Raw genomic sequence first — 102,482 nt, 5'->3', positions numbered from 1 at the left:
ATGAGGAAGAACTTCTTCACTGTGTGGGTGACCAAGCACTGGAACAGATTGCCTGAAGAGGTTGTGGAAGTCTCCCTCACTGGAGATACTCGAGAACCATCTGGATGCAATCCTGTGCCATGTGCTCCAGGGTGACCATGCCTGAGCAGGGAGGTTGGACCAGATGACCCAGCATGGTCCCTTCCAACCTAACCCACTCTGGATTCTGTGAACTGCTGTGAGCACTGTGGCATCCATCAAGGCTGAGCTCTGTGCCTATGATAGCAGGACTGCACCGGCTGTGTGACTGCCCCTACATGTCTCCAACCACAGAATGCTTTCCAGAGTGTCCCTGTATCACTGTGATATATGTTTCTGCAATTGCAGTACACGTTATTGCTCAGTAATTACTCAAAAATATAAAGCAGATCCTTACTTGTGCAACAGCTAAAACCTGGCAGCAACTCCCAAGCTTTGGGGTCTCTTGTGGTTTGGTGACATTTGCTGAGCCGAGCTTCCTCTGCCAGTGCAAATAGAAAGGGTGGTTAAGTATTAGAATGGACTGCCCAGGGAGGTGGTGGAGTCAGCATCCCGGGTGGTGTTCAAGAAACTACTGGTTGTGACACTTGGTGCCATGCTCTAGTTGACAAGGTGGTGATTAATCAAAGGTTGAACTAGATGATCTCAAAGGTCTTTTCAGCCCTGAATGATTCTGTCATTCTGTACAACCTCACGCATTATTCTGGGACTTGTGGTTGGAGCATGACCAGTGTACAGGAGAAGGGAAGCTGTTCCCTTCCTTGCAACACAGGAAGAGACCATAGCCATGATGCAATGAAAACTGTTGGTCTCACAGTGGTCCTGTGCAAACAAAGGAGTCAGTGGAACACACATGAATTAAACTGCTGCACACCCAGCACGGCTTTGGGCCTGTGTTGTGCTGCACAAACCCCTTCCCCCCACAGAAGAACCTCAGCCTCATTGTAAAGGAGGAAGCTGCTGGCAGCTCCCCCTCCATAGCAGCAATTACACCACCTGTGAGGCCTTTCCCTTATCTACAAATGCAGCAGGGAGTTCTCATGTGAACATCCTTTCTGTTTGACAGAAGAAATGATGAATGGATTTTCTTTCGTGCAAGAAAATCCTACAACAAACTTGAACAACCAAAATGAAGTAGCCCTTTCTGCAGACAGGGTCTGCATGGTGCAGTACACTTGCACTGGAAGCCCATTCAAGACTCACAACTCAAGGCTCCCAGAATCAACAGGATGTAAGATTATCTGTACTGCTGTCTCTTTCTTTATTTTTCCATCTCAAATAAGAGATGGTACTGGGATGGTAGCAGTCCAGCATGTCCTGGAGCAAAACAGCTCTTCCCCAAGAACAGCATTCCCCTAAGAACAGTAACCACTGCTGCTTTCAGGCAAGCTGTAAATGGGGCTTCAGAGAAGCAAAAGCTTCTCCAGGATGGCAGTGTCACTGCAGTGCCTTGCCAGGGTGATGTAACAAGTGTATTGCTGTGTAAAACACCAGAGTATATTCATGTTTTTTATGTCTTGCTTGTAGCTGCAGCATCAAGAAATGGACATCATTCCACTTGAATATGCTCTACAACTGGCATCTCTTAATCTAGTGTAACGTAACTTCAGCTTCTTCTCATCCTCTTCATAAACACCTGTCTTCATCTTTGAAATTGTACGTTAATTGTAAAATGCTGGCAGCAATAAACAAAGCAGTTTTCACTTTGCAGAAGGGAAAAGAAAAAAAAACCTAACCTGAGAAATACCCCTTCACAGGTGTCACTTTAAACAGGATGATCCAGGCCAAGAGCATGAAGAAGATACAGTCCCTCTGAAGAACATGTAGAGCAAGAAGCAAAACCCCTTCTGTGAATGTTAAGGACTAAATATGTGAAACCTGAACAGGTGGGACCTTGCTGTAAGGTGCTTTGCCTTCCAAGGACATTTTGTCCTCAGCTCTGTCTGGGATGGTTGCTACAAAGTTTCAGTCTGTCAAATTCTGTCCATATGTATAAGTGCCTGCAGTGCCCCCAAGCATGACAGATCTCCACAAAAGCCCCTTTTGAGGCTGACTTCAGGCTCCCCCGTTTTTGACCTTGGCAGAAATACCTGGGTGGAAGACACCAGTCTGCCCCACCACCTCTCTGCCTGTGGCTTCCTGAACCTCCAGGTTGCAGTGACAACTATCTTGGCCATGGTGCACTTTTGTTTCGACTTGCAGGAAAAGATTCAGGAGCTGTTAGGATGAGTGGGGCAGGAGGGAAAAGGTTATTAGGGACAAAGAGAGGGTGACCTACTGTACACTCATCTTGACTGTGTGCTGATGTGGGAAGGAATGTGGGAGTCACTGAATTTCAGATCCAATGAATCTGATTCTGCTCCAGGATCTGAACTTAGAGGAGGCATCTATTTTCAGTGGCTTTGCACAGCCACAAGCATCACCCAGAGCAGCTGGAAATGGGAGTAGGAATCTGCTGAATCTCAGCATTTGATCTGGGACAGAAGACATTTTCTCCAACTCTCCCTTGTTCATGTTCTTGCTGACAGCTATTTCCACTGTCAGCATCTGCCCTGGACCAGTCTGTAGGAAAATCTTGACATTTGTTCCTTATACCTGTGCCAAAGTTTGTATCATAGAGATGTAGCTCATTTCACTGGATGTCACTTGTGTAAAGCTTTAAAATTTTTATAATGTCTGTGCCAAAACCCTGATTTCTGTGTGGAAGCAGGTGTGAAAAAGTCTGTTCCTCTAGCTGCAAGCAGTAATCAAACGATTTCTTCATATTTACATTGCAACTGCTCCAACTGGAGGTCAGCCCTGCTTGCTCAAATCTTGCAAGCTTTACTCTCACGCATTCCAGTTTGGATTGTTTTCTGTGATAGTGTGTTAAAAAATGAATTTTTTTACTAAAGCAAATAAAACCAAAAGTATCAAGATTCTATTTTAAATAATCTAGGAAGATATAACCAGTGTATTTTGGTGCCAGAGCACAGAAGTGATGTTACAGCAAAAGAAGTGGTGAAGAATGAATGGAAAGAGCCTGGGAATCTTAATGTTTTTTAAGATCCCATAGAGGAAAGTTGATATATTTAGCAATCAATGGCATGAAATTTCAGAATGCAAGAATTAGTTTCTTAGAAAGACATGAAACTGAAACAGTCCCACAGTCATCACAGAAATGTAGTGAATTTTTTCCCTTGAGACATAGAGGATCATGTAATTAAAAAAAAAAAAAAATAGAAGAGCTGCAATCTTACAAAAATCTTACTTGTGCTGGGAAAAGGTGGCCTAAGAGTCAGTAAACAATAAAGATTTTAAATGCTTTGTTTTTTACTAGCAAATTTATTTTCTTAAATGCAAAGATCTTTCTAGTTTGAGGTCTGATAATATTAATCTAATACATTATTTTAGACATAAGAAAGAAGTTTTTTTATAATGAGGGTGGTAAAAGAATGGAACAGGTTGTGCAGGGAGGTAGTGGCAGCCCAATCCCTGTAAACATTCAAGATCAGGTTGGATGAGGCTCTGAGGAGCCTGGTCTATTTGAAGATGTCTCTGCTTATTGCAGGGGGGGTTGGGCTAAATTATTTTTAAAGGTCCTTTCCAATCCAAACTGTTCTGATTCTATGATTCTTTATACCATTTTGAAATCGTAGCCACTCACTGCCTACAGTATGTCCTTACTATTCCAACTCAAATATATTAGGAACCTCAGAAAACATATTTGAAACTTATTTGTAAGTAATTATTGACCCCTTCAAAGTCAACATTGCTTTATTTGCCTTGAGCGATTAAAAGAAAGTATTAAGAAACAGTAAATAAGGTTTAAGAAAGAGTTGGAGCATGGGATTGTAGCACAGGGGAAGCAAATAAAGCCTGTGGCTGGATAGGCATCAGGCACAACACTGTCTTCTGTGTGAAACTAGAACCCAAGACTACATTCTGAAACATGAGACGTGGCTGAAAAAAAGGCAGAAATCTGCTACACTGAAGAAAGGACTGAAGCCTGATGAAATAAATTTGAAAACTTAGGATAATTTGGGTTTTATACTGCAGCTTAAGCAGAATAGGAGGTTAAAAGATGAGGATTGCTTAAACAAAAAAAACCACTTGATTTTCTGTTTGTTTTTAAAGAGAAACAAGTTGAGCAGCATTCCAATACACTACCACTTTAACAGAATTCCTTGTAAAAAACAGCTGCATTTTTTTTTAGGTGACATGCCTGTATCTAGAAATGTCTTCTCATTTGCCCTTGAATAAGTTCCCATGATGTGTACGTTAGTGGAAAAAGGCATCTTTTACCATTCTTACAGTTTTTAATGCCAAACTGCAGCATCGTTTATGACAGTTTCTCAAAAATGTCTCCAGTTGCCAAGGAAGAGATAACTGAAAGAATGCAAATAACCTTGATTCACAGACCTCTGCTTCTTTTCAGCTTGTCTTGACAGGCACCTAGAGTATCCAGGCAGTTCTTTTAACCCTTATTATTGCAGAATACAGACCCACTCTTCTTGCAGTGAATTTCTTGTATCTTTAGTATGTAGAATAAAACATTAACACGAAATTTGTGTAACAAGGGTTGGCTGTATATCAATAAGAGAAGTCATAGTACTGGCAGTACTGATGTGTTGCTAAACTTATTTACAGAGAAGGAGCTGCTTTGAGTTGATGCAGACCTAACCTCCCCCACACAACCCTCACCCCCGCAATCTCATGACAGAAAAAAAGGTCTCAGACTCATGTTCCACTGAAATCAGATTATCCCATATATAATTCAGGACAGTACCTGACACAGGATCACTTGTTTAGCCACAGTAGTTTTATTCTGAGTTGGTCACTCATGGTCCAGGGTTTGGTGAAAATGTGCTTCTAGGAGTAGAACAGCTGCTCCAGACTACGTGTCAAATGCCATTATACAAAGCCTCAGGAATTTGCATGAGGCAAGAGGAAATTCTGCTGGACAATATCGCCCCAATAATTTTTTTTTTTCACCCAAGTTTATAGTGCATTTTTATGAGTTCTGAAGGAAAGCACGTTGTGGAAGCCCATGATGTGAAAATAACTTTGAAGTATTTAAATCTCCTCAACACATCCAGTGTATGCAGTCCTGTCAGGTAAGGAGCTATTATTAAGTCCACTTGAGATGGCCCTGGAGCACTCAGATGAACAGCATGATTTGTGCAAGATCCTATAGGATATGCCTGATAGAATTTGGAATAATTCTTATTTGTCAGTATGTTAACCGTAATATCACTTTTCTACCTAGAATATGGACATATATTTCTATGGACCTTAAAACAATCATAGTTGCATTTCCTATGATAATTTGGGTTTTAGCTTTCTATTTTTTTCTTTTTTTGATTTTGTGGGTCTGGATTTCATATAAGGGGATAGTAAGGTATAGGTTTTCATATAGAGGGATAGTAAGGTCTCTTCATAGAGTAGGTAGACATAACAATTCCTTCTCTAGCTGGGAACCCAAGGACAACTGATCTGGATCTCAGGCCCAAATATGTAAACAACGTGGACTGAAGAGAGAAAAACAAGAAAGATGGGACTTCATGGGCTGGGGCTGTAACTGGACAATTAGCTAATGGACCAAAACTTGTAAAAATGTGAGATCTTGTGACCAAGCCCTCTTTTACTTATTGGAGCCATCTGGGCAGAGCCAAAATCGTGGTGGCTCTGGTCCTGCCAGGTGTAGCCTTTGAAGGCCTTTCAATAAATACCCTTTTATTCCTCCTAACTCTGTCTAGCCTCTGTTCCAGCTGCTTAAGGCAGCCGTTCTTGCACACCAGATGGGACCCTGAGGCATCTGGAAAAACCCTGGTCCAGCTGAGATCCAGAGGGATCAGAGCCAAGAACCCTTGAACAGAGGGACTTGAGTGACCAAATAGCATGTTTAGCATCTGGGTTAGGTGCTAAGAGGTATTGGTAAATTGTAATCTTGTTTGGGGAACCCTAGGGTTCTGGGTGGATATATTTTGCTCATTACCCTTGGGCAAGAAGGAATGCCCTCTCAAAAGTGGAAGTTTAAATTGTAGGAGGGTTGGCCTGAAGCCAAAGGGTGAGTAGCTTTTGCTTTGTGGTTCGAAAGGTTTTGAGTTCTAATGTCGATTTGGATTTGCATGTTTTGTGCCTCTTTGCTCTTTATTTTTGGTCATCAGAATGGCCTGTGTATCCTCTTGTGCATATAATAACAATAGTATTCCAAGAGATGGCCCTGGGGTTAATACTGAAGAACTGGGCAAATTTAACCAGAGAAGAGTCTATGCTTTTAAAATCTAAACTAGTTAGACTCTCAGAGAAAACGTGGCCAACGTATGAACTAGATAATGGAGAAATATGGCCTAAATTCGGAAGTTTAGACAGAAAATTAATATCAAGCTTAATACCCTCCTTAACACAGGGACTGATATTTTGAAGAGTTGCAGTATACCTGGCTTTTTATGGTGGTAGCATGTGAGCAAAGCCTAGATGACAAGAACATATATTGCTCTTAAAAGGTAAAAAGAGCTGACCTTCATTAGGGAATATGCAAACTCAGAAGAGGCAGACCTAGCCGTGACTGCTCCAAGCACGAGGGCGGAGGCGGCCCCTCCCCGCCACCACCTGCACCACCGCCGCGAAGCGGGGCCGGGGCGCTGCGGCTCGGGCGGGGCGGACAGTAAAGCAGGAGAAGGCAGGGCTTGGCAGCGATGGACATCGCCCCTGCCTCCGCCTTCTTCAGGGCCTTTCACGTAGAGGGAGGAGAGGGAACATCCTGGAGGAGCGTGGTGTCTCCTCCGTTCTCAAGCCCGTGAGTTACCATAGCGACCCCGAAGGCCAGGGAGCTGCCTCCGGAGATGGCATCATCAAAGGTGGCAAACACACAGCCCAGGAGCTGCGTCGGAGTAGGTCCTGTGTGAAGGAAATCCTATTTTTTGTTCTTTTACCTTCAGTTTTGTTCTAGGAGAAGAGATAACACAGTCTTGTCACAATCACTTAAAGGGAGCCTAAACCCAACCTGACCACTGAGCGGTTGCCATCACTGCTAAAATCAACCAGAATCAGCTTGCGCTTACATAACAAGTGCTGAGACCCTGCCCTGTCAAGATGATGCAAATCCTTCAGGCTTTCATTTGTAGTAGTAGAAATGGTCTTTACTTGACTGCAGATGAAGCCCTGATTCTTAAAGAGGACATTGCTGTAGGCAGGGCAGCTTGTATTTATCTTTGCAAGTGTACCAGAACATTACTTGTTATCTCTTTGTGTGCCATTAAAAACTGTCACAAGCAGAATGCTTATGCAAATTAATCATGTCACTATGAAGGCAGCCTTTTCCATGGTCATAAAATGGTATAAAGATGGAACTTTTGACACCAAATGTATGCCAGCTTTCCCACCCATTACAATAACAGCATCATTCCACAGCATTTAGATTTTTCCAAGCTACTGCTCATGATGATGGTAGTTTTTTTGTTTTCCTACTTATATTTTCCTTTGCAACAAACCATCTTCTGGACCAATCAGGAATTATGAAACAAAAGGACTGTTTTATTCCTTTGTTTTTGTAACTTACTTTCTGTGTGACTGTGTATTCTTCAGCATGTAAGAGTTACTTTTATGAAGTGTTTTGTGAGGCCCTAATGGTGTAATACTTCTGCATAACATTGTATGTATTCTGTTACTGTTTTTTTCCTCAGGGATTTTGTATATTCTGAAAGATATGGGGTTTTGGCATGTTGTCAGAAGAAGCTTATTATGGACTTAAAAGTACTATACTAACTATATAGAATTATATATTACTGGACAAAAATTAGAGAAAAATTAAATTATATACAGGTGTCTTCATCATGAGACATAAGAAATAAATTTGTTACAGTCAGAACAATCCATCAGTGGAAAAACCTCCTCAAGCTTGCAGAGGACCCACCCATCACTGGTCCAAGGTGCAGCTGGGCACAGTGCTAGATAATGTCATCAAGGCTCCCTTTCCCACCAAAAACTGGACTGGGTGAACTCAGAGGCCCCTTCCAACCTGAGCTCTTCTATGGTTTTGTGTTTATTGCATGACTGGACTGCAAGGAAAAAAAAATTGCTTTCTAATATTTTCATTACCAGTAAATACTGGCAGTGTTTTAACCTAAATTTTATTGTGATTTAAGTCTCATTTTGATTTTGCTCTTTAACTCCAATACATTACAAAAATGGACAAAATACATGTGCTGAAGTTTCAATACCTTGGCCCATAATAGATGAACTAGCTCTTGAGAGATGTCTGAGTCTTGCGCTAATCCCAGAAAGAAGTGCAGTGGGGGATAAGCCATACTTTTTTACAATCAGTCAGTGATCTGCATGCTCTAAAATGTAGAAGTCACATTTTAGGACATAGGTGATTCAGATACTGGGCCATGTCTGGAAAAATTTTACCACCACTCTTCTCAAGGTATTTAATGACTTTTCAATTGACATCAAAAAAAGCAAAAGCACCATGAACTTCAGTCAGCTCTGCAAAATTTTCACTTTTGTGTTTCTCTTGTGTGGAGACACCATGTTCCAATAACAAGAAAGCCTAAAGCAAATAGCTACAAACCCAAACAGAGAGAAATCCCTTACTGCAATATGGGCTATATGCCATAACTGTAAGAACACCATGACCTCCAGATTCACATAACAATTGTGTCATATTCTCCAGAAATTTCTGGGGCTTTTAGATAATATTATCTGCAGCATGCAACTCAGAATTGGTTGCCTGTCTGTGCTCTAATGAAAAATATAATGAAACTATTTTGTAAGCTTGTAGGAGTTAAAAGAGCTGTGGAAATTTTTTTGAGACCTTTGAATAAGTAGTATGCAGATGCTAAGTTAAAGAGATTCCTGCTATTTTCAAAGGTAATAAGAGTATATCACAGCTATTCTGTCTTCCTCTAGTGCTGAGGGATTTCTGCAGGAAAATGGACATATGCACAATCCAGTCTTTATTGAGACTGAGTAGATGGTCGCAATGTCCTTGAAGGACATGAAAGAGGAAGAACACACTCAGCAGCAGATGGTTCAGGATGTAAAGGCAGACAAGAAAACCGCAGCGAGACACACGAAGAAGAAAAACTAACTAAATTAACTGAAAGCTTAAAACATGCACAAAAGGATTTAGCCAATCATGTGTGAAAAACACCTATCACTTGTTTTTAGAATTTTTAAAGTTTAATAATAATAAAATGGTTAAAAAATAGTAATACAATTAGAGTTATAAGAATTTAGAGTTAAGACAATTACAAGAAAATAAAAAGCAAAGAATTATGGACATCCATATGTTTTTGGACACTAAGCTGCCAAAAACATGCCTTGCAAACAAAGGGATAACCCTTAAAAGCAATAGCCTGTTGCATATTCATATATCTTATACATGATGCATAAATGCCTTACAAATTAAGATTTTTTCTGGTTTTTGTCAACTTCTTCCCCTTAATCCTGGTGCTTCCATAAAGGCAGAAAGAAGGCAGAAGGATGTTTGTCTTTTCTGATAAGGAGGCTGTAACTCTTTGTGTCCTGTCACTGTTATCTCTGTGCGAAGAGTTCCTTGATTATCTTATCCCTTGCTTGAGCTAGTAAAAAAACCTTACATCACAGAGTTTCTATTTTAACATTATGTTATAACCTAAAACTGTATTTAACGCACCACTCAAGTGGTGCGTTAAATATTATTATTTAGTATTTCGTATTAATTTTAAGAATTAACTAAATAATAATTTATTATTATTTAGTATTCAGTATTATTATTATTTAGTATTTAGTATTATTATTTAGTATTTAGTATTACTTTTAACAATTAACTAAATAATAAATTATTATTAAGTATTTAGTATTAATTCAGCATAACTTTCTAACATTACACATATAATATTCATTTTAATATTTGCCAAAAGCCAATCATAAAATATGTATTTTTTACACATGTATTAGCTTGAGGCACATGAACAATAGAACACAGTATAAATATAGCTTACTTTTTGCAATAAATCGGCTTCACTTGATCACACTGATCGTGGCACGATGTCCCATTTCTGATCCTCTGCACTCTAATGGTATGACAGTAACTGTGTAAAACAGAATTTCCTTTTTTTAGACAAGGATCTTTTTTTGACAAACTGGAATGGTCACATAAGCAATTATTTCAGCACTTCCTATATGAGTGAGAGGGTTGGGTGTATTGCTTGGTAAAAAGTATGTAATTCAGGAAGAGTAAATCCTATCAGCATCTCCAGAACAAGACAGAAGTCTAGATACAGACCAAACAAACAGTCCTACAGCTGGAGGAGACATCCTGCACAGATGCTCAGTTGTAAAGGAATGGTCATGTCAGCCATGCTGTACCCCTGAGGTGGAGGAGATCACATTGGCTCCATTGGAAAGTCCTGGAGGATGGGTAGCAGAACGTGTCCTTTTTGTAGTATCTGTCATGGGTTGGTTTTGAGAGCCTGAATCACAAAAGGGGGCAAGAGAAATTTGTAAAACCTGTTTGCACTTCTGAACCCATGGCGGTGCCCACTGTAGTCATTAAAAACAAATACCTCCTGCTTAAAACTTGGCATGAACTCATTAACAAAACAAACAGAAGATCCTGCCAATCTTTCCTGGTGTGCTGCCAGACGTATGCTAGTGCTGAGATCTGGATTGGAACATATTTGAATAAGCTGACCTAGTAAACTTGCACAGATTCTTTATTTGTTTCTTGATATAGAAATATCTCCTGACCTTTGGGCATCTCTTCCTAGGAGCAGTCATCTTCCTTTGTGATTGTCACTTCTGTTTCTCATGAAGTAAAGCTCAGTGCCACTCTCCCTTGCTAAAATCCTGTCCAGTCCTTGGTGTTGTAGGTGGCATGTTCTTTACTGGTTAGAACTTGGTTTTCATGCTCCAAAACACCTAATAACCTTCTGCTACTGTTATTTTCACAATTGGCTTCATACAGTCTTAATGATCTCAGGGAAGTGGCATTCACATATTACAGCATTGTGAGAGACTGAACTGTTAAGGGATAATGACTCAAAACATTCCATCATTTGTGGAGAAGCCAGGGTGCTTTGCTGAAATGGAGGAGGTGAGCTTTTGGGTGTGTAATGGATGAGCTCTGATCTCACAAGACAGAGGGTGAATGATAGGCTACGAGTGAGTTAGGAGACAATCTCTGGAGACTGGATGATGCCTCTTGTCATGCTATATTGTCCTCCCTTGTACAAGCCACTGGGTTGTAGGGCTCTTTCTCCTCCTCGGATTTTCCTGGGGATTTTTCCCCATCATTACTTTGGGACTTCTGCCCCCACCCAATGGATCTGGTCTGCAACCACCAATTCAAACAAGATTGTGCAGCAGCCAAGTTTTGTCCCTGGGCCTAGAGGTGCTGAGATCTTCACCCTCTCATCCTTTCTCTCTCATAAATTCTTTGTTTTCCCTTGTGCATGTCCATAGGTGATGTTGTTGCACATTCATATTGCAATGTTTCCATGTTGTTATATAACTATAAATAATAACAACAACCAAAATTGCTACATACCTGTTTTTCTTTGCAACCAAATTGTACTATAATAAACCCTACATATGAATATTTACAAACACCAATCATTTTGTGTTTTCACTCCAATCCGCTCCAAGGGATCTATTAAAAAGAACTTGAGTTACCCTTGCCTTCTGCAGCAACCACACGGAAGTGTCTGCACCCCATTAGAACATACAGGGATGGAAGCAACAAGGACATGAGTCTGAAGTTATTGACCCAAAATTACCTAACAAGAACTGGGGAAAATTATGTATCTAATTCAAAACAAAACTGTACAAACCCACCTTCGTTTTATTATTATTTCAAGTTTGTTCCAGGATGACTCATCTCTGACCACAAGCCTCATGTTTTTGTTTCTTCTGCTGCTGCCAGCTGTCGGTTGCCCATTCTCCAGATTCCTTCAGGTGTCACTACTGGGGAGACTTGCCAGTCCTAGCCCTACCAATGAGCCTCAAGAGGTGGCTTTCCTTAAACTTTCATCATCCCTTCTCATCTCCACTTTTCTCTTTCTTCTTTTGCCCCCACTCCTCCTTGCTCAGCTCTTTTGCCTTCAAAACAAATAGATTGAGGTGACAGGTACAGAAGGAGCACGTTTCTTTGCCCTGGTCACACTTACTGCTCTCCTTGCCCATTCTTTGTCCCTTGCTTGGCTTTGTAAGATTATTCAAACTGCTCCCACAGGAGTGACTACACTTCTTATAAGCAGTCTTGAACTGGCTGGGTGATTCCAAATTGTTTAGAAGCCAGAAATAAAAACAGGAAAGGAAACATACTGTACTACAACTGTTTTAAGTGTGTAAAGAATCACACTGGAGAATGGCTGTGTTGGTAGCAGACACAAGAGGAACAAAAAGCTGTGTATTGGAAAGAGGACCAGAGATTGCCTGTGCACGACAGAAAACTGTACAATCATACAGACTTCTTCATGGGGGACAAGTAGTCCTTCAGGTGGTTTAGGAGTGCAATGGTCTACATGATGCCAGGACAGGTGTGGTTAAGCAGTCAGGCTTTAAGAAAAAGGAGTAACAGAAAAGGATAATATGCAAAAAGCATTAGACTGGAGAGATGTAAAAGGATTTTTCAGCATTAGGGTAACTAGCAGCAAAATAACAAATTAGGCATGTATTTGCCATTGCTTGCACTGTCCTTTAATTATTATGTGCTTAATTAAAACTTCTTTTAAAGGTATTATTCTGAAGCACCAGATTTCTCTGAAACCTGTTTTTTGACTCAGAAATAAAGCAGGGCAAACAGAAGTCAATCACCAGTATTACTATATAAGTTGGAGATAGGCTTTTAAAGTCAATTAAACATCCTGAAATAGTCACGCTGATGGAAGCTGCGGCTTTCTACAAAACCACACCTACACCACAAACTTTTACCCTCATAGCTGTAATAGCTATAGTTATTGTTTATGGCCAGCATTTTTTTGTTGCTTAGCTGTCTTGTGTGGGGCCGTTATACAAGGAAATACATGTTTTTCTGTGTGTGGTATCAGGGAGCAGCAGGGGCCAGCTCCTTCCCAAGGGTTGGGGACATGAAGAGATCCCCAGGAGATAGGCCAAGCAGAGGCTTCCCCAGCCAGGGTTCATTCTTCTGCCTTCAGTGAGGGAGCTGGCAGGATGGGAGGAAGCCAGGCACAGTCCCTAGCTCGGGGCATTGGGTAGGTAGCCCTGTAGGGATGGGGATGGGCTGAGGCCAGTCTGGGATGTGTGCTGGCTGGTATGGGTCAGAAACAGGCTTGGTGAGGGGAATGAGGGTCAGATTCAGCCCTGTGATTGCCAGGCCCATGTGTTACCTAACCTCTGAAAATGAGAATAGTACCAATTTTAGCACTAATTTTTCTGTGTTATAGAGAGCATCATTTATTTAAGGGCCTGGAAGGCATGGGTGATCACTCCTCCTAACATCCCCCTGATTGTTACAAGCAAGTAACAATATACAGTCACTACATGCATATTATGATTTGCCTAATACCATAAAAACTCTCCCCATGTCCTCCAGGTTCCCAGAGTTACTCCTTGTTTTGGCTGTAGCTGTATTCGTCAGCCAGATGTCCCCTCTTTATGTTCTAATATCCTTGCATGGGGAATAATATCTGCATGCCTTGCTTCTCTGCTAAAGGCCTGCTGACACGGTGCTTTGTTCACAGTCAGTGTCTTTCTACTAAAAGCTCACAGTTACAATAGGAATTGAATTAACCTTTTTGGAATCACAGGGGCTGAAGGGTGCCCCAGGTGAGGTTGGTCAGGGCTCTTGAAGATGGTGGATGTCTCAAGGCCCTCATGTATGGTGTAGTTTGTCCTCAGAGGAGAGGGAATGATGTTTGTTCCCCATTTCCATTTGTGCTGATGTCAGGCACATGTTGCCACTGCAACAGATGCACTGCCTTCAGAGCTGAGTCTGCCTCACAGCAGGTGCAGGTCTGTGATAAGATGCAGCAATATTTGACACAGGCTTGGCATTGTACTCTCAGGAGCCAGGAGATGCTGACTGCACAGGAGAGCGAGAGCTGTTGGTGGAGAAGCTCTTTCAAGCTCAACATAACCCAAGGCCTGTGACATGCACCGCAGTTCTCTTTCCTGGATGTGTTATGAAGGCTGTTCTTCCCCTTAAAGTGAGATTTGCCTATCATTGAAAAAGAAGTAGAGATAAAAAGAAGGATTGCTAGCACCAAGACCCATCCCTTCCATGCAATGGCTATACATGTATCATGAGTTCTGATGTACAGGTACGTGTGTTGAGTGATAAGGAATTTGAGGGATCTATTACTGAATCTACCATGCAGAAGAAATGTTTTCCCTTTGAAATGTATCCACACAGACACCTCTACTCTGTAGCCACAACAGAAGCGATTTAGGAGCTATGTATAAATGGCTTTGTACATCATTTTCTGCTGCCTTACTGGTCTTTATGAGCACCTCCTCCCAGTGCTCTTTGTCCTTTATGAGCAACCCATATCAACCAGTACAGATAACTCCTTACTGCTTACAAACAGTACTGCCTCTCCAAGTGGGTCCACCCTTTCCAGTTTCTGCTTCTTCTGCACTTATCAGATCAGGAAATGCAATAATTTGCAGACTCAGTAATTCACTGGAAGTACATGTGATACACTACATGAGAAGGAAACGCCCTGCTGAACACCAGAAAGAGGCTTGCAAGCTGCCAAGTTTCATTTTCACAGCAGACTTATTAAAAAAAAAAAACTAGTTTTGTTTTCTGTCTCATGACTGTTTTGACAAACACACCCACACTGCCAACAGATGTAGCAAAGAAGATTGTTGTGCCAGTGACACCGGTCAGAGTCCCTGCTGAGTCAAAAAGCAGGGAGTTTCACTTTCTGCATCGGTGTTAAAGTGGGTTGGTCCTTGATTTCTCTGTGCTGCACTGAAACATCCCTAATGATCCCCTAAGACGGGGAGTTTGGACGTGTCAGAGACTGCAGAGATTGATGTCTTGAGACATTTTGCGGTGCATGTGTATGGGGGAAGGGGCGGGTGCCACTGCCTGAATGCTGGAAAAGAATGGAGACTCGGACAACTATTCATTACGAATAGGAACCAGAGCTCAATTTATTCATTTTCAGCTTCAACTTTTATACAGTTTCTACCCTCAGCCCCAAGCGATAAGCATTGTTCTTATTGGTTTCTTGCCTTGTGGTTACATCATAAGCATGCAGTGAATGGTTACATACCTTAAAACTAAATATATCATATAGTTTCCTGATAACCTCATTGCCAGATTTCCACAGCCTTAGTTCTTAACCAGGAAGCATATCCTTTATGACTCTGTTTACCAGGAAGCATATCCTTTAAGACTCTGTTTACTATCTAGCTCTCATGCCAAGGACAGACTAATCTTGACTCTTTGTTTCAGGGAAATCGTCTATAGGTGGGCTGAAGAGTAATAGCCCCCACCAATCCCCCAACATCTCCCCCTCTTTTTTCAAAGACAGCATCTGTCATTTTATGTATCTGTCCTGACAAACATTGTAGGATACATGGTCCCATAACCAATACAACTATGATTATTAAAACAACTACCAAGCAGATTTTTATAATTTCTTTTACCCATGCAGAAATGCCCCAAGACATAAGCCAATCATCAAAAGGATTGTGTCTGACGGTAAACTTTTTTGTATGATCTTGTAACCATTGCAATTGTTTATGAATAGAATCACAGTGATCTGACAAATTAAAACAACACATTCCATTGAAATCCTCACAGCCCTTTCCTTGGGCTAGCAAAAGGAAATCAATGGCGGCTCTGTTTTGAAAGACGGCCTGTCTAAGACTGTTCATATCTTGGGCCATTTGACTAATTATCATGGTAGTCACATTAGCTTGTTTGGCAGTCCAACATGCTAATCGTTGTATTTCTTTTAGAGATTCTGCAGTTCCAATGGCGGGTATCAGGGATCCAAAAAATCGGGCAGTGACACTCCAAAATTCTACCTCGTCCTGACAGTCAGGGTTTAGGTTATCAATGCTTCTCTTTTCGCAATGGGAATGATTCAGAGATTGAAGGAAAGTTATGTTTGGAGTAAGTAAGGTAAGGGAGCCTAAATAGCAGGGTCCACCATAAGCACTGCAAGGGATCCCTTGCCAAGCACAATCACCACAAATTAAGTAAATACTCTGAGGTAAAGCCAATGGTTTCTTTATCTTAATAGGGGTCTGACCTCACTGCCACCCATATGGCTGCTCCCCACACAGAAAGGTTGCGTTCTAAAAGGGACTTCTTTTAGGGGTTAGCCACACTTGTTTCTCATTAGATATATTCCAATGCCCAAAATTTATGCATCCTGTTTTGTTGGCTTGTCTACTGCCAAGGAGGTTAAGCTCCTGAGGGTCCCACTGCAAGGTCTTGTTTATGGAATTTATTAATAGAGCCATACAGTGACTGCCGTTGGTTGCTTTGGTACAATTCTGCACGGTGAAATCATGAAATTGGTTCTCCTAAAACCCAGGGACTCCTATAAGGCATGTACGAAAAGGGTCAGTGATAGTGGAGAGATGAAGACAAAAGGCTTGGTTGCCTGTTTTGTTTGCCCAATTAATCCAAAAATTCTCATCCTCTCCCCGTGCCCCCAAATACAACAAAAGGGATAAGCTAAAAATCAGAGCCTTGTCCATGCTGATTACAAGGATTCAAATAAATCGTTCTTGTTGCTGTACTATTTTTAACTAAATATGCCAAATGCTCTAATCTGGTTAAATCAACTACTTGCTGGGCTAATTGTCGTTCGTCTATGGATTCAAATAACTGTAACGCTTGATTTCGAGTTAAGTCTGGGTTAAGTCTGGTTTACGTCTAAATAGCTTGATCTATAAAAAGCACTGCAATCAGAGCAACCTGAGAAACAATTACCTATAAATGTACTTTGAAAAATACCCCCGCAACCCCCATATTGAATTTCACCCAGAACCCAGTTGCGACACCCGCACCCAGGATTCAAAGTCTGTTTAATCTTTGTGTCTAAAAGTCTATTGATTATTCTCTGGATCGCGTGAGGCCTGGGGATGTCTGGTAGATCCTGCTGTAGCGAGTGTTTCAGTAGTGCTTTAATCCATTGAAGATGTGTCAGCCACCTCGTCTTTTGTCCACTCTGTGGTGACATTGCCTGCGCCTGGGTGTTTGAGCCAAGGCCGCACCCACTTCGCTGGGACCCACACCGTTCTTGAGCCTGTAATGATACAAGCATATCCCCGACCCCATGTTAACAATCTTTTTGGACCCTCCCATGTGGACCGCTGAGGGTTCCATGCTGATACCAGGACCTCCGCTTCTAATAGAGGTTTTGATGAGCTGAAGTGTAAGTCTTTTGGTCCCACATATTGTCCAGTATCTGCTGCTTGTACATACAGTTTCCAATTTAAAACATATAGTGCCTTATGTAAAACTTCAGTAGGTGTGAGGGATATCTCCCACTCTTTTTTCAAAAGTTGAATAAAACATTTAAGAACTTGGTGTTTTCGTTCAACAATAGCCTGTCCAGTGCTATTGTAAACCACCCCAGTCACATGCTCTATGCCCCAACAACGGAGGAACTTCCGGCTATAGTTACTAGCGTAGTTTGACCCATTGTCAGTTTTTATTCTTTTAGGCAACCCTAAAACAGCGAAAGCTTAAACCCAGTGACGGCACGTAGCTTTCGATGAGGAATTGCTCAGAGCAGTGGCCCATACGGCCTTGCTTGAGGTATCCGTCGTAACGTGGACATGTTTCAAACGTCCAAATTCTGGAACGATGGTAACATCTGACTGGTACAAAGTCCGGGGGGCTAAACCCCTAGGGTTAGCCCCAACAGTTTGTAAGGGATTCAGTCGCACACAGTCTGGGCAAGCAGCAATGATCTGTCAAGCTTCTGTTCTTGAGATATCAAATTCCTTTTGTAGACTGAGGGAGGACTGATGGAAAAACGAATGAGAATGAACAGCTTGATCCCAGGTGTTCAGTGTAAGGCCAGAGGCAGAAACAGCAGAATCGATAATGCTCTTCCCGGTAGCTAGGAATCCTGGGGAATCAGAATGACTACGTATATGGTTTGAAAAATAAGGAAACTGTCAGAGGTTTATGCAGTTCAGCAACCTCATGAGCAAACAATTTATAATCATATTTGTTGTTTTTCCCAGAAAGGCATCTTCAATCCTCTGCAAGATGGATGCAACATACATTGAATCAGTGACAATATTCAGAGGTATTGAAGAGAAGCATTCAAAAACTACTACTAATGCTTTCAGCTCTAACACCTGGACAGAGCCTCTTTCTTCTGTAAAAATCTGAGTATCCCAATCAGTTCCTGTCCAGACAGCATACCCATATTTATGTGTCTTCCCGCTGGCATCCGAAAAGACAGTAGGAACATTCTCCAAGGGGTGTGCTTGTCTTAATGGAGCCTCCTTAAAGTACAGATTAGTAGCAAATATAGGACATCGAGGGTAATGATTATCAATAACCAAACCTAGGATGGCAGTAGCAAATACATATGAGGCAGATTGCCATTCTTCTATTATGGAGCATAACTTAAAAGGCATAATCACAGAACCAGGTTCTACAGTGAAAACTAGACGGATTGTCTTGTGTGCTTTAAGAATCAATGATCCAAGAGCATCAATGCGACTCAAAATTGTGCTAGATGGTTGGCAAGAAGAAAAGATCCATTCCAACAGGTAAAATTTGTTACAAGAAGGTTTTTAGCCTATAACAGCAGTTATTTCTTCAGTAGCATGTAAAACATAAATGTTAATTGGAAAGACAGGATCAAAGCGGTATACTTGCATAAGTCACAATTTTACATTGATGTTTTGTATTGCTGCTTTACAATCTGGCGTACAGGATCGTTTGTCCGTGATAGAGGTCGAACCCGTAACTGGCAAATAGGTTCCAATTCTTTGTTAGTGATGACGGCCCAGACTCTTATGCATTGTAAATCTCCCAATAACTTTTGAACATCATTCACAGTACTTATAAAAGTGTGTAACTGAACCTTTTGTGGACGGAAGCATGTAAGAGACACTTCGAAGCCAAGGTAAGAACATGGATCTGTCCTTTGTATTTTTTCTTTAGCCACTCTTAGGACCCAATCACTGAGTGCATTCATAAGTTCCTTCTCCTTGCTTGGAGTCAATTTGGTAGGAGAAGCAACTAGAATATCGTCCATGTAGTGCAATGTAAGGTACTCAGGATTGTTTAAGCGCCATTTTTCGAGAGCTTGATTGACGAACCATTAACAGATCATCAGGCTATTAAGCATGCCCTGTGGCAGGACGACCCATTCATATCTTTTCATTGGAGCCATGTAATTTGGTGTAGGAAGGCTAAAAGCAAATCTTTTGGTATCATCCGAGTGTAATGGGATGCTGAAAAAGAAGTCTTTTATGTCTATGATAAATAAATGCCAATCTCGCGGCAATCCTCCTGGGGATGGCAGTCCTGGTTGCAATGCTCCTAATGGAATCATTTGTTCATTTACTGCTCATAAATAATGCAAAAAATGCCACTTCCCTGACTTCTTTTATATAACAAAAAACAGAGTGTTCCATGGGCTATGTGACTCCTGCAAGTGTCCTAGCTTTACTTGTTCCTCCACAAGATGACAAAGATGCTCTAATTTCTCATTTGACAGTGGCCACTGAGCCACCCACACCAGTTCATCAGTCTTCCATCCCAGGTGAATAGTGGGGCGAGCATCGTTCTGCCCAGCAGCTGCAATTAAAAATGTTGTGATGTGAGTGACATACACCACTGACTGAGAACATCTCGGCCTAGAATCCATAATGGTGTTTTCATGACGTATGGTCTTACCATTGCCGTATTACCTTCCTGGTCTTCAATTTGAAGAAAATATACACGTTGAGAGGTGGAAGTACACCCTGCAATTCCCAATACCTTTTCTGAAAGAGTTTCTGTAGGCCAATCTGCTGACCAGGCAGTATGTGGGACAGTAGTAATGTCTGAGCCAGTGTCCATCATCATGTGTGCATGTAGGGTCTCCATACTGCTTATTACTTGTTCATTGGACATTTTAATCATCACCTGTCGAAGTGGTTTCTCAGAAGTCAGCATTTCTGTGAATGCTACTAAAGGGCCTGTGCTCCCAAAACCTTGGGCGCCTCGTTCTCTCAAGTTATTATGATGAGGTATCTGGCCGTGAAATGGAATCAATTAGGCAATCTTGCTCCCCTTGGGAATAATCACAGGAGGACTCAATACTCGAACCATAATCTTAATGAAGCCAGTATAATCGCTATCAATGAGGCCTGGTTGCACATATATTCCTTGTCGTGTTGCCGAGGATCATCCTAAGAGTAATGCCGACAGTCCATGACCTAAAGGGCCTTTTGTTGTTGAGGGCACCAAAGTGACACCTGTGCCATCTATTTTTATTGTTTCCGTGGTTACCAAATCAAGTCCTGCGCTTCCTCGAGTGGCTGGTTGAAGGTCATCAAGACAGCCACGGTCATTGGGGAGTTGTCTATTGTCGCCACGCTCCCTATGCGGCTCCTGCCATTTCCCTGCATAGTAAAACTTTCAAGAGGGGTACCATCCTTTTTGAATCTGGATCGACATTCATTGGCTCTATGTCCAAACTTGTCATATTTTCAGCAAGTTCCTGCAAAGGGACTGACTGTACCTAAAGGTGAGGCTTGAGTCTTTTGTCCCTTTACTGGGCGGTTTTTTTGGATGTGTCCCGGTTGCCCACAATTAAAGCACTGACCTCCTTTATCCCCTTTTCCTTGTTTTTGCACCTGAGTGAGAGCTACTGCTAACGCAGAAGCATGTATCTTTGCCTTTTCTCTTTCCTCCTCAAGAGGGGGCTGGGAGCAGCGATCGATAATCTGAACTAAACTAGGACCTGTAGGTAATGTTGCGATGAGTTGTCTAGAGTTAGCATTGGCATTTTGGACCGCTATCTCCTTAACTAAAGTATCTTTCATATTGAATGGTATATCTGGAGCTACTTCAACCCCCTCTTTTATGCGATCAACAAAAGCAAGAAAAGGTTCATCATCCTTCTGACGAATTTGCAAGTATGGTTGTTTAGGTCGTCCAACCTGAGGTAACAAAGTGAAAGCTTCTAAAGCTGCAGCTTTACTCTGAGCAAGCAATCGTGACCCAAGAGCGGCTTGTCACTGAGGGTCTACATACTGGCCTCGTCCCGTGAGCTGATCTATAGTGGCAAACCGTAATGGATCACCTTGTGGCAAATGCATGTTGTCCATCTGCTTTGCTTCCAAGTGTTCTTGCCACTTATTCAGGAACATGTAACTGGTTGGTCCAGCAAAAGTTCGAACAAGATCTTAATGTCAGCTGGTACCAGCTCCTGATGTTTTATCACAGCTTCCACCTGTCTTCTTACTAAACGATTATCGATTCCGTAGTCTATAACAGCCTTCTAAATTCTAGCCACAAAATCCCAGTCCAATGGTTGCCAAGAGTCCCCATTTATATCTCTAACAACCGGTGCCGCAGTAAAGTCCCCTGTCATTTCAGCATTTGTTATAACTCCTTTCCATCTTTTATTCATGTTAAAGCTTGGATCCCAAGGTATATCATCTCTCTTTTCTTCATGCTTTTTACTTTCCTGCTGTCCTTGCTCTCCCTTCAACCACTTACTGAATCTCTCTGCCAGTCCTTCAACCTGAGCTTCTTGGTATCCTTTAGCACTATGATTTTTGCAGCGAAATTCAACAATGTCCATTAATTGCTGAGGCAACAAGCACCCTTCAGGACCGAATTCAGACTGAAGAAATTGGTTAGCTGTTTCGATCAACCATTCTCCTTCCTTTACCATATTTATCACCCAGTCTGTCTTTCCTTTCCTTGCTTGTGACTGAGGAGTTAGTGTGGGTGTTTCAACAGAAGCTAGTTGTTGCTCAATATTCTGCAACCCATAAACTATAGCTGAATGTGCTTTTTTGTATGTGTCCTTAACATCAGCCGCTTTGGAACCTTTATCTAATTGTTTCATTTCTTGCAATAGATCAGTCATTATCTCAGCCTGTTGCTTAAGTAAAGTCTGTAGCTGCTCTCCTGGCTGATCTTCGGGTAGGGGTACAGAAGCCAGGTCAACCTCCATAGGAGGAGCTGATGGTACAGCATCAGCTGACTTCACTTCTTTCCCATCCCATGGGGGACTCAGATCATCATAAGGGCCTCTCTCTACGGGCTCCAAAACTACCCCTGCTGCCACGATACGCTTATCGGCGGCTGCAACTATGGACCGTGCCGCTGCTTCTATCTCAGGTTCAGCTCCCATCTTTTCTATTAACATTTCTACTTGTCGATAGATAGGAGCCAATGATTTTGCTTCCTTACTCTTGGATTGAACCGCTTCCCACAACTCTTCCCCACCTTCTTCCAGGTGTCTTCACAGAAGACATGAGCGGGCTCAGTCAATAAACCACGGTGCTTTGCCCGAATAATAAATCTGTTAACAAGGAGCAGTTAAGCGACTCCCCCGGCCTTTGCGCCAAGCGAAGGAGCGTATTGATTATAGCCTTCTCCACTGCTGATGCAGTGTTCCCCATCCTGCGTCTAAGCACAAAGTCCAGCTTTAAGTGCAAAGTCCAGCTTTTCAAGCTGCTGACTCACTGGTCAATCTATGGCACCACACACGCGTTACTCTCGAATGCCCGGTCGCAACCGCTGCGGGAATATCTTCGTCCTCTTCTCCGTAACGCACTCAAACAAAGATCACGTCGGGGTCACCAAAATGCTGCTGCCTGAATGCTGGAAAAGCATGGAGACCTGGACAACTATTCATTATGAATAGGAACCAGAGCTCAATTTATTCAGTTTTCAGCTTCAACTTTTATACAGTTTCTACCCTCAGCCCCAAGCGATAAGCATTATTGGTTTCTTGCCTTGCAGTTACATCATAAGCATGCAATGATTGGTTACATACCTTAAAACTAAATATATCATATAGTTTCCTGATAAACTCATTGCCAGATATCCACAGCCTTAGTTCTTAACCAGGAAGCATATCCTTTAAGACTCTGTTTACTATCTAATTCTCACGCCAAGGACAGACTAATCTTGACTCTTTGTTTCAGGGAAATTGTCTATAGGTGGGCTGAAGAGTAATAGCCCCCACCAATCCCCCAACAGGCAGGTCAGGCCTTGTCCTGGCGAGGTGGTACACTGCCCTGTACACTCCCCCTGCCCTAGAGCCTGTATCCCAGCCTAGCAGTGGCTGCCAATCCCTGGCACATCAGAGGTAACATTCCATACCAATCTCTGGAGCCCCATACCAAGCTCCTGAGTGGCCAAATGACCAGAAGTCCCACTTGGGGGAATGGACCAGGAAGGCCAAGGTGTATTTAAGGCTGAACATGAGACAAGCATATGTCTTGACCCTATCTCCTCTTGGAACTTTTACCTGAACACTGCTGGAACCCAGTTGGGGGTAGCTGTATGTATCCTTTTCTGTATCTTTTCTGTCTTTCACTCCTATTCCTTATTCTAATTTCCTCTTCTTATAATTTTTGAGGAACTTAAAACTGAATAGATGTACCATTTGCCAAGTTGAATGGACCAAGTTAATGCTTTGGGAAGTGTTTCATGTTGATTGAATGTTGCTCTAAACATTTTGCTAAAGTTCTTTGATTTTCTAAAGATGATGATAAAGTATTTTTTTGTTGTTTTGACCTTTTGAGCATATCTTGTCAGTATTTCTCTCATTCCCCTAACTCAAGAATACATGAACAACCATAAGCCCTTCTAAAAGTCTCTCAAGCGAGTTTTCTGGGGGCCTTGCAGGAGGTCACATAAAATTCCAGATATATTAGTATCCATCAGACACTCATTCCTCTCAACCTTTATATAATGTTGACTCACTCAGGCACTTTTGCCTGAATAAGAACTCTAAAATCCCACCCATGTACTTTGATATCTTCAAATCACTCAGGAAACAAGATTACACTGTATTTCCCCACCTCGTGTGGATGCAGCTACAAAACAATTGTGGTTGTATTTTGACAGTTTTCTTTCAAAGCAGATTTGCCTATTGTTTTGATGCACTCCCCTAGGAGTCAAGTGATATAAAACCATATGTGCCAAGGTTAGTATTACTTTATTTCTCTAGTCCCTAAATGGGTAGTGGGATAATTTATGTGAAAACTCAGCACAGAAGATGGATGCTCAGCAGAAATCCATTTTTTTATGAGAATGGGATGGGTTGACACCAGGTGACCATCAAAGCCACTCTATCAGTCCTCAGCAGAAATAGAGGGGGGGAATAAAGTGGGAAAAACCCTCATTGGTCAAGACAAAGGCAGTTTAATAAAGCAAAAAAAAAAAAAAAAAGGCTGAGTGCAGAGGCAAAGGAAAATAAAAGATTTGTTTTATATTTTCAAGCAGGCAATAGCCAGACACTTCCTGGGAAGTAGGGTTTTAACATGCATAGTGGTTGCTCTGCCTCCAATACAGACAATTGTTGGCACTCCTCTGTCACTGAAAAGATACAGATGTGTTTCGTGCCCCTGCATCCTGATGGCACCAAGGTCTGCCATGGCTTTTTTACTTCTGTGGGTCTGATGCACCAGGCAATTGAATCTTCGTGGTCCAGTATGCCTGGCTATCCCTTTTCTCCTCCTGGTCACACAGAAAAAAACAAAGTGTGCCACGCAGCACATGCCTGGGGCTCCCTTTCCCTCCAACCAGGGCAGGAGAAGACTAATTTCTTGGGGAATGTCCAACTGCCAAGGCATTGACCCATAAGGATGAAGATGTACAGAGATGGTCTTCAAAGTTTTGGGAAAGACTTGACTCCAAAAATGGAGGTGTTGATATCTGGCAATACATTGCTGCCAGATTGTTAGAATATTAAGCTGGAACACTTCCTCCACATGGCCTGTGTGCACAGGATATCCTTTGGATCTTTGGAGACCTCGTAATTGTTTAGATCACTGTAGATGACTTTCAGCACCACTAATTCTCTCAGAATGGATCCTTTGTCTGTGGTAGGTACACATTCCTGTCAGGTTCTCAAGATCTTCCTTGAATGGGCACCTTGCTCTCACACTTGAGATGAACCATTTCCAGAGACTGTAAATTGCTGACTCTATTCCACTCTCTCAACTCTCCCGTTTCTAGTGAAGGATCCCAGCTGTTGGATTTCCTTACTCTCCAGCTGCTGACTGCTGCTCAGTTCTGGAACAGTGTAATAGACAGTCCAAAGATCCCTCATCTGCCTCGTGACCACAATCAAGAACGGAGATTGTAGCCCCCCCCCACAAGACTGAGCCTGAGACCCTTATAATTCTAATACAGGGGCACTGGCTTGACTGAAGTGAGATGTCTGCCAAGTGTGTCCTGCAGCTGTGTTCGCTGGACCAAGACTGGTTCACCCATGCGAACCAGTCCTGAAACAATGGGTCCTGCTCACTGCTGGGACTGGTTTGTCCTGTTCAGAGCTGGACTGTCTGTACTTGTTCTCAATGGACTTATTCTCCACCGTCCTGTACCTGTTCCCTTGACATACTGTCCTGTTCCCCACCACAGCAGAAGACTATAAAAGACCCCTGAGTTAACCAAAGACTTGGAGATTCTCCCTGAAGTGACAAGACAGATCTATTGGCCAGACCATGAGGATTTTGTCTCTCCATTGGTAGCTATTCTTTTTCTCTCTCTGTCTACCCTTTATCTCCTTGCTAATCCTTCTATTGCATTTGCTGTGGGCACTCAATAAAAGGTACATTTATTTTGATTTATACTGAAATCCCTTGCTGTGTGTCTTTTGCACTCTGATACTGGTAAAATGAACCATCACAACTCCTCTTGTACTAGCAGATCATGACAAGCAGCCAGGCAGAAGTCTGCTCACTTGTCTGGTATCTGTGATCTTCCCACATATCTCAAAATTCTGATGAAGTCAGGGACTGGGTAGTTTCTGTTTCCTGTATGAATTCTCCAATTTGTGTGCAGAAAAGGCACACTGTGAAAAGCCAGTGTCCACAAAGGAAACAGAAGAGTCTTGCAATTTTCTGTAAATAAAGGGAGAGTGTCCACCAGGCCATACTCCCTGGGTGCTCTCTTGAGGTATAGAAGGTGCAGCATCTTCTAATCCTAAACTCCCCACCACATGTTGCACTCTTCTTTTACCTGTTGGCTGAAGTACAGCCTTCCTGAACCACCTACTACACATTCTCCCCTTGGACTTGTATCATAATTTTCCCCTAAATTTTGGACATTCAGGTTGTTCAGGTTCTGCAGACCCATCAGAGGCTCAAACTGCAAGACTTGTTGCAGACCCATTTCTCCTATTACCCTAAAGTTCAGAAGTTCAAACTGGATCAAACTGCCTGTGTTCTGTTATAAATTTGCAGGTCTTGATGTTCGTAGAGGTGTTAGACCCATTTTGAAGACATTAACACCCACTTCTCCTAAAGAGCCCCACAGCTGTTCTTTCAATATCTGATTGGTTTTTTCAGACCTAGGCCTCAGTGAAGACGTTAAAACCCATGTCTGCTACCATAGTGAAGAGTCCAAACCCCATCTTTCAGACAGAGTAATTTGTGAAGACATTAGCATTTTTTTATCATTTCTCAAAGAACCACCTTCTTGCTCAGACCCTTCCTCTTCTTCTTCCTCCTCCTTTACTAATTGACAATATGGATCCATTGTTTTCTTCATCCACTGTTTCTTTCTCATTACTGGGAGAATTATTGTAGCTGTCAACCACATTCCTCTGAGAGTACTGAGAGTACTGAACTGTGGCTCCATAGGTATAGGCCAGGACCCAGTACAGCTGCTGGCTTTCCCTGGGATAGGCAGGGCACCTTTATATCAGTTTGTTACATGCCAGTTTGCCAGGGTAACCTGCCTCTTCAGGTGTGAATTTTCAGGATTTGGTAGGTGATAACTGCCCCAGGAACCTGCCCAAATCCTTCCACACATCCTGCCACCCCAGGACCAGCTGTCCCAGGGCACATTTCAGTATCACCTCATCCAAAAATTGTCTTCTAGATCAGGATGACACTAGGTTCCACAAACCCCATAAAATGTTACCAGTGTTAATAAGTAGTATTAAACAATTCATGTAAGGATGAACAAGAATATCTGAAGCCTGCATAATAAAACCATCTGCATTATTCCCAGGTATGAAGAGGATATGTGTTTCCTCATGTTCACCATAAAATGCTTCCTCCAGAAGAGCAAGGCCAGAAATCCCAGGGCAAAAGACAGAGCCATTGTTTTTATTAACAAGTTCTCCAGCTCAACTAAATAATAAGATAAGCGGTGCAGCCAGCAATCTCTGTGACCTGCGTAGGAGCTTGATGCTGAGTAGCCACTATAGCTATAGCATGCTTCATACAAAACTCTTGTTATCTCATGCCCCATACTGGGCATCAAAAGGACAGTAGTGGGTTCACTTTGTGTGGAAATCAAGAGGCCATCAAGCAGCTGTCACTCCCCTCCTCAGCAGGATGGAGGGAGAAGGAACTAAGATGGAAAAAATCTTCATGGGTCAACATACAGGCAGTTTAATAAAACAGAAGCTCAAGCAATAGTAAGAAACTCTAAAAGATTGCTCTCTACCCCCCATCAGCAAGCAACATCTGGCCATGACCTGGGAAGCAGGGCTTCAGCATGTGTAGTGGTTGCTCTGGAAGGCAAATGTAAATAATGAATGCCGCACCTTCCTACTCCTTTCTATTAGCTTTTGTATTTGAATAGGCGTCACATGTTCTGGAATATCCTTTTGGCCAGTTTAGGCCAGCTGTCCTGGCTGTGTCCTCTCCCAAGATCTTGCCCACCCCCAGCCTACTGCTGAAAGAGGAATGTTGGTTTTAGCTCCCAAAGCAAAGCACAGCACACTGGGGGCTGCTGGCAGTGAAATTAACTCCATCCCAGCCAGCCGGATACAAAGGAAGACGTCCAGGCAATAATACTCAATGCCAGAGAAAAACTTGATTAGAAACGTGGTTCACAGAGGGGTAAAGCATGGAACTGTGAAGTATTTTTTTACTTATTGATCCACTTTTTACGGCTTGAAAAGAGCATGGGAAACGATAAATTAGCAAACAATTGCATCGCAGGAGGAGAAGCCTTCACTCCCCAGGTGATGCTTGCCCAGACCAAAGGAGCCACAGCTTGCTCTGAGCGGGGGCTGCCGTGGGAAGCCAGAGGGACAGCACGGCGCCTCCGGACGCGGGGGTGCTGGTTTTCCAAGTATCCTGAAGGCATTGCTACGTCATTAAAACAAAAAATACTCTACACGCTTCCCGCTGCGGAGGAAGCCCAGAACCATCCCAGAGCCACTTCCCGAACGTTCCGGCGGGGAGATGGCCGCCTGGTACCTCCCACCGCCAGCACACTCCCTGCTGCGGGTGGGGACGGGGAGGGGGACACATCCCCCACGGGCGGGGCGGTCTCGTTTCGATTGCCGGATTTGCGCCATGGATTTGTTTCGATTCCCCCATTCCCACTCCCACGGTGACGCGGGCGGCGGGGCGGGACGCGGGGCGGGGAGTTTAAGGGCGACAAGCGGAGCCCGCCTCGGCGGCGGCGGCGGACGGGCCGGCAGGGAGGCAGGTAGTTAGATGGATGGCTGGATGGCTGGATGGATGCGCTTCCTCGGCCACCCCTTGTGCTCCCCTCGCCCTCCCGGTACGGGCAGCCGGCCGGGATGCGGGTGCGGCGGGCCGAGCCGCCCGCGCCCCCGCGGCGCTCCATCGATGCTCGGTGCAGCGCGGCGGCAGCCGCGGCCTCCCGGGGCTGGCTTCCCATCTCGGGGCGGCTGTTGGGAGCTTCCTGCGTGCTGGAGCAGTTCCGGAGGGGGACGTGCTGCCCCGACGAGGAGCGTGGGTGCGGGATTTGGAGTGTGGGCAGCGGGGCTGGCTGTGCTGGTTGGGAAGCATGCCAGGGAATGTGTGGGGTGGTTGAAGGAAAAGGAGAAGAGTGCATTCTTGCTCCGGCCAGGCATCTGGGAGTATGTGTTGGCTTGGTATGGTTTGCGAGGAGGAGCTGGGGGAGATGGGATGCCGTGTCCGTGCTTGAAAAGAAGAGGGAGAACTCCTTTAGCATAGCCCGGAGCGAAGCATTGTTTTCAGTGGTTTTGGATCCTTTCCCTGAAAAACAAAACTCTTGTACAAGGTCGTGCAGTGGTCACTTAACAAAACAGACTTTTTCAACTGGAAAGGAGTTTGAGCACAGTGTGCACTGCCGAAGAATAAATGCAGAAGGATCTCTCACCAGCTTTTGATGGTTTTTTTTTTAGCGATTTACAGAGAAATAACTTCAGATTTATTGAGAATGGGAAGAGGCTTTGCTTTCCCATGAAAACACGCCAGAGGGAATATTTCCTATCAGTGTTTTTTTATCAACATGCAATTAAGTTTTTCAAGCATTGGATGTGAACTGTGCAAGCTTGAAAACCTTGATGTTAGGGCAATTTTGGTGTTTTTGTCTTGGGGTAGTTTTCGTTTGTTTTTTTTCCTCATTCCAGAGTGAATACCCTCTTTAGTGAATCTATACAAAGGAAATATGCAGGCTGTTTGTTGCCGTTTCTCTTAGCCAGTCACAGAATCATAGGAAATGCTGAGTTGGAAGAAAGTTATCAGGATCATTGAGTCCAAGTCCCAGCCCTATACAGGACACCCATCCTGATAATCACACCATGTACCTGAGAGCATTGTCCAAATGCTTCTTAACTCAGACAGACTTGGTATTGTGACCACTTCCCTGGGGAGCCTCTTTCCAGTGTAAACCTTTCCTGATTCAGCTTCAGTCAATTTTGTCAAGTCCTGTGGCTGGTGACCCCTCCTCTTTCCCTCATGGGGAAGTCACAGACAGCAAAGAGTTATCCCCTCATTCTCCTTCAGGCTGAATAAACCAAGTGACCTTAGCTGCTCCCCATACAGGTTCCTCTTCAGACCCTTCACCATCCTTGTGGTCTCCTTTGGATGGTCTCTAACAGCTTAATGTGTTTTTTATTTCGTGGTGCCCAAAACTGCACGAAGTATTCAAGGTGAGGCCACACCAGTGCAAAGAAGAGCGAGACAATGACAGGAACATTGCCAGGCTGAGCAAACAACTGCAGCAGTGTAAACAGCTCCCTCTTGGACTGAGTTAGGTCTTGTATGGCTGAGCTAGACTAGGTATTTCGAGACTCTTGTTATTTCAGAGAGAAACAGAAAGATGAGCATTTCCGCTGTTGTAAGGTTTGGTGGTTTTTGTGTTGACACATTAATGACACTGTGCAAACAGAATATTGAACATTCTTTTGCATAATTTTTTTGTATATAAAATGGAAAATGCAAGTCTTTTTTTAATTTACTGGAAATCATAGGTATTTGTGTGTATAAACAGATGTGTTTCTTGAAAAAGCAACTCCAAACATGGCTCAACCATTCGTTTTCTTAGGTATGATTTGTTACTGGTAGGTTGCAATGAGGGAAGACTCATTTGAAGCTGAAGGCAAAGAAGCCTGTTTTGTTTCCCTTAACAAAACAGGATAACAGGATATGCTGTGGAGCAAGGCCAGACCTGTTGCTGCTGCAAGCTGTGAAACAGTCTTCAAGGAAGGCTAGTCAAATGTGCTTGGCCTGAGCCAAGCTTGCAAGGAAAGGTGGAAGGATGTTCTGAGGTGTCATCTGGTTTTGGCTGGGATAGAGTTAATATTCTTCCTAGTAGCTGGTACAGTGCTGTGCTTTGGATTTAGGATGAGAATAATGTTGACAAAACAGTGATGTTTTTGTTGTTGCTAAGCAGTGCTTATCCTGAGTTGAGCGTTTTTCAGCTTGTCCCACCAGTGCGGAGTCTGGGTGGACGGCACAGAAAGCTGGGAGGGGCAGCTGGGGCAGGTAACCTGAACTGTCCAAAGGGATATTCCATACCATGGAATGTCACATCCGTTTCTATCTTGTCCATGGGTGTGAAACTGTCATTTCCCAGGGTCTAAAGCAGGCACAGAGCTGGTGTCCTGGGGTGTGTGCACCCACCTCTTTTTGTGAAAGGTGTTGTCTTGTTCCTGGTAAGGTGCTTCTGGTATTAATTTCCTTGCTATGTCACTTCCTTGCCTAGTGCCTTTCCTGTGTGCAAGTGAACCACAAATCTCTGCTCCAAAGGTCAGTAACATTTCAATGTCCTCTTCTTGAGGTTTTGCATGGATTTCTGCTTGTCAGCAGGGCTGGCTCAACTTCTGGCTGGGTTTGGGTCCCGTTTCTTTAGTCCTGTTTGGTGGTCATGCATCTGAAGAAGAATTGAGCTGCCAAGCTGTGTCAGGTGTGAGTTTGGTTGGAGACATCAGTTAGCTGGGCTTTATTATTAATAATTCCTTTCTGACAGTTTGCACAAACAGAAAGCAACATAGAATGGTAATCTGAAAAAGGAGGACCTTTAGGAGGTCGTTCAGGCCAGCTCTGCCCAGAACAGGGCCCTAGCCCAAAGCCTTGTGTGTATATTCTGTTTGTAACCCTTGTTTCATTCAGACCTTGCACAAATCCTCCCTATCTGGTTTGTATTTGGTGAGACATCTGTGCTAATTGCATCCTGGGCTGCATTTGCCAAATGTTGATAAGGATGTTTGTCTTGTTTCTGACAATGTCTGTGCCCTACAATAATCAGATTACAAGAGCACATTTCCAAGGAAAGCTTGGTATAAAATGAAGAGCAGCCTGGGAAGTTCTGTCTCACTCTGTGTTCTCTCACCCCAGCCATTTAACATCTTTTGAAAGCACAGCCAGAACTTAGAAGTCTCACAGTTGACTCCCAAAATACAGAAATAGTGCTTGCCTGCTAGACCCAGGTCAGGTGAGAATTCCTCCTCAATAGTGAGAGATCCTTTCTGCTGTCAAGGTGTGCTGAATCAGTGTGGTACTGCATAGGTGAAGCTACAGAACAGTAGCCTGAATTCCCCTAGTAATACTTCTGCCTTTAACATTTAGGAAGGAAGAGTATCTAGAGAAACAAAATTCTGCAAGTGGTGTTGAGGGTTGCTTGTGTCCAGTGATGGAGGTTGTGCACAGGTCTCTCGTTCAGATTGAAACAACCTGATAAAATGTTCTCTCTCTTCACTTACCTGGGAAATGGTTCTCTTTTTCTTTTCAGAGGCACACAGCTCCAGAGATGCATGCTGTCTTTATCTTTGGTGTTCTGTCATGTATAGGATGCTGACTGGCCATAGAGCCCAGAAGCAGTAAAGAAACTTCATTTGGTCCAACTTGTGCTGAGTTCAGGACAACATTCTCATAAGAAGCTATCACTATGCTTCTCTGCTTGCCCTAATCTAATCCAAATCTGCTCTAGAATCTCATTCATTATTTTCCAAGCGGTGCTGGCTTTTACTGGAAGCTAATGGTCTTTGGAACATCCAAGGTCTGGTACAAATCTGGCAAGGTGACTTCTTACAGAATTTTTTTTTTTTTCTTGTTTTGTAGGACTGGGTGAGAATCTATCTATAGATAAGGCTATCTCTATCTATCTATCTGAATATATCCCTAATGATAGGGATGTGTGATGACAAGCTGTCTAAATTAGAGGCTCTTCATTTGAGTTGACCAGTTCCTCCAACATGAGCTGACATTTTACAAGGGCTGAATATGAGATCTTCATTTTCATTGTCATCTTCTTCAATATCTCTTTTTATGAGATACTGGCTGAACATTCAATTATAATATTGTTCTGATAGTCACAAATGCCACTATAACCATTTTCAGACTAAGCAGATCCATGAGGATGTCTCTGTCTAAATCTCAGCTTCTTTCCTGTCTTCTTCATGAGATTTCCAAATGTGTCTGCTTGTAACCTGGTCAGTTATAAGCTGCTATTTTTTGTCTCTGCTGTTTCCTCAGGGCCTCCTCTGAAAATACAGGTGATGTCCAGATTTTTCATTTCACTTTTCAGCATGCAGTGGAAAACTGAGAGAAGTAAACTTTTCCCTGCTTTTCACTGTCAAGGTTAGGCTTATACACATTGAAAGGTGACTGTGTTCTCTAAATATGTCTTTGGTAGCTGTTGTTGTCAGGAAAACAGGTAAAACTGGCTAGCAGGCAGAGCATTGCCATAGTTACGGCCACTTTCAGCCTTCTTGACCTGTATTTTTCCTTCTTTTACTGGGTCTGCTGTGACATTCAAATATGTCTGTATCAGGTCATGAGGAAAGTGTCATTTGGAAGATCTGAATGTAGTGTCCTTTTGCTGGGTGACTGCAGGGCTGCCTGCATGGTGCCAGATGGTCCTAGTGGTGGGCATGCAGCTGCAGATGATAGTGAAAGGGTTTTAAAATCATGGGGATTTGGGGGTTAGAAGGAAAATTAAGCTTAGTAGGCCCTGGGAAAGTATAGGCCTTGTACTTACTAGAACTGCACCTATGTAGCTAGTATATGATAAATGATATAATTGTTAGATGTGATGATTGTTTAGTAATTAAATATAACTATTGTTTAATCATAAGAATAATCATGAGAAACTGTGGCCAGGGGCTTGAGAAAGATCACGAGAAACTCATGCTTGGATAAAGTCAATGTATACAATAGAACAATATAAGTTTAATAATTAATATGTAAGTTATATAATGATAGAATATAAAATACATTCAGCTTGAAAGCCATGTGAGTCAGATTTGGGTCTGTACCTCTGATTCCCAAAGCTCTTCACTAAAAGCACCTGCATATAATCATATCCTGTGATTATGTGTGTTCCTCTGGTGTAGCAGAAGGGGTGATGGTCTTTCTTGGCATCATGCTCTTGGAGCCAGGATGCTTTTGTTAAAGGAGAGCTAATAGAACCCTGAGGTTTCCTGTTGTGAAAGCATGAATTATTTGAATGCTATTAAATGTGTTTAGTTGTAACTCAGCCACAGTGTAGATGTATTGTTGCATCTTTTCCAACCTGTTGTCAGTTTGTAATATCTACATCTTGGGTTAATGAGGAAGAAGGAGTGATTTGCCTGCTTAATAGGACCGAGGAAAGCACAGTCTTTAGAAGTCAGATTTCCTGAAAATAGGAGGATTCTTATTTGTCACCATTCTTTAAATTCAGATGCAGAGCTCCTAAGATTGCTGTACTTTGTTTGTTCCTTGAATTATGGAAATCTACTGCGCTTGGAGAATAAAAACATTTTTCTACCACTGAGTAATGCCATAGGGATGGATCCTTAAGGCTTAACTTTCAGGATTGAAAATAATTAAAAGCATGGCTATGAAGACCTTCTAATTTTTTTCTGTGAATTAAACAATGTCATGCAATTTCTCTTTTTAAAATGTGTAAAGCAGATGCAGACAGAAAAATCAAAGGCTGGGGTTCAGTCTCAGATTTCTGAAATTTTTAGCACTGCCAGCTTCAGATGTTCAGAAAGCATAAGCTGGCCTCTTGAGACCCATAGCTGGCATAAGGACCACAACATTTTTCAATAGTGACAAATGGCTTTTCTGGGCAGTCTCCATTTGTGTTTTCAAAATTATCTTCTGAAGCAAGAGGAATCAAAACTTAGCATTGTAACCACTCTAAAGCTCCCTGCTTCTGACAGCAGTCTGACTGAAGCAGTTCAGTGGGACACTGACAAGCACAGTAACACAAGGGTTGATGACATGTAAACTAAATGGGAATTTTGACCACTGGCAGCAGTAGGGTTTAGAGTAGATTGTTTCTGACTTAACTGTATAATCTTTTGGTTTAATTCTGTGAGTAAAAATTAATGTGCTTCATTTTGCTGTCACATTTGGGCTGCTGGTCTCAGGAGTCATGAAAAAAGTAAACCAAGTAGATCATGTTGCCTGTTTTATTTTTTTTGTTTGTTTTGTTTCTGTTTTATTCCTGTGAATTATAAGGTCTCAACAATGCCCTGGGAAGGGTCTCTCATACCTTAGGGTGGCCCCACACCTTTTTGTGTGAGAAATCCCTGCTTCATGAGGGTGACGTGTCTGGCTGGGATGTAGTTAATTTTCTTCATGGTAGCTAGCATGGTGCTTTAAATTGGTAAGCAAAACAATGCTGATAGCACAGTGATGTTTTAGCTATTGCTGAGCAGTGTTTGCACGGTGTTGATGCCTTCTGTTCCTCACTCGGTCTCCCGGTGAAAAGGTTTGGGGTGCACAAGAGACTGGGAGAGGGCACAGCTGGGCAGATGACCCAAACTGACAGAAGGGATTGTCCGTGCCCTATGGCATCATGCTCAGCCATGGTGATGAGAGGAGGGGACTTAGAGGGACTAGCCTTCCCTCTCTTGGGAACCTGGGCATTATTCCATGGCACGGGGGTGGTTAATGACTGCCTTTGCATCACTTTGTTATCTTTCTCTCTTCTTCTAGGTCTCTTTTGGTTACTGTGCAATTTTTATCTTGACCTACAAATATTTTTGGTTTTACTTCTTGTTTTCTCTTTCCCTATCCCATGAGGGGTGGTGGGATGCAAGCACTTAGCTGCCCAGTGGGGTTAACCCACAGCGCTCACCCCCAAAAAATCTTTCTAGAGTTGTATCCAGATACAGCTGTGGCTTTTACCTGTGCCAGTTAAGGCAGAGTAATAGACAACAGTTTCATTTAATGCTCCTCACGCTTGATAGACTTTACATAATAGGCCCTTTGTTAGTCTGTTGGTTTTAAGTTAAAATTGTTTGTGCTGCAGGAAGATGTTGGGCAATAGCAAGACATGCTGTGCTAGTCTTCACAGCAGTTCTTTTGGAGAATTAACTTCGATGTCAGATCTGCATACCCAGTGTATCTCATGGGTCTGCAAACTTGGGTGTAGTTGCTAAAGCCTGCAGCAGACATCCCAGTTATTTATATGATCTACAGTTTAAAGTTTTGGCTGGGAAACTCCAGTTCTGGAAAAGGATGGGAACTTTTATTCTGGTGAAAATTCTTGCTGCCTGGAAAGGGGAGGAGGGCATGCTGCCTTCTAATCTTAAATGGGGAGTTCAGTTGCAAAATTTATCAGCACAGGACACGTTGGAAAGTTGTTTTAAAATGTTTGTTGTTGCTTCTGCTGTACTGTGGGAAAAACAATCTTTTAAATATCTTGTAAATGCCTTTTATTTGTACTTGTACTTTTAGTATATTCCAAAGAAAAGACAAAAATACAATTCTGGGGGAAAATATTACACTGAGTAGAAGCATAGCTTTCTTTAAAAAAAGAAGAAAACTGAAATTAAGCTATAATTTGGAAAACCACCAGTTCATATGTATTCCTACTTGAAAAAACTCCTGTGTAGCTAACCTGTTTTGGTATTTTTCTTGAGAAAATAATTTGTCAAACTTTCTGATGATAAAGAATTGAAATCTGAAAGAATTAGACAAAAGATGAGGTAGAACCATCTTTTAGCACTTGTTTTTTTTTTCTATTGTTCTGTTGCTCTATTTTTTAACCTTTTTTTCACCTTAATAATGCTCATACCATACATTTCATGCAGTGTAAAAGAAGCCCTGAATATGTTATGAGTACAGTTGATTTGCTATCTGGAGAAGTAGTATTTTTAAAGTATGTACTGTATGCACATTGCTCAATAAAGTAATGATTTCATTTGCCTGGGAGAAATGGAAAAATTACACCTCTAGCATGACTGATTGTCATACATCCTCCAGGTAGCTGGGACCTCTTTTTCTTGAGTTTAGTTTTTATCCAGGATTTAATCTATTCTTGGTCCTTCCCTGGAATTAGCAAGCTGATGGTTCAATTACAGATATCATCATGGAGTGTTCATTTGTTTAATTAAGATGTGACTTCTGACAGGTCATTTCCCAGTCAGTCTGAAGCAGTGCAGATCTGAGCTTTATGGTTTCACCTGATTTTTCTGCTGTTGCCTTTTGAGAGCTGTGGGCTGCTGCTCTCCCATATGCTTAGTGCACTTTGTGAGCCTGACAAGACCTTTTTGTGCTTGGATAAATGCAAAGGCACAGTGCTATCTGTAGTGTGCTTCATCATACCTCTGTGCTCACAAGACAGCACTGATTCTTGGTGTTTCAGCCTCATGAGGAGTACTACAGAGAAAATACATCAATAATGTTCCTTGCTTTGTCTGTAAATTCATATACTTAAAAATATCTAGTTTGCTGTGTAGTCAGGAGATCTTGCAGATATTTTAGTCCTGTTTTCAGCTAGGATAATTTTCTACTCAGTAGCTGGTACAGTGCTGTGTGTTAGATTTAGTATGAGGAGAATGTTGATAACACCCTGATGTTTCAGTAGTTGCTGAGCTGTGTTTGCCCTAAGTCAAGGACTTCTCAGTTTCTGATGCTGTCCTGTCAGCTGCAGAGGGGCACAGGAAGCTGGGAGGGGACACAGCCAGGACAGCTGACCTGAACTCACCCAATGCATATTCTCTATTATAGAATGTCTGTGGAAAACTGGCCAGGGACACTCCTCAGGAGCTGGCTGAATGTTGTTTAGTGGGTAGTGAGCAATTGTACTGTGCATTAGTTGTTTTGTTCTACGTTTATTATTAGTACTATCAATGTTAGTATTTTCCCTTCTTTTTCTATGATGTTAAACTATTTTTATGCCAACACACAAATTTTACTTTTTTTTCCCCCTAATTCTCCCCCCCATCCACTCAGGGAGTAGGGGGGTGAGCTGAGGTTTATGTGGTGTTTAGCTGCCTGACAGACTAAAACCTTTACATTATGTTAGCATGTAGCAAAGGTTGCAGATCTTATGGGTTTTGTTACAGGCCTGTTAATACCTGGATAATAAGTAAATCTCTGCATTCTTATTTGGTGAATTAATCTTACTTAATTGCACTGAGGTTTGTGAGATTCATACAGGTTTTTACAGGTAATGGAAACAGCTTTTAATCATAAAATTAATCTATAAAGAATGATTCTACACAGCACTTTAGCACTGGATATTTCTCTTGTCTGTTTCTTGTGTTCTGTTTCTCATACATGTAGCATGTAACTGGTTTTCCTCTTGGGTTTGTTTCTTTCATCTAGCTGCTTGACCATGTGATTAGTTTTTCTTTAATGACACTGATTTTAGAATTTTAATGATGAAATAGGTTTTCAGTAAGTTACAGCTGATGCTAGTTTCAACCTTTGTTTTCTTTGGCCACTTCCTGTATTCACTTTAATAACTATCTTAAGTCTGATTCAAGGTCCTTCAGCACTATTACTGTACTATGTTACAATATTTTCTTGCAGTAGTTAAGTTTCTAAGCAGTTCTGTATGCATTGGATTGTTGAGTATCTAGATGGAGGGCCTGGATAAAAAATTCATAAATAAAAAGCAAGTAAATGAGTTTTGTGTTTAATTAATTGAAATGTGTAACTTCATGTGTTTCTTAAGCATATAAATGCTGTGTTTTCTTGGATATTTTCTCCTGCGTTGAGCATATGCTCCCACATTGAAATAATTTAGACTCATAATTTAAAAGATACAGTTTAAGACCCGAGGATAAAAATTGAAACAACAACCAGTGGTAGATCTGGTTAGCTGAAGTTTATTAAAAACTAGATTAAAAGTTGAGGAGGCATTAACAGCAAAGAGAGCTCTATTTTACTAGTCTATTTTGCAGGAAACAAAAAAGATGTGCTCTTTTGTCCTCCTTACCAAATATGCAAAAACTAAGATGAAAAATTAAGTAAATTATTCAGGAAAAGAAATGTCTCATAAGTCAGTGCTTCTGTTTGATTATGTTTTTTTTCTTTCTTTTTTTGCTTTCTTTAGCATGGATCCCATGACATATGCACAGTTGAAGAGGCAAGCTGGGAACCAGGATTTTAAAAATGGAAATTACTCTTTGGCCATCAAAAACTATGATGAAGCTCTACAAACACTTGGTTATTTAATGCAATGGGTTCCGTAAGTATTCTTGAATGATGAGATGTAAACCACATGACAAGCCTGAAATATGTAAATATGTACAGCTGCACTGTTAATTCAAAACTCTGTTTTTTGACCTAACAATTTTCTTGTATCTTTTTTTCACACTCTTTAGTGTACCAGTTTTATAGTTATTCTGTTCCATACATTTATGTGAGAGATTAATTAGTGACTTAAATCTGGATATTCTTGCATAAACATCTATTATAAATTAGTACAATTAAAGCTCAGATGCTGAGATTTTGCCATGTCCTGGCAATCATCTGGTTATCTGTATCTGTAAAATGATTCATGCAGGTTACTTTGTTCTTGTTATTCTCAGTATTCTGTGACTTGTTAAAAATAGTTTTTCAGCAGGAGATTTCTTTGGGTATTTCTTTCCAGATGCACTTTTAAGTGCTTTTTATCAGTTGGTAATATTATTAATGATTAAATAGTTAGTATTATGTTAACTATTAAATATTCATTACTACTGTATATTAACGCTGCTGTTAACCTAATTGAACACAGGCCACTCATTTATTTTAAATGTGGATTTTTCTGTTGACTTCACCAAGTGGTGATACACCAAAATGCATTGAGGTTCTTTTTTGATGACCCAAAAGTGTTTAGTCCTCCTTCCATCTCACAGCTTCCATTCATGTGTCTGTTTTCCCCCATTCCTGGCTGCTGGTGTTCACTGGCCCATATGGAGGTGTATTGAGGTGGTCTGAACTCTTGCTAAATCCTCATATTACTTCAGAAAACACCAGGTTATCTCTATGGGTGTCACTAAAGTATCATTAGGATATCTCCAAGACATTTTATAGCCAATATTCAAATGATCTTTATTATCTCCAACTACATTTTTTACCTCTGATTTTGTCAGGTGGGTGATATGTATAGTTTTTTCATTTATTTGTCTCACTGACTATAAAGTATGATCCTTTATCAAATGAATAAACAGTAATGCTAAAACCATATCTTTAGGTGTTCCCGGGACATAGCTGTGTTGTTGTGCAACAAATCAACTGCTCTGTACTGCCTGGGCAAATGGAAGGATTCAATGGTTTTGGCCCACCAAAGCTTACAGTGGGATCCGGAGTATGTTAAGGTATTCAGATGCTTGAGCTGGCAGTTTTTGCATGCCTTGCTTGCTTTTTTAGAATTTATTTTTTATTTAATAGTGGTGTAATGATCTTCTTTTTATTGTGTTTTTGCTTTGGGGCATGATGAGTAAATATAGCATAAAATTCCAGAATCAGTGTTGATTCTACACATAAGCATGAGATTCATGGCTGTAATATTATTTTTAATGGAATGAAGCAGCTCTCTTTTGCACCGGGAGATGCTGGTTCTCTCTAGGTCTCAGTGAGAGAGGTACCAATGCTTTCAAGAAATGTAACTATAAATATCCCAAACAAGAGTTACATTTTAATATATCTCCAGTTCCTGGGAGTGGTACTTGGTGACCGAGGTCATATTGTATTTCCAGTGGACAGAACAATACGTTACACTTAGCTTGTGATTAAATGCACATTGATTAAGTACACCTTGACTCAAGTAGACATCTCCTAAGAATAAGTAGGAGTTGTACAGTATTTATGATACAGAGTTTACTCTTGGATTGGCTTTTATGTGCAATAAACAGTCTTCTAGTCTAACACAAAAGACTCCTGGAGCCTTTAGTAGAACGTTTTTTGTTTAGATATGGTGAAATTGCATCCAAATGCCCATTTAACTTGTGCTGTGTTGCAACATTGCTAGTTATCTGATTTGAACAAATTAACTCCACTGTGACTCTGAGCTGGTACAACCTAATTCAGGGTGAATATAAATATGTTTAGGTGCTGTTGGCTGAAGAATACATGCATTGTGGGAAATACTGCAAAATGCAGTGATGTGGAAACATAAATATATATTCTGGACCTTGTGACACAAAAAACCTCAGTCTTGTCCAGAGGATTTTAACATACAGCTGCTGAAAGTATGTCTTTCATCCTGTAGTTATTTTCCAAGCTTTAAATTTCAGGATTCCACTTTTAGTGTCTGTGATAATATGAGTAACATACTGTGAATTTCAAGGGATTAGAATAAAATAATTTATTTCAATTTTTTTTTACTCTGTGTAAAAGAAGCAGTGGAAATAGTCCTACATGTAATTTTTATAACATAATGTGAGAATTAAAAAAAAAGAAAAAAACAAACTTTTTTGTTTGGTAGTAAGTATCTCTGAATATTTTCCCAGCATCTTTTTTTCTCCTTTTTTTTCAGGCTTATTATAGAGCTGGCCACTCATTCATCATGTTATCAAAGTCTAATGAGGCAGTTTCTATGTTCCACAGAGGTCTGGTTCTCCTGAATTCTGCAGATCAAACTCAAATTGCTGAGTTTATAGCAGGAATCTTCATAAGTGTCAATGGTAAACTCAAATTAAAACCTTAATTTTTCTAAGAGCCTTTCAGTAGTGATGATGACACTTAGTAGCATGTCCTTTGTGAGATCATGCCTTTGATTCTTCAGTGTGTCAGGCCTGTTTGAGGATTATGAATATACTGAGGATGTGATGAATTTGGTCCAGTTTGCATACAGCAGACACCAACAATCTCAAAGCAGTGCAGGGAAGTGAGTTGTCTCACAGGAACACATCAATTATGGAATAGTTAGGAAAGGTCAAAATTTATAGTCAGGAAGACAAGATTGGAGATTTGGAGCTCCAGATCCCAGAGGCTTTAAGTGGGTTTTGTCCAGATCACCCTTCTTTTCTTTTAGCCAGGTAGATTTGAAAATAATTAGAAGATAGGCAGTTTAAACTTTGTTACAATGGAGTGTATTTCAGTGTGGATGATTTTCTCGCAGATAGTAATGGACAACAATGTGGTCTTCCCGTGGGATTGTATGGTTGTTTTTCAGCAATGTCCATTGTCTGTCTCCCTGCCCTCTCTCCCCAGAGTCTCCTCCTCTACTTGCTTTTAGTCTGTTTAGTATGCTTTGTCTGATGGGCCTACAGCCATGGCAGGAGATTTCAGGCTGTGCCTCTGCTGCCTTTTCTTGAGCCTGTAGCCCAAGGTCCTTGATTGATGGTTGCTGAGTCAGAAGCTGATTGACATATAAGTGAAAGAATTGCCATGAGGTTCACAATGCCTTGGCGCTTTGAGGTGTTTCTTGAGAGCAGGGATTAATTTCCCCCCCCTTTAATGAAGTCTAGACACTGATAAAGAGGGTGCTGAATCAGTTGGGTGACCAGCGTTTCTTAAGCCCTCACTGGGCAATCCCCTGGGTATTGACCAGTGCTAAAATGATCACTGTGTAATGAATTAATTGAGCTGGACACTCTGACCTTTGAAGTGCTGTGTGTACCAAATAGTCTTCTCTATTGCTTATTCTTGCAGACGAACGACTCTTGCCACCAGCTTTCTACCCTGCATATGATTATATCTTCAGTGCACGTTTCAATGCTCTGATTTGGCAAGCAGTGATAGAAAGGCTGGCCCAGAAAGGGAAGTGGCGGGTAAGTGTGTCACCACGTCACCGTGTCACCGCGTCACCCTGCATTGCATGTTGGGCACTCATGTCTTACCACTTCAGCATAGATTTGTGTTGCCTTTAAAAGCCAAAACTGTGAATATATATTGCTGCCTGGTTCAAATGTCTTGATTTTTAAGACTTGGAAAAATGCTTTCAGTGATAAATAATTTCTGAAATTCATTTCTGAAAGGGATATGATAGACTTGAAATCCTGCTTGTCTCTTGCTGCTGTCTGTTGTCTCTCTTACAGTACCACCTAGACTCACTATTCAATTCAATAATATTCAAATTAGAGGGGAAATATACAAATTTATTTGTGGTCCCTTTTACTTTTCCTTCTGTATGACAAGCTGGATTTTTGAAACTGTCGGTGAAAAACCCACAATAAAGGAGCATCTCAATGGAAGTACATGGTTGTTGAGAAAAAACAGATAATAGAAGGTAGATAATCTGAAATTATTTTAGTCCTCTCAACTGTGGAAAAAACTGATCATTGTCAACAACATTGGGATGTTGTTGGTGAGGTGCAGTAGGGGCAGCAGGGCACCTGTGAGGAGTGGCTGGAGTGCGTCACTTCCAGCTGGCTCTGCTGGCCCTATTTTAGAGCATGGCTCAGCCAAGGTGGTGGTGCCTCAGAGAAAGTGTGTTTTAGCAAGGGCCAAGCTACCTGGGAGAGTGAGGGGGAAAGAGTGGGAGAAACCATCCTGCGAGCCCCAGGGGTAAAGAAGGAGGAGGTGCTCCAGGCCCAGAGCAAGGGGCTCCTCTGCATCCTGTCACAGGCAAAATGGAAGCTTCAGCTGAGGTTTATCAGGGAACCCTCTTGTTAAATCATAAGGTTCAGATAGGACCCACTTGCTTTTTGAACTCTTCAGAGGGTCGCCTAGATACTGTTGGATCCAATCCTACTCCCAGACTTGGTGAATGGTTTATGTTTAAAGGATAATATACATGTAATTGAACTTTTATATGACTTTGTCCCACTGGGTTAAGGATGGCAAACCAAATACATATATATATATATATATATATATATATGAATAAAATTAATAACTTGTATAAATTTATGATAATGATCAGACTAAAATACATTAGTCAGAATTATTTATTACACGGAACAGATAGTTTTAACAGTTAATAAATATTGTATAATAATATATACACTATGTAATAGTGTGCTATTTATTGAAGTAATAATAAAGCATTGGTATTAAAAATGGAAAAATTGTTATTATGTAGAGATTGGTGTTACTCAGCCATGCCAGTGGCCATGAGCAAACCTCTTTTGCTCAGCCTCCAGGAGTAACCTTGAGGGCAATCTCCACTCAAGGGAGGAATCTCTGCACACATATATGAAGGGTTATGTTAGAAGACCTTGCTTTTAAAAAGTGTGACTGTGCTTTTGTCATATAAAGTGACTGTCAGTCATATATTTCTAGACTGGCTGTGTCAGCTTAGCAGCTTTAGATAAGTTATCAGTAGTATCACCTGTTGGTTCCTGTATCAGGAACTTTGCTGTGTCATCACTGGTAGCAGTGTCTGTCAGAAAACGCTGTTTTTCACATCCTTAGAATGTGTAACTGGGATTGATGAGTCAGGCTGGTCTCAGCATTCTTCAAGACCATAAGCAGTGTGACCTTCCCTTCTCTATCCATCACTGATAACTTTTACAAATAAGGTAAAGTTCAAGCTGTTTTACCACCACTTTACCATCACTCTGCTTAGGCAGAGTAGCTTGTGGAGAGGCCATGAAGGAACAGGGTTCTGACAGTAACCACAGCCTGTGGAGGACTCACACTGGAGCTATGGACTCACTGGGGCCCCACATTCCCCATGCAAGCTCCTACTCTGGGCAGGGACATCTTTCACTAGATCAGATTGCTGAAAGGCCAGCCAAACCTGACCTTCAACACTCTTAAGGATGGGGCATTCAGAGCTTTACTGGTCAGCCTGTTCCAGTGCTTCACCACCTGTATCATAAAACTTTTTTTCCTTATGTCCAATGGAACAAACTTTCTTTCAGGTTAAAACTGCTGCCTCTTGTCCTGTCACAAAGGCCTTGTTAAAAAGTCTTTTTTTAAAGCCCCTTTTTTTATATTGACTTTATTGCAGTAAATTTTCCCTGCAACCTTCTCCAGGCTGAATAACTCCAGAGAGTTGCTCCATCCCCATCTAATAGGGGGATGGAGAGTTGCACCATTTTGTGGCCCTCCTCTGGACTCATTCCAACAGGCCCATGTCTTTACTGCGGATCCTAGAGCTGGATGTAACATTCCAGGCTGGTCTGCTGGTCGAGCAGAGTCACCTCCCTTGACCTACTTTTCATGCAGCTCAGGATCCCCTTTGTTTTCTGGGCTGTGAGTGCACATTGCTGGCTTTTATCCTATTTTTCATCCACCATTATCTCACAGGTCCTTCTTCTTTAGTCTGTATTGATACTGGGGATTGCCCTGGCCCAGGTGAAGGACCTTGCACTTGGCCTTGTTGAACTTCCTGGGGTTCCCATTGGCCTGCTCCTCAAGCCTGTCGGAGTCCCTCTGGATGCCATCCCTTCCCTTGAGCATTATCAACTGCATCACTCAGCTTGGTGCCATCTGCAAACTCGCTAAGCAATTGAAGGCACCTGACTGGCAGTGTCATTAAAGAAGACAGTGAATGTACTGGTCCCACTAGAGGCACTGGAGGGACACCACTCACTGCTGGTTTCCACTTGGACACTAATCCATTGACTACAGCTCTTTGGATGCAGCCATTCTGCCAATTCCTTATCCATCCAGCAATCCATTTGTTAAACTGACACCACTTGAATTTAGAGCTAAGACTGTTGTGGGGCACTATATTGAAGACCTTATAGATGGCATACATAGTCCTTCCCTTGTCGTCTGGTGAAGCTAGGTGGGTTTTCAAGAAGCAAGGCAAAGTTTTTTAGAGAAACTGAGAAAACCGAAGAAAGCAGAAGATACAGTATGCATTTCTTGCTTTCTGCTTGGGATGTTGGTGTTAGCTGGACAGTGTTGTCCCCAGGATAAATGTCCCTTCCTAAAGCAAAGCACTGGAAGTATTCCAAGTATTGGAGAATGTTTTAGAGCCTAACTTTTTTAACAGGGTTTTTATTTCTGAAGAAACTTTCATCACTTCATACCTTCCTACACTCCAGTGTATATTACATTAATTCAGTTGAAAATTAGAAACTGAGATTCAGTTGTGATGTGACAAAAGACCTGACTGAAATATTGTTAGCCTGTGTTGGCTTTCTGACAAGATCTGATGAGGCAGTGGAAAACAAAGTTTTAAGTGTACTTATAAGAGCATTAATGTTTGGGTTTTTTTCAGTCTTGTCTGTTGTTGTTGTCTGAGAAGCAAGAGTTGCCCCGTGATCTCAGAGTTAACCAGGTATCTCTGAAGAATCTCTTTGAGGTAAGTTCGTGTTTTCTATTTCTTTTCTTCCGAATAACTTTAGTGAGAGATTTTCCATCTTGAACCAAGAAAAATAAATTGAAAAATAATACATGTATGTTATATGAATGTACTTTATCATCTATTTGTTTGAAAATTTAACTTCATGTAATGTAGTATTTCTGAATGAAATTTAATATTTCCAAGGTGCATTAATATTACAAAGGTGTAGTTGGAAGCTGTCTGTGAGCCAGGAGCTGCTGGGAGTTCACCAGCTCTGCAGCTCCGGAGCAGCCAGTTTCCATAGCAGTGACATACCAGCTTTCTAAAGGCATCTCACAGTGTTTGTGAGAAATTGAGAAATTCCATTGGGCTTACCATTGGACTCTTAGAATTATTTGGGTTGGAAGGGACGTTAAAGGTCATCTAGTTCCCCTCCACCCTGTCATGGGCGGGACACCTTCCACTAGGCCAGGTTGCTCAATGGCCCATCCAACCTGGCTTTGAGCACTGCCAGGATTGGGCACCCACCACTTCTCTGGGCAACCTGTTCCGATGCCTTGCCACCATCACAGTAAAGAATTTCTATATTTCTTACAGTTTCTTTCCTGGCAGGAACTTTAGAAGACATTAGCTGTAGTATCTCTTCTTGCCATTAAGTTAAGGTTTGGTGATGTATGAATGCAAGACTCACAAGCTGAGAGCAAAATGAATCTGTTTATTGCAGAGTTAAGACAGTATTTATACACTTAGTGTGAGAGTCTTTGTCCAGTCCTTCGCACACAACCTGGCTGCAGGCCTGTAAGAAATCTGTAGGCCTGAACAGTTTGTTAGTTTCCTCAAGGTTTGGAGGCTTCGAAGAAACAAGATGTCTTTCCTGTTCTCAGATAGTGCGTGGTTTCTCTCATGCTTCCCAGGAATTTTGTCAATATCAGGTTTTGCTGATTCTCACAAAGGTTTATGTTGCCCCAGGCCCCCAGCCGGGTAATAATTAGCATTGACTCTATGATTCTCAGAAGGCTGATCGATCCCTTTATTATTCTATACTTATTAAGAAACCCACCCTTATAGACAGTCATGATACAAGTGGACCCAATTGGTCCACCAATCACCATCACCATTAGCCAATTAAGAGTATTTTTACCTTTTGGGTAAACAAATCTCCATAACACATTCCACACGTTCACAACAACAGGTGCAGCAAGTGAAGATAAGAATTGTTTATTGTTCTTTTCTCTGTTCTTCTCACTGCCATTCCCAGGACAATGCCTGGGAAAGTTGTACCTGTTGCTCTCTGTGGCCAAAGACATGCTGCCACAGGTTTAAGTTGTATTGATGGAATATACTAGAATTTGTCATTTGGCTGTTAACAGTCCTTGTGCTCCTTTGGTTATAATAACTTAAAATTGGTGCTTTTACCTTAATTGTATTTCAGTTAGGTGCCTGACAGAGTGAGCAGGAGTAATTCTAAGGGTAATGCAAGGGAAATAAATTCTCATCTCCTTGTCTTTAGAGGTAGTGGAAGAATTAGTGAATGGATACATGCAAGCATGTCTTGTCTGGGTATCATTGGTGTGCTGTGCCAATGCTAGCACAGTAGCTCCACACTGGCAATGAAGCCTGGAAACACAGCAGAAGACCCATGCAGAGCGTCTTAGCAAAGTATCTTCCAGCAAAGCAAAATGCCCCATTGAGACAGGAAAAATGGGCAGGTTTTACAAAATAGTACTGCCCTTTTTTTGTTGAATTGGACCAACCAGTCTTACCTGTTCTAGTGGGTTTCTTGTACACATGGAAGGCTGAAAGAATCAAGACAAAAAAACCTTAAGTACTGATCCTCCTTTGCAAAAATTAGAAAATGTGGCTTTCTGACAACTCAAACTTCCCCTGCTGCTGCTATATTCTCTCTATAACCTGTTGTATTTTGGTTTGATAACTGTGCTCAAAGAGTAATTCTTGCCAGTCAAAATTTGGCATGAAGTATTAGAAAAAAAGACTTATTTGTAAATGTTGCAAGCATGTGTGAAGGCTGCTATTTAAAAAGATGACTGTCACAAATGGAGAAGTTTTGTCTGAACACTGTTTCCGACCACCTCCTCATGTCCTGATCCTTCTGGCATATTGTCTCAATTTCCATCTTAGCTTCTGCTGCACACCTCCAGAGTATCCTATATTGCTATACCCCTTGTAGACTGTGCTTCATGTTCATTAAGTCCTTGCTAGAATTTTTAAGTTCAGCTTGCTTCTGCTCAGGCTGTGTAGTTTCTCAGAATCCCAGAGTCATTGAGGTTGGAAGAGACCTTCACAATCAACACAGCAGCACTATAATCATCCCTAAACTCCAACTGACACATCCAGATGCCTTTTGAACACTCACTGGTTGGCAGCTTATTCCAGTGCCTAACCACTATTTCAGTCAAATTTTTTTCCTAATACCCGATCTGAACCTCTGCTGACCCAACTTAAAGCCATTTCTCCTCCTTCTTTCACCTGGAAGGTGGTGAAAAAGATCAACCCCCATCTGGCTACAGCCTCTTTTCAGGAGTAGTAGAGAACAAGGAGAGACGTCCTTGTTCTCTACTACTCCTGAAAAGAGTCTGTAGCCTCCTTTTCTCCAGGCTAAACAATCCCAGTTCCTTCAGCCTCTCCTGATCAGACTTGTGCTCCAGGACCTTTCACCAGCTCCATTGCCTTTTTCTGGACATGCTTCAGCACCTCAGTGTTTTTTTCTGTAGCGAGTGGCTCAGAACAGAACACAGGACTTGCAGTGTGGCCTTGCCAGTGCCAAGTGCAGATGGACCATTCCCACCCTGGTCCTTCAGGCCACACTATTCCTGACATCAGTTTGTTGGGACTGAGGCCACCAGAGGAGGCCACCAAGATGATTACGGGAATGGAGTGCCTCTCCTGTGAGAAAAGGCTGAGAGAAATGCAATTGTTCAGCTTGGTAAAAGAAGGCTTTGTGGTGACCTAGTTGTGGCTGTCAGTACCTGAAGGGAACCTACAGGAAAGATGGTGAGAGACTTTTTACCAAAAGCATATCGTGACAGGAGGAGGGGGAATGGATTCAGAGTGAAAGACAGTCGGTTTAGATTAGTTATCAGGAAGAAATTCTTTACTCAGAAGGTGCTGAAGCACTGGAACGGGCTGGCCAGAGAAGTTGTGAATGCCCCATCCCTGGAAGTGTTGGACATTGAATGGAGTTTGGAGCAGCCTAGTGTAGTGAAAGATGACCTTGCCTGTGGCAGGGGTTTGAAACTAGATGGTATTTAAGGTCCCTTCCCACCCAAGCCATTCTGTGTAAGTCTATGAAATAAATAGTTCCATTTTACAGTGGCTATGGCTTTGTTGTTGTTGTTCTACTGATTCTTGTCAAGAAAATATAGAAGTTAGTGAAAAAGAAATGGTTTTTGTGTATGCAAAAATAATGTGTTGTAATTGCTCTCTTTGCTACCAGACTTCTGAGTTGTATGGTCACGGAGAGAAGCTGCAGGAAGTAGCAGAGTTAGTCAAGTGGCTGATTTCCATTGGGGCGAAGGCCGAGTCCATCGGACTGTATCCACTGCATGCAGTTATCAGACTGTGTATCAAAGCAAGTGAGTGACATCTGCAGCTAAAATAAAACAATGCTGGCTTTTATCAGAGGACTGACTGGACCGTTTTTAAATTTAAAAAAATGTCCCAACATTTCAGGTCAGGTGATCTAGGTATAATCTTGCACATGCCAATAAAGCACTCTTTTAGAAATGTTGTAAACACTCTCCTTGATCAACCATGCCTGATAGTGCTGGAAACTTAATATAATTGTTCTTTTCTGTGTTTTGAAGCAGAAGTGTGAGTGATATGGGTGTTTTGTAACCCAAATACGTCAGTTTTAAAAAAAGGTACAGTTTTTCTTTCCACCATCTCGGTGTGGAGGAACAGTTTCTTTGTGTGTGGTAGAGTCATGAGCCAACCTTAGATTTGCATCTTGCCACTCCAAAGGGGAAAAAGCCCCCAAGATCTGTTTCTTTAAATGTTTTTTTTATCATTTCAGCAAAGAACCATCTCTTCAGATGGTTACTGACTTGGAGGCCGGAGCTGAAGGATAGGATCAACCAGAAAGACAGAGATGGACAGACCCTGCTGCATATTGTGGCCTCTTCCAGTGAATATTCACAGAAACGCAGTAAATACTTTTTTTTTTTGTGTGTGTGTATTGTTTTGTTTTTGTATGGAAAAATCTATAATGAAAGAAGGTTTCAGACCCTGGTGTTAACTCTTTCATACTAAGGAAGAAAATGAGAAAGTACCTGAATGCAGACTTACAGTAACAACTGATATTTAAACACTCCAAGTTTTCCTTTTTAAATTTCTGTGCCTGATGTGTGACCATTTTCTTTACTCTTTGATTTGTCTGGTTAGGGTTTTCTCATAAGTATGCTGCAGTTTTTAGAATCCTAGAAGTTACCTTTTAAATTTTGATGTGCCCTTAAAATCACATTAGACGACCTGGAGGCCTGAAACAAAGAGTTTTAAATCTAACAGCAGAAAGCTGTGAGACAAACATTCCTAGTAACAATTTTGAGTCAAAATTGGAAACATATTGGGAATTCACTTGCCATAGACATATTCAAAGAAACAAGAACTTTCAGATTGTATATAAACAGTCATTTATATACACTATATCATCCAACATTTTTATAGACACTCCCAAAAGCCTGCCCAATTTTGTGCATTATGGTATAGGTGTTTTGTTCTTAATTACCAGCAGAACATCTCATCTATCTTTTTAAATTAATAACTCAAGTTTTATTCAGCTAAACAGTACTTTATTACAGTTCCTGTCCTGGTTAGACAGTTACTACTGATTAGGTTTTCTGGGCTGTATAAACCTATGAAGTGGCTCCTTTACTGCACCTGCAGTGTATTAATCAAGTCCTCCTTAACTTTCAGGATCTTTCTTGTTCTATGGTATTTAATTAATCTCTAGTTATATGATAGCATTAAACAATCCTTTATTGAATTTTGTCCTTCAGCTATTGATTATGTTCTCTTCAACTATTAAGTTGTTCTTCAACTATTGATTAGAGGGTATGGGTCCATTGAGTTCCTTTCTGCAGGTCAGTGAGGTAATTTCTCAAGGTCTTCTACTGACATTCAGCCAACACAGGTCTAAATTAAAACCAGCTAATTAAACACAGTCGAACATTTCTTACCTAAGTAAACATAGTTCATTATAAAATTTTTAAAGGACCACAAAATTCGTGGGTCAGATATAACTTGCTGTCAGGCTTCTCCTATTCTTTTACATAGTTGAAAATTTAAAGCCTAGATAGCAGTATGCCTTGTCAGAGGAGGTAAACTAAATGCTTTCCTTCATAGTTTCTGTGGGATTTCATTTTGTTACCCTGGCTTTTTTCCTTGTATCTCTTACTCTGCCCACAAGGTGGCAACAGGAAGCAAACATGACAGCCACGGCAGCACCAGACTTTTGGTTTCTTAAAGTTTATTTGGTAATATTAATATGGAATTTATTATGTAGAGAGCACATATTTTTGATATGTATTTATTTACTAACATTTATAACTTTATGTATTATATATAATATTGGAAAATATGTATTTTTATATGTATCTGCTAAAGTTTATTTCTTTATAGCTATATATAATAAATATTATAAATCATAAAATCACAGAATTATTACATTTGGAAAAGGCCTCTGAGATCTTCAAGTCGAGCCTTTGACTGACTTCCACCTTGTCAACTTATGACACTGGAAGAATTTAGATTGTTTTAAAGTTAAAATTATGCTAGAAATTGTGCCAAGTAATTAAAAATAAAAAACAGAACAAAATAATATGAATTTGTGAATGTTAATTATTCTTCCCCTAATTTTTTTCCATGTATTGCTTTAGGACAAACAGAAGATGTGATCATGCTCCTGAATTTTGGGGTTGATCCCACTGTTCCAGATGCTCAGTCAAGATATGTCATAGACATGTTGAAAAAGAATAAAAACTTTGATGCTGTAAAAGAAGTCAGCAAGCAGATTGAGCAAAACACTTCCTCTGGGAAACAGACAGGTACTACATGCAGTTGTGCTTTCCTGTTTTAAAATTATAACCTTTAGGTACAAAATAATTTTATTTCAAATAACTAATTGCATGTGTGTTTTATTGTAACTTTTCTTGTGAGTTGTCACTGTGATCTCCTGCTAGTCAATAGTGAATGAACATTTTGTCCTTTCTTGAAAGCAACTGCTGTCTAAGTGATGTTCAAATCAAGCTTGGCATAAGGAAAGTTTTTAGGCTACATCTCAATTTTCATGTGTGTATTGCTTGTAAGTTTATTGGAAGACACTGGGTTTCATTGTGCTTGCATCTTACGGCTCCTGGAAAAGGAGATTTTATTTTTTTACTGTGGAGATCTCTGCTCTGGAGAAGGTTTTAATACAGTGATTCTCCATTAGGAGGTTAACACCAATACCTCAGTGGTAATAATGGCTTTGGTTGGCATTTTGGGTTGCACTGTCTTTTGTGGCCAGGATTTTTTTTGGTTTTTGGGTTTTCTTGGTGATGCACAGCCTGCAAGTTTTCTAAGCTTTCTGCAAATGAGAGGCTGGAGAATGAGCCTCAGCTTTACAGGTAATAATCTGAGGTTAGTCTTTCTTTCTAAAAAGATGACCAACCTTGTCTCTCTCTTTGTCCTAAGAGGTAAAGCTACTGTTTTGTGTGGTCTTTCATGTATCTGAATTCCTTGAAGCATTTAGGAAGTCCAAGCCAAGTTTTTTGATGTTTGTTTAAGGGCATGTATTGGGACATTGTTTAAAATCTGCTATTTCTCATTACATAAATATCTCTTAAACTTCTAGATAACATTTTGGTGTGGTGTATATTTTTGGCTTTGTTTCTTAATTTTAAGAGGACAAATTCTTTTATGGATGTATTTTGTAAATGGCACTGGGGAATCAGACAAGCGCATTAAAAGTGCATGCTGCAAACATTACTGGGTTTAGTCATCTACTCAAAAATTTTGAACAATTATATAATTGCAGCATTTTCCTGCCTGCATACAGAAGATAGTACAGTTTTCAGCCCAGTGAATTATGGTAAATAGAGCCATGGTTTGACCTCAGCTGCCAACTAAGTATCAAACAGCAGCTCACTCCCCCCTCCCTCCCATGGTGGGTTGAGATAAGAACAGTCTAAAAAATGAAATAAATTACTACCACTCCTATTATTATTATTACTATTATTATTATTATTATTATTATTATTATTATTATTATTATTATTATTATAGTTATGAAAAGGAGTGAGAAGAATGAACTCCAAGAAACACAAGTGATGACCAGTACAGTTGCTCACACCCCGATAACTGATGCCCAAATCATCCCCAAGCAGCAATGGTCCCTTCATGGCCAATTCCCTGTAGTTTATATAATAAACATGACATTTTTTGGTATGGAATATCCTTTCGCCAGTTCAAGCCAGCTGTCCCAGCCATGCTCCCTCCCAGTTTATTGTGCACAGGCTCGCTGGCAGAGTATGGGACTTGGAGAAGTGCTTGTCTCAGGGTGAGCACTGCTCAGCAACATCCAAAACATCACTGTGCTATCAACAGCATCCTCGTCCTACATTCAAAGCATGGAACTGTACCATTTACCAAGTAGAAACATAACTCCGTCCCAGAAAAAAACAGGACAAGAGTGTATTTGATGAAAGTATCAAACTTCCTTTGGGGTCAGAAATTCATCACAGACTGGCACTGGCAGTAAGAGTTTCAGCCATCTGTTTTTAATCTGCCACTACACATTTCTTAGAGCTCTGGCATGTAATGCATTACAGTCTTGCCCTGAAAACTTGCTGACAGGGAATTGGATTTTCAATTTCTGTTTTGTTTTGCAGGAGAGAATGATAGTGCCACAGCTGATACAGATTCTCTCCAGGATGTTCTGGAGCAGTTTGTCCAGTTCTACAGGTGTGAAAACGGAGCACATAATAAAAATGTGTTGAAGGAAGATGCGGTTAAGCGATTTCTGAAATGGCTGTCTTCTGTAAAAGGTGCAGTGAATTCACAGTTCTTCCTTTCACAAAACTTAATTGCCATGAAAAATGTGTTTGGTGCTAACATAAGCTTACTGCCCTTTTACCCTTCCTTCTCTTATCTGTTTCTCTAACTTTTATGACTGGAACAATGTGCTTTTAATTATATTTTAAGTTGTGTTTTGCACTTAGAACCAATGGAATATGCACAGAAATTCATGACGCATCAAAATGTTTAAACTTACTTGGATGACAATATAAGAATGAAAAAATATTTTGCTGTTCCTTACTTTCAATTTACGAGTTAATTATTCTGAAATTAGTTTGCAATGAGGTGGGTTTCATTATGTGTCTTTGAGCGAGTTATGTTGTCTTGGCTGTCTTACAGAAATCCCTGAAGAAATCTCATGCAACATCTCCAATGCCTGTGCTAGCAGCTTCATAAAACAGTTGCTGGGAAAGCAAATGTGGCATAAAGTTCTGCTGCTCCTAACAGGGAAAGCCAATGGGGAAAATCCATCAGGTGGAGGACTCTTCAAAGCCTGCAGTCTTTCAGATGTTGACATTGGCAACATTATCCAACAGTGTGAAAAATTGGACGCGCAAGTGCACCTCATAAGATGCTTGCTTGAACGAGGAGGTGAAAAATTGTGATATTACTGTGCTATAAGAGATGCAGGATATTATTTGACATGTTGGGAACAAGATAGTCTCAGAAATACCAACACATGGGGTTTTTATGGCTCTGTATAAGTGCAGCAGCTTGTTGGAGAACAGTGCATTGGCTGTATCTGCTGTGTGGGACATGGTGTAGCTAGTAAGGCTGCATGGGTGGAAGATGTTTATCAAATGAAATTTTCTGCTAGGGTTAGTAAAAGACTAAGGACTACCATTGCTCCCACCTGTAGTTTCTTTTGGGCCTTAATTTCTCTGTCTTTAGCCACAATGTTGTCCTGGTAGAAAGTGTAAGCTACAGCCTTTGAGTTCAGTCTGCTGTTATGGTACAAGTAACAGACTACTTCATTGATTTCAAAGGCTTGACCAGATGTCTTTCTTTTTTTAACTAGTGTAGACATCATCATACTTCATGTTTTGCATGAGCTTATTCCTAGGATCCCTCTGGCATATTTCATTTAATCTTACAGCTTGATGTTAGCTGTAAGTTATGGACACATGGTCCTGTTGAAGCCTTTTGAATGCCAGAGGAGCAAGGAGGTCTCTTGTTTCGGTCAGTGACTGACTGACTTGGAAAAAATATGTTCTGCCTTTATGTCTTCCTTTATGCCTACACAACAGAAGGACTGGTTGTTCAGTTTAACGGGAGACAAGGGGAAATGATGAAGATCTTCTTAGTCAAAAAGTGTTTTAACAGATACATGTAAAAAACTGGCAAAAAATACCCCTATTACCTGCCTGGCAATCAGCATCTGACTGCATATGTTGAGAGCTTTCTGCAGTTAGCAGATAGGTGTATGAATTTTAAACCCTGATATTTTCCTGTCCTTTAAACCAGCTCTGCCTGATGGTTTTGGAACCAAGTCTGAAATACCACTGAAAATATGCCTCAGAAAGAATTATTTTGAACTGGTATATTTGCTGCTGACCAAAGGTGCAGACCCTCGAAACCTCTCTGTTACACAAGGAGATACTCCTTTGCATGCTGCAGTTTTCATCTGTTTAAATAATAAAGGTAAGGCTTTTGCTGTTGAAAATGTTCCCCATTCCTGCCCATTCTGCTGCTGCAGGGGGAGTGGATCAGGATGTCTGAGTGTGTCTCAGCTCCCAAACTCTGCAGGCCAGAGGATACACAGCTGTTAATCTGATGTGTTCTGCTTTGTGGCTGCACTGGCTGGATCTGTGAAGAGATGTTCAGGTGACATGGGGGAATCAAGGAAGGCTTGTCTCTGAAGCCCTGTAAAATGAGTGCTAGGTGGGTTGGAAGAAGCAAAGGTATAGTTAGAGCAATGACAGCAGACTTTGAAGGAAATCTTGCAGTGGCATCTGAAATCTGTTTATCAGTTTTTGTTGAGTTATAAATCAAGTGAAGTTTTGCTCAGGGGAGAAGTGAGTGAAAGAACTGCAGGGCCTATGTAAAAATGTAGAATCTTAGGATAATCTGTGAAATTGAGCCCCTAAATCAGGTTTGATTTTAATTTAAAATAATGCATTTTTGAGTTGAAGGATTAAAATTATTTAGAATGTTGAATTTATTAATCTTTAAAGCACAAACATTTCATTGAATGGCTTTAGAGAGATTAAAAGCATAGGTAATGCCAATTGTAATTTTTAAATAAAAAGTCTTAGAAGTCCTGTGACAATGTTCTCTGAAGTATTTTTCACTGTGTAAAGTTTTTGGTGTGCAATTTCTTTACAGTGATATTAGCATGTCACTATTTTGTAGTTAGAATAGAAATGTTTCATATATATTGTCTCATTTAAATCACATCTCTTATCTGGATGAAATCCAGAAAGCTGTAGAATATATATGTATTTTTTTCCCCCCAGGGAAGTAACTAATTTTATTTTGTAGGAAGTTGCTCCAGGGACTTCAAATATCAGGAAATAATTGGGATTTCCTGCAGGTTATTTTAGTAAAGCAAAGTTATCTGCAGCAGATTACTTCTAGGCGCCTTCTTAAAGTGAACCAAAGGACCCCAGAGCACTATCTGGAGCTGCTGCTTGTCTGGATGACAGGGCACCAGTGTCCCTTAGGTAGCAGTCAGGACTGATGTTGGAAATGAACAAATCTGTCTGTACCCAGAGGTTAAAAAGGGAATGAAATTGACTGATGCTATGGGAATAATTGCAGCACTAGGAATTTCTAAAGCTTTGCTGCCTTTGTATTGTTTTCCTGAAACTTGGGAAAGCTCAGTTTTGAGATGTTTCATGTGAGCATGTTTTATAAACATGAAATGTAGATCTTGTTTTTCTTTTTAAAAGCAACTGATTTTAATTTACTAGCAGCAGAAAAGTATTGAAATTGTTGGCATATGATGCAGACCTGTAAAGCAAGTTAGTTTATTTTCTGTTTGTTCTGCTTTCAGATTGTACTGGTTTAAACATTCTGAATTATTTACTTGACCTCTTTGCTTCAAGACCATCTGACTTTCCATATCTTAATCCAAACATACAAGATGACAATGGAAATACAGTGATGCATATTGTTTTCCAGAGAGGATTTTCAAAGCAGACTAAGAGAATAGCGGAGTTATTGGCAAAATTTGACATTAACTTCAACATAAAAAACAAATCAGGAAAAGATGTGATGCATAGAATTAAAAAGAGAAATCCACTGCTAGAAGCTTGGAATAATGCTGCACAGGAGAAGAAGAGGCACCGCCAAGATAGAGCAGGGCAGTTGGTTAAAACATCTAAACCCATTCCAGCCTCTGAGATTTCACAGTCAAAGAGCACGGGGCGTTCTTCATCTGGGTTCTCATTAAAGGCACCATCTGGAAACGCAATGCATAATGATTTAAAAACCCCATGTTCCATAAAAACAAAAAAGGGTCAGTTGGCAAAGCAGCAAACAGAAGGATTAAACAGCCCCTTAACACTGCAGGAAAGTCTAGTGCAGGCAATCACAGTTTTAATTCAGCAGTTGAAAGTGAGCGACACCCTGAAAAAGGATCATCCTCTGGTGCAAAAGCCACCTTCAGCCCAGACTAATTCAGAAGAGGGAAGGAGTTCCTTGCAACCTTGTGGAAGCATAGCTCATCCTGAAAGAAAAGGAGGTGATTGGGAGAAAAAGAAGGGAGCAGAGGAGTTTAGTATGGCCCTGCCTAATGGAGAGAAGGAAGAACTAGAGGAAGAAAAGGGAAAGAGTCTAGATATTGAAGCATATGTGCAGGAGTTTGATAACATGACTTGGGAGATAGAGTGCACTCCTGAAATGCTAAAGACTTTGAGCAGTAAAGCTGTGCCTCATTTTCTGAAAGCTAAAACCATAATGACAATTAAGCGTCTTGGCAACGGGGAATGGTCTAGGGGCCTCCAGAAGCCACTGAAACACTTGAAAGCTGATATCCAGCTGTATGAAGCCAAATTGGGCAAAGGTGCAAGAATGCTATGGGAACTTGCCATTGACTTTTCTCCTCGTTGCAGTGAGAGTCCAGAAAAGATAATGGAGACAGAACAGACAAAAAGTCATCTAGAAAAATCGGGTAGAGTTTACACAGAAATAATTAGAATTTGGGCCATTGTTCTTGACCACTGCAAGTTGAACCGTGCCTTAGAAAATATATGCATTTCCTACAACCGTGGCTTATCCTGCATTTTGAGGAAAAAGCTCAAGGGTATAAATGAAGGACATCAGAATCACAGCGTGACAACACAGAAGCGTGTTCCACGTTGTTATGTTGAAGACATGGAGGCAGAAAAATCAAAAGAACATACCATGCCTGAGTATTTCCCTCCAGCTAGTGCAGCAGAACTGGAATACAATATAATGAAATTTCACAGCTTCAGTACTAACATGGCACTTAACATTATAAATGATGTGCAGTCTTCTGTTGATTACCCTTTCCGTGTTGGGGAGTTGGAGTACGCAGTGATTGATCTCAATCCAAAGCCTATGGAACCAATAATTTTAATTGGCCGAAGTGGGACTGGGAAGACAACTTGCTGCTTGTATAGACTTTGGAAGAAATTCTATTCATACTGGGAAAAATCCACCTTGGCAGATGGGCCTCTGTTGGAGAGGCAGACATGGCAGCAGAGACAGTGTAGTGAGGTTGAAAAAGCTAGTTCAGGGAAGGAAGACGGTGAACTAAACCACGAGAGTGATAATTCAAGTGAGGAGCAGGTGAGTGATGAGCAAAACCAGGACAGCGAGGATGAAAATGTTCCCGTGGGCACAGCTGGTGCAGAAATGAATTTTTGTGGTGACCATGAAGGAGACCAAACATGTAGCACAGAAGCATGCAACAGGCTGGAGCACCTGCACCAGATCTTCGTAACAAAAAATCCTGTCCTGTGCCGAGAAGTTCAGAAGAATTTCATTGAACTTAGCAAGTCTTCCAAGGTGACCAGTCACTTCAAACCTCTGGACCCAAATATTCACAGGCTACAGGACATTAAAGATGAAAATTTTCCACTGTTTGTCACCTCCAAGCAGTTGCTGCTGTTACTAGATGCATCCATGCCAGACCCATTTTTTCCAAGAAATGAAGATGGAAGTCTTAAAAGAGTAATTGTTGGTTGGAGTCCTCAGGAAGACTTTGTTGTACCAAATTGGCAGGATGAAGATGAAGAAGGTAATCTTGAAGCAGAACATGGTGATGATGGAGGTGCTGCAGATGCATGCTCTAAGGAAAGTGATCCTTGGATTTTTGTGACTTACAACGTATTTGCAAATGAAATATGGCCAAAAATGATAAAAGGCAAAAGCTTGTACAATCCAGCACTGGTTTGGAAAGAAATCAAGTCATTTCTGAAAGGCTCTTTTGAGGCACTGAGTTGCTTTGGCGGCAAGCTTACTGAGGAGCAGTACAAAAAGCTAGGCCGAAAGAGATCGCCGAACTTCACGGAAGACAGGAGTGAGATCTATAACCTCTTCTGTCTTTACCAGCAGATACGGTCACAAAGAGGTTACTTTGATGAAGAAGATTTGCTGTATAACTTATCTCAAAGACTTTCGAAGCTCAGGGAGCTGCCGTGGTCCATCCATGAGTTTTATGGCGATGAGATACAGGATTTCACGCAAGCTGAGCTAGCCCTGTTAATGAAATGCATCAATGACCCTAATGCCATGTTTCTAACTGGTGACACTGCCCAGAGCATAATGAAAGGAGTTGCTTTTCGATTTAGTGACCTGAGGTCGCTGTTTCATTATGCAAGCAAGAGCTCTGTGAACAAGAAGCAGCGTGTTAGGAAACCAAAAAGGATTTATCAGTTGTACCAGAACTACAGGTCCCATTCAGGTAGAGTAACAAACTTATTTATGATCTGAGCCTGTGCTCTTCAGATGTCACTAATAATTGAAGTTTTCTGCTGGCCAGTTGAAAGCCAGTCTCTATGTAGCCTGTTTTTCAAAAAGATCAGATGGACATCTTTTTCTGATATGTCAGTTCTGGTTTTTGACATCTCAGCTGGGATACCAAAAATTAATGTTTTTAAAATTACAGTTTTTTTAACTCTCATGCTTACTGGATGCTTTGGCTGTGTTTGAGGGAAAACTTAAGAAATGGTCATTCTCATTTCTGTTGGCCTATCCCCAAAGCACTAGATTTTTTAGTACTGGTGTGCTGCTGCTTTTCTTAGTTGTTTCTCATTTGTGATCTTTATTTTGTGAGAATGCTGCAAGCCACTGTAGCATGTTTTCTGGTCTTCAGAGGCCCAAGAATGGCATCCACTCAAATTGGCAGAAACATGAATTGAAGCTTACAGCTCCACCCTTCCCTGATTAGTGTTTTTGTCTTATTTTGTCATATTTCTTGATTCCAAATGTCTAACAGAACCTTTTTAAAGTGTGTTTTCAAGGACTTCATGCTGAAATTTAAGACCTTATTCTGCTTTTTGCAGGTATTCTCCGTTTAGCATCTGGAGTGGTTGATTTGCTCCAGCATTATTTTCCAGAATCTTTTGATCGCCTTCCTCAGGACCGTGGTCTCTTTGATGGGCCAAAACCTATGGTCTTGGAGTCCTGCAGTGTTAGTGACCTAGCAATTCTGCTGAGGGGCAACAAAAGGAAAACACAACCCATAGAATTTGGAGCGCATCAGGTTTGCTTTTCTTAGGCTTTTTGCAGATTCTGCCAGCTCTGTTGCTAAATAATAGTCTTGTATGAGCTGCCCACAACTTTCCTTTTTAAGCCCTTGTCTCACTGATAAATTAGACATTTCAAGCTTAGAATCCTTTATTGTGTTGGTTTCTGTTTCTTCTTAATATGTCTGGTTCTTTTTGTTCTTTTTTTGGTGTGGGGTATTGTGTGAGGTATTGTCTGACCTGTTCCTTTCTAACTCCAAATTTTCTTACACCAGATCTAAAACTGTCTGCACATACCACACATTTGTCAGTCTTCTAGTGGCAGCTTTGTGACCTTTTTTGTGGAGTGTGCTGAAATTCTCTGTGAAATGTCTAGTTTTTAGAAGGCTCTTGTATTATCATCATGGTTGTCTTCCTCCGTGCAATTGTTTTGTTTTTTTTTTTTTTCCTTTTTTGCTTTCTAATGTTTTTTTAAATGTATCTTCTGGCAGGTTGTATTAGTGGCAAATGAAACTGCAAAGGAGAAAATACCTGAAGAACTTAGTTTGGCACTTGTCTTGACAATTTATGAAGCAAAGGGCTTGGAATTTGATGATGTCCTCCTTTACAACTTTTTCACAGATTCTGAGGTATTTAATTCTTACCCTTTTTCTGCACTTTTTCTGAAGCCTGTCTTACTTGTGGTCTAATTGGTGATTCAGCTGGGAAAGGATTCCCCCTTTTCTCTGAAGTTGAGTGGTTTCTTTACAGTAGAAAACAGAGAGGTCATAGGTTTATGAAATAAGAACATGTTCTTTATGTGCTTCATTTTCCTTCAGATTTACTGTTAAAATTTAAGGGAGAGCCTTAGGGTACACACAACATTGCACACACACACACACACACTCTTCTGCTGCACACCAAGACTACTCCTTTGACCCCAGTGAGGCAAGTATTCCAAGTATTCCTTACTGAGCATGCCTGCAGACACTCCATGTAGCCATGACTGAGTTTCTCTGTGATTAAACACTCAGTGTGAACTGCCCTTTTGCAGATGTCTTCTGCCCCTCAAAACAGTGTCTCGTGGTTTTCAGCAGATGAAAACCACAAGAAAACTGAGGGCAGCTTACTGGTATCTCTTCACAGAGGTTAGTGAATGTTACGTGATAAGGGCAGAAGGAAGGAGTTTGAGGTAAATACTGGCTGTCATGGTAGATTTCTCAAAGTTGATTTGTTTCTGGTGATTCAAGTTGTAATCAGAAAAACAACAAGACATTTATCAGGATTTAGCAGAATCAGTTTAGCAGAGTTGAGTTGTGTAGAGCATTTTAGCTTAGAGTAATGTATGTCAAGCTGTTTTCATACAATTCTTCCATGTTTCTGTGAGTCATGAGTAATTGAGTTGATTTGAGCAGCTAAACAAGCAGGCAAGAAAGCAGCTCACCCTGAGGTTTTCTAATTTAGAAAAGCTGAATCTGTGAACCATTGTAAACACAGCAGTGTGGCCGTGTGCACTTCATAAAGTGTTGGGTTTTCTTTTTATTTGTCTTGAAAATGAGATTTAAGAAGAGTCTTGTTTCAGGAAACAGATGTGAATGAAAAATCTAGAAGGCAAATAGACCAAGCCCCCAAAACACAGCAAGCTCTTGGCCAAACTGATACCTTTAGCTGGTTGTCGTGTTACAGTCTATGACAGCCTTAGGAATATCTTCATTTAAGATTTTTTGAAATCTTAACTTCAATATACATTTTGCAGGAAAGATTTCCTGCTTTTTTTACCCCATGAGAAGACAGTTAAATTGTTTTGTGTTGCTCAAAGCTCAGAAATATATAGATTTTAAAAACGTTATTTCAGCCTTATTTTGTGTATTTTTCATTTTGTGCCAGAAACTTGGCAGTATTTAATCACATTTCAATTAAATGGAATTTTCAATACCAAAAGGGAAAAATGAACTTCACTTAAAATATAATCACAATTTTAAGGTTATTAGTTTTACAGGGATCAGGACCCTGCAGAGCAGTGTGATCAGGAGCTGGCATTTCCTACATGGCATGAGAGTGCACAGCACTGATCTGCTGCCACACTTAATTTACAGTTTAGAGTGCCTGTGCATATTTATAGATATCTTTCACATGTCTCTGTGTTGGAGTCCAATATTTTCTGACCACGCTTTTTTAGACTTTCCCATGAGTAGGTTTTTTTGCTCACCTCTGAGTGTTCTTACAAGAGGAGGTGTTGGCAGGTGCCATTCCACCCCCTGGCTGAGACCAGCACTAGCACTTACTGGTGTTCAACACGAAGCTTAATACATTCATCACATGAATGACCAGCCAGATCTTTTCTGGGAGCCCTGAGGATGAGCATATAAGCCAGCATGGGATATGTGTGGGTCCCACTCACTGAGCTTGTCAGTCTTGTAGAGTCAAGGAGACTTAGTGGCTGCCCATCCTAACCTGAAGGCCAAGATCCCTCCAATGTGTTCTAGATAGTAGATTTTAGTACGACACATTGCAGCTTGTGAGTGTTTTCCCACCACCATTTACCTTTCATTTTGCTCCAAGCTGTCAGGGAGCTGCCTGCCCCTGCACTCAGCACACCCCCCCCTCAGTGAGTTTGCCTGTTGTGGTATCGTGGGTTTGTAGGAGAATCCTCATCCCTAGGACTAAAACTTGACCCTCCTCCGTGGTGAAGGTAACCTCACTTCCTTCACACTGTAAGGGTGTTTGGCTGAAAATGTGTAGTCCACCCAAGGAGGTTTTAATGTTTAATATAAAATTACTTATTTGATATCTTGAGCATTGCATATGATTTGGATCTACACTAGTAATATAGCAGTATCCTGAAATCTGAAGGCAAGCATAATAAAACAGTGGCAATATACATTGGAATCACAATACAGATGAGACTCCCATTAGTGCTCCCTGTGTACACATACACATACACATACACATACACATACACATATGTATGTATGTGTTCTCATTGGCTTCTCCATCATGATGCTGTCCATCCCCAGTCCCTGAAAAGTAATATGCAGCTTGTAGCCAAATCAAGCCAGTTGCACTCTTAAAGGTTTGTTTTGTTTGCTCCTCAGATTTTCCACAGTCTGCTGGGCTGAGGCACATCTTTGCTTTTGCCTGGGCAGCTCAGGAAGGTGTAATTGTCTATTAGCTGGTTTAGGGAAAGTTGTTTATATGCCTTTATGACCACCTGGTACACATAGTATCTTAAGCAAAGGCTGTGTTGAGATGAAGTTCAGCTCTCTCATTGAAAATTGATGATTATTTTTTACATTCTCCCCGGAGATAATTTTCTCCCCCCGTCTTCTCTTCTGAGCCTTCTTCCCTTGTAGGGTTGAATAGGTCACACCATACAGCCTTATCTTGTGCATATGTAGGCATTAGTAGTTAGTACATACAAATAAACCTTATTCTCTTGATATTTCAGGCTAGCAAAGAATGGAAGATAATTTCTTCTTATAGTCCTGATCCAGATGTGCAAGTGGGAAGTAACTTGCTAATTGAAGTGCCATTAGAGGATGCCACTGGTATGCAGGAAAGGACTCCATTTAATGTAGAAATGTACAAGGTGAGTTTTTTGTAACAATAGGAATAGAAAGGACAAATTAAATTCTTAAATCTTAAAAGTAGGGAAATTTCTTAAATTCTTTCATCCTGTTAGTTCTGTGTTTATCAAGGTTGCTTTACCTTTTATAGTTGTTCACATTTGTATAATATAATATAAATATAAAGTAATATAATACTAATTTTAAAAGATAAGAGATTGTTTGCAAATGTAATTTGATTAGAGAACAAAACCTGTGTCATAGACTTTTGGGTATATTTACAGAAGAACTGTGGTTAAAGCAAATAGCAATTCAGCTTGTCAATATTCATTATTCCTGTAGTCTGGTTTCTGATTGGTGTCACTACCTTGAAATTAAGGAAGTTGCTTAGAATCTGGTGAGTCAGATATTTTCAGGATTGTATGGTAATTAATAGTTATATGTGTAAGTGATTAGAAGGAAAATAGCCTGTCATATCTGTTGTAAGTTAGCTAGATAATGGCTTATGTAATTGAAGTCCCATATTTAATATTTAGATTTGCTTACTTAAAAGCACTTTTTAACTTGTTATTCATTCTGTATAAATTCTCTGTTTTCTTATAACTGCAAAGTATGTTTCTTTCTAACAATTTAGCTCATCTGGCATTTCATTTATTTAATCTAATTTTTTTGTTCTGCTTTAGATGCTGAATGGAGAACTCAAGCAACTGTACACTGCAATTACAAGAGCCAGAGTCAATCTTTGGATCTTTGATGAAGATCGTGATAAACGAGCTCCAGCTTTTAAGTATTTCATCAAACGAAAATTTGTTAAGGTTGTCAAAACAGATGAAAAGAAAGGTAAATTGTCCTAAAACTTTCTTAAAAGACTGTCAGCCAAAACTCATGTTTTCTTGCTTTTAGGCTGTGTAATAAAGGTTTAATGCCTTGGTCTTTCTAACAGTATGCATTGATAACTGCCCTTGCAAATTTCCACTTATTTCAGTGGGTCTTAGTTATTTTGTCTCTAAAGATCAGTTGAATATGTTTAAGTATAACTTTATTGCTAATTCACTAATTTAAGTTTTGTCCCTCAGATGGATCTGATCTTTTAATTAGTTTATTGAGTTCTAACCAGTAAATTCAGATATGTAAAATATTCAGTAAGTATGGATGGATTGGTGGTCAATATTCTGCTTTTTACATTAACTTGCCATACCTATTTTAAATATTACACACATGCAAAAATATAATTTACCAGCTCATTGATGTCTGGTGTTGAGTAAGGGATCCCTCAGCCTTGAGGGGTGACCTTGAGAGGTGTTGCTACATACAGGGAGATCAGGTCACTGCTGCTCAGCCAGTTACCGTGGAGAGAGCTCAATGGACCCTGATGGCTGCAGATATTTATAGCTTAAAGTGGTCAATTTGTAGTCAGATTTCTGCTGAGTTAATGCAGTTTCAGCCACTTACCAGCCCAGTCTCCAGCTAAGCTCTGGGGCTTTTTGTATGAACTGGTAACTTCACACAACAGTGTTACCACGCTTGACTCATAGTTACCATTACTGGTGTAAGCACAAACACAGAGCTTGGAACGTTGTGAGATAATGCTTAGTTTTGGTACATGATAAGTGGTTTCTGTGGTTTATCCATTCTAACATAAAATGGTCACCCTTGCCCTTGTAGACTTAGATGACAGCATGTTTGCTAAAACTTCAACTCCAGAAGAATGGATTGCACAGGGAGACTACTATGCCAAACACCAGTTCTGGGAGGTAGGAACATATGTTTATCTGAAATAAGGATTCTTGCTTGTTCTGAAGCCTTTTCTCTGTATCTATAAAACCATCTGTAAACCTTCAGTTGCTCTGTAGCAGTCTGGCTTAATTTGTGGTTTGTAGCTGTGTGTCTACTTGTAAATGACTTACAAGAAGTGAGCAGGGAGAGCAAGCCTTTTGTTTATAATCTTAAATTCACTGCCCAGAAATTTGCAGTCTCATGAGGGAAATACATTTTAATGCAAGCAAATTAAAGACAGTTGGAAAAACAATTATTAGCATCCATCAGAATTGACTGATATGCGTGATTCTAAACCATATTCTTGACAGTATCATTGCACATACTGTAGAAAAATGAAAGCATTTCTTGGAAATGTACTAATTTGGGTAGGAAAATGATGGTTTTATTCCCTTTGTGTTTAAAGAACATAGAGATTTTACAGTCTTTAGTTTCCTAGCTTCCTAGTTAATACAGTCCAGATACAGGATGACAGTTAATGGCATTGAAGCAGAACTCAGCCAATGTGACAACATCAATGAAGTATTCTACAGGGAGATAAAATAAGGGATCTCACTAGATCAAATGCTTTTTGTCCTTATGGGTGATTTTAACTTCCCAGACCTAAACTGAGAAAATCATACAGTGGACACAAACAGGAGCATGTTGAGATTAACTTCTGGGTGCAGGTACTAGGGGAGCTGACTAGGGAAAGATAACCTCCTAATAAACAGAAAGGCATTTGTGAGGAACGTGGGGATTCGTGTCTTGGTCACAGTGACCACAAAGTAACTGAGTTTCAAGTTGTTGACTGTAGAAAAAAAAGTCCTGCATACCTTTGACCCTGGAGTTGGGGCAAGCAGACTTGGGCTGTGGAAGGAGCTGATTAGTAAGGTCCCTTGGGAATTCATAAATGACAGGTACTTTTTAAGGGCTACCTCTGAGAAGTGCAGAGGCAGGAAATTCTAAAGGGTCAAAAGTCAAGCAAGTGGGGCAGAGTCTGGCTTGGATGATCAGGCATCTTCTTGAACTTAGGGGAAAAGGGAAAGTATGTAGATGTTGGATCAAGGGGAGGTGACACGGGAGGACAGCAGAAATGCTGTTTGTCACTGTAGGGAGAAAATTCATGTGGCCAAAGCTTGAGTAGAGTTCAAGCTATCCAGCATTATGAAGGACAACAGAAAAGTCATTTTAAAACACATTAACAGCAAAAGAAGGATTGAACATAACATCAGTCCATTACTTGATAGGGTCATTTACCTCACAAACAGGGACATAGGCAAAGCAGAGACATTTAATGCCTTCTTCACTTCTGTCTTTAACACTGATGATGTGCTGGAAGACTGTGACTTGGGGGATAATAAACTCCCAGCTGACTCTGCACTAGTTTGAGACTTGCTGCTGCAGCTGGATGAATATAAATCTATTGGGCTTGATGGGATTCATTCCAGGTACTGAATGAGCTGGCCCATTTTATTGTAGTCCCTTTCCATTAATTTTCAAAGGTCTTGGGAGTCTGGAGAGGTCCCAGTCAATTGGAACCTGGCAAATGTCCCAGTTTTCAAGAAGAGTAAAAAGGAAGACCCTGGTAATTACAGGCCTTTCAGTCTCTCTTTGGTGCCTGGTAAAATTATGGAGGAGGTTATTCTGGGAGTTACTGAAAATAAAATTTGAGTGACAGTGCAATCATTAGTCATAGGCAGCATGGGTTCACTATTGGAAAGTCCTACTTAACCAACTTAATTTCCTTTTATGACAAGGTCACTCATCTAGTTGACCAAGAGAAGCCAGTAGATGTGGTATATTTTGGTTTTAGCGAAGATTTTAATAGTTTTTCTCACAGTCTCTTTATTCTGGATGGAGTTTCAACACACAGCCAGACAAGTCCATAATACATTAGGTGAGAAACTGGTTGACAAGTCAGGCTTCAAAGAGTTATTGCAAATGGGGTTATATCAGGCTGGTGGCCCGTCACTGTTTGGATTCCCCAGTGCTCAATTTAAGGGCAAGAGCTCTTGAATGTTTTTATAAATAATTTGGACACAGGAACATTAAATATGTTTGCCAACCATGCTAAACTAGGAGGACACTAAACTGGGAGGAGCTGTTGATTACTTTGAAGGTAGAGAGGTCCTGCAGAGATACCTTGACAGACTACTGGGCTATCACCAACCATATGAAATTTTATGAGGGCAAGTGCTAGATTCTGCACCTAGGATGGAGAACTCCTGGTTATACATTCAAATTAGGGAATGAGAGGCTGGAGAGCAGCCCCATGAAAAGAGATGTGGGAAGTTTGGGTTGGTGGCAAGTTGAAGATGAGCCAGCATTGACAACCAAAAAGGCAGACAGTGTCCTGAGTGCATCAAATTCAGCATTGTGAGCCAGTCAAAGGAGGTGATTGTCCTGCCCTGCTCTGTGCTGGTGCAGACTCACCTGGAGTAGTTTTGGACTGCTCACCTCTGTGCAGTTTTGGGCACCACAATATAAGAAGGGCAACAGACTATTAAAGTATGTCCAGAGGAGGGTGACCAAGATGATAAAAAGTCATAGAATCATGGAATGGTTTGGTTTTGAGGAGGCCCCCAACTCATCCAGTCCCAACCCACTGCCAATACCACAGGCAGCTCTAGAGGACATGTCTTAAGAAGAGCAACTGAAGTTGCTTGTCTTATACAGCTTGGAGAAGAGATGGCTGAGGGGTACCCTCATCACAGTCTACAACTTCTTCAAAGGGAGGTCCTGATCTCCTCTCTCTGGTTACCAGTGATAGGACATGGGGAAATGGAATGAAGTTGGATCAGAAGGAGATCAGATTGGACATAGGAAAGGGCTCTTCACTGAGAAAGTGGTCTGCCACAGACACCCCAGGAAAGTAGTCATGGCATTAAGCCATGAGTTCAGAGTTTGAGAAGCATTTGGATGATATTCTTAGTCGTGTGGGTTTATTTTAGGTAGTCCTACAGGGAGCACTAAGTTTGCCTCTATTATCCTTATAAGTCCCTTTCAATTTGAGATGCTCTGTGATTATATGAAATAAAACTTCAGATACTTTTTTGATCACAGCAGAGGGGAAGCTTCTGTGTTTTGCAGGTAACAACATAAAACTCTTGGAAGGGAAAATTAATATTTATAACAAGGCAAAAAAACAAAGTAATCAGTTGACACTATACAGATAGTTTTTATTTCCTCTTGAAAAGAAAAGGCAGTTTTCTAAATGGACAGAAAAGAGTTGAGATAAAAAACACACACAGCTAAAAAATAATCATCTTGAAATCTGAAATATATAACCCTCTATCATCTGTTTTCTTTATAACCCTGATCTTTGCTTATCAATGCTACCCAAGATGACACTATCTGGTGACTTTGGCACTTCCAAGAGTGGCTTGCAGTGTGCAATTTCCAAACAGAAGAAACACTAAATTAATGGCTAGAATAAAGAAATCATTGCAGAATAAGCAGGGTGATAATGAAGAAAACCTTGCTAGGAGCATGGTAACTCCTGGTGTTTCTGTTTAGTTTTCACAGAAAGAGCCTAGTATGATAAAAGCATTGAGGAAATGTTCCTTGCTTTTCAATTTCACTTTGCACACATTAGTCTTCCTTACTTGTAGTAATATATTGTAGATGCCTGGTGACTTACCAGTTAATGGTTTAGGCTATCATCCAGATTGCATATGCTATTTGTTCTATCAAACAAATATGTTCTATCAAACAAAATGTTCTATGGGAATTCTACTTTCACTATTTCCATATACAATATTGTAAGTAATATTCTAATTTTGATAGTTGCATGTGGACTGATTTTAGAGCTTTTCTTTTTGTCTTAAAAATATACCACAATGTATACCTTTTCCTTTTTCCAGGCACCCTGCCAATCTTTCTGCTTTCCATTCCAGTGACTGTAAAATTAAGTATTGCTTTTATGTGATAAGCCATGGGCTGGATGCACATCTGTGAATGCTGTGTGTGATTTCACCCCAGGTGGCTGCCAAATGTTACCAAAAGGGAGGAGCAGCTGAGAAGTCAAAACTGGCCCTGACACACGACGCTGTTCTCAAAGTGCACGCAAAGAAAAGTAGCCCAAGGTAGGGTATCAGTGCAGCTGAGTGAGTGTCACTTTGTGGTGCAGAGGGTGAGATTCACACCACAGCTGTGGGACCGGACCGGAGATGCCAGAGAACAGTGCAGGAGGGATGTCTTTATGTGATTGTGGTTGGCAAGAGAGATTTAAAAAATTGGAAGGTCTAGCAGTATAGGATCCTGGGGCACTGCTCCCTCTAGGGAGTAGTGGAAGGGCTGTCCAAATGAAATTTGCCCTTGCAAGGGCTTACTGGTTGTGTGAGAAAAAGCCTCTTATGTCAAGAGGCTTTACATCCTTAGATATAGATGGGAGAACATATATCATCAGCAGGGCTGATGGCAACTCACTTTGTTGAGTGAATATGCTAATCCCACTGCTAAGTCACTCAGGAAAGGAGAAGGAATGGTGGTGTGCATTGGGGAAAGTTGCAAGCAAAAAGTGAGTTTTAGAGTAAAACTAATGTTCCAGTCATTTTAAACTAAAAGAGCAGAACCAGATCTGAACCAAAGGACAGTTTTAAAGGAACAGATTTTGAGATTAATCATTTAGTTCATGATTTCAGCTGAGTAAAATAGCTCAAGAGTTTGACAGGGGAGAGAGTTTTCAGTTTCCTGAAGAGGCTTGGAAACTCTTTGGGGACTCATCTGAAATAAGACAGAATAAAACTTAATGGAGAAAGATCTAGACCTAAGTGAATCAGTTCCTTTTCATGCTGGGGAGACCAGAAACTAGCAATGATAGCAGAATGGGAAAGGAATGACTAGATCAGAGGAAGCTGGCACACAAGGGTGAAGAGGGAAGATCTGAGAGAAATGCTATTACTGGAGTTAGTTGAGATTTTATCTTTTTTAATTACCTGCTTTATATTAGTGGCCCTGGTTATAAGTATAAGGATACTCACAAATTTTCATGATTATAGAGAAATTGTTGATGGGACTGATAAAACTTTTTCTCAGTTCACTGTGCTTGTCAAAAGCTTGCATAAAATTTGAAGAGAAGGAATTTGGTGTATTAGGAAATGTTGACAGAACATATGTAATAATGAAGCTGCCAAAGTTGAATTACTTTTTTTAATAGAGGTATTAATGCTGGTGTAAAAAGCTTAAGTAAGATTTTTGTGTGTTCTATATGAAATACTCTGTACAGTTCTGATTCTCTAGGCTTGATTGTAAATTCAATCTAGATCATGCTGCAGTGATAGCTGGAAGGCTTGGACTGTTTGATCATAAGAAACAAAGGCTGAGAACACATTTGCTTGTGTCTCTAATGACATTGGTGCTAAACAGCAGAAAGAAGAGAACAAGCTAAGAAAAGAGAAGCAGTACAAAATCACAGTACTATACATTAGCTAAAAAACCTCAAAATAACTGTTTGACTGTCAAAGCTATCATATTTTGGAACAGACTTCTGGACAGAGCAGTGTCAGCACAAAATATAATTTTAAGAACATAACTCATCAGGTAATATATTAAGAATGAATGTGTCATGTCAATGTTGGTTGGATTTAGTGACAGGTCACATGATCCTAAAACTTAATTTGGATGTTAGTGGTAATTTTCTCTTGCTTTCTACAGGGAAAAACAGATGGAATATATGACATTGGCTAAAACTTACTTGGAATGTGGAGAACCAAAACTGTCACTAAAATGTCTGATTCAATCAAAGGAGTTCCGTCTTTGTGCAGAATTGTGTAAAAAATTAGGAAAGGTATTGAATCCTTATCATATCACTTTGCTTTTCCTACAGAATTTTTTCCTCTCATGTTGCTAAGAAAGTAGTAGTGTCTTTTTGTGTCATGGCAATAGCAAAACTGAACAAGCTCTTTAAGTCAGGCTGCTCAAAAGGAGTAATTTGTCAGAGAGTAGGTAGAAGAGGAATGAAGTGGAGAGTGATGCAATTATGCAAGCTGGCTTTATTTCTTTGGCTTTCCTCAAATGTCATTATCAGTCATTTACAGTCAAAAATTAGTGAATGATTGATGTAATGAAACTTAAGCTGTTGCTTTCTTCAGTACTCTGATGATACTGAAACTTCATTGATAACATCCATCTAAATGGAACCTTAAAACTTGGAAGGGTTAAAGTAGTGTGCTAAATATATGTAATATTTTTATTTTCAGTGTGTTTCCATTAAAAGAATGTAAAGTGATTGTTTCCAAATATTTAAAGTTTAAGATACAAAGTTAGTGTTCTCATTCAGCATCCATAACTGTTTTAATTTAATACTAATCATTCCTAGAAATCTGTAAATCAGCAGACGCATGTGTAGTGTTTCCTAACAACAGGCAGAGCTGGGTGGATAAAAGTATTTTGAAAACCTTATATAATACCTTTCATTTTATACTCTGGTTTTTCAGACACAAATATTCTGAAGTTTTTTTAAACTGTCTCTTCAGTTTTAGTGATGTCTGCTTTAATAGGTATTTGATTTTATTAAGATACTTTAATTACATTTTTTAAAGTGTTCTCCTTTATTAGACAAATGATAGAATTACAGGATTTATTCCATGCATGTAGTTTTGACTGTTTACAGCGCTTCAGTTTCTTTATTGACTTCTACATTGCAGATTAAAGATGCTGCAGTTTACTATCAGAAAAGCCAGTGCTACAGAGAAGCATCTGAATGTTATGAACTAATTGAGGAGTTTGATCTGGCCATTAAAATGTATTGTCAGGAAGAACTCTATGAAGAAGCAGCAAGGGCGGTTGAAAGGTATGTCTTGCAAGATGGTATTGGAATATAACTTTTGCATTTCCAAATTCCTTATAATGCACATTCACTGAAAAATTTTTAGAAGGGTTTTGTCTACTGACTTTGTTTACATTACCTTACTAATAGCAACTGCTTTTTTGAATGATTAAAGCTTCTTTAATATGTACAGATTGTTCAATCAAAACATTCAAGCATTAAAGTCACTTTACCAACAAACAAGTTCTTAAATCATCCCCTCAAAACATTCATGGAAATTTATCAGCATAGACACAAAAAATCCACACTACCACATTTATCATGAGAAAGATGATAACGAAAAGCTGATGATAATTTACTCATCCAACAGGAAAAAGTTACTCATCCTCAGCATGAAGGAGAGAATATTTCACAGAAGTGGCTTAGGGGATACCGCAATAATTTTACATCAGCCATTAATAATTAATTACTGAGTATTCTAAAGTGCATGTTACAAAAGATGCAACCAGGTGTTTTGTTCAGACACTCAATAAGCAACAAAGTATATGCAGATACATACAGCAAGCTTGAAATAATTCTCTCTAAACTGACAAGTTTATGTAAATTTTAGAGAATACTGTATATATTGACCCTTGGAGGATTCAGTGAAATTCATATTTTTTTATAAATAGAAGATTAATGTTGATAAAATATGGTAAAATTATTTGTACATTGATTTGACAGTGTGGAGAATGCTTCACTAATGCTGTAAACCTTGTGATCTTGTTTGTACCAAAAGTTTTAGTACTCTTGATTCTGACAGCCTCATGTTGTAATTAATTTCTTTCTGTAGATCTTTTAGGATGATGTGATCCTCTTGCACCTGACAGGCATATCACATGGAACAGTTGGCCTTTTTGTAGGAAGGGTTTCTAGGGAAGCTATTTGTTTAATGGTTTTGGTGGGGATTTTTTATTGCAGTGCTTTTTTTTGTCTAGATTTGTAATCTGTGGCAGTAAATTGACATATCTATTATTTCAGATATGAAGATATGTTGAATGCAAAAGGACAAATGTCTTCCAAACTCTCCTGTACAGCGAATCAGCTGTATTTGGAAGCAGCTGCAAAGTACCTGAGTATGAACAGGACTGAGGAAATGATGCAAGTCCTCTCAAAACTTGATATAGAGGATCAGCTTGAGTTTCTGAAGTCTCGTGGATGTTTGCACCAAACAGCAGACTTACTGAAAAGGAAGGATCGCCAGGAGGAGGCTGCAAAGTTAATGAAACAGCACGGGTTTGCTCTGGAAGCAGCCAACCTCACGGCTGTAAAAGAGTTTCGCGCATCGTGTTTGCTTGCTGAAGCACGTGCCAGGCTGAGTCACGGTTCAGAATTACACCCGGGGAATGTGGAGAGCATCCTAAGAGAAGCCCTTGAACTTTGTGAACAAACTGGGCAGAAGTCTGGCATTGCTGAGGCCGTGTTTTTGCAGGGAGCTCTGAAAGGAGACTTCATGAAGCTGAGGGATGCATACTGTCAGTTCCTGTCTCTGAACCATTCTGCTGGTGCAGTTGAAGCTCTCTTTGCATTATGTCGCTGCAGCGCTCCTAGCCAGAACATCCTCTTCATGGCAGCACGTGGCTTAATGGCTCTTCTGAGTCTTGTTAGGGGTCTGAAGAAAGCAGCCACCAATGCAGAGAAAGATATGGTGAAGTTATGCTTTGCTTATTTTGGAATTGTCCCAACAGGTGATAGTTGCCAGGTGTCTCAAAATGAAGCTGAACCGATTGTCAAGTTTTTGTTAGACAAGCAAAGTCTAAAAGATAGGAAGGCAAAAGGTGATTTTTCAGTAAGCACAGAGAAAGTAAAATCAGCTTTGAAGCATCACTTGTTAAGCAGGTTGTGCTTTATCACCCGTGAGTTACTGAGCAAGAAGTACCCTGATATTTGTATGAAGTTCATTGCTGGATTGAACTGTGAAGATAAAACCTGTGAGGGTTACCACAGGCCTTTGTTGCGTCATGAAGCAAAGACAATATTTCAGTGTAAAATGCATCTGGTGGCAATAAATGGACTGTTGTTGGAAGCCACATGCACTTTCCCTAAAGAGTTACTGAATCAGTGCAAAAGCTTTGAGGACATTTTGACTTCTGACAAATATGCATCATGTAAAGCTCTCTTAGGAATGTTTTTTCCTGATCATTTTCATTTGAGAGTACTGTCTGAGAACCCAAAGGCATGCAAAGAAATACTGCAATTCAGTAGTGTTATTTCCAAACCTTGTAGAGAGATGTTGAGGAAGTACATCATATATAAGTTTAATAATGAAAACATTACAGCCAGAAGAGAATCAACTGACTTGTGGCTAAGTGCCATGAAGGTCCTCATCTTATCTTCAGGATATCCTGAAGAATTTGAGAAACTTCTTCTTAAAGAAGAGGATAATTATAACAAAGAGCTGATGTTTGCTTTGGCAAAGGCAAAAAGTTCCGCAAGGAATAAAGGCCAGGAGGAAAAGACCAAAGGAATAGAGGGCAGACATGGTATGTTGCTACCTGACAAAAATGCTGAAAATGCAGGAAGAACACACTTGTGCTTCATTCGGCTTCTTGAAAATTCACTTGAGCAATTCTATGTTCATAAGAACCCGGAAAACTGCAGAAAATTTTTTTTCCGTTTCATGAATGTCCTGATCAAGAAATGCACAAGATACCTGATTCCAAGCATAGGAAATACGGTGATGTTGCTGGAATTTCAGTATATTCTGTGTTGTGCTGTCCTGATGCGTCTTGCCAAGAACATTACTATCTGCCTTCCAAAGAGTTACATTGCTCTCCTTCATTACTGGGAGTTTTTGTTCAGACGCAAGGACCATTACAAAGAACTTAAAGACACATTTTCTATTATACAGGAGTATAGACCTCAGGACACAAATGCAGCTGTATTCTATTTCAGATCTCATCTCTGCTATCTAGCAGAAGTCTTGTGTGGTGTTCATGGAATGTTTAATGTCCTCCTGGATGCATTTGGGGATCCTGACTGCATAACTTCAGGGGAGGCTGAGCGGACAGTAGTGCTGTGCTTAGTGATGTTACTGAACGCTGACCAGGTGCAGAGTTCTAAAGATAGATCTCTGTTACGCCACCTGTTTCCTGAAATCAAGGTAATGCTGGAATCAATGAGAAAAGACACTCCCTCTAAAGTACCTGAAAGATTGCTGAGGGTCGTAGAACAAGTGGGTGGTGCTACACATGTAAGAGAAGTTGCTGCAAGCCTGCAAGAGCTGCTGACAGTGCGAGATGAAGAGCACTTGGTTGACTGCCGCTGGAAGTGGCACACTGCCTACACTCAGGGGCATCCACCTATACGGGGCATCCAGTATGAACGCGTAAACCTTGACAGATTTATAACCTCTTTGGATGAAACACAATATGCTGATGAGCTGGAAGAGGAATTTGAAGAGGTTCATTGCTTAGAGGACCAAAAGGATCTCCTGGAAGTCATTGCACTCAGCAAGCAACAGAAGCAAGAGCAGAAAGCATCTGCTCGACGCCAGCTGAGCCGTGTGTTCCATTTAATTTCCCTATATGTGAAGTGGAAAAGGAAGGCCCGCTCCAGAGTTCATCCTGTTGCAATGAAAGAAGAAGAATTTTTATCAGAGATATTCAAAAGAGCAGATATTGACCAAACCCAGTGTGACCTCTGTGGAGTCAGATTCATCCAAAGCTCTGAGAACTATTTCAGCCGGTCGGAAAGCATGGAGGCAGACACTTCTGAACCTCTGACACCAACTGAGAGCAGTGGGGAAGAAAAGTTGCACGCAGAAGGAAATGCAATTTCTGTGGCCAGTGAGGCCTATATGGAGCACAGAAACACAGAAGAACACATGAATAACCATGCTGCCTACAGACATTATGCCGAGTTTTTCAGAAGAAACATAGATCCAATAATACATGGTGGACTGGAAGTAGTGGAGGCCATTACAGGAAGGGATTACACCCGAGACCATTTAGCATATAAAGAAGGTTCCAACTTACGCCAGAGGAAAATCAAAGAGAATATTAAAAAAATTTCAGATGCAGTAGAGGAAATCTATGAGAAAAAAGCCTGGGCTAGAGGTAGGACATTATCAGTTTTCTTTAAAAAAATTAATATGTAGTTTTTTGGCCAAACTGCTAGACCTGGCAAAGCTCCATTTGAAAATCTTTAAGTGGTCAAGAGAAAGGTGTTTCAGGTAGCTGAGGAAAAGAGAAACTGAGAGAGCTGGAAATATTGAAAATATATTCTAAACTCTTCCAACTTAATGAATTACATAGTAGAGGTAAAGTGAATAGTAGTGAATTTTTATAGATAGTAAAGTGAATTTTACATAGTCATGATGTTCATGGTCATGTTCATGTTCTCTGAACTTACACGGTTTTACACTACAGCAACTTTGCAGTTTTACTGACAGGTCATCTGTACTCATTTTGTTATTGTTTCTACTGTTTCCTATTTACTTCTGCTAGCCATAGTAATTGGATATGCAGGGGTAGCCTGGTAGGAGTATGTGGAGTTTTTGACTAAGGATATCTCTGATTATTCTGCCCTTGAACTGTTAATTTTGCTGGGGCTGCGCAAAAGTGGATACTTAACCACAAATCTGTGGTGTGTCAGGTACTGAAAGGCAACATTGGTATTAAAAAGTTTAGTAAATTATGGTGCTTGAGATACATATTTTGATATTAGATTCCCCACCCCCCTCTTATATGCTTAAAGCATTATTCTGTGCTGATTTTTGCAAGCCAAATTGAATTAGTGAATGAGTGGCCTAGAAGCAAAATTGTTTAGTATACTTGCTCTGGGAAAGTGACAATTTAAATCTTAACATTGTTACTGGCTTCACTGGTAGAAATCCACCAATCCTGTCAAGCTGTCATTTTGTCTTTGATGTCTGACAGTAGTGAAAAACTATAGTACTTGATATGTTCATCAGCTCTGATCAGTGAAATATGTTAAATTTGTAACTAAATGTTAGGTTCTGCTCTTCACGTGTAAGCATTATCTTTACTCCTAGTGGAAAGTTTTACATATGGATGAAGTCCATGAAATTTAGCTTATTGTTTACTTGACTTCCTGCTCATCCTGATAGTGATGAATAAGATGGATATAGTAGGCTAAATTAGGTAATAGTGTATTTCATTATGGCAATTGCTTGATGAATGTTACCATGTTATTCTACTCAGTGAAAATATATATAGAGAAATTATTTTTTTCTGAGACTACTTTTCCCTCTCTTTATAACAGGCTTTTTCAGGTTCTTAATGGTGCAGTTCAGGAAAGACTGCACTATTTTAGGTTCATGTTTGACTTTGATTTGTGTAATTTCAGAGAGATAATGAGACTCAGGAACTTTATAACCCAAAAATAAAGTAGAATGTTTTCAGGATTCAGATGTAACTCAAAAGGGGCAGCACAAGGATGTAGAACTTCTGATAGTGCTAGTAATGTTGATTAGAATGGGGAGTAATACATATACTGTCTTCAGCCACATGAGTGAATTATCCCCCACATGAGATCATTGGTGACCATGATCTCTGAGCCCAAAACATCGTCGTGTGACACGGCTCTGTGTAACTTCAGTTTGTGCTTGATTTTTAGCTGCTTTCCATTTCTCAGCTAAATGTTCTCACAGAATGTTAACTGTGCTCCATTTCAGCTGAAGAAGTAATAACCAGACACACCAAAAAATTGTTTGAAACCATTGATGACGCTCGTAAGTGGCTGAAGCAAATGGACTCTCACAGGAGAACAGAAGAAGGTATGTTTTAGAATTGCACACCTTTCTGTGCCCACTACTGCTCAATGGTAGTCCCTAAGCATCACTTCAGTCTCCCACTCAGCAGCATTGAGGGTATTCACTGACCTTTGAGAGGCACTCCCACAGGGGCAATCTGGAAAACATGAGTTAACCAGGCTTTCCCTCAGTGACTCTTCAAAACAGAGCAGCTGGGTGCAGGGTGGCCAGAGTGGAGCAAGACTTCTCCCTTGCCTTCAGTGGATCCCAGCCTGATAAAGCAGGCTTGTATTTGGTTCTTTTATTTTCACTTCCATTTCTCTCAAAAGTAGCATACATTGATGCAGTCTATCGCATCACAGATCTCTGAAGTCAAGTTCAAGTCTTAATTCTGCCTCCCTGAATGTTCATATTTAAACATAAATTTAGGCGGTGGGTTTGCAACAGTTGGCAGTGATGAAGTGATTAGACTTACAAAATGGGTATTCCTGCTCAGTGAACCGTGATATGTAAAGCATTAAACTAGCTCAATTTTAGAAAAATTGGTTGTGATAAAGCCTTGGGTTGCCTCTTCCTATTCCAGCAGATACAGTTAATAGGAGAGAGTGTGCTCTTGTAGTCTCAAAAGGAACCTTATCGTCTGTCTTGGAAGTCAGCAAGGAAATGAATTGTCTGCTGAAACTGAATCTTGAGACAGACTTCTTAGAAAAGTCAAAGGAAATAACAATAGAAACAGATTTGCAGTGTGAAAATTAATTACTGGTGAAGTAAGTGGCTTAGCAGTCACTGATTTGTTGCAGAGCTCTTAAGCACATTGTCATATTAAACTAAATATTTCTTAAACATGATTATGCACATACGAAGGTATATTGCTAACATATAAAATAGCAGTGACATAGGTTGACATGCTGTTAAGAGAAAAAATTGTTGGGGTTTTCCATTCTGCATTAATTTATTGTTTTTAATATAGGCTTGGTGCATCATAAAGACATGGAAAATGAAGTGGAAGATGAAATTATGGCTTTTAAAGAACTTGTCCCTAAAAAACTCTCAAGGAAAAAAGGAAGACATGGGAAACTGTAATTTGAAAAATTATGCCAGATGGCTATTTTATCCTCTTAACAATCTAGGTTTAGAATGAAAAAAAATTAAAAAAAATAAAGGGATGGGATCATAAATCAGAAGAGTCTGAAGAAAAAAGAGTAACTTATACTGTGTTTTATTTTGGGTTTTTTTAATTGCTTGTAGTGTGTCAGAATAATTACCTATGTTATGATAATGTAATTGTTAAAATCTATGACTGGACCAATCTACTTTCAAACCTGTGTGATAGGGTAAGAGTAACAAAAGCCAAAGAAGCAAGTAGAAAAAAATATTAATGTTCTGATTTATCTCAGGGGTGTTTTTCCACTCAGTCTTTTTTTTTTTCTTCTTCCTTGCATCATCATTCTTCTGAGCTGGAATCCTCAGAAAAATAGATTGATAGTTTCTCTGATTTTAAGAATCTTGGTATGTTTAGAACTTTTTTGAGTCTTCAGGTGAGATATTCACAGTATCCCTCTTTTCTATTTTTATAGACAAGAAATCTCTAAACACATTCATATTTCTGACAGTTTATATTCTGATTAGATAGGTATGAAAGCTAGGGGTTGTCTTTTATTTGATAAAGTTTTGATATAAACTTATACCTGTACCTATTGAAAAAATGGATAATCCTAATTTTGAAGAATGTTACATTTTAAATGCTTTGTAAGATTTAATTATAAGGGGGGTTTTGATACATTTTTGTAATATATAATGTTTTTATAAAACCTGTACAATTTTTAAAATCACTTGATCTTGTCTTGTTTTTTGAATGCTTTCTGAAAGCTGTATATGCCTGCATGAGTGAGATTTGTAAATTGGGTTCAGAGTGTCACTTTGTTCTGATGGAATCTCAGGATACTGTAGTGTCCTGGCTTTGGCTGGGATAGAGTTAATTTTTCTTCTTCATAGGTGGTACAGTGCTGTGTATTTGAATTTAGGATGAGAATAATGTTGCCAGCACACTGATGTTTTGGTTGTTGCTGAGCAGTGCTTACCGTAGGTCAAGGACGTTTCAGTTTCCGATGCTCTCCTAGAGAGCAGGTGCACAAGAAGCTGAGAGGCAGCGTGGCTAGGACAGCTGATCCCAGCTGGCCAAAGGGACATTCCTTAGCCTAAAACATCTTCCCAGCACAGAAACTGGGTGGAGGGGGACAGGAGGGGCTGACACTGCTGGGTAGGGACTGAGCATCGGTCAGGGGAGTAAGCATTTGTGTTGTGCATCACTGTTTTTCTTGGGTCTTATTCCACCCTCTCTTTTTAATTTCTTTTTTCATTGAAATTATTGCTATTATTATTGTAATTATTACTGCATTTGACTTAGTTTCAGTTATTTAACTGTTCTTATCTCAACCCACAGGTTTTACCTTTTCTTCTAATTCTCCCCATCCCACAGGGAAGGTTGGAAGGTGAATGAGCAGCTGTGTGGTAATTAGTTGCTGGCTGGGGTTAAACCACAACATGTAGTCTCCTTTAGTAACCTTTTTAATTAAAACACTTGTGTGTTAAACATAATTAGAATATTATTTAGTTGTTGAAATATTTTGCCTTTAAAAGGGTTTGTCTTTGTATATATAATAAATTGCTTCAATAATTACCTTAAAAAAAAAAACAACTTAATCCCTTATTATTATGCTCAGTGTTGTGGAAATGGGGCATTTTACATGGGTAAAAAATTAAATGCTGCTGTAGAATGGAGCTATGTGGGTAGCATTAATAATTTTCTATTGCATTTTAGAAGTCTCTTTCCAGGTGTTTCTTCTTAAAGAAGTCTTATTAATTAAGCCAGGATTTAGAAGATCGTTTAGAAACATACACTGATGAAATGTAATGCAAGTCACTTGCACTGTATAGAAGTCAAGAATTAAGAAAGCTGGATCATTAATGTAAATTATTTATCTTTGTTTTCTGTAATGATGGGTATTTTGCAGAAACTTTCCTGATTAGTTTCCCAGCTTCAGTATTTACATTTGTGGCAGTAAACACTACCTAAACTTTTTAAGGACAGTTTCAATTTCAAAATCCTTGCTGGCCACATTTTAAAGATAGAATTACTATATTTTTCTTTCTCTTTATGAAACAAACCAACTTAAACATTATTGCAAAATACCAAGCAAAGGGGAAACAAAGAAAAAGAAATAACATCAGAAGTTCCCAAGAACATAATCTCAAGGACCTGTTATTCTTGATGTGGTTCTGTGCAACCCACTGGTTTTTTTGACTTTGAATCAGCACTCCCAGATGGAACGTATTTCAATAACATATGAAATACTGACTGCTAGACAAAAATAATGGCAATTCAAATTTCAGAGCTTACAGTTTCAGCGATAGATTAGGTCAAGATTTCAGTAACGTTCAAGCAGAGATGGGAAATCTACTTGGATCTCTGGATCAAAGCTTTAAGGGCTTTTTCCCCTATGCTGGTCTCCATAAATAAGCATGAATATTCCTTTTCCATGGCAGTCTTTTCAGATAATAGTGATCTCAGTGCATTAATCCTATTTACATATTACATTAGCAAAATGAGTTTGTCCAAATATACCCTTGGGTTGTGGGATTTTTTTTTGTTCTGTGTTTTTGCCTTATTTTTTAAAAAATCTTTCTCACCTCTGGTGGAAGCCCCAGTGTTCTGGCACCAGCTAGTGCCTATGACTCAAAGGGCTTAAGATCCACGACAGGTGCCTTGGTATGTGTGAGATGCATATTGCACTGAAACCTTGGAACTAAGCAGTGGATGCAGGCTGTCGAGCTAATCCACCCACTTCTGCCTGTCTAAGCCATGTTGAAAAGAATTTTGAAAAGGCTTCAAAAGCTCAGAAACTGGTGACTTAAAATCTCTCCCTGGTGATACAAAAATTACACCTAAATGAAAAAGAACAAAGTATTTGCTGCAGTTGGAAGATGGGTGTGTGGTCCTAAACATGACAAGTCTCCAAATTTCAGACTCTCAAAGAAAAAAATCTCTTGCTTCCTTGAACCTCATATTGATACAAAGAACTGTGTGGTAAATGATGTGTACTTTTCACCTCTTCCCTTTCTTTTTCTTTAAAACATTTTTTATTACACTGCCCACAGTTTTATTTCAAAACACTTGCCTAAAAGTCAGCTGTTACAAACTCTGACTCAGCAAATAATTTAAACACTTGCCATTTTTTAAGCATTTGCTGTCATTCCTAAAGGGAAGCCGTTTACCCCTGCACTTCTGAAAACATAGGAAGAAAGAAATTGTCTTGTTCCTGTAAATAAATCAAAATGTTTTCCTGCCAGAAACCCCCGTGACAATATTTGCTGAAATCCAATTATAAAGCACCCTTCCTTGCATGAAAGGGACCACAGCTGTTGCTACTGAGATTCACCCTTTTTTGTTGGAGCATTTAGAAAGTTAAATTCAGAAAAGAAGAGTTAAAAAAAAATATAACCAGCAATAACAAAAGTGGTAACAAAAATGTGATAGACAGGGACACACTACTGTATCTGACTCTATCACTTTGGATGTCTCTGAAATGGTTATTGTTGATCAACACAGGAAGGGTGTAGACCTGCTAGAATGAGTCCAGAGGAGTGACATGAAGATGATGGGAGGGCTGGAGCATCTCCCATGTGAAAACAAGCATGAGAGAGTTGGGGTTGTTCAGCATGGAGAAGGCTGCGGAGACCCCTTAGAGTATCTTCTGCTACATAAAGGTGTCTTACAAGAGAACTGGAGAGGGACTTTTACAAGGACATGTATAGGACAAGGGGGAAATGCTTTTAACTGGGAGAGAGTAGGTTTAGATTAGAGATTAAGAAGAAATTCTTTGCTGTGAAGGTGATAAGGCACTGGAACAGGTTGCCCAGAGAAACTGTAGATGCTCCATCCCTGGCAGTGTTCCAGGCGAGGTTGGATGGGGCTGTGAGCAAGCTCGTCTAGTGTAAGGTGTCCCTGTCTATGGCAGTGGGGTTGGAACTACATGATCACTGAGGTCACTTCCAATCCAAACTAATTCAGTTTTCATTAAAACCTTCACATCTACACTTCCACAGCAAGACCCAGAGACACCTTGGTGTTAGTTTTCTGGCATGTCTTTTTGTTAGCTTGTAACTCAGAAATGTATTAGCAAAGTACCAGGCAACAGCCCTGCTCTATATCTTGGTGTGGTGGATGGCAGAAATTTTGAGTGTCTTCCCTAACACTCTCTCTAAGAGCTGGTGTGGTGGAGAGTGGAAGAGTTTGCATACTTTCTTTTGTAATTTTCGTAACTACATTTGTATACCAGGGTTTCTGACTGTACACATACTCGGCATCAGTGTGAAATACTTAAAGAGCCAAATCCTAAACACCAGAGCAGTTGAATTGTTGGATTAATAACCATTACAAATAAGTATTCTGAGAATTAGCACATTTATTTCAGTTTTCTGACATGGATTTCTTTAACTGTTTTCAGCCTGTCATCTGAGCATGGTATATGCTTGTGCACAGGTAGTGTGTGTGCATACTCTTTGCTGTATTCATCCTGCCTTGTTGCAAGAAGATGGATTGGAAGTGTCTTGGAAGCCTGTATGATCATTCTGTGCTGCTTGATCTATGGAAATAGCTTCAATTTCTTTGGAAAGAGATTGGTAGGAGATTCTTACCTTCCTACAGCCCATCTTCTGCTTATGCCACACAGATTTTCATGGTTTAAAAGTGTATAGTTGCTAGTGATTTAAATAATGGTCATATCTAGACATTTAGAAGTTACTTTCAATGGTCTTCTGATTAAATGGTTTCTAAACTGTCCAGTGCTGAAACTTTGGCAAACAATTGACAGAATTAGGTCGCCTCTTCAACATTCTGCAAATGTCAAAATTCTCAAATAAATAATAGTGATACCCTAAAATAGTTTTCATTAGGTATTGTGGAAGTAAATCCTTGCAATTCTCTTCTGTGAAGGGGTGAGTAGATATTCACTGAAGCTACATTACATGAGTCTAGTGCTATATATCTCTCTGTACTATTCATTGTAGAATTAGCTGATCTTGTACTACATTAATAGTAGTTATGGACAGGCTCTGCAAATCTAGAAGAGCCCTTGAACACAGAGGAGCTTGACAGGATGCTGAAGCAGAATTATTTAGATGCCTAATTTCTATGGAGAAAGTTGGTTACATCATGGTTACAGAGCAAAAGAGCTGAAAGGTGCTGGTGATATAAAATGGTGTTTCAGATGTCAGAAGATGTGCAGAAAGGAAATTGCTGAATACAGGTGAGTTACAGACCCTCGGTATCACTGGAGCTTTGACTGGGGAAGTCTGGGTGAAGGAGTGTCTGAAGTGTGGAGCATGGAAACCTTCAGGCATCTCCCTGTCAAAAGAATAGATCAGAGTTCTTCACTTTGGCCAGGAGACAGAAAATTTTGCTTGGAGGAATATGTGATGATGGATGCTTATGTAACAGCTAAGTGGCTGGAATACTTCTCTAGGCTGCTGAGACGGCCAGGTTTCAAACTCGGGCCTCCCAGGAGGGTGCTCTGAGCCATCGGATGCCAAATTGCCTAGAAAACGTTCACTGCAGCTGCTGCTGAAGGTGCCTAATTCAGGATATTTTGGAGCCAGGGAGAGGGTGGAAGTGGAACCCATTCAGGAAGGGATTAGGTGCATTTGAGTTGCAGGTGCCAACACAGCAGTCCTACATGTGAAAGAGATCCACCAGATCTTGGAAGGAGACCTGCACTTCCAGTACTGGTGGTGCTTGATTTCCAGGGCAGGGTTGAGTACACTTTCTTTGATAAATGTCTCCTGAATTGTGCAGTGAAACAGTTTCAGTAGGAGAGGTGGATTACCAGCAGCCCCCCAGCCAGGGTCATCACTGTTAAGTGACAGGTGGATGTGGAACTAAGTCTGGATCTTCTGTTCCCTGGGAGAACACTCTGATTCAGGAGCTAGTCAATGGTAACTGTTTTATGAAGATGCCCCTGGTATGCAAGAACCTTAGGAAGTGCTTTACTGAACTGAAGTAGATGATGAGAAAGAGCTACCTATTTTCTGGATCATGGTTGGGCTTGGGGGGTAGGTGACATGCTGAACTACTGTGTTTGTCAAAATATGGCAGTTCTGGACATATAACAGAGGTACAGGGTCAAAGCAAGTGTAGTGCAGACCAGTATCTTGGGTTTGATACAGGCCAGTTGCTAATGCCACACATTTTCTTCTGAAGCCCTTTGCCCTGTCAGTCTGCTGCTGTGCAGGGTCATGGTCAAACTGACATTACCTTCAAGGTAAGGAATGCTGCCTCATTCCTATACTGATGGCTATCCCATGGTGATGAGGCTACTCAAGCTACTCAAGCCCTTGAATCCCTTAAATGCAGATACTAACATTTATCACATAAATCCATCAGTTTTGGAATTGGGAGATCTTAGGGCAACTGGTGCTTTTCAATCTTGTATGATAACCTTTCACTAGAGTAAGTTAGCAGTGCTATTGAATGTATTTGAACCATGATTATTGGGCAGATATAAAGCACTTAAATACCTAGTTTTAACAAATAATGCAGAACCATGTTCTCCACAGTTGCTAGATAAAACATGGTCAAGTTTCTGTAAAAGATGTACTCTAACTTGAGTAGTTAACAAGGAACTTTTGACTAGAGACCTGTATAAAGAACAGAAAAATCAAGCTAAAATAAATAAGTGCCAAAAACCAGTTTCCAAGTTGTTCCGCTTGTCTGTAAATAACATGCTTGGATAACTTATTTTTTCTTGACCCTATCACTTTGAATATCTCTGCTGTTCAAATCAGTGTTACTCAGACAAGATTAAACACCAGCTAATTGGAAGGAATTTCCTGAAGTTACATTCACATTTTGTCACCATTCTTTACTTTTGATGGAGGAGTCTGATGTTTAAAAAAGGAATAAACTTGTAGTACAATGAACTGTACCTGTGAGCTGGGGTATTTATAGCTCTATGCAGCAGTCTGGTTGCAGGGGCGAAGAAAAGTCTTTGGTTGTTGTGTGGAGTATGTTTTGCATTATGAGTTAATATTAAGTTAGTGGTTTTTTACTGATCAGTGAATATCGATATGGAGAGGGGATTTTTTTTTCCTATTTCCACCACCTACCTAAAGACATGAGTCCTTCTTTATGGTCTCGCCTTGTCCACTTTTTGTTGTCTAGTTCATAAATTGCTAATTCCATCTGTTTTTTGCTGGAGGATCCTTTCTGTGTTCTTGTGGCTTGTGAATAGGCAAGAAAAACATGCTGAACTTCCCCCTTTAGGACCTAGTTTAGCCAATCCCCTTTGTCTGGCAGGAACCATAACTCTTTTGAGCAGGTGTCAGGATTGACTGAATCTTGTCCAAGGCTGGGATCATCACTTGGGACTAGTCACCATTCCCCAAATGAAAAGCATTTTCTACTAGGTGTAATGAGTTTTTAATAGGAACTATAATCATCTAGTAATTTAGCCTGGGCCTCTACCTGGAAACTGTGATGCATCTGCTTGTCTGAAGCCTTTTGATTGAAATTACTAGAGCACAATCTGAAGAAGTTGTGTCCTTATGGAAAAAAGGAAACAGTCTTTACAGGTTCAAAGTTGTGGTATGGACCTCCATCCCCATATTCCTTCTAAATAAATTGAGGTGAGACAGAAGAGAAAATGCCATGTCTTGTCTGATGCTTATCTTCCACATGTCCCAAAATATGGTTCTTTAACCCAGCATGTACAAGGTCATTCCACATACACAGTTGAGTTATTTATATATGGTTCTGCACAAAAACGGGTGCTGGGTGGCAAATACACAAAGCCATCACGAAGGCTGTCAAAACTTCTCACTATAAATTTTAGCAAGCAAAGGCTTTAAGGTTCACTTGCTTCAAGTTACACAGTTCTCTTATTAATTAGTATTCTGTCTTCTGTTGGTTGAGTCCCTCACTTCTTATGCTGATTAGTCCACGTGCTCAGTTTTTCTCTTCAGTCGGTGGGTTTCTTGAGTCAGTGGTCAAGAGCTCCCCCTACCAGAATTACCTTGTCCCACTCAAAGCTGATTTCAGCAAAGTTGATTGAGTTGGCTTGTTAGTTTTTTCCTTATAATGGGAGTTTTTTCAACTGTCCTTGTGGCCTGTAAATTCTGTATTCTTTGTGTCTACTATAGTAGTACATCATTCTTCCCTATGTCTGAGAGCACTGAAATCTTCAAGCCCTAAATCTTAACAAAGCAATTCCACCAAAAAGTAACTTGCCTTTCTAATGCCTGGACATCATAGCCACCCCCATTTTGTAACTCGTTCTGCAAAGATTACTAAAAAAATTACCTGAAAATGTGGAATAAAATTATCTGTTTACTTAGTTTATTGATAGATAGACCACTATAGGTACTTGGGGGAGAGTTCCTTTAACCATGAAAACTGACAAAAGTCACAAACTATACAAACCTTTCTCTTTATGAAAGCCACAGTATCCCAAGTAAGAATGAAGTTGGGAGGTTTTGAAGTTAAGAGGTTTCACCTCAGTGATAAATAAGACAATTTTGTCTAATTTATCTTGTATTTTCTCTTTCAGCAGCATCTCAAGTCCAGACCTTGACATCTGGACTAAAATACTGTCTGAAAAAAGGTTTCGCCATTGTGCTTAATTACACATAGTGGACAATTGTGTATTCCATGAGCACAAACTTCCCCCCACTCCTGATACTGCCAGATCCACAATTTAGAATTGTTGCACAGTTGTGGGCTTAAAACCATAGGATTGCATTTTGTGTTTATTGAAATTTGATGTTTTCCTATATACCTTTATTTCCTTAGTCTTTTCTGTCTTCAGCCAAACCTAGTTTTCCTCCCTATCCAGGAATACTTGACTTACTGCTTTCTTTAAAAGAAACAGAAAATCTGAAGTGAGCACTTCTTCCAGGAGCTAGGTATTAAAGATAAATACAAATTTGCCATAAGACTCAGGATTAAACCTCAAAATTTGGAAATAATGGGACATAAGACTGAATTATGCCCCATGCCACATGTTTGTGACAGGGAAAAGAGGAAGAAAAATAGTCTTTACTGTCGGATATCCTCTGTTTCTTTCCATTCCTAATAGGTAGGGTGGAGGTGATCAGCAGTGAACACCATGTGGGATTCTACAGCAGCTTTTTAGTCATCGCCTAATAAAATGGGCTGTAGAAGCCTCTTCTTACACAGGGGATTAGCTAAGAAGCAATGTCATATTTCAAAATGAAGCACTTGGGCAGTGGGTGTGTGTGGAGGAGAGAGTAGGATCATGCTGTAAAAAGTGCTCACATTTTTAGCCAGACAGCAGTTCTGCAGCAAATAAAATCTCTCTCTCCAACAGATGGAGGAGAAGTGAGTGGGAGGGAAGTTTGGAAGCGCACTTTGTCATTTCTGTTCGCTCACTGCTTCGTCTGCAAGGGAGAGTGCATGAAATACCAGTTGATAAAAGGGTGGATTAAAAAGTGTAGCAGCATCAAGGAGGTAAAGGCAACTCTCCATGGAGCAACTTCCATCTGGGACTGTCAAAATGCTTTATAAACACTGGACCACTGAGCTTTGTCATATCCCAGTGTTGTACAGGTATCGATCATTCCTATTTAGAGATGAAGAAATTCAGGAATAGAGAGTGCTGACAAGATTTAAGTGCAGAAGAATATTGGTTTGTAGGGCTGGACTTCATGCTACTGTCATCTCCAGTGCAGGACCTCACTGGATTAGCATGGACAATTCTGCCTGACCCAGCCTCCCCCTGGAATACACTGCCATTTGCTTTCCATGATCAGGCTCAATTTACCTGTCATTTTCATTAGAACTGATGACTTTAAAACTCTCCTGGAAAGCAAATGTTCTCATCTGAAAATGGCAGGGAGAGAATCACGAAGCAAGAGTATCTGTACTGTTTCCACCTGCAAAATTTTATTCCTCCCTCAACGTTTGTTTTAGGGAGGGGGAAGGGGTAGTGAAAAATAATCTCTGATAATTTGTTGCAATATAAATTAATTAGCTTTCCACATTTCCTTAAAAAGGGGCTTCTGTTATAAAACAAGGTCAAAACTGTGGTTACATGAAGATATATGTATTTGGGTGAAATGTTTAAACATGAGCTCAGAGAGAGCTGTAGGTTCTGCTGCCCCTGCACTGGAAGGAACTTCATTTGTACCCAGGATAAATGCTTCCAAACACATCTTGATCTTATTTATACTTAGGGAAAAGTGGAGTAAACCTAGTAAAAATCTGATTACTTTCATTGCATAAAGAGAAAACAAGCAAAACCAGACTCAGATTTTTCAGGTGCAAGGGCAGTCAGGTCTCAATGTACAAGCTGAGGTGTACTTTCTGAACTACTTGGATTTTCTGACCTGTTCATCTAGTCAGAAATCAAAACAGGGATGTTCTCTTGCCAGTTGAACTGGGTGTTGATACTATTGAATAGAAGGGTGCAGGACAATGAGCCTCTTGTTTGCTTTCTCAGGTTCTAGGAAGTGTGTATTGCTGTGGCTGGGAGAGTGCGTCTCTGTACATTAGAGAATTTCCTAAGCTGATGTTCTCAAACTGCTGGTTTTCAGCCTTTGTGAGGTGATTCTGCCTGCGTTGCACAAGGGCCTGGTGTTCTGGCTGATTGATTAGGTAACCAAAATGTGGATTCATCCCCTGCGTTCATGCTTTTGAACTGTGGTATTTCAGATCAATTAATCCTGGTTGTTCCTGCTTTGCTAAACCAAAGTAACAAAATACATTCTGCCAATGTCTGATATTCATCATCTGACTATATTTGTAATTGCAAACTATTTATATCTTCAATGCTGACTCATAAAGCAAGGTATTTCACTGAGGCTGAAAGGGAAATGACCCTGCATCTTTTCCAGCTTATTTGTCATTTTTTTGTCCTGCTTTGGGGATGTCTGTCCTACTTTCTGTCACACATATTAGCCTTGGCTGATTGATATGACAAGATGAAGATCCTTGAGCAAAACCAGCCTTATAGACATTGATAGAGAATTATTTTGCTTCATGTATCAGAAAAATATCTTAAGCAGAATGAAAGAGCATTAACTGACCCAGTCCCAGACTAAGTTATGAGTAGGTTAACAAAGAAACTAAAATGTGTGTTTGCTGGTTTCTTTTTCTGCCTTGGTATGAAAAGACAGAATAAAACAACAGTGGCTTCAAAAACAGGCATGCAATTGGGCCCACTGTCATGAATATTTTCTGCTAAAATGTGTTTACTGCTTATGTCCTGAATATTGCCATGAAAATGTATATTGCAGATTAGAGTTATCTACAAAATCCTTGTAAATCATGCTGGGGACAATGTATGTATTTGCTGTCAGTCACAGGAGTCCAGTCAGTGTAATAGGTGAAATCACCTCCCGTGATTTGGTGTGTAGGATTTGCTGAAGGAATAAATTATATGCTTTTTTTCTGCATGAAAAGCTTAATACAATACAAGGACCATTAGAACTTGACAAGTTGATTTGGTACTGAAACCTTGCTTGAAGAGAATTTACAACCTAATGACAAACCTTGAAGGGGAGGAGTCAACCCCCTCTGATTCTAGATGTCTTGAAGGACATATGACTACATAAAAGTCCTTATTCAAATAGTTTAAACTTCAAAATATAATTCAATAAATGTGTTGTTATTATTCATAGTATTCAATGTAATTATATTTATTTTCTTAAAGTAATCAAATTTTTACATATTATATGATTGATATTTCCCTCCAAATTAGCTTTACCCAAATCATGAATAGAAAGGAATTCCCTTTGAAACAAAAAGTATTATCTGCCTTTTTCTAATACAATACAGTCTAACAATTATGTTACCTAATTGTCCTCAGGTGACTTTATGATGCTTGTATCCCAAAACAGTAATCTGTTCCATTTATGCTGGATATTAAGCTTTGCACCAGTTTAAGACAGGTTCTGAGAGCAAAATGAGGGAAAGAATTGTGGAATGTGTTATCATAAATTGCACTTGCTCCCCCGCATCCTGCTCCTGGACTTTGTTGTCTGTAGCATGGATGGACAGCGGGACAGAGCTTTCTTTCCTTTGCTTTTTCGTTAGTTTTTTTTCAGCTAGCTGAGGCAGTGAAGTTCCCCGGACTGTGGCTTTCCTTTTTCTTGGAACTGATTTGCCCTGCTTTAGACTGAAAATCCAAAAAACACCAGGACCTCACACCTGTAGCCCATGGGGCCCGGGATGCAGCATTTTCCAGCACAGGAGAGACTGGTAAGAGACTGAGCAAGCCTGAATTTGCCATTTCTTCAGAACAGCAAGAGGTTTTATTGTTTAATATATATATATATATTTTTTTTTTTTTAATGCTTGTGAATACTTTGCTTGTTAAATAATCAGGTTTTTCTTCTACTTTTTCTCAAAGGAGATTTTTGTCTCACAAACTGGGTGGGGGAGGGGCCACTTGAATTTGCTTTCTAGAGGGACCCCTTCAGAAATTTCCTTCCTAAATTTGCCCTAAATCAGAACACTAATATACTTTCTTCTAGTTACCAAAGAAAAGGCATCAAATTTAGTAAAAACGCCTCACTTACTTGCAGAATAGCTTGCCTTAATAATTGCTAAAAGTGAGAAACAATCCTCAGAAAAATAACTAAGTATAACCAATGTGAGATAAGAATAAAACCACATTTTAAATCAGGATGTGTTCTTTGCTGAACTAAATCAGGTTAAATTTAGCTTTTCCAGCCTTACCCATATGTTACCTTTCTCTTTGAGCTCTTGTAGGATTTCTGTACATTTGATGATCGCTGCATTTGTGAGGTTTTTTTTTAATTTTAGGTTTTCTTTTTGGTATAAATTAAGTAATGAACAATTAATAGATGACCTCAAATGATGTGCAGATCTCAAATGTGCATCTTTCTTTTCTGTTTAGTGAAAGCACATTAAGGCAAATATATTCAGTGAATATGTTAGGCACTTAAATGCCTGGTGCTTGGCTCCACAATGAAATCCAAAGTCTTCTGTCCAGAAATGTATACAATTCATTTAGAGAATAAATCTCTTCAGGATGCAATCCAGTGCAGCCATTACACTTATTTTATGAGAACAGCTAAAATATATAGCTGCCTCAAGCTAGGCATGTGGAAATAATGGAGAGGAGAATCAATCTCTGCCTGAGGGTGCTCTGGTGTCTACATGGGATCCATCTCCCTGAGACACTTCCTAGAGGTCCATCTTGAAGACAACAGCAAAATGGTGGGAGTATTTGTAGACAAAATGGTAGCACAGAGAGCCTTTTCTCAGAACATTCAGACCATCTGCCACTCTGAGATCACAGCACAAAGCCAAAGTGGATGCAAGGTTCTCTCTTAAGCCTGGTCCTTTCATGTAAACAGTCATTAAGAGACTGAGAAAGTCAGGGGGTTCAGAGACCGAGCTCTTGTTGCCCAGTGCTGGGGTGGTAAAGCCTGATCACCTCTCTGTGGTTATGAATTCTGCACTAAACACCTTCTGGATAAAACAAAGGTGCTGACAGAACTTAGACGTGGCTGAGGCGGGGGGAGATGCCTAAGAGTGTGATTTTGGTTTGGCAACCTTGTCTTATTTCTGTGACTTCCAGCTCTTTCTTAAATCTAGTCCTTGGTCACTCCTCTGAGCATTTAGAAATAAAAGAACCGGCTCCTCTTTGTTTCTCAGCACATGAATACTAATTGTTTCCCTTTGGATTTATGCCATGTCATCTAATATTCAGTGAATAAACAAAGCTGCAAGTCATGTGCAATCATCCCCAACCTACTGGAGTTATTAACAGCACCCACTCATGGACTTTTTAACAGAGATTCAGCTTTCCTTTAAATTCTCTCTTGGAAAAGTGGCCATAAAACATCCTAGGCTCACACAGACTCTATTCTGAAAGAATTCTTATTGAAAACTTTCAATATTTACCACAGCATGATTCTAAATTGTCCTCCTTTGGAGTGCTTGCTGAACATTCAAAACTAACAAGCTGATAATATTGCCTCCAGAAATTTTCTGTGCCCTTGCAATGTAGTTGCTTGTATAACTGTAATGCAGATATGGGATCAAAACCTTAATTTTTTGTTCTAAATTAAATTAATTCACATAGCTGACTTAAAACCCCACAAATTTAAAATATAAAGCAAGAATTTGTTGACATTGTGCTGCTCTTTCCTTTATCAGCTCACTAGGGAGGTAATTTTTTGCTACAATCTTGATTTTCAAGTGTAGTTCACACTCACCACAGGACATGAAGCACTGAATAAAAAGAAATAATGGGTGTAACTTCCTTAAATCTTCCTGTTGAAAGGGCAGGGGAACTGCCAGTCTGCACTCTTCTCAAAACTTAATATTAAATATGGTTCTGCACAGACTGATTTCAGTTCCTCATCTCCACTTCTTAGGAATTTGTCACACATTGGACAGTATTGATGTATAACCAATGTATGCATTGGCACATGTATAATCTATGTATGTAGATCTGTATTTAAAAACACATGAAACTCCAGATATTCTCAACCAATTACTTGAAGCAGGTGAAATTTATACATGGAATACCCGTTTTCTCTTTAAAGACTAGAGTCTCTGCATTTGTCCCTAAAATGAGGAAAATTATCCATAAAAGATTCTCTTCTGCATGGTTTAAGCAGACAGACTAGGAGTTTTTACATCTTTAGTTAAGACTGACTCTCTGTTTTGTTCATATTTGATGGAAAATTTAGTAGATAATTCTAATTACTCAGATACAAAGATGGAATATTGATCTACATCTGCAGTTTCACACAACTGTCTCATGTATGCCACATTTCAGCACCAGCTTCTTGTAGGGGAAATGCATCCTTGGAGTGTGTTTCACCATCCTTCAGCACAGGCATGGGAGGATAAAGCCTGGCTAACAACTCTGATCAACTTTTCATTGTAAACTTCACTCCTTTCTCTACAAAACCTGTAAGACAGATGCTCTATTTGTATCTTGTTAAGTAAATAAAAGACATAGCTGGTGAGATGTAGGATTTCTCATTCACATTTGCTGGCACATACTATCCACAAGGCTTTATTGGTGATGTGAAGTTGCCTGGGTAGCAGAATATTGTCCCCAGGCTGAGAGCAAGTCCAACACTGCAGGCCTGTTTCTAATAAACATAGAGGGATTAGAAAGTGATTGCTTGCTTTGAACTGCTTCACTTCTGCTTCCTTACTTGAGAGAGATTTATGGAACATTTAAGGGAGGGAAAACATATTTGCAGGAGACAATTTAGAAGTGAACTTTAATTTTTGGGGACTTTACATGTTGTTTTAGACAAAGTAATACTTAACTAGATGAAGTGATGCAAACAACAGGTGCTCACTGCATTGCTGTGCCTTTGCTTGAAGCGAGGTGGCACATGGGCTTTTGGGAAGTGAGCTGCTGTGGATCTGTGATGGCTTTAGAGACACTGAATTTTCTCAGATGGAAATTGCAACCTGTTTTTCTTTTCTCACCTTTTCACCATTAAAATGTCAAGTCTAATTTTCCTTGGTTTAGACAGAGAGTGTCAGGAACACTGGAAAATAAGAAAGGTATAAATTAAAGGTTGTAGCCATCTGTAACCATAACAATAAATATCATTGTCTGTAGAGTGCTTCATCTATGTCTGCTGCCTGAGAAGATTGAAAAAGCATTCATGTCAATGCACTATTCCTCATTATTCTGCATGTACAGAAGAATTTAATCCCTTTTAGCAGGAGGAAAATTGTCTAGTCTCAGGTCTTTGGGTTCAAAGCAGTTTAAAATCTTGGCATAGCTGTTTAGGAATGAAATTTGAGCAGAGGTCTGGTAGAAAGATGGTTTTCATCTCTTGCAAAATGGCTAATTTAACATTATAACAGGTCATTTCTGCAGTGTGCACCGACATGAACTGTTTCAGTTTGAATCACCTGTCAAAGCAGGACATCAAAAATAGCATTGGGTAGAGCAGTAGAGAACGGGCTGGAACCACAAATCTGTGTCAGGGAAGGAGGGACAGAAAATTTTAACAGAACATCTTATGCCAAGTTCTGTTCCAACAAATGTCTCTTAGATAAGGGCAGCTCTGATCTGCCTGATCTGGGAGGTGGAATGAAAGATTGTGCCCACACCATTTGATGTGTGAACTCATTGTGTGTCTGGAACGTGGCAGAGGAAAGGCTATACTAGGCAGAGTCCTCTTATCTGATTAAGCATGGTTTTGGATGCCCCTCAAATATTTTTTCACTGACCACATTGTGAGAAGAGGGACAAAACCAGAAAAAATTATCTTTCTGCCATGTGCCTGTGTGCTAAAGCACCATATCCATCAAAAATCCTAATAACATATTTAACTGCCTGTTCTTGTCTTTTATATCTTTCTCCTTTACTTGGGTATGAGTATACTGGCAGCTACATAGAAGCACTTTTAGTACTTTTGCTTTCTCTGGTGTTCATTAAAGCCAATGGAAAACCACACACTTTCTCATGAATTTTCACCTTGTCCAGTTATGTGTATCTCTTGCGTTCTTGTTTTGAAGGCTAAGTCAAGAAAGCAGTGAAATTATGCATAAAGAGCTCAAAACCTTATACATCATGTATTTCATCATATTGGCCTAGGAAGCAAAGAAAGTGCTATAAAAAAGAGGTGACAAGGCTTTTAAGATGCTTTTCTGATGAGTCAAAATTAATGTTGTGTGTTCATTTTACTGTGTTGTCCTAAGATTGACAGTGTGTCTATGGTTCCTATGCAAAAGCCAGTGAGATTTAAGTGAGTTTTTCTGTCATTGGGGAGAGTAATTAATCCTGGTTTCCTATGAATTGTCCTTTGCCTCCAGTCTGTTATCTCTTCCCTTAAGCTTTCCTCGAATTTGAATAATGTCCACTATGTGCTGTTGATGCAGCAGCTGTCAATGGTATCCCAAAAAATCAGGGCCAGGGCTAATGTGCTGCTTACACATGGATGCTTACACATGTTCTACTGCCAGTTGGTTGTCAACAGTTGCATATGTGAAAAGCAGCTACATCCTAGTTGCTTTGCTCTTGTGAGGGAAAATAATTTGGCTCCCTGTGTGCTAGCCAGCTTAAAGTTTTCACAAAATTTGTACAAGGCAGTTATATTTCAAATGTCTAGTCTCTTGTCAATTTCGGTAGAAATTAGTCAGTGCTGTCAAAATTATTGGGCAAAGAGAGGGAAAGAGACAAATGAGAAATTGAAGAGAAAACCACAGCCTCAAAATTCTTTCTTTCCTGGGAATTCAGGCCTGAGACAGTTAATGCCAGTATGGTATATTTGATGCTTCTTTAACCGGTAATGCTGGTATTTTCAAGATACTCTTTCTCAGTCAGGAGGGCCAAGCATTTTTTTATGGTAATGCAAATTCTCATAGAACTGTAGCTGAGGTTTCAAAAAAAAAAAAAAAAAAAGTCAGATTGTGAGATTAATGAAATATAAAACATAACCAGAACAACTTCTCCTGTTTTGGTTGTCCGGCTGATTTCATATCTTGTTCATCAAAGTCCAGAATAAATAATTCTAACTGGGGCTCCCAAAAGTTATGGCACCAGTGGCACCAGTTGTCCTAAACATGCAGAGAAGGAACAGCTGGTGACTGTTTTTACACACAATCTTCCTCTAAATATTAGAGGATGCTTTGCAATATGATATTTTTATTTATACCTCAGTAATACCAAGATGTCCTCGCTGAAAGTGGAGCCTGAAGGTATAATTTTTTGGATCTACAATGCTATGGGAGACAGTCTTGTCCTCAGTTTTCCCCTATCTCTTTCCTCCAAAATATCACAGCTAATTAGGAAGAGGAAAGGTAGGCGCCATGAAATGAGGTGCCTTGTGCCAGGCTCCAGAGCAGATCATGTGTGTGCTGAGAATAGAGCTCAGTCTCCTGCTGCCCAATGGAAATCTCTTCCCTGGATTCCCCGGCTGCATCTCAAGGTCCCGGGTAAAGCGTTGCATTTCTAATACGGTGTCACAAAACTCAAAAGTTTTAATGAAACATTATAAAAATTTCGTAAATATATACAATTCTTCAAAACACTTGAAAAACCTTGGGTACAGCTGAGATGTATTAATTCACTTTAATGCAAGGTTGTTAAAATCTTTATTGAGACAAGGGATTTGGGAAACTAATTTGTTTTCAAGGATTCTGCTTCATTGCATGCTTTTCAGATGCTCATGATTTGACATTCAGTTATGACTTCTCATGAAAATTACATTCCTAATAAATACATTTGTGTTTACATTGTCATTAGCATAAATGTCTGAACACTCCATGCATTTACCATGCACAGGCTTGTCTTGTCTCTTGGCCTTGTCAAAATGACAAGTTTTTTTCCCCAACACATTCTGTTCTTTAATATACTTTTCTGTTTTGTAAAATGCTTCTTTCTTTGTTACTGACTTGGATCACAAATGGTCTTCATTTCCATATTCCTCTGAACTAACTAGCTAAATACAGGTTCCTGTGGATGTGAAAGGGGTTATGACTCATACAAACAAAAATATGTTAACTTTTTGTGCATGCTGTAATCTATTAGAAACATTCTTATACCATGTGGCTTAACCTTGTACTTTCTTACTATTGTAACTGACAATCATCAATTAATTGAAGTGTAAATTTGGACCCAGCTCATCAGACTGTCAGAACTGTGTGTTGCAATGCATTAATTTAATTCCAGGTTCCATTTTACATTTACACCTCTTAATATGTACTAGGACAATAATAGATTGAATAACTGGGATTGCAAGGCAGTCTTTTGAGGGTTAGTGTTATAAAAGGGAAAGTAAGCTACATGCTCTAAATTCTTCTCCCTGTTGAGTACAAAGCTCTTTTGCAGCAAATTTATATTTCCACATAGAGAGAGATCTGGGTCTCCAGTCTGGTCCTATATTTTCAGATGGTTTGACCTGCCTGATGTGATTGCTTATACGAGTCCCACTGAGATCATCACCTCTGTAGGCTCTCCCCATCAACTCTCCTTGGGGAGAAGTTTCAAAATGCTGAATCCCTGGATTCCCTCCATGTCATGTGTGCTTTTTATGGTGAGATGGAGGCCATCAGGAACGCCACTGTGGCCGACTCTGCAAAAGCATGGGCAAAAACAAGTTCTGTCCTGGGTAAGAAATGCAAAAGTGATGCTGCAAGCAAAGTAGAGATGACACTGCCCTGTCTGAATTTTAATTACAGTGGAAAGTATTCAAGAGTGATAAGGAAAATATGGATCCTTTATCCATTTTCTCTAAGAATCATAAGCATTTATTAATTAGACTGGAGCTTGCACAAAAGACAGTTTTCAAGTGTTCTTAATGAAAGCACAGAAGATGATGGTTTTTATAGTGATGCTAAAGTCCATATTTTGTATTATTTGGAAATTTTTTCCCATAATATCTACAGTTTTCAAATTAATTATTTTTCCGTCAGCCACAGGCATTGTTTGCATGAGAAGTCCTTATTTTAAAAGAGAAGTGATCAAGAATTTAAGGAAGAGCTACAGTTATATTACACAGAAGACTGACTGCAGTATTTTAGCCCCTCCCTTTTGCATGTATGAGCATGACACATAGTGGCCACATTTCCCAAAGATGCAGCAGAGGCTGGGCAGCTTGAGTCCTGCTCACCCACTCCTGCTTGCTCCCACCCACATTCCTTGCTCCGGCCTTTTCATTCAGTGCAGAAGTGAGGAATTGAATTTATTCATTAGGCCCAGCTGCTGAACATGGGGAGGAAAACATCTATTGCCTCTCAGTTTACCTGAAGAGACACCTGAAAATCAGTGGGGCCTCTCTTGCCTTCCCAGCACAGCCCCTTTGCTCTGGTGTCACTCACAAGTCCAGCCTGTTCATCAGTACTGACCAGTGCCAGATAAATGACCTTGGGTAAAAGAGGATGTCAGACTGGTATTGCTATTTCTGGTTTACTGGTCTGTTTTTCCCATCCATCTCTATTTTTCTGGTAGTGTTCCATTTCTACAGTGACAATACAGACATAATTAGTAAGTATGAGCTGCTTGCTTCCAAACACTATGAATTGTGTAATTTAAAAATGTATCTGTACAAACACTGTCTCACACTGTTTGCAGATAAATTTTCTGTTGCCTGAGCCATCAGTGGCAGTGAAAACCAGTGTCTCCAGGAACCTAATGTTCCTCTTCACCTTTTATGAGGCATGAAATACGCCGATATGTAGCAAATAAAAGTATTCACAGCAGGAACCATGTTCAAAACTTCAAAGCAAGGAAGGGAGAGTAACTTCTAAGCCAGAAGAGGAGTGTATTTTTAAAGCAATACTGTCAGCCAGGGGATATATCTTCTAAAAAATCCACAGAGAGTTTACGTAGGTGCATAAATACCTAGGGTATTTTCAAAAAAAAACACATCCAGCATCAAATATTGTAATAACAATGGCAAATACTGAGGCAACATGAAGTCAGGCAGTTGAGGTTTGGATTCTATTTTTGTGACTTGCCATGTGACCTTCACTGAGTGTCTCCATGTTTGAAACTTCTTAGTTTTAATATTCATTTAAGGTACCTAAATACAGTTTATGTACTTTCACTATTTGTCTCCAGCTGTAAGTTTTGATCAGGCCATCTATTAATGAAGTTCCTACATACCTTATTGTGCATTGTGCAAGGTTTCACTGAATGTTGATGACCTTTGCGATACCTGAATGAAAGATATTATTAAATGTAAAATATAAATAAAATATAAAATGTCTCCTTAGAGAAATGTCCTAATGATAAGCATACCATTCTGTGAGTCTAAGTGAAGTTGCAATTCTGTATGTATTGCTTAGCACAGGTAAAGCTGAAATCTGGAGTGTCAGGGGATGTCAGGAGGTCACAATTTCTACTAATTTGATTCCAATGAGTGTCTCTTTAATACATGAAAACTTTCTAAAACAGGTAATGGAAAATTATCCCACATCATCAAAACATTGCCATTTATAATACACCTGTTATCAATGCCCTTTTCCATTGCAGTTTCTAATTATCTGAATTTGACACTGATTAAGTATTTTCATGACTTAGAAGCTGAAATAAGGCAGTATGCTAGAAGAAGATAACAGACCTTACTTTGGTGAGAATAAAATGCTCTTTTCTAAATATGCCCTTTAAATAAAAAGTTAATTCAGGAAAGAAGTAGTCAATTACGTTCATTATCTTCTTTCTTGGTTAGATAATATGTTGCTGAAGTCTGATTTTCACTTTGGATATCTGCTGGCCTGCTGACTGTGGCCAAGGAAGCTTTGGATCCTGAGTTTTTAAATTTGATCTTGTGAATTTGTTCAGCGCTGTTGTTATGTAAATGCCTATAATATCACTGTTCTGGCAAAATTATACATTGTCTTGATTCCACTCTGGTATTAGAATTTGGTTTCTATTGGGAACTCTTTCCTTCATGACATTTAAGGAGTAGCATGGATGTAAACTCTTTGATTTTTCTTTAATTTATTTTTGACAGTGGAGGGTAAATCCTGTGTTGTTCACATATAGCTTGGCATTTGTTTTTTGTGATTTGAATAATGCCTGTCATTTTTGGTATTTAACTGATGGGTTTTGATTTCTTTTTGAAGAGGTCTGAAATATTAGCTCATGGAGCTCTAACAGCAGCAGACTGTTAGCTACCATCACCTTCATTCAGATTAATTCCTTCATCTTTTGCCCCTTGTACTTCATATACTCAAGCCATAGAAGATGAGATAGAAATGTGGTTTAGAGAGAACTCAGTATTATTTTTAGTCCTCTGTAAAGGTCAAGGGTTTTTTTGGCTTTCATTCTTATATTAAATGCACTGGGTTTCATTTTTTTCTTTAAAAGGAGCCATATTAACTGCTGTCTTATTTATAATATAGGTATTTTTTGCAAATATGAAATAATCCCTGATAGTTCTCCCAGAAGCAGCAGTGTCAGGTTGCTTGTCACAGCATTTCAGCCTCTGTATTTCAGCCTCTGTGTCAGTTTTACACAAGCTGCTTTACACCACACGATGTGACAAAGTTTAATGTGCCCCAAGCAACCACTGGCTCCTGGGTGTTTGGAATATCCCAGTGACATGGGATATTCATATTTGTCTGAAAACAACAGACATACTTTTCTTTCTAGACTACAGAAAAATTACATTATAGCACTAGGCTCCAGGACTTCAAGCCTAATTTGCCACCTCAGGGACTATTAGCAAGCTGGAAAACCACTGTGTATGAATGACTTTCACATAAAAATTATAGACTAACAGTTTTGTTATTGAAACCACATTATGAAACTGATATTTCTATGCTGATTTATTCAATATCCTAGATTAGATTTCAGGACATTTGGAAGACAGCTCTCATCAGACTTTGTAAATAAACTGATTAAGTTTAAAGTAGCTGATTTTTTCTTGTCACAAAGCAATTCTATGGTTTGTATAGGTGATTTATCACTTTCAAAGCAATGTGTTGTGATAGCAGAAGGGATGATCCTATCTGGAGTATGAGCTAATAGGTCCACCATGAAAAAATGTGGATTTGTTTTTAGTGATATATTTTTAAGAATATGACAAAAAACAAATAAAGTGCAATTTCCAAGCACGATCATCTAGAGAGAATAATTCCTCAAGAAGATCAGGTGGAAATTTTGTTTTACATATCTCCTTTAATTTAAGTACAGCCCTTGAAACAGAACAGGTGCCAGCAGAATCCTGGTCTCAAGGGAGGAGAAAAGGGAGACAAATAAGTGTTTTCTAAGGCATAAGAAAATTGCTGATTTTAGGACAAGACCAAAAGAAAGCAGTATTTCTTACTAAAAGAGACTAGACATCCCTCTTCCAAGGGTGTACCTGTTTTCAGTCATAGCCATCTGTAAATACTATGTATGAGCTGGTGTGCAAAACACAGAGACATGTATTTGACAACTTCCTGCTGATTTGTCTGTGAAATTCAGCTTTCTTACAGGTTAAAAAGGTATCATTGAGAAGCAAATCTCATGGTTCATGTTTATACTTACTAAGAAATGGCAAGGAAGTAGCAGATAGTTTAACAGAGGAATGGAGTGGTTGAGGTCACTGGCTGGTTAAAAAGTGGATTAAAGGAAAAACCACTTCACTGACTGATGATGCAGGCAGAGATGACAATTTTCCAGAGGCAAGTAGAAATGAGGTGTCTTCAGAAGTCCGTATTCACTCCTCATCTGTTTTTCATTTTAGGATAAGAAATGAG

General features: G+C 40.1%; 1 protein-coding gene across 3 annotated transcripts; it reads left to right on the top strand.

The window, feature by feature from the left end:
- Positions 1-28,522: 28,522 nt before the first annotated feature.
- Positions 28,523-93,595, top strand: TRANK1 (tetratricopeptide repeat and ankyrin repeat containing 1). Of its 3 annotated transcripts, none has more exons than XM_077786602.1 (24): positions 28,523-28,582; positions 38,651-38,785; positions 39,776-39,899; positions 41,060-41,207; positions 42,178-42,296; positions 45,644-45,727; positions 49,164-49,302; positions 49,743-49,874; positions 51,604-51,771; positions 53,596-53,751; positions 54,122-54,373; positions 55,247-55,423; positions 56,778-59,654; positions 60,256-60,455; positions 60,930-61,067; positions 63,866-64,006; positions 64,667-64,823; positions 65,649-65,737; positions 69,723-69,826; positions 71,397-71,529; positions 72,389-72,534; positions 73,531-76,607; positions 78,188-78,289; positions 91,374-93,595. In XM_077786602.1, the coding sequence occupies exons 2-24, from the start codon at positions 38,652-38,654 to the stop codon at positions 91,457-91,459; spliced, it is 8,883 nt and encodes a 2,960-aa protein (XP_077642728.1). In that variant the 5' UTR covers positions 28,523-28,582; position 38,651; the 3' UTR covers positions 91,460-93,595. The 3 variants fall into 3 exon arrangements, with proteins under 3 accessions (XP_077642728.1, XP_021408999.2, XP_077642724.1); XM_021553324.3 differs by lacking the exon at positions 91,374-93,595 and adding an exon at positions 79,236-80,097; XM_077786598.1 differs by lacking the exons at positions 28,523-28,582; positions 91,374-93,595 and adding exons at positions 31,077-31,116; positions 79,236-80,097.
- The last annotated feature ends 8,887 nt before the right edge of the window (positions 93,596-102,482 follow it).

Source organism: Lonchura striata, chromosome 1, assembly GCF_046129695.1.
Source record: "Lonchura striata isolate bLonStr1 chromosome 1, bLonStr1.mat, whole genome shotgun sequence".
Lineage (NCBI taxonomy): Eukaryota > Metazoa > Chordata > Aves > Passeriformes > Estrildidae > Lonchura > Lonchura striata.
The sequence above is the reverse complement of the archived record's forward strand: the minus strand, read 5'-3'. Positions and strand labels throughout refer to the sequence as shown.

Bases quoted from the DNA above. Each gene is read 5' to 3' on its own strand.
- TRANK1 (XM_021553324.3), top strand. From the start codon at position 38,652: ATGGATCCCATGACATATGCACAGTTGAAGAGGCAAGCTGGGAACCAG. The intron at 53,752-54,121 runs GTGCAGTGAATT...GCTGTCTTACAG, and splicing joins ATGGCTGTCTTCTGTAAAAG to AAATCCCTGAAGAAATCTCA. The intron at 59,655-60,255 runs GTAGAGTAACAA...TGCTTTTTGCAG, and splicing joins GAACTACAGGTCCCATTCAG to GTATTCTCCGTTTAGCATCT.